The sequence below is a fragment of the Neurospora crassa genome, linkage group II, assembly GCF_000182925.2.
Source record: "Neurospora crassa OR74A linkage group II, whole genome shotgun sequence".
Classification (NCBI taxonomy): Eukaryota; Fungi; Ascomycota; class Sordariomycetes; order Sordariales; family Sordariaceae; genus Neurospora; species Neurospora crassa.
The window spans coordinates 1-116,835 of record NC_026502.1 but is presented as its reverse complement, the minus strand read 5'-3'; the positions used below and the strand labels follow the sequence as shown (position 1 = coordinate 116,835).

The window sequence follows — 116,835 nt, the reverse complement described above, 5'->3', positions numbered from 1 at the left end:
AAGATGGACTTTGACGCTATTAATTTCGCTATTTTTATTTATAAGGATATTTTTAATTAATATACTTATAAGGGTAAATGCCGCTGTTGTAGTAATAATGGCTATATTGTTTATAATTATTTTGCTTCGGTTAATTATAGTTCTTAGGGTTTTTAATATAATAAGGGTAAGAAGAATAAGGGTAGGGGAAGAGGTAAGGGCTATTGTAATAGAAAGGAAGTTTGTATTGCTAAGGTTGTACCTACTACCGCCGTTGCTCTAATTGTAGTTGCCGCCGCCGTTGTAGCTAGTAATAAATATTATAATAAGTTGGAAAATATTTAATTTTTATATTTAATTACGTATAGAGGCCCTTTTTATTGTTATTGTAGAGATAAGTTTTAGATTTTTTAAAGTTAGAGGGTTTGGAGGAGGTTAGAATATAATTATTAAATAGTTCTACTTCCTTAAATTTAATACTTTTGTTTTTTTATATTATAATGAGATTGTATAAAAATTATTATATCGCTCTTATTAATTTTAATTATTCTACGTTTATTTTTATCGATTACTTTTTTATTATTAAATATAACCTCCTTCGCTTCCGCCTCTATTAAATAAAGAAGTTCGTTTTCGCTAATAGAATAATTAAAAGTATTATTTCTAAAGGGGTAATAGTTAAATTCTATATTAGGTACTATATTAAAATAGTTACCTTTTTAATTTACGATATTTTAAAGAACTATTTAATTATTTTAGGTTTCCTATAGATATAACGTTATAAATTAGAGATTAATTACGATTAATATAGAGTATATTTTATTAGTCCGGGATATAGAAGATACTATTTACTTATTAATTTTTTTAAAGATTAGTTGGTAGTACTGAAAGCCCTTACTAACTGAATTTTAATTGCGGTTATCCGTAGCGAGGCTGCCTTAGTCCCCTAGCTATTTTTAGAATATAATATAGTTAGAGAGGTATTAGTATTAATAATAGCGATAATTTTAAGGAATAGGGTTGCGAATTTTATTAGGGTTATATTAATACCGGTATATTTATTGCGAAATAGAGTTGTTAGCCCTATTTAAGTAGAATTACTACTATTACTATTGCTACTATTACCTTCTATAGTAGAGGAGGTTATTATAATATTACTTATTATTCGTATTAATTATTAAATTATTTTACCCCTTATTAAGGTATTAATAATTAGTAGGGCTGGATTTAAAGTCGGTATTACCGGTACGGTTACTTTCCTAATTAAAATTAAGAACCTAATATACTACGAACCCTATATCCGTCTTAAAGGCTAGTACGTTTCTATAGGTATAAAGCGCCTTTACGCTAATTGCTATTATAATTTTAATATAGATTCTTCTATTAAATTAAGTAATATTAGGGAATTTAACGCCGCTACTTTCAATTTTATTTACGAATCCTAATAATTGTAGTTATATGTTACGAATTATGTTGAGTTTGAGAGGTTGGTTATTGCAGCGGAAATTTAGAATATAAATTTAACTAAGGAAATAGTTATAGATATTATAATTAGTAATGGTTAATAGTATAAGGAAAGTTTCCCTCCCCTATTCTACCTTTTTATTAATAATTTAGTTAGTGCCTATTTATTTAAAGAATTTTGGGAGGCGGCGGTTCTAGTTAAGGTAATTTATTTAATTAGCGAATTCAATTAGGATGCACCTTTTTATAAGGAGATAATTTAGTATGTATATTTAATTAAAATTTTTAACGAAGATGTAAGGAAGTTCCTTAATAAAACTAATTACTTAATTAAAATAAAGGACGAAATTATTACTATTTTAAAGAAGATAGAGGGACGGTGTTATATTAATAAAGTAGCGGCCTTCTTCTTAATTTTAATTAAAGAGGTCCTACTTAACCGATTTTATAATTATAAAATTGAATTTCAATTAGGAGTAACCCCGCCTAATATAAAGCTATACTATATATTCTTAATTAAAATTAGTATTATTAAGAAATAGATTAATAATAATTTAAGAAAGAGCTTTATCCGCCTATTTTAATCGGCGGTTACTTCCCCTATTTTTTTAATAAAAAAGCCTAGCGGCGGCGTCCGTATTTACATTGATTATTATAGTATTAATAATATAATATTAAAGTTGTACTATCCGTTACTATTAATTAAGGAAATATTCGATATTATTTACTATATAAAGATTTTTACTAAATTAGATATTATTATAGCTTTTAATAGGATTTGTATAAAGGAAGGATATAAATAGTTTACTATATTTATGATCCGTTTCGGCCTTTATAAATCTATTGTTTATTTATTCGGCTTTTAAGGCACCCTAGGGACTTTCTAAAACTATATTAATAACGTCCTATATAATATCCTTAATATATATACGACTATATACTTCGATAACGTTTTAATTTATTTAAATAATAAGGAAAACTACGAGGATTATGTTAAGGAGGTCCTCTAGCGAATAATTCGAGCGGGACTTTAAATCGATATCGATAAATGCGAATTCTATATTATAAAAATGAAATATTTGGATCTAATTATTATATTAAGAGGATTTAAAATAGATCCCGATAAGGTTTCCGCTATTGTAATTTAAGAAATTCTAGAGACTAAGAGAATATTATAGTATTTCTTAGGCTTTATTAATTTCTACTAACAATTTATTAAATACTTTTCGATTATTACTAATCTATTATACGAATTAATAAAGAAGTTGGTTAATTGGTAATAGATTAATTAATATTAAAAATCCTTTAAGGCCCTCAAGAAGGCCTTTAATAGTAGCCTAATACTTCGAATTTACAATTGGTCTAAATAAACTATCGTCGAAATAAATACCTCGAATTAGGCTTACGGTAGTACTCTATTTTAATATAACAAGAAGGGAATTTTATACCTAATTACTTACTTTAATTAATAATATTCTTCGGCTAAATATAATTATAATATTTATAATAAGGAGTTGTTCGCTATTATTAAAGCCTTCGAAGAGTAGCGCCTTAAGTTGGAAAGTATTTAAAAACTGTTCGAAATCCTTACTAACTATAGAAGCTTAAAAACTTTTATAATTAATAAATAATTTACCCCCTATTATATATACTAATTTTAATTCCTTTCCTATTTTAATTTTATAATTAAATACCGCCCTAGATCTTTATAAATATATCCTAACGTATTAAATAAGAAGTTAAAGGACTTACTTAAGGACGATACTAATGAGAGGTTACTAATTAGAAATAAAGTTTTATTTAATTATAATATTTTTATTAATGGAGTATTCGTTTTAGAGGATAGAAATAAGGAGGTCGATATTGGTACTAAATGTATTTATAATTTAGAAGTACTAAATAAGAAGTTAACGGATAATTTAGTAGTGGAGGGCTATAAAAAATTAATAATATTTTAGAATATTATTATATACTTAATAGATTTTAATTATTGAACATAATTTAAAGAAGTTAAGGATTATATAAAACGGGTCCCCTTCGCTGAATATTATACGATTTAAAGATAAATATATTTCTGCGGCGCTATCCTCGTCGACCCTATTAATATAGAACTTTATTTTTCACTCCTCCGTTGTATTTACAATTCGCCGGCCGCTAGCTACCCGGGTTGCGAAAAGATATACTTACTATTATTGTAGTCCTTCTTTTAATTAAAAATATATATTATAATTCAGTTATACTATAAAACTTATTTAGTATATATTAAATTTAAACTATTATAATATGCCCCTTATAGTTTTTTAAAATTATTAGTAATATTATTTATACTATAGAAAGATATTTCAATCGATTACATTACCCCGCTCACGCCCTATCTACGCTACGGATAAGATTTTAAGTATATTACTATTATTATCGACCGGTTTATTAAAATGCGGTATTATATCCCTACTATAAGTTTAATAGTAGAAGAATTAGTAGAATACTTTATAAAGAAAGTCTATAATATTTACGGTCTACCGGACTCTATTATCTTTAATTATAATACTTAATTTATTTTATAATTTTAGAGAACTTTATTATTATAATTAAAAGTCGCCCTCAAACCCTCCTCTACTTTCTACCCTACTACTAATAATTAAACCGAATATATTAATACCGAAATAGAAAAATACCTTTACCTTTATATTAATTAAATATAGGACAATTAGGTAGATTAATTATTAATTATAGAATTCGCTAGGAATAATTTAGTTTTTAAAACTATTAATATCTCTCCCTTCTTTACTAATTACGGTTTCTACTTTCGTATAGGTATTAAACCGGCTAAATTATACCTACTAAAGATATTGGCGGTATAATAAATTGAATATTTTAAAATTAATAAATTAATTAATTAATTTAAATAAATTTTAAACTTTATTACAAATTAAGCCTAGTAAATATAATAGTACTACAAAAATAATACAAATATTTAATGAATTAATATATTAAAATATAAGAGGGGAAATAGGGTCTTACTTAATATTAAGAATTTTAATACTGGCCGTCCCTATACTAAATTTATACCCTTTTTTAAAGGATTATTCGAAATTATTAAAGTAGATAACTATTGAATTATATTTAAATTCCTAATTAATATAAAGTATAGCCCAACGTTCTACGTTAATAAAATTAAATTATAGGACGAGGAAGGTCTTTTAGGGTAGATAAATACGGAGGAATAGAATATTCGTATTAACTATAATCGAATTATAAAGAAGATTGATAATAGGGAGGACTTTGTAGAATATAAATTTGAAAGGATTGATAGATATTAGAGGAATAATAAGGGCCGTTAGGAATATTTTATTATTTAGGTACTTCTATATACGCCGTTATAGTAGCCGCGCGCCGATATATTTATAGCCCTTAATATTGTACGGGCCTTCTACGACGGATATTTAGAAGTACTATATTTACTAACTTAGGCGGTAGTAGAAAAAAAGCGGAAGGAGAAGGAGAAGGAAGAAGAGTGGGAGGCTCCAATTCTGCGGCGGAGGTTACAATAATACCTACTAGCGGCGGTAGTAAGGATTTTTCAAGAATGGACTGCTTATTTAATAGGGATTTCTATTATTTTATATAATATTAGTTAGCTATATAGCTTCTTTTAGTCCGGGGAAGTATTATAAAGTTAGCCTGTGTGCCTTATGTTTGGTGCTAGTGTATAGTAGTTTTTAAGATTGTTGTACGCTATTATTATTGCTAGTAAGCTGGTTGTTGCCGGTAGTTAATTGGTGGGAACGTTGCTTGCCGCGGGTCTGCTAGACTATTGTCGGCCGCCTTTATAAAGCCAGCCTTCCGGGCACTCGGCTACACACTTCTCTTCCTTTCTCCTTCGTACAATTACGTATAATTACAACTACTATCTACCCTTTGCCCGTAATATCAAGCTTCTTATTAGACTTATAGAAGGAGCCTTTATATAATACTTTATTTTATTAATAAATATTATAGTATTATTAATTATAGGCGGTCTATCGGATTTCGAATTCCTTTATTTTAGTTACTTCAATATCGCTTAATTATTTTAAATTATTAATTTCTTATTAGAATACCTCGGTATAATCTATTTATTTAATAGTATTTATATTTAAATTAAATTTTATAATATTAAATAAATTAATATAAATAGTAAATTTAGTATATATAAGGGTATTGAGTAACTACTCTTCTTCTTTAGTAATAGGGGTAAATAGAATACGCATTTAATTATTAAAGACGAATAGGGTTTAGCTTCGAAATTAAATACTATTGCTACGGTATTACGGGGAGTTGAGACCGTAGTCACTATTCTACCAAGTGACGGATTCGTCACTGACGGATTCGTCTCGAGAGAAGAATCCGGCAAGTGACGGATTCGTCAAAGGGATTGATGCGTGGCGGATTCGTCACTAAGTGACGGATTCGTTTTGAGGAACTACGGTCAATTGTAACCTAGATCTCGTATTAATGAACAGTGTCACTGAGTAAGAACTTCTAATTGTAGATAATGATTGATTGATCGAAGAGAGGAATCCGTTAGTAAGACGGATCCTTCTGCAACTATCTATACCTGCTCTGTACTGTGTCGGGCTGCGCCGAGCCGAATCCGGCTCAGTACAGCCCAGTATGCACAGACCCAGGGGAGGCGGATTCGTCCCCTAACAACTATCGTTAACAATAAAAGGAGTAGCTCCTCTATAAACGTTTTCCTTCTCGTCTTTAAAGTTCTATAGTTCTTATTTATATTATTTATATTAATTATACTCTTCGAGAGTTATATAATCGTTAGTAGATCTGTTATTGTAATTTACTATATAAATAGCGTAAAGGGGTTTATTACTATTAACAATAGCGGCGAACACTATAGTAAAATTGTAATTAATTTTAATATTATTAATATCCTAATTTTTATTCTTACTCTTACTAACCGAATTAGTAGTATAGGTAAGAACTGATTTCTATCTATTAGGTTAATAATTATTATTTTATTTATTATTACTATTTTAATAATTGTAAGTAAAGTATTTTGGTTTATTATATTTAAAATATTTCTTATCCTTACTAAATCCCCTAATAAATTTACACTAATTGTAATTATAATTATCGACCGCACCTATATTTATAGGCCCTACGTACGTACCGTACGCAATACTACAACTATAATTATTATAATTATTACCGCCGCATTAGTATTTATATCCAATATTAGTACAGGGACAGCTATCGCCCAATCCCTTTTTATATTTACACTTAAAGAGGCGGTTATTAATAATAATAGTTTTATTCATATATTTATTAAAGCTTCTAATCTTATAGTCGATTTTAATAAGTTCGTCCTTAATATTATTCTTTAAACCTTAATAAAATTAATATTTAAAGCCTTCGTTATTTTAATCGATACGGAATATAAATTATTTAAATTCAGCCGCGTAGGAAGCGGCTAATTTAATCTAACAAAATTCGTTCAACTTAATTTCAATTTAACGGACCTTATTAGCAAACTTAAAGATTTAATTAATAGCACTTTCGAAATAGTCAAAATTACTAAAAATCTAAATAGTTTCAGAATATATATTAGGCTAATTATAGCTAAAGTAATTAATTTAAGTAAGTTAGAACTATTTAAGTACCTTTCCTATTAAGAAAGAAGTAATATATAGGACTATTTAAACAGGGTTTTAAATATTAAAGAACTTCAAATTAATACGGACTTAGGTAAAGAAGCCTTAAAGGTCTTCCTTATAAGTGCTATCGAATTTAGGAGGTAAATTAAATTTAATTTTAGGGAGTAGAGGGTCGTTATATATAATATAGTCGGATAGGACCTTCACGCTTAATTTATTAATAATCTCTTAAAGTTCAACTATAGTAGTATTTTCGGTAATAGTAGGAATAAATTCGGTTAGCTTTTTACTATAAGTATTAAAGCAGTATATAGTATCCTGCTTAGTACGTAGTTCGGTAGCTATAACCTTACAACTATTATTATCTTTAATACTAATTATAAAATCCGCTCTAAAGCCGGGATTTCCAATTATAGTACCTAGGAGTCTAATTCTAACGGGTCCTCCGGTAGCGGGGTTATTAGTCGGATTTCTAGACATAGTGGTAGAAGGTTAAGGCGGTGAGGAAACTTATAGTTTATAGAAACTTTAAGTATAGTAGCAAATCCCAGAATACTAATATATAAATTAAGAAGCAAGCAACGTATAACGAACCGTTATAAGCATAAGAATATATCGCTAGGATAAAATAATAATAGTAGTAGCTAAAAGGTATTAATCGATTATAAAAGCTATTGCTTACTAAAGAGCCATAATAACGAAGGCCGGGAGGCCTTCTTATATACTAGCTTTCAGCCGGTCCCGTAGTCCCGTTATCTCGGGACTTCGGGTCCGACCCGTGGTCCCGTTATCTCGGGGCCCCGGGTCCCTTCTGATTGGTCAATCTATCTAAGCTCGTTGGTTGGATCGTAACATAGAGACCTTCACTCCCCTTATTTGGTATGGCCTTCTCCTCTCTATACTCTCTCCTCGTGCTCCCAGTCCAGTTAGCAACCAGCCAGCTGGTCCTCGCATTACTCACACAACCAGGTCATCATGTTCTTGAGAGGGAAGATGTTATCCTCATTTCCCGCGGAAGGAAGAGATCAGATTTCGTGTTACCTACGCCGCTGATGGCCAAAGCACATACCTCACCCAACATTCACCTGTCGAATCAATCCAGTTGATGCCAGCTCAACATTCGGCACTCTCCCTAATTGATGATCTTTGGGAAAATGTTCTGAATTTCTCGATTCACATCGATGTGTATTAAAATTGCAACAGGGATGTGTGCAAGAGTCTGTAAGGCAGGTGCCCTTCTACACTAGCAAACCCCTCCTTCCTTCATAAACATGCCTGCACCTCTTCTATCAAGATGCCCTGTCCTTCATCCGTTACTCCGGTAAACTCATCCAAAAGCCAACTCACAGTGGAAGTGCCTGCTCCAAAATACATCTGCGTTGATACCCTGTACTGACGCGCCGTTCCATTTCACCAACCGGAACAAACCCTTTCACCGCACACCTCTGACGATGGATCAACACATGTAATAAATCAACAAAGCATCATCGCAGAACTCAAATTCTCTGGAACCGTGACATTCTACATCCTTGAGAAACACCCTTGGACTTTCCGAAAACGGAACCTTATGTATAAGAGGTAAGACAGGTTCGTTCAGGATACATGACAGGAGGGAAATGTGTCAAAACTACCATTTAGGGTACAAGTGCATCTCAATCGCTCGAGACAAGGCGCGATCGACCGGGTTTCCCTCAAGCAATCCCTCGTACCTCGCACGGCCGCCGACGATGGACGACGGTACTCGAAGCTCAGACTCGTATGCTTGTTCCAACTTTTCCTTCGTGGACCGAATAGCCTTCGCTTCGTCAACAACTCCTTGAACCTCCTCCGGCGACATATTTTCGATCGAAACACGCCACCGATCGACGACTGTACGACTCGAGTCGTACATAGCCTGCGTGATCTGGGCGCGCTCCAGAAGTCTATCGAGCTCTGCCACTCTGGCCTGGCACACGTCGAAGATTCGCTGGATCTCGAGAACTGACCCGTTGACAAAGTCGCGCAACTTGGGGGGACCGCCGCGGGTGTGGTGGGTAGTGTTGAGCTCGGTACACCGCGCGTTCCAGATGCAGGCTTCCACATATTCCTCCAAGGTGAAATGCCTGTCTGATTCTTTCAAGCAGAAATAGAGACGGTCGAGGACCGGGGTGGGCGGTTTAACATCGCTGTCCTCCCAGCCTTTAAGAGCCTCCAACTCCCGCTCAATAAAGGGGACTTGGTGCTCAGTGTCCTGCAAGTCGAACCACGACCAACCCGTTTCCTTCTTTGCATCCTCTTTGCACTTCTTATCGTTGGCGCGCACCCCTTTGTTTGTCAAGGCTTTTCGGTACGCCTTCTTGCGTTCCTTCTTGTGGGCTTCTCTGGCTTTTTTCTCATGCTTTTCGTCAAAGGCCCGACGTAGAATCGATTCCGCGCGGATGCGCCAGGCACTGATACGTTTCGCCCTGACTTCCTGTTCCTTGTCCTCGATGTACATGTCGACTTCACAAAAGAGACAATCGACAAATGTAGAGGTAACGAGAGTGGTGTTCTGCATGTAAACAAACGATTCACGGTCCATTTTGCCAACCACGGTGTGAGCACACTCCAAGGCATCGACTAGTGTGGGCTCATATAGCTCGTCCGAGTTCTTGAGCAGGTTGATGAGTCGCTGACATTCATCGACAACGTCGCCCGCAGGCCTGAATCGCCAAGAGGGCCTCAAGCTTGTCTTCTTGGACATGGTTGTCGCTGTCATTGTTGTCGGAGTTATGTGGTGGTGTGTTTGGAGTTGGTAGGTGGAACGGGGTGTAGACCGTAGAGTGTACCTCTAGAGAAAGGAGGGAAGTCCGAGGCTGAAGTGTGTTATTGCTTCGTTGGTGTTCAAGTAGAGGGAGTGAGTAAAGAGAGAATGAGGCAAGAGAATGATGAGGTCGAGAGCGGATGTTGTCGTAATGTGGTGGCGTATTTGGGCTTGGTATGGGACGGGAATGTGTCTGAAGACTGAAGAGAAGAGGAGGAAGGAAAGTCTTGAGATTAAGGGTGGGCATTGAGGAATTTTTATAGGTCCCCTGGGGCTCTTTGAATACCGCATTGTCTCGGGGCATCCATCTTTACCTACAGGTTCCCAGGAACTCAGGCATGATGTATAAGCATACCTCTACTGCAACATTTATGCCCACCAAAATTTCTATGCAAGACCGTGATTCTCAGTCTCCTCACCCTCCAACTCCCTTGACAAAATGGGTAGGAAAGACATGGTACTAGAGACATCGAATTTACAGTGCTCCGGAGTGGCAACACAACTCCCCCGCTTATTTTGATGGGCATAAAATGTACAGAATTGGGCATATGTATGTGGTTTTATGCCTGATTTCCTGGGAACCTAAAGATGGATGCCCCGAGACAATGCGGTAGGTAGAGGTAAAGATGCTTTGGAGGGTCTTTACAGGCCAGTACAGGCATAAAGAAAATCCTCGATTTTCTAGTCATACATGAGGCACATGTAACACAAATGCGAGACTCCTGCAAAGACTCGGGCCATCCGTTCTCAACCACCAAGGAATCAGGCATATATGTAGTTTGAGGTAAGCATACTGCAACGATGATGCGGGCGAGAAGAGATAAGGCAATTGAGAAATTGTTGAATCTATAGTACTCCGGGGTGGGAATACGTCTCCCGAAATATTTTTTTGATGGCATACCTACGCATGTCTGTCTGCATGGGGTTACCTGCTACGTACCGCAAAGATTCGGGGGATAGCTTTTTAGGTTCCCAGGAGGTCAGACATAATCTGTAAGCATAGGTACTGTACGAATATGTGCTTTTTATGTTCGATGAAAACAAGAGTGGGGGAGATGTGTTGCTACCCCAAAGTACTGTAAATTCGATTTCCCTACTGCCCTGCCTTTTCCCACGTATTCTTTCGACGGTGTTGGAGTGTGGGGACAATTATAATCACCGTCTTGCATAGAAATTCGGTGGGCATAAATGTTGCTGTATGCTTACAGATTATGCCTGGTTTCCTGGGATCCTAAAACCCAGCGCCCCGAGTCTTTGCGGTACCTCTACCACTATGTTTGAATTCCCTGGAAGTTAAAAGCGGATATCTTGCCCGATTCTTTGCCGCATATGCATCACCGGATTTCCGAGTACTGTAACCAAACCCTACCGCGAGGCTTAATAACAGGGGCGAAAGAAATAATAAGCGGCACGCTGGACGATAGGACAATAGGATGTGGGCAAGACCTACAGCCAGGTCCAGTCCATGGGGGCTGGGCCGAGAAATACCAAGGGCACTACCTAGAGGTCGGCACAGTTTGAGACGCCATCAGTCTCTTGTAGGTAGCTACCAGATATGTCTGAAGTACAGATGGGCGATCGGAACAAACATTGTCATGGAATAACAACGGCCCAATTAGGCAAGGAAAAAGTTGAGAGACACGGATTGAAGTAGACACTCACTATTACAGCGGAATACATATTACCTATTCTTTGGACAGACGACAGGCCAAAATCCTCAACCCAGTCCTTCGAGCGAGGCATCACGGCAGTGAGCAGTAGGCGGGATGTGCAATACAAACAAATAACCGTACTCCATTAACATGCTTTTCCTGCCAAAAGTAATACAACCAACCGTACACCTGTATCATACACCACCGACCAACTCCCTTTATCCCCTTGCCATGTCCCAAAGACCATACCTACCCCCTTGACATCTACTAAACACCAACTCCTAACCCCTTCTTAGTCGGCGGCTTGGGCCCAATTCTCTCCTTCCCACCCATCCACCCCCTCAACACCTCGGGGATGACCACCGTGCCAGTCTCCTCGTCCCAGCCATTCTCCAACAACGCGGCCAGCACTCTCGGCACCGCCATGGCCGTCCCGTTCACCGTAAACGGATAACCGCCCTCAATCATCTTGCCATCCTCGCCCTTTAGCCTCGTCGCCAGCCTTCTAGCCTGATAATCAGTGCATATGCTCGCGCTCGTGACCTCGCCCCACCCTTCGTTGCGTTCCCTCCTGCTGGGGAAAAAGGCCTCAATGTCAATCTTGCGCGTGGCCGAAGCGCCGAGGTCGTGCGTGGGCATCTCTAGCACGCGGCAGTGCAGACCGAGGGAAGACAAGAGGTCGGTTTGCAAGTCGACGATCTCGTTGAACACGTCGGTCGCCGAGTCGAGAGAGGGGTACGTCCACCCAAAGAGCTCGACTTTGGTGAACTCGTGCACGCGATACAAGCCCTTGGTCTCGAGGCCGCGGGAGCCGGCTTCGGCACGGTAGCAGCGCGAGACGGCGACGTATTTCAGGGGAGAAAACTCGGAGATGTCGCCGGGGCAGAGAAGCATTTTGGAGGCGTGCATGCCCGCGAGCGGGATCTCTGAGGTGCCGGCCATGGAGAGCTCGGGCTTGCCGCGGGCGGCGTCGTCGGCAGATTGGGCGAGGGCATAGATCTGCGTTTCGCCGTTCTGGTCGCGCGGCTGGAAACCGCAGGCCGAGGCGATGTGCGAGTAGACCATGGAGGGCGGGCTGACTTGGCGCCAGCCGGAGCGCACGGCGAGGTCGAGGGCGTAGGCGATGAGTGCTTGCTCGAGCTGGGCAGCTTCGTCAAGGAGGAAGTACCAACCCCAGCCGGAGGTGGTACCGGCGGAGGCGAAGTCGAGAAGACCCAGCTCGTTGCCAATGTGAACGTGGGAACGCCAGACGCGGTCGGAGGCCGAAGGGACGGGTTCGGGGTGTTCGTTGATCAAGGACAGAAGTTTGGGTTCGGGGCCCCGGGGGGATTCTTCCGAGGTGAGGTTGGGGATGGCCAGGGCGAGGGACTCGATCTCGGATAGAATACGTGTTTCTTCGGCTTCGATGGTCGAGAGGAGGGACTTGAGCTTGCGGGCTTCGGCAATGAGTTCGTCCCTCGTCAGGAACTTGGTGCCCGCGGCGATGGTGTCGGCATTTTCGTCGCGGATGGAACCGGGGTCGGTGAGCTGGCGGCGCAGGATATTGGAGCGTTCACGCAGAGAGCGAGCCTCACGCTGCTTCGCTTGCCATTGGGCGTGGAGGTCGTTGATGCGTTGTGGGTAGGAGGCTTGTTGGTGATAGTTGCGGTCGATGCAGTTTTGGGCGTAGAGGTCTGGGTTTTGGCGGATGTGCTTGATATCGACGACGGGCTTGGGGGCTATGCTTGGTCGAGAAGCAGCAGCTGGGGAGTCTGAGGATTGTTGTTGTTGTTGCTGTTGAAGGAAGCGGGAGCTGTTATGGAGGGAAGCGATGCGCGGTGTTTGTATAGAGGTAGTAGTAGTAGGTCGACGGAAGACGGGGCGTGTCCGGGTGAGGCATTGAAGACAGGTGTAGGGCCGCATGGCCAGTCGCGACAGTCTCATGGTGGGTGGGCGATTGACGTTGTTGATGTGAATGTTATAAGGTATTAATTAGATACGAGTCTACGGACTGACTCCCGCTCTCCTAGCAGCTGAGCTCTGGAGGAGTGGTGGTTGACGAGACAACGGTCGTTATCGAGGTTATTGTGACACCTTATCGCGGGGAAAATTAAGTGGAGAGAACAGGACGGGTGGGAGCTATGACCAACAGCGAGCTTTCATCATTCCCGTCCATGCATTGAATTGGAGTGTGCGACTGTAACGGTTGCAGTTACGGTAACAGTACGTGTAACAGTGACAAAACAGCATGTCGAGGCCTTGATTGAACGTTATGGATTGTAATCCGGTTAGTCGTCGTCAGCCGCGGCAAATGGTCCGTGCTTCTCCCGTCCATTGACTCAAGCGAACTGGATTGGACCACTTTCACGATGGCTACTCTGACGTCATGTTCAATATTGTCGACCTCAATAGTCTCGTTGGTGGTGCACACTACAGTAGGTAGTCTACTATGTATTAGTGCCGTTCTTCAGCCTCAACACGGCACGGCACGGGACGGCAGAATGCGGGCGGTTTCCAACGACGGACAACCTTTTGAATGCCATCACCTCAGCAAGCAATTGTACCTGCATACATACACTACACACAATACGTACAGTACACTACTCTCAGCTATATCAGAAACACCATTATGATTCACGCCAAGACGGCGAGGATGCATCAAATCTAGATCTCTCACCCCGTCTCAGCTTTGCTGCCAGATCCCAGAGAGATGGCCAAGCACGCGCCTCCATCTGCCTCCACACCAGGGGTCTTCCCTTCCCCAGCCAAGGCAAACCCTCCGAGATTAGCCAATTCTCTCCCAAACCGAAAACCGAACTCTGTTCCGACGCCGCTCTCTTTTGATCTCTCAAACGCGACAGTCGCGGCGTGGATCACGACACACTATCGACAAAAACATTGTTCGCATGATCCACCCGGTGAGAGATGGAGTGGCAAAGTGGTCGTTGGCATCAGATCGAAATCTCGGATGCAGAAAAACCATCGGCTTTATTGACAGACTAACGCACCTACGTCCCCAACGGTGGGCTCTTGGGGCTCCGTGGGACGGCAGAGACGGGATTCCGGCATGGGCTGTGACGTAGTCCATTGTAGGACATAGCACACCATGCACACACTCGAGACACACTTCACGGTTACTATTGAGTTCAGCTGGTGGACTTGAGAGGATGCCGAGTGTTGATCGCAATTCCAGCTGGCGGCTGTCGGTAGTGTCATGGAAGGGCTGGTTGCTTGTACTGTGCAGTATGCTACATACAGTAAATGACTGAGTATTAAATCGAAGAAGCGTTGGTTGAGTGTGTTGACTATTCACCGTTCTCGGTTGAACATCTTGTTGTTGACATGACAGAGGACAAGACACATGTTGTGTATCCATTCGTGGTCAGAGATGGAGTGATGTCAGGGACTCGGGTCGGACTGCACAAGCCAAGTTGGAGTGCATACTGTACCTACATGACACAGGATGAACGAACTGCATATTCCCGGTATGCACACTAGAGGTACTGTCAGTACCATTTCAACCCGACTTCATTGTAGTAGTGTGGTGGTTCGGGAACCTGACGAGACACACGACACCACACGACTCCCACCACAGAAGGCAAAGGAATGTCAGCAGAAGACACTGGCATGCCACAACGAAGTCAACTGAAAAGAAAGAAGAAGAAAAAAAGGCAGGCTGATGGAGGTGTGGACCTCAAGCAGCCACATAAAGAGAGTACTGACCAATCACACACACCGGGCCTGACAAATCGGGGTCCATCTGTTATGTGAAACAGGGAACGGATGTCGCTAACCGGCCTGAGGCGTTCAGTGGCTGAACCTGGGGGAAAAGATCCACAGGAGACTGCTGCACCCCTGGATTAAGATGGAGGCCGGGCTAATCCCAAAACGAATGGCCAGAGGGCCCCACCGTTGTCAGAAATGCAAACCGCAAAAAGGCAAACTGAAACTGGAAACAACGAGAAACATGCGATCCGGGAAGGCACATCCAATTCACACACTGACACGGTACTGACTGTACAGAGCAATGCCTTCCGGCAGTATCAGTCCTACTACTAAGCCCTACAAGGACCAACAAGTAGGATGGGTGTTGTATTCTACTTATTGTGAGGAACAGAAGGGCAGCTTCACTCTTCAACACGAAAATGGCTAGGTCAGGATCCGAAAGCCAAGCCATCAACAAGATCCAATACGATGTATTCATTTTGATAATGCCTACACAGTACACTACTGTATAGTAGAGAAGCCAGTAAGTATGGGATAGTAGTAGTACCAAGTGACGGCCGGGACTGATACGATACAGTACTTGCACAGTTACGATACTGTACCGTCAAAGAACGAAGGGAACTGAGGAAGAAAAAAAAAAAAAAAACTTTTGAAGGTGAACAACAATAAGTCCCTTGAATTCCTCCCACTTCTCGCTCTCACCTTCAATCCTCTTCGCTTTTCTTTTCTCCTTTCCTTGACAATCATCTTTGTGTTCACCCTCTCATCATTCATCAATAACCTGGGAATACCACATCCAATCGCGTTCATTACTCTCCACATTCGTTCCCTCGGCGCTGCTACCGTTGCGTTGCCGCATCACCAGCCAACCACAGTCTTTGTCTCGCTCTCCCTCCGTCTCTTTGATGTTGATCACCATCCTTCAAGTTCAAATTTAGAAGAGAAAAAGCTTCGATAAACTCCGGCCATCTGCTCCACTTCACCGACTCTCGTTCGCCAAGGCCGCCCGTCCAGGTCCTGAGATCACCGCCGCGGCCTGTTTCCCCACACATTCCACCAAACCATCGACGGCGACCTGGACCCACCCCTCTGACGTCCGCGTCCAACTACCTCTACTAGTACCTCTTCAGCTATGTCCTTAAGAAGTACGAAGTCGCCAACCGGGCATCGGGGATTCCACCATATCCCTTCCAACACTGACTCCGACGTTGAAATGGATCAACTCAATGATATCCCACTACGACCCATCCGTACCAACGCATCTACTGCCTCGAGGTCCTCCAACGGTGGTGGTGTTCGAAAGGCTGACCAGACTCTCTCCAACACCCTGGGCGGCGCCGTCGACTCATCGTCGTCCCCCACCGAGAAGCATGGCCTCTTTCACAAACCCAGCAAGGCCAGCCACCGCCAGGCCGGGCCTTCTGGACGGCGCCGTGTGCGAGATCTGAGCCGGCCGGGCACCAATATGAGTGAGGATCACAAGCTGAACGCGCTGGGTCGCTTCTATCGCAAGGTTGTCAGCTTTCCCTTCGTCACCCGCTACCTCATCTACATTATCCCCATCGCCTTCCTGTTCGCTATCCCCCTCTTTGTGCTGCCCTTTACGGGCAACGTGGATAACATCCAGCTCGGCACCAGCGACAGCGACAAGGAAAACTACACTCTCTTTTGGCTCTTTCTCTGGATCGAAATCTCGTGGCTGTCGCTCTGGACCGCCAAGCTCGTCGCCCACGTTCTCCCTCACATCTTCATGTTTCTCTGCGGTGTCGTCAGCGCTGGAACCCGCAAGTACGCCAACGTGCTGGCCGCTCTCGAGATCAATTTGTCCTTGTTTCTCTGGCTACTGGCCTCGTGGCTCGTGTTCAAGTTCCGCTTTACAGACGACAGCATCGAATGGGTCCACACCATCAAGCGCATCCTGCTATCCCTCTTCATCTCGTTTGGCGTTTTGCTGGGAGAAAAGGCCATTGTTCAGCTTATCAGCATTTCGTACCACCAACGCTCCTTTCACAACCGCATCCAGGACTCCAAGCGCGACATCTACCTCCTGGGTCTCCTCTACGACGCTTCGAGGACTCTCTTCCCCATGTACTGCCCCGAGTTTGCCGACGAGGACTATGTCATCAGCGATAGTATCAACGCCCTCCTCATGCGCGACCGGGCCGAGAAGATGCGCCCCGGAGGCACCAGCACCCCCATGCGTATTGTCGGCGACGTCCACCGCATCGGCGACAAGATCACCTCGGTGTTCGGCAACATTGCCTCCGAGATCACCGGCAAGAACGTCTTCAACCCCACGTCCGCGCACTCCATCGTCATTGAAGCGCTCGAAAAAGTCCGCAGCTCCGAGGCCATGGCCCGTCGTATCTGGATGTCCTTCGCGGCCGAAGGCGAGGAGGCCCTTTTGCTGGACGACATCATCGAAGTTCTGGGCCCCCACCACCGCGAAGAGGCCGAGGAGTGCTTTAACGCTATCGATGCCGACCAAAACGGTGACATTAGTCTCGACGAGATGATCCGCAAGGTTGTTGATATCGGTAAGGAGAGGAAGGCAATCGCTCACAGCATGAAGGACATCAGTCAAGCCTTGACGGTGTTTGATAAGGTCTTGCTGTTTGTGGTGCTGATCATTGTGATCATTATCTTCTTGGTTGTCTTCCAGAGCAGCTTTGTGACAACTCTGGCCACGGCTGGCACCACGCTTTTGTCGTTGTCCTTCGTTTTCGCCGTTACCACGCAGGAGTTCCTCGGTTCTTGCATCTTCCTGTTCGTCAAGCATCCGTATGATGTTGGCGATCGTGTTGATATCAAGGGTCCCGATGCTGAGCAGCTCATTGTTGAGAAGATCTCTCTCCTTTACACGGTCTTCACCCGTATTGACAAGATGCAAGTTGTTCAGGTATGTTTCCTATCCCTTTCACACCTCTTCTTAACCCTCCTGTCCATATGCTAACGGCCATGTAGGTTCCCAACATCCAACTCAACAACCTCTGGATCGAAAACGTCACGCGATCCAAGGCCATGAAAGAAACCGTCGACGTCGCCGTATCATATGATACCTCATTCGAAGATATTGAGCTTCTCCGCCTCGAACTCGAAAAGTTTGTCCGCTCGCCCGATAATAGCCGTGACTTCCAGCCCGACATCAACATTATGATCAACGACGTTGGCAACTTGGATAAGACGACGCTTAAGATTCAAATCAAGCACAAGTCCAACTGGCACAACGAGGCTGTGCGTTGCACCCGTCGCTCCAAATTCATGTGCGCTTTGGCCTTGGCCCTCAAGGCGGTCCCCATCAACGGCCCCGGCGGTGGTGGTGAGGCGTTGGGCGGTCCTAACAACCCGACTTACTCTGTTGCTGTAACCGATGATTTCGCTGCGACGGCTAGAGAAAAGGCGGACAAGGATAAGGCGGCGGCCAAAATGGTTAACAAACTACGCCAGCAGGAGGATGATGACATTTCTGGCAGCGGCAAAACAGGAAGCAGCAAGATGGAAGCCGAGCAACAAGCAGTCGCCAACATCAACGCCTCCGATCCCGTCGCCGAGGCGCTAGATGAATGGGGCTACGACAGGGCCACCCTGCGCTCGCGTGACGCTTCCCCCGTCGGCCGCGCCGGTGACGATGCCGCCTCTTCCATCGCCCGCCGGAACTACTTGTCGGTCCGTGAGTCTCAGCGCGGACGCAGAAAACCAGGCGAGGGACTGCCGTCCGGGAATAGGTCCCTGAGCGTGCACGTCACTCGTCCCTCTGTCGGCAGTGGCATCGGCAGTGGCTTCGGCAGCATTCGTAGCCCGAACACTGGCCGCCGCTCCAACCTTTCCTTTGACGTAGAGAGAGGCGAAGCCGGAATCAGCCCCGGTACCTACAGCTACGGCCAGGGATATGCTGGGCAAGGACAGCCAGGGCCGAGTGTGTCGCAATACGCCGGGGCAGCTTATGGCGCGCAACAGAATCAACAACCGATGAGTCCTAGCTCGCCCATCACCAGTGGTGGATTGTACGCGGGACAGTCGACTTTGTCTCCTCTTTCACAGCAGCCACAGACTCCTCAGCCAGTTTACACCGCCCCTGGAGCAACTGCCACGACGGTTCCACCACCGCAGACCTTGCCCGCTCCGTCGCCTATGACGCTCAGCCCAACCCCCCACACCCGGTCCAAGCGGGACAAACGGGACAAACGGGACAGGAGGACCGGTGGGAGCAAGGCCGAGGGGGGCGAGTATGTCTAACCCGACAGCGGGAGTGAACAGACCTACGACAACTACTGCTCCTCCGCAAGGACAGACACAGCAGATTCAGCAGGGACAACCACCGCAAGCCCAACTCCCAGGGAACTTACCCCAGCAAGCCGCGGCCGCAGTGACGGGCTCCGACTTGACTCAAACCCAAACCTCTCACAACCAGGAACACAGATAGAATCAGAAGCACCGCCCTGGTAGTACCGACCCTGCTGCCCCTGCCCATTCGGCTCTCCAGGCTCCTCCTGCTCCCGTGGTTCTCCCGATTGGTTAGGGACCCTCGTTACCAGAGAGACCAAAGCCGGCGTCGAGGATGAGATCAGCGACTCATCCTTCCAATTGGCCACGAATACGAAGTCAGAGGGATGAGGAAAGGAGTCAGGGTAGTCGTAGTAGGAGTGGAAGTTTCTGGAGCAGGAAGGAGGAGAATCGGTGGGAAAATTTGCGATTTTGAGATCTTTCTTTTTCTTGTAGATTTTATAGCTTATGGGGATGGATATTTGATGTACGATAAAGACGATATTGGGATGGATGGATACTATTGATACCTAGGTAATCTGATACGGGTACTGATTGGGAATGGAACTGGGGCTGGAATTGGGACTGAAAAAGGACAAGACAAGAAATGGAGAAGGCAAACTAGAAGAAGAAGAAGACATAATGCAAGTGAGGCACTGAAGGAATGTCAAATGCTCTGAATGATAGAAAGGCCTGGTTGTGTTGTGGCGGAGCCGAGATGGAGAGGATGATGTTAGATGAGCATACCTTGACCCGTTAGCATATGAAGTATGACTCTCGAAACAGATTAGAACAACCCACCGTGCACGCACCACCCCTTTACCCATACTATTCTGCTGTGTGAACCCAGTATAAATTTCCTGGACCCAGTCTGCCTGTCCCCATGGGCAGTACACTAGACACTCCTCGATATCTTACCCAAAACCAACACGCACTTCCCCACAACTCATTATTACGAGGTCCCGACCCTCTAGAATGAATTTAATTGGGAGATAGTCCGTCGTGACAAACAAGGTTGGGAAAGCAAGGAAGGGAATAAGGGAGGAAATGGAGGTTGGGGATGGACATAGCTTTCGGCTGAGTCCTTGCCTGGTACGTCTACCTTAGGAGTTCAAGTTGGTCTTGATTCTGATGGCACCATGTGTTCACAACCAGTGACAACTGGACCGATCAGGTCTTTGGGTTTTCTATCCCATTAATCTGCCGCATGGGCATTAGGTACCTCTAGGCTACATTTCAGACTGGAACCCGAGTGCACTAAGCCTCCTGATCAAAATCATAACTATTTCCAAACCCCCTATTCAGATACCTCCCCAACACCTCCTCCCTCCCGACCCAATCCACCGGCACCTCCAACCCCAGATCCTCCCGCTCCAGCACGGGCCTCACATCCTCCCCCAATTCCAACCTCATCCGATTCCGGTACCACGGCGCAAAATGGATCATGGCCAGCATGATCCGCACCTCCCCGGAAGTCCGGTTCGGCATCCCCGCATGCCACAGCCGCAGGTCCCGCACCACGATACTCCCCTTCCTCACCGTCGGCTGGCACGGCGCGCGCACCGCCGCCCGCCGCGCCAGAAGCTCCGGGCGGATGCGCCCGCTGGCACGCTCGCCGTGGGCACCCTCCTGCGCTGCGTGGCCACTGCTATCCTCTCCGGCGAGGTTGTGCGTGCCTAGCCAGAGCTCGGTGGATCCGTTGTCAGGCGTCATGGTGATGAGGGGCACGTTGATGACGAGCGCAAAGGGGTGCGCCGGGTGGGCGAAGTCGGCGTCTGAGTGGACGGGTTGGCGCTGGGGGTCCGCGCCGGGGAGCGGTGGCATGGCAGCGTTGGCGGAGCAGAAAGTCCATTTGGGGCGTGGGCCGAGGACGTGGGAGGTTATCTGGGTTGCGATGGGGTCTAGGGAGAGGAGTTAGATGTAGAGGTACATGTGGAATGGTGAAGGACGTGAACCTACTGGCGAAAACCGAGGTGGAAAAGTACTCGGCTACCGGAGGGGCGTCTTGTTGGAGATTCCCCTGGTTGTAGTTGAAGGGGCCGTCTTTGCCGCGAGCCTGCAGGGTGCGGGCATCTTGAACCATCTTGCGGTTCAGGTGGTCTAGGTCATTCAGAGGAACGGCATCCTCAACGACGACTAGGCCATCGCGGTGCATGTGGCGAACGGCTGCCTCGAGGTTACGAGGGCTGAGCTGCCGCTGCTGCTGTTCGGCGAGAGAGGGCTTGATGACGTGGGGAAGATTCAGGGGCCCTGACGTGGTTGTCGCAAAGGACCTGCATCTTCGGGTCCTTGAAGCCAAGCACAGCAGCCGTCGAGGAGCAAGCATGTTGAAGATGTTGAGATGGGTCCTGTCGTTTTCGATAGCAGTGTACCTAATAAGTCAAGACCACCACTGGGACAGCTCACAGCTTGCAGCACGTGGCCCAACGAGTTCTCTTATACTTCATTCCCGGGTGGTCAATTCGTTGAAATCCGATCTCGGGATAAATTGCCGGTTCACATCCCTCTACCACCCAATTCAGGACTCCTGTAGCGCTGTGCAAGATATTAGTGGAGGAACTGTCGCTGCTGATTGGGCTCCGAGCCGCCAAACCGGAGCTCGGGATTAACAGGCCCTTTGGGGTCGTACTTTTTGGGGGATCATGCAGCCTGGTTCGCCAACTGGCCTCCAACTCCGCGATCATCCTTTGTACAGGCGTTTTCACAATCAATGTGTGTGTTTCGTTAATTATGGAGACCTGACGATAGCATGAATATGTCAATTCAGAGACAGATAATGCATTTCTAGCTCGACGAAAGGTGTTTAATGGTGTATCATATGTGTATAGGCTCTTCCTGGACTCATTCTTTTTCTTCGTCCAGAGAGAGAAAATAGGTACCTAGGGACATATCGGGCATGATCGATGTATGCTTTCCCCATGGCCTTGCTTCATTAACCTAGGCATCGGAAGACGCTAGGTAGGCATGCATCTCTCATGACCCCCATATTATCCTGCTCCTGCCTCTGTCTCTCTCTCTCTTCTTCGATCTCCCTCAGAAGTCCTTCAGCTCTCTCAGCCCTTCTTTCTATTTCCTTCTTCTCTGTTTCGGCCTTCTCGGCCTTCTCCTCAGCCTCCTGAACCATCTTCGCATCATCCTCCGCCCTTTTTTTCCAAATCTTTGGTCACCCGGGCCAGCCTCTCTTCAGCCTTCTTGGCCCTTTGTATCCACGTCTCCTTCTCAAACTTCTCCTTCTCCCTTTTGTAATGAACAAGATCGAATACAGCAGTTGTGCCCATCACTGCTTGATATATCAACGTGGTAATTCCTGTTTATAGAGCCATGGTTCCCCTGATTTGTTGTTGTTGTTGTTGTTGTAGTAGTTGTTGTTGTTGTAGTAGTTGTTGGTGTCGTGGTTGTAAGATGCAAGTGGGTTACGACAGGTGGCGATGCATGAAACAGTTGATTTGGTGATTGATGGTCGCGCGTGCTCGTTACGGCGGTGAAGGTGGGCTTTATTGCCGTACGGGCGCAGGTTACGCTTCGTTGGGAGGCATTGATTGTCGTGGATGAAGGAAAAGAGCCTTTTCTCGCTTGGTATGTCGTTTGTGGTAGACTGGTAGTACCAAGTCGGATGTTTTCTGTGGCGTTCCTTGTGAGTGAATGTGGTGCTAGAGGAAGTATGGAAGAGAGTACCTGACAATTGACTTGGCCAAACCGGACTTCTGGGGGGGGGGGGGGGGGTTCAATCCATGTTGATGAGCATGTCGCTCCTGGGTGATGAGTCCCTGGGGAAGTGGTTTGACGAGCGAGAGGGAATGGTAATGGAGGAAGAGGAAGAATAAGATTGGTTCAGAGAATGAGATGGGGGCGTCCTTTTGCGTTCTTGACCCTGAGAAGAATAAACAAGGGTGTTGCCTCCAATTCGCCGAGGTAATGCGATTTGTTCATTGACTCTTTCCGTAGATTTGTTCCCATTGTCGGAACAACAACCTGCAAGTTTCTCGTGCAGACGACTGCAGACTGGACCGACTCGGAGTGGAAAGCGGGAGTGAAGTTCCCCTCTTGCATGTGCTCATCAGAAAACTGAGCGGTGCCGGAGGTCTGGTAAGTAGGTATTCTTCCGTACACGTTACGTCATGGTACGGTAGAGGTAGGTAGAGGTATTTCAATGGGAAGCGTACCTGCCTGCCACCTTCCCCAGGCGGGCAGTTCCCCTCCCCAAGTATCCCCGCCTCCGACTTCTCCGGTCTTGCCTTTTTCCTACTTTCAGCCAAGAATCACCACCATGCTATTCCAGAAAGCGTCCACATGTGAATCCAAGGGCGCCGGGGACGAGCCTGGAGAGAGTCCACTTCAAGAGCCATCACCACCACCCCCGTACAAAGCCGTCACTACAGCCGCCGTCATTCCTTCTTCTCTCGGGCGGCCTGCCGACGCCCTTTTTCGGAAGGCCACCTTCGACCGAACCAAGCTCGTTCTCACCCATAAAGGCAGATACGTTCTCTGGGTCTATTACGTCCTGTTAGAAGAAGCGCTTGATTCCGTCAAGATTTCATTCAAGTTCAGATGCGCTCAGCTTCCGCGACATGGCGCAGAGGGCACGCCAGCCGCTAACCGCGCCATGGTCAACGCAGCCGGCAACTACGCATTTCTGCTGGCTTTACTACACGTCAGCAAACAGTATAACATTTCCAAGGGGCGCCTGTCGTTGCCGGTCAACGAGGCGGTGCACGCCCTACGTGAGCATGTGAAAGGCGAAATGGTGAAGGATTTGATGCAGGGTGATAGATATCAAGAACAAAGACACGTGATGCAACAGCTGGTGGACAGGGTGGAGGATCACTTCGTTCAGGCTGCGGCATATGCAATCGACGATCGATACGATACTCGGGGAACGAAAAGGGTACGAGACAGCGTCAACACTGGTGAGATGGACGTGTGGAAGGTGCAGGAGTGCTGGCACTTATTCAAGAGTGTACTTGTTGAGAACTGCGGCGACCTGCTCCCGCCTCCTGGCTTCGACAAATATGGGGGCAATTCCCAGACTGCGTTACGACGACTCAGTCTGTCAAAAGGTACCTTCTACCACTCCATGGCTTTATCATTTTGGGAAGGTGTTCGAAATGTACTGTAGTCGTAGTCATCAGAGTCTGATTTTGTAAAGTACGAGTACATCAGCTGCCTTTCCATTCTCTCCCTTTCCAGTCACCGGTAGCAAAACTGTGATAGGGATTACGACAATTGAAAGACACATTGGCTGGAGTCGCTTTGGGATATTTCCAAACAGAGATCGCCTAGAAACCAAGTTCAAAGGTGTATCAAAGACGCTTGGATGCGTAGTCAGAGTATACCCAAGGTCTAATATCAAAGGTTTCAGCAGTTTTGTCAGGGACGAGCCTCACCAAGACCATTGGCTGACCTGGACAAGCTGACAACAGGGGTTCGGTTAGGGCTCTCTCAAGGACTCTCTGATATTACAGCAGACACTCTTCGATACCAGAACAGAAGCACCATCGAATGGAGATAGATCAATATTGATTGAAACATGGGTGATGGGAGAAGGGTACACACGCCTGTCGACAAGCAAAAAATCACCCCAACACCAAGGTATCTCTCAAATAACAACGCTCACCCCTCATCCCTCTCACCTCCAGCTCTCAGCCTCCTCCCCACCCCCCCGCTGGTTAGCTCAACGAGTTCCAGCTCCTATCCCTTGACCATCTGCCCCTTCACAACCCCCATCTCCTTCTCCAAACCTTTCAACCTCGCCTGCCCACCCTTCATCTTCTCCAGCAGGTACTCCACCCGCTCACTCACATCGCCGGGCCTCCTCGCCATCAGTCCCTGCAGCATCACCAGCTCCTGCTCGACCTTTTCGATCTTTTGCGTTTCCATCTTGGCCAGCTCGGTTAACACCAGCAAGTCCATGCGCGCTTTGACCTTTTCGTCGCTCGCCAGCTTCTGGAAGGCCGCCTGGTAGACTGGTTTGCCGGCCTTGATCTCCGAAGGCATGCCGTTTTGTGATTTGACGGTTATCAGCTCTGCGTTGGCCAGCGCCTCGAGGGCTGTTTCGGGTGACGACGCAAAGGTGTTGGAGAGAAGGACGGAGTTGTAAGGGATCGAAGAGGAGGGGGAGGCAGCGAGATGGGAGATCAGGTACCAGGCTTGTTCGGTCGTGTACTTTCGGTCGGAAGTGGAAGACTTGGATAAGAGGAACATGCGCAGGATGTCGGAGGCGGTCGAGTCGATGATCTCTTGCACGGCCTTTCGCGGGGATTGCCCGATCTTCAGACGGCGGGCAAGAACTTGCAGGTCTGTGAGGCGGCCACCGAGGGCGGTGATGCAGGTGTCTAGTTCTTTGAGGAGGGTTGGGTCCAGGGGGGCCGGGGTGTTGGAGTCCTTCTTTTGGTTTTTGTTGTCATTATCCTGATCGCCCGATTCCGAATCCTTCTGCTGCCCGTCATGCGCAAACTTGGTGTCCGTCTGCAGCTGGGAGATGACGAATTTCTTGGCTACGTCAGGAGACAGGTCGCCGAGGGTCACGGAGCGGAAGACGCGGTCGGGAAGGGATCTCTGAAGAGGCTTGGAGTAGGAGGCATCGTCCGTCAGGAAAATGACATGGGCAATGTTGGACTGCACCAACGCCGCGGCCCAGTCGGCGATACGGTCGTAGATGACACCCTTCTCCTCACTCTTGTGGAGGAAGTGATCAATGACGATCACTGGACGCCGTTCGGGGTGAGCTTCTAGGTACGCATCCTCCGAGAGATCGGCATCCTTGTCTTCCTTCTTGCGCTCTGAAAGACCGACTTGCTTAAGCGCCGATGCGGTCGTCTGCAAAATCTTGACGACTTGCGATTCCAGGTTCTCGGAGAAGTTGGCTTTCACTCCCGTGGTGCTTTGCACGGCGAGGTCGACTAGGCTGCTGATGTTGTTGGACCAAGAGAACACAGGACGGTAACCAACTTCGAAGGCGAGACGACCAATGGTTCCTGCTTCACCGCGCGCTTCCACAACCGGCTTGCAATCAATATGCAGCACATTGCTGCGTTCCTTGAGCACTTGATCGAGGATAAGTTCCTTCTTGCCGGAGCCGCGCGGACCGTGGACGACAGTGAATGTATCGACAGACTCGAGAAGGCCGGTTTGGATGGAGTCGATCAGGTCTTTGCGGTGGGTGAAGAGGGCGTTGAGACCGGCATCTTCGGTCTTGCGCCGACGGAAGGCAAGGATGTCGGAGGTCTGGGACTTGAACCATTTGTAGAGACGGGAGTTGGTGAATTCAAAGTATTTCTGGACGTGTGCCTATGGAACTAAGTGTTAGCAGTTGTCCACAGCCGCTGGGATGCGATCGCGTTGACAAGTACAGCATTTCGGCCGCAGGTTGAACAAGGTCCGCTGGCTCAATGGCAGAGCGTCTGACTACGAATCAGGAGGTTCCAGGTTCGACCCCTGGGTGGATCGAGTTGTTTATCTTTTTGGTGGTGGAGCCTTGGCGATCAGGGATATGACCTTTTTCTTTTTGCACATACCTTGACAAAGAACTCCCGAATGGGATCAAACACGGCAACAGTGAAGGCTGCTATCAAGGCGGCAACGAGCGGGATCACGATCCTAGGGTGGCTCGTGAACCAGGCCCAGATGTGATGGGCCTTGACTCGTTGCTCGTACGAAAGCCGTAACTTTGTTGCATTCTTACTTCCCTGTTCGCGCAAGACGAACCCATGCATGCAATTCCTTGCCATGATGGCGTCTCGGACCAGCACGAAGTCGATGTAGGCAAAGCGGGGCAAGACTTTGGAGTCTGTCGGTTGAGACGTGATTTCAGTGATCTTGCCGAATTTGCGGAAGATGCTGTAGAGCGTTTCTTGTGACAGTTCGGCCGGAGATGCGTCGTCCTTGGCGGCCACAAACTCAACCCGTATGCGGCTGCGAGGAAGTCTGTACAGATCTTCTAGCCAGGGAACGCCTTCGACGAGGCCAGCCTTAACCCTGCCGAAGGGGTTGAACCATGGTTTTATGGGGTTGTTCTGTAGGAGTTCGGACAGTTTGCTTTCGACTACGGCAGCGGACATGTCACTTGGATGAGTGAACTTGACGAATGCGCCGCCATCCTTGAGGCGAGGGATAATCTGGGTGACCTCGATGGGGACTTGATCGTGGGTGTTGATGGCTCGCTTGACTAGTCTGATGGGGTCGATGAAACTGTACGAGGATTGTTCGAAGCGTTGGAGGAGGTCCTCGCTCGTCCATGGCCGCCAGATAAGGATGGAGCTGAGCTTGAGGGGAAAGAGGTCTGTTCGTGTTAGGCTTGAGTGAGTGAGTGAAAGTATGAGATGGGGTAGACTCACTGTTGAAGAACAAGAGGGATTCATGAGGGGCAGTTTCAATATGGCCGCTCTCCTTGTGAGAACCGGTGGAAGCCGTCGAGGATGAGGTGCTCTCCCACGCTCGGGTCGTCCTCCTGTGAGCGAGTGGGAGCCCTTGGCCAAGTGAACGTTGGACCAAGAGGGCAGTAGAGTGAGTGGTGAACCTGGGACCCCGGTGGCCAGGCCTTGTAGCCTGCCGGGAGAGAATGTGTGCTGATATCATTGCAGGTTCATCGTATGGTTGAAAGAATGTGGTGGGAGTGGTAGTGTAGGAAGTCAAAAAGTGAGGTACCTACCTACTGAGCTACCCCGCCTTACCACAACATGGCGACAGCAGGGTAGGAAATAACCTAGTCCACAAGTAGTGTAGAGTAAACACGCCCGTTCCAGGCTTTGATCTCCTCAACTGATCCCTGGAAAGGGTTATCCAGGTGAGCCAGGTACCTTGAAGAGCTGACCATTGGGGTGCAACGTCATCGGGAGGGGCATTGCCAAGCCCTGTATCGTCCATTCGGTTGTGATAACGGGTGCGCCGTTGCCTGCCGCGGCTCCCGACATTTTCCTCCACTGGCAGTCTGATTGGCCCAGATTGTTCATCTTTCTCGCTGGAAGCTCTTGATGCCGCGCAACATCAACAATAAAAAGACAAGACTGGTAACACAACAGCCAAAAATCACGAGACTTGGCCGACCGGTCGACACCAACAGCTACCGCATTGAGGCTTCGCTACCCCTCATTTTGTTCAATTCGAATATCGACTACTCCTCGCTTCAGTTTCGACGACAATACCCCCTTTCGAATTCGGCTTTCGAACCGCAACCCGATCGAACTCTACATCTACAAACTTTACACCTTCGAAAAGAGAAAAGACAACCATGGGCTGGTTTTGGTCCTCCCCCTCCTCTTCGGCAGTCTCTTCAGGCGTAAAGCCCACCGAGACCTCACCTCTCCCTACCACCACCACCACACAACCAGTTGCTGCCCCCTCAGCGCAACAAACACCACCAACACCGTCTCAGTCTTCCGCCGTCTCCTCCTCCGGCGACGCCGAAATCCAAAAGTTCCTCGAATTGCTCCAAGGTGACGGCGCCACCAGGAAGTCCTCCCAATCATTCCAACAACAACAGCAGCAACAAACACCATCCCCAACAACCTCTTCCGAACCAGCAGGGACAGCTTCCGCCTCCGTCCTCGCAAAGTACAAGGCCTACATCCCCTTTTCCTCGCTCCTCATCAAAGACGACCCGGCGGCCACAGAACCCGAAGCAGCAGCAGCGCCCAAAAAGACGCGCTCCCCAACCTCCCTCGCCATGTCTGAGCACTGTCTTCCCACCACCATGTCCTGTCGCGACGCCTTCGACTACGCCTGGCACTGCCAGACGCCGGGTGCGCAGTTCAACGCCGTGTACCGGTACGGCACCATGAAGAACTGCTCGGAGCTGTGGGACGATTTCTGGTTTTGCATGCGCACCAAATCGTTTGGTCCCGAGATGAAGGCGGAGGCCGTCAAGGAGTATTACCGAAGCAAGGAGGAGGCCAAGTATGGCGGCGGACAGCCGAGTAGTGAGGATGTGTGGGAGAGTAGGGAGACGAGGGTCGAGTGGGATAGTGAGTTTAGGCAGTCATGGGAGGGCCCGGAAAAGGTCAGTGATGAGGAGTTCAAGAGGAGGGAGGTGGAGAGGAGGAGGCTGATACGGGAACAACTTGGGTTGGATGAGAAGTGAGGAAATGGTGAGTGGGAAGGAAGGATGTTGATATACCAAGTTGGTTTAGGGTGTTGTTTAGAAGGTTCTTGGGATGTCGTTATTATCAAATTTTACAATGGGCATTGCCAGCCGTCTCAACAGCCATTTGCGTATGTTGAAGGGTTGTTGCAACATCAATCCTGTCCAATGGCTCACCTTCGCTATGATCATGTTTGCTTCAACTGATTCTTCCTACTGTCCATCGTCTTCAATTCTGATACTCCAGAAGTAGTACCTTAACAGCCATGCCCCCAGCTTGTCGTGACTCCAATCGCCCACCCTCTTTTCAGTCTCCAGGCCAAAACTCCTCAGATCAGGTTATGGCAAGGTTACGCTATCACCAAATCAAGTCACGGATACGCATCTTCGTATCCGGTATATTGATGCCGACTTCCAAGCCTTCCGGTCCTAAATTCAAAGCCCATATACCATCCCTCAAGGCATCGCATACTTTGCATCCACAATCACCGCCGTTGGCGACACGCAATGATCTTCCCATCTCTAACCTCTTGAACTCAAGAGCTACTAAAGATATGATCTCTGGATCGGTGACAGATCGGAGATAACATCCAGCAAGTTATATCACGATGGAGGGCACAGCATTGCAAGACCGCTCGGTTCTGGACAAAAGCTCTGACTTATTGCGGAGAATGCCTGCAAAGATACATATCTCTTTTTCCTCGATTAGGGGTTGGTGATTGGATCTATTGTGAGGAACATCATTCCTTCATCACGGTAGCTAAAAAGCAGAAAATACTTGGATTCTTCTGAGCACATACTCCCATCCAGAGTCCATGGATGTTAGCGCCTCGATCCCATCAGTCTATACATGCTCGCTGTCACATGTCGAGACTCAGCCCTAGTGCTGATGTTCATGGCTTTCTATATTTGTTATCCGTACCGATCGTTTCGGGCTGTTGATCTCCCACCTGGTAGGACACAACGGAACGGTGTCGCCTCAGGGGCGCTTCTTACTTCGGTGGTCTCTTGGTCTATTGCCAGCTAACGGAACCTTACCTGGAGGAGCCGGAATCCCTATTTCCAGTGATGCGTGATGTACTGGACACTCACACAACACTCGCCCCCCCCCCCCCCCCCCCCCCCCCTCCTCTTTTTGTTTGTTCCGCTCCATCACCTAACAAACGTGCTCCACCTCCTCCTTTTCGCCCGTCCCCTGGCCCAAGTCCGTCTTCAAAACCCGCCCAAAGGTCTCCAATAGAACCTCAAAGCAAACCTTGGTGATCGCCGGATCGTACCGCCCTTTGCTCAACTCATCCCTGATGAACGCATGTTGCGCCCACGCAAACTCGTAGAAGCTGAACGTCACTCCAGCCTCGCGCAGCTTGGCGCGGATTAGATCGCGGCCGGCGTCGGGCACGTGTGTGTCCTTGACACCAAAGATCATGGCCACTTCGCAGTGCCTGAGTTTGTCGAGCTGGTCGATGGTGTGAGGGGCGACAAAGCCAGACGCGGTTGTCGGGTCGGGACGAGGAGCGGGAGCGGAGGGCGAGGTGTTGGGGCCGTCGTTGGGACCGAGGGTACGCGAGTGGATGTCGGTGCCGAAGTAGGGAATGGCAGCGGTTATGCGAGGGTCGAGCTGTGTTGTGTAAAGTTAGTTATTGGAGCTTGATTTATGACGGTCAGCAAGAAGGTAGAGACATACAGCGGCTCTTAGCGCAAGATGGCCACCCAGACACATGCCCGTCGCGCCAATGCGCCCAGTGCAGGTCGGCAGGGACAAGAGGTAGTCGACCGTCCTGCGCGAGTCTTCATCGTACGAGTCCAGCGTCTTGACTACCTTCCACTCATTGCCTTGATCGGTGCCGGGAACATCATAGGCGAGAGGCTCGGGGCCGGTAAAGTCGTGATAGCTACTCGGGGCCGCGACGATGTAGCCTTGACCGGCGATTTGGCGGGCAAAACGGGCAACGGGACCGGTCACTGTTCGGGCGCAAAGTCATCGTCAGCTTATCGGTGGTCACCAATACCAGCCACCAAGGATTCCCTTGCGCCCGGAGCATCTGCCCGCAAAAGAACCTCCCGCGTGGTCCTTTCTCCAGCCTGGAGCTCGAACAGCTCCATTTCTCCACGGGGTCCGTGGGGTGTGTAGGCATCGCAAGGAATGGGGCCGAGCATGGCTCTTAAGATCGGTCTGACCTTGGTAGATTTCACTGAAGAGGGCGACTCCGGGGAAGCGCCTGCAAAACGGAAAGACGTATGAGACGAGGCACGTTTGGATGTCTAGATGTCACGATGGTGCTCACGCATTGGGATATCCGGGGATGGTTGGGTGGAAGAGGAAGATTCCTGTATTGTATTGTTCGGCGCAGTCAGATTCAAGCTGGACTATGGAATGGGATGGGTGTTTGCGACGGGGCGTGGAACTCGAAATTTCATGAATAACGGAGCGCGCATCGGGTTCGACGTGCGAGGCAAAACGAGGTGATTTGACTAACTCATCGTCGACTCCTTGCCATTGGCAGAGGTCTTGACGTCGGCGTAGCTCTCCTTGATCAACATGATGGGCGGTGCGGTCGGAGCTCTTGTCTCTCGTCGATGATGCTGGATAGGCAGGGTTTGAACAGAGAGATGACGGGAGCTTTGACTCGAAAGACGATGGGGAGGACTGGGATCAAGTTCCAGCGCTGACTCGGACGGACCTGGAAACCGAAATCGATCCCTCCCGTCCCCTCGCTCGCTTCCAATTCCCGCTCAGCAATCAGCTCTCCATCTCTGATGCTCCAGTCTTCAGCGAGGGGACTTTTTGCCTGCCCCGCCCCGCCCTCCTTCGTTTGCCCCTCGGGCTCATTGTCGGATTGCGGGGCACGCTAGTGCCTTATCCCACTTATCGCAATCCCGGCCATGACTTCATGGGCCGCTGTGGGGCCGGCGGGCGATGCTGGAATGGGGTTGGTGGAGACCTCGGGCTTCTTTCATCTTCTGGAGCTGAAAGGAACCGAAGAACGAAAGCTGAAAAATACAGGAAGGCAAAGAGTTCCAACCAAGACGCCGCCAAACCAATATACAAATCAAAGACTGAACGATGAAGCGTAACTAGGTAAGAAAGAAGAAAAATGATAAGCCTCGAGACACTCGGTCTTGACCAATCTCGATCTCTCCGTCAGAAATCAGGCATCGAAACCGTCATGACTTTCCATCTGTAAACAGAAACCCCACATTCCACTGCCAGCTCGCCCATGATGCAAGGGTGAGTTCAAGGGTGAGTACCCAAGTTTAGCGGCCAGGTACGTCGAGGTACTTCTAGAAACCTGTCGCAACTGATCGCAATCGCCAAGCGCGCGCGCGCAAACCACACAAACCACCGGACTGCACCACTCGCGCACACAGCCTGGAGAAGAAGCTGAGGTACACAGCCGCATTTTGCGACCAGTTTGCGACAGAGCTTGGGGGAGCCCCTTTGTTATGCTTGTAACGACTAAAAAGGCACGACAGCAATTTAAAAGATTCGGAAGTTTACAACATGCAGACAGACATGCCGGTCGCTGTTAATATACCTAAATCGCAACAACGCATCGTCTGACCGTTGGCGCAATTTGAAGCTGTTAAGGCTGCGACTGATGGGGGAATTACGAAAAAAAGGGGCAATGTAAACAAAAGAAAGGGGGTAGTTGCAGAGTCGCAAACGGCAACCGAAGCCTTCCACGCGAGGTAATCATCATCAATACTGTAAATAATTACACACTTTCAATACATTGCTTTGAAGTTTTGGACGTAGTGGACAACATGGCTGTCAAAGTCCTTTACCACCACCCAAGGGTAGGTACTACGGGCACGTATCACCCATAGTGGGCTTCCCCTGACCGCGAACATCGAGGCTCAACAAGGCCGTAAGGCAGAACAGCTTCATGCGAGAGCGTCTAGCTGGAACTATGGGGCGGCCATGGGCTGACAGACACACAACACATGCAAGTCCCATCTTCCGTGAACATGGCAATCAAAGTCTGGGGCAATTCGAGCCTTGCCTTGTCTGGGCGTCCACCTTAGAAAAAGTGTGAACCTTTGAGTCCATTCGAGGTACGTAGGTACCTACCCAGATCCAGTTGTCTCCATCTTTGGCTTGGCGGAAAGTGAACGGGCCATTTGCGCGCCAATAGTAACCGCGGTACGTACCTTTTTTTTTTTCAGGCGCAAACCCAGGTCAGCCAACTTTTGCAGATCAAATTACCAAGCTACTTGCAGTGAATCGCACGAGGCGGCTCCCAGAGCCTTGTGGTGAAGGGATTGTCAGATTGCTAACAAACCAAAAAAGACGTTACTGGCTCCTGAAAGAAGGTTCGATTAGCATCTGGAGGCGGCGAGCGGGAACCGGTTGGTACGGTTTGCGACTGGGCAATGCGACTGGATGCGATAGCATGCGACAGCATGCGACAGCATGCGACAGAATGCGCCCCGGCGCGCACAAGTACCCTGATGTACCCCGGCGTAGTGGAGCCAGGAAACTAACAGAAGCTCGTAGAAGCAAGAACGACCAAGCTCGACCACCAAGTTAAATTCTGGAGCTCCGTCTGCCCCTCCACAGCCCACTTTGGCTTGTTTCTCAGACCACTGTTCAGCAAACAAATAATTGCGACTTCCCTCCACGCAAACCAAACTCGATCTCAGCTTTTCTCTTTTTTTTTTCTACTTTTCCAGTCACATTCTGGGAATTGTTGAAAAGCGTTCTCAAACTCACTCAACGCAACGACTCTTTTTCTCTTTTTCTCCTAACGATACCCATTTCCCTTTTTCAGCACATCTCACACATTCACAATGGCTCCCGCCGTCGGTATCGATCTTGGTACGACGTACTCTTGCGTCGGTGTCTTCCGTGAGGACCGGTATGTTACAGCACCCGGACGGCTCACCTTGGCTCACCTTGAAAGTTACTAACTCATCTTCACCAGCTGCGAAATCATTGCCAATGACCAGGGTAACCGCACCACCCCCTCGTTCGTCGCTTTCACCGACACCGAGCGTCTCGTCGGTGATGCCGCCAAGAACCAGGTCGCCATGAACCCGGCCAACACCGTCTTCGATGCCAAGCGTCTCATTGGTCGCAAGTTCTCCGACCCCGAGGTCCAGGCCGATATGAAGCACTTCCCCTTCAAGGTCATCGACCGTGGTGGCAAGCCCGTCATCCAGGTCGAGTTCAAGGGCGAGACCAAGGTCTTCACCCCCGAGGAGATCTCCGCCATGATCCTCCAGAAGATGAAGGAGACCGCTGAGGCCTACCTCGGCGGCACCGTTAACAACGCCGTCGTCACCGTTCCCGCCTACTTCAACGACTCTCAGCGTCAGGCCACCAAGGACGCCGGTCTCATTGCTGGCCTCAACGTCCTCCGTATCATCAACGAGCCCACCGCTGCCGCCATTGCCTACGGTCTCGACAAGAAGGTCGAGGGTGAGCGCAACGTCCTCATCTTCGATCTTGGTGGTGGTACCTTCGATGTCTCTCTCCTTACCATTGAGGAGGGTATCTTTGAGGTCAAGTCTACTGCCGGTGACACTCACTTGGGTGGTGAGGATTTCGACAACCGTCTCGTCAACCACTTTGTTCAGGAGTTCAAGCGCAAGGTCAGTGATGCCTGGAAGACTGAGTTCAATGCCTAAACCATTTGGCTCATGGCATGAAACGTCTCATTCAATGCATATTGTCAGATGCTAACCCCCTCACAGCACAAGAAGGACCTCTCCACCAACGCTCGTGCTCTCCGCCGTCTCCGCACTGCTTGCGAGCGTGCCAAGCGTACTCTCTCTTCTTCTGCCCAGACCTCCATTGAGATCGACTCTCTCTTCGAGGGTATCGACTTCTACACCTCCATCACCCGTGCTCGCTTCGAGGAGCTTTGCCAGGACCTTTTCCGCTCCACCCTCCAGCCTGTCGACCGTGTCTTGACCGACGCCAAGATCGACAAGTCCCAGGTCCACGAGATCGTTCTCGTCGGTGGTTCCACTCGTATCCCCCGTATCCAGAAGTTGATCTCCGACTACTTCGTAAGTATCCTCCCTCATGTTCAGTATGGCAAGGAGCCCTATTCGCTAACTTTTTTTTTTTCTTTTCTACACCAGAATGGCAAGGAGCCTAATAAAAGGTGAGCTTTTTCCTGCCAATCTCTATTCGATCTTTTTTTCTGCGAATTTTTGGGTATTTTCCCTTGGTTTTTGGGTAAATGGACTAACATTTATATCACAGCATTAACCCCGACGAGGCCGTTGCCTACGGTGCTGCCGTTCAGGCCGCCATTCTTTCCGGTGACACTTCTTCCAAGTCCACCTCCGAGATTCTCCTTCTCGACGTTGCCCCTCTTTCCCTCGGTATCGAGACTGCTGGTGGCATGATGACCAAGCTCATCCCCCGCAACACCACCATTCCTACCAAGAAGTCCGAGGTCTTCTCCACCTTCTCCGACAACCAGCCCGGTGTCCTTATCCAGGTCTACGAGGGTGAGCGCCAGCGTACCAAGGACAACAACCTTCTCGGCAAGTTCGAGCTTACCGGCATTCCCCCCGCTCCCCGCGGTGTTCCCCAGATCGAGGTTACCTTCGATGTCGATGCCAACGGTATCATGAACGTCTCCGCCCTCGAGAAGGGTACCGGCAAGACCAACCAGATCACCATTACCAACGACAAGGGCCGCCTGTCCAAGGAGGAGATCGAGCGCATGCTTGCTGAGGCCGAGAAGTTCAAGGAGGAGGATGAGGCTGAGGCCAAGCGTGTCGCTGCCAAGAACGGCCTTGAGTCGTACGCCTACTCTCTCCGCAACACCCTCAGCGACTCCAAGGTCGATGAGAAGCTTGACGCTGCCGACAAGGAGAAGCTCAAGTCCGAGATCGACAAGATTGTCGCTTGGCTCGACGAGAACCAGCAGGCTACTCGTGAGGAGTACGAGGAACGCCAGAAGGAGCTCGAGGCTATTGCCAACCCCATCATGATGAAGTTCTACGGTGCTGGCGGTGCTCCCGGTGGCATGCCCGGTGCTGCCCCCGGTGGCTTCCCCGGCGGCGCCCCTGGCTCCAACGACAACGAGGGCCCCACCGTCGAGGAGGTCGACTAAATGCATTCGTCCACGATCTGAAGTAATGCATCCTCATCGACCTTTTCCTTTTATCTCTTATTTCCCATTTTTATTTCACACTACGCGCAGTAGATTGGCACGATCGATCGCACATGGTGTGGTCTTAGGTACTCACGCGGAGTTAAACGGGTATGGGTTTTAAGTCACAAGGCCTAGATCTGCTTTGCTTTTGCAGTCTCAGTCCGTCTCATAAAGAGAACAAAAGAGGGAAAAAGTGTTATGAATGGAGAAGGAGGAGGGCAAAAACGAAACATTTGCATGGCTTTGTATTTAATCACGATTCCCATGGTTATCACTTTTCCTTTTGATGAAGACAATTCATTCATGATTGTTCAAAATAACATCCACCTGTCCGAATGTGACGCAAAAAGTGTGATTTACATTGTACTTTTAGGCTTCGACGGCAACTGCTCTTATTACTATGAATTGCCTTGATAAGATCCCATCCATATGACCACGTCCAACGGCCTGGGCGGCTGCCGTGATAAGTAAGGGCTTTATTGTGGTTGATGATGTAGACAGTATTAGTCGACCTGGTTTCAAGGGAAGTAAACTTCCCCATATTCGCACACAAAGTAAATTTATACACCCGCAAGGTAATCGAAAATGAAAGACACTCGATTTATTAAGCTCCTTCCCGAGAGAACTCTTTGGATTCAAGAAAGGGGGCTTGCATCTTGAGATCTCGAAACTTATCCAGCTTGGTGTTGTGCTTTGTTCGGGCTGAATTAGGTGTTGGGCTTGTAATTTCACGTCTCGAGTTGCCTTGTCGCCAGATCCGCCCACGTGTGGTGCGCACAGCGAGACTACTTGCAGGGCGTAATTACAGCTCAATACACAAACTAACGAACGAGTTCCCAAGATGTCTAGGGAGCGCATGCAGACAACATGCCGGTAGACCCATGACCCATAAGAATTATGCCCAACGCCAAATACCAACACGTTTGCGTTTTGAGTTGATATATTCAGAATGGGCAGTGCAGGTGAGCTGCCCGTGAAGAAGCACCAGCCCCAAGAGGTTAAACACGACCACTGCGGTCCTCGTACGGATCTTTCAATTGTCAAAATTGAGGAATAACTCTACACAACGCCAAGCTTCATCTACCTCCGATCCGAATACCATGCATCTATCACCAGAACCAAAAAAAAAACACATCAATACCTAACTCTAACTTAGAGGTAGCCATATCAACGCGAATCACCTGGAAGTCACGACTTTGATCCCGAACCAAGTCATATCTCTTTTTCCCACCACAGTCTCTGTTTTCATCCCAGTCACGAGAATCGTGCGTTCAGTTTCTTAGCTCACAGTAGATGGATTTTACTCCCTTCCATGTCAGCCAATGGCGAAACTGAACGGCGCGCAGCCGTGCGGCTCGTTAATTGAAGTCTTGGGAAGGAAGTTACCTTTACTGTTTCTGGCTTCCCAGTTGGCTTGGCGAGGAAGGAGTGAGTGATGTTGCGAACAAGAGATCCTAACTTTAATTGCGGTCGGGGCGCCAAATGCCATGCTGAGCCAAGCGCAGCCCAAGAGGAAGAGATGCCATTATCCGAAATTCGAGTCAATTTCCACTTCATAAGTGTGAACTGAAGAAACCCTTCCGACGTAACATGTCCAGGGCAGTGCGAATTCAGTCCCTCTAGATCCAAGTCATCGCCGGCTATTCATGTCCCAATCCCTCCCCGTGTCACCATGTTGGTCTGGTTCAGGTTCAATGTTAGCTTGGTAGTTCTGGGACTCTGTACGAGGTCCATCCTGTATGTGGCCCGTCCCAAACCTCACGACGATGCATGAGACTGCCAGTTTGGATAGGTACAAAGTTAGTATGAGTCAATGAGCTTCACTTTAGGCGTGGAATATCAGTACATGTAACAGGTATCGGCGTGCTTAAAATGAGACTTGTCTTTCATCGTGGAAGAATGTGCGTGTATTGGTGTGATGGTAGAAGTACGGAAATGTGTACAAACGTTGACCCAAGCATCCCAAGGGTTCGAGCTAATCGGAAAAGAAAACAAGCAAATCAAATAGAACACTGTTGGATCTTTGCGTGCTAATCTGGAGTTTCCTGCGGGCTCGCGAGATCAAGGTAACCAAGTCGGAGGTTGCCTCGATGATGATGATCTGGGAAGTTTGCTTTTCTAGTCACTCTCGGCAACCCGACTTCGGATTCTGTATTTCGCAAGGAATTCATACAGTAGACTACTCTCTCAAGCATACCTCATGATGTATGTATGCCTGTCCCTTCCTCCGTCCCAGGCGGTAGATAAGCCAAAATTCCCCATTGCGCCGCCCACGGCATTAGTTGTTGTGGCGGCGTCCCACTACCCCGGTCCATGTACTCTTCGTGCGTGTCAAACCAATATGGGTAGAGTGCCTTGCAAATAAAATTACGGCATGAGTCCGTGTACTCTTCACCATCTTCATACTTGATGGGCTTCAGCGAGCCCTCTGGGTAAAAGTACTCCTCCGCAGAAGCGTATGTCTGCTCAATAAAGTTCAAGAAATCCATCGTCCATTCCTCTACGGGCACGTAGCGGCCACAGTTTCCATCGTGAAAGACCATTTGGGAAGAGCAGGACGCAGTGCCCCAGGTGTCAGAGATGACAGGGGTTGTGATGATGGTGCTGGCAGTGGCTGCTTTGGGCTTGGGAACCAGCCGGTAATCGATAAACCACAGAACGCAGTCGTGTCTTTCAATTCCGGTCTTGCCGTAATAATTGCGATCGTGTAACACTCCGAGGGCTTCTGTGGCCTTTGTCATGTTTGTAACCTGCGGACATTTATCGAGGCTTTGGTAGGCATCAGACTGTCCCCAGGCTGGGTTGAATTCGATTGCAAAGTTAGTCAAGCCGAGGAACCCATTGTGTTGCGCGCACAGGGGGAGTTTTTCGGCAAGAGTATCCCAGAATAGCTCGTCCCAAGAAGACGTCATGACCCCGGTAGACAGTCTGAAGATGAAAAGATCTTGATGGGGGAGGACGGTGAAGTAGCGCTTGCCAAGTATGGTAGTAGGAGATGCAACGTTGCTGTTGTCTTCCTTTGGGTTTGTAGTGGTACCGGTGATAGTGGTGCTGCCGCTAGATGATGTTGATGATGACGGCAACGAGCTAGACGTGTAGAAGGTCGACGCCATCTTGGAAATTCCTTCCCTACTCAAACCCGCGTATGGTAACCCCTCCCCGAAAGTGGAGTCGCTTCCACGAACAGATCGCCATTCGAACTGCTTATGGTTCATCCTCAACTTGTCCCACTTGTCACTATCGAAAGCTTTCTTCATTACTTCACGAGATTGCTTGCAAGCGGTCCAAAGTCCTCCATCAACCATGTATACCGACGGGTTACTACCAGCGACCCCGGGGGCGGGTAGCGTGGCTGCAGGAACACGGGCAGATAGAAGATGATACTGATACGTGTCAGAAATGTAGCCTCTATCAATGGAGACCCAGTTAATGGAGAAACAGTCTTGGCGTATTGGCGAGACCCAAATATCGCCCTCTTTCAGGGCCAGACGGCGCTCTTGCTTGTCCTTCTCTTTTTGCTTCGTGTCGAACTGATAGCGTTTGTCCCGCCACTGACTGTAGGAGCCACCTTCTTCTAGTCGCTCCTCATCGAGCAAAACGCAGTCGACATCGAAGACGTGGGCGCTGGGTCGGTCCAGTGGGCGAACGGCGAGTTCCCAGATTCTGTTTCTCATCTCCCATGGGAGGAAGGGAAAGAGGTGGAACTCGGTCAAGGTGGTCATGTTTGTCGCGGTTCGTATCGATTGGGGATGGTACCGACGAGGGTTCGAGAAGGCTCGGGTTAGCAGGAAAAGAGGGAGCTGGAGACACCAGTTTGGGAAATGGCCAGTGGAAAGCTTTTTGTTCTCACCTTCCAGGTTGTGCCGCCACTTTATATGGCGGAGGGGAGCCCGATGGGAAACAGTGTCCAGACAAAATTGAACGAATGCCCGCCGAGTGAGTCAAGTGGCAAGAGGAAGATGACTGGCAAGGAACTGAGTGCGGACTGCAATATCTGCAGCGTTCGATAAAAACCGGACATGATTGCCCGGTGCAGGATGGACTGCAGTCCATTGCAGTATCTGGAAAGAAAGGACGGGATTCCGTGCCGCCTCCCCATTTTGAATAATTGTATTACACCATGCACCCGCCTGGACGGAAATCAAGCAACTGAACCTGCAAATGATGACCGCATCCTCAGCTGCCCACTTACACAAAGGTACCTCTAGGTCCAAATGCGGTTCTCGCGGCGGTCCTTGAGGCCACTTCGTTCTTGCCTTCGCACTTGCCTTCGTACTTGCTGATGCGCTTCGGTTCCATGCCGACACGCGGGAGCCGCGGGACGTCGGACAATCGGACAATCGGACATGTCAACCTCTACTACTCTAGTAGGTACTTGGCTCCTCTTGCCCTTGATCTTTCCCTAGGTAACTGCCCGAACTCCATGCATCAAGGGTTTTACCTCTACGAGTCAAGCAACTGTCCTCCCCTCCGACCTCCATCTTTCAGTTGCAGCCAAGTGGGAACTCCTTCTCGTTCTGACCTCCTCGTCCATATCACCCCCTCGTCACTGACGACGAACACCAAACATTGCTTCAGTTCTCTTGGGTTCTGTTTGCCCTCTCCACTCAAAAACTTGTCGATTTGCACTCGTGCACAGTCCAATCCTTCCAGCTACTTAATCCCCCCATTCCCCCGTCCTGCTTTTATTTGTGTTCTTCGCTTGTTCTCAGTCAGACATCACTCTTTCATTGCAACTTTAAACACATCTCATCCTTCTCTCTGCTTTCCATTGAGACGTCTGCCATGCATTCGTCTCTGGATCCTGACATCTTCAACACATAGTGCAATCCTTTCGTCTCTTCTCCATTGGTCTGACACCCAAACCAAGTCTAACCTTGTCCTTTTTTCGCTCCCACTTCGCTCGCTTCCTGCGATCCGCGTCCGAGTCCTGCCCGGCCGCATTCGAGCTTCGAAAATATGAACTCGTTATCGAGCACGCTGCAGACCCTCTCTCTGTCGACATGTCGACCCGAGTTTGATGGCGCTCCAAGACTGTGAGTTCCTCTTTCGCACTGACGCCTAGTTGAAGCATCGCGTCTGTTCAAGGCACCAAAAGACACTCTTGTCTTTACAGAGCTTCTTGACGCACTTTCACAGGCATCGAATCTCCTCGAGTCCGCCGTGGGTGCCGAATTGCTCTTTTGAGCTTTAAGGCCGTCTGCCAGACAACCTGTCGAATCGAGGTCACGCCAGTCACTGCGCTGCATGCCATCGATGGGACGCTTTGCGCCGTTGACAGTGTCGCTCTCCTTGAGCTTGACAGGTCCTCAGGCTGCATTCCTCAGCTCGCGCCTTGCTTCACAGCTGGGCTGCCTCGAGATGTATGGTTCTACCGGTCCAAGGTATATTTGCATCCCTATGTCATCACGCCAACTAACTTTCGCTTTTGACACATCAGGCTTGCTTGACAACCGCTTGTTTCTCGAAACTCGCGAGCAGTTGACGGCTTTGAACAGCTGACTGCGTTTGTCACATCTCCGCCCCATCGCTCCATGGGTCCTGAACGGCTTGTCCTAGTAAGGTGTGGCTCGGTCCTGCATCGACCTGGCGAGGTACGCTGGATTGCTCAATGGCAATCCGGTTGTTTGCGCTGTCGGTCGCTGACTGAGCTTGTCACAAGTTGGCAAACTACCGCAAGTTTCCCCAAACATGCGAGGAGTTGACGGCTTTCAACATTAGTTGAAAGTGGTAATCCCCCGGCACGTCAACCTGTGGGTCCATTTTCCGCACCGTCACTGGAGACGGAATTTGGGGGCGGCGAAGTCGGCCTCTGCAACCTCCACGTGGTGCCGCCTGGGAACCTGACCTTTAACGTGGTCAGAGCTAGTGCAGAGACGCAATGCCTTTGGTCACCTCGTCGAGCGGCAAAAAAAAGGAGTTGAACCTCCCAGCCGACCAACACACGTGAATCAGACGAAATGGCACCTCGCCGTCACCAACTTTCCCAGCCTCGTAAGGTACCTATCCTCACAATATCCATGCTTTGGCTTCAATTGTTGTATGTTACTGACACAAGCAATTGGATGGATATGAAGGCCACCAAGGCTGGCAAGAAGAGGCGCCAGAAACACAAAACTGCCCTCAAGGTGCGTAAAGTACCTATACGCCTTCTGTTCAGCACTGAAGGAAGAGCCCTTACCCACTAGGATTATGTACCTCTAACTAACTTCAACCTGGCAGAAATTGCTGGTAAACAATCACAGAGATTTCGACTCGTTGATATGAAGACTAGCTAATCTAGGTTACATGGCGCCTAGGCGGAGACCAAAGAGGTATGTTCGGTATAATACAAGGACACTGACCCGGCAAGTGCATTCATACAGATTTGGCTAACATAATCAAGACTCTCCAGAAAAAAATTGAGGCCTCGGACCGCCAGATGAATGTGAGTCAATCTCATGTATTGGTAGAATACCTATGCACACGTTGGTTGCTAATTAATACATTTGCATAGACCACATCGGCGGAGATTCTGGTCCTCAAAAGGAAACTCGGGGAGCAGCGCCGCGCCCACGAGGTAAGTTTGTATGCTAGCCGTGATGTTCAGAAATACTTGCTAACAATATGGATTAGGAACTCGTCAAGAAGCATGAGACGGCTGAGACAGAGGCCGAGCTCATGGCTCGGCTAGCCGTAAGTACCTCACAATTATTGTAGCAATATACAATGTGTTACCAAATAAAGTATATGCAGAGTCTAACATTGATTCAGTCCGTCGAGCATGACGACGACGATGATGGCCCCAAGGCTGCGGCAGCTGCCTCGAAGCACAAGAAAAGGAGGGACAACAAAAGATTCCGGTTTGGGCAGTTCAATAGACTCTATCGCAGAAGAGACCGTCAACAAGAGAATGATGTACAAGTTCGGAATTCTACATCTGCACCCGCCATTGAAGTTGAATAGCGACTCCGAGACGAGATGGAAGGACATCCCGACAATGTTCCATTTCTAGTTTATACCAGCTTGGTATCCTGAATACAAGACATTCCAGCCCATCCCCGATGCCGCAATGACATATTGGAATGCCTGATAACCAATTGAAAACACATATGCACCACCTGCATCAGTATTTCTACTGCGGCATGAGGCATGGAACGACGGACAAAGTGCAGTCGTAGAGTCTCAACATGCATCGGCACCTCGACTGGAGGTCTCCGGACGTATTGTTTTAACATTGTCACAGTGCCTGTAGGCCTTGAACAGCGAATTCTATTATCTCGGTTGTCTGTAAGCCCTACTTGCGTATCTTAGCAACGTTCTCTCATTCTTCCAGTAAATATAATGCTGCCTGGGTACATGTAAAATCTGTTTTTTCACCCAACTTGCCTTCTATCCATGTCCAAACTATCGTGTCTTTCCAGCTTCATGTTTCCCTTCACCTTCTCTCGTGTGGCACTTCGTTTCATTGACCGTAGTCTGGTTCATTTATCGATCTCGAATTGAAGTAGACACCGCTTGATAAGAAACCCCGTGCCATATACCCACCGCATTTCTCCAACTACCCTCAACTCTTGATCAATGTACTATTCCCAAGAAAGCTAAGTGAGCGAGTGAGCAGAAATATGAAATTTGGGCTAGACCTCGGTGCCTAGCAGCCGCTCAAGAGCAACTCATGGAAGTCGGAAGGAAAGTGAACAATGTTGAAGCCATCACCAGTTTTTGGCACTCTTTTGGCACTAGTGGATTACGATCCACACATGGCTGCCCTGTACATAAATTGGATGTCATCCTCCTCCCTCCACCTCTTTTCTTTCTCTTCAATGAATCATGACGTTTACTACCACAACATCGTTCACCATAATCACTCCCTTCCGCATAGTTCAACAAACAAAGCATGAAGAAGGGAGGCGGCGCTGCTTCTACTACTTGATATGCTCATGATACTCTTTGGGCGCGGGGGTGAGATAATAGGGCGTCGAAGCATCGAGAAGGAGATCGGGATGAGGGATGGCACGGGTTGATGGTCTAACCGCGGGAGTCACTTCCGTTTCCTTCCAAGGCCTCTGGAAATGCAATGTTCGGTTCTCCGCTTGAGACCCATCCCAGCCCGTCCGGACTGCAGCAAGGACACTTTGAATTGGCTGAGCAATGATTGCAATCACATTGCTATTAACTGAATCACCATGTTCAGAATGATAACAGGCCTTGATGAGCGAGTAATATGTCTCTGCAAGGAGTAAGGAGATCGATGTTGAGAATGTCGGGGCTTTGGTGTGTACTACGAGGACCCTGCTTTCACATTATTTTGTACCTCTAGCCAATAATAATGATGCCGTGGAATGGCTTGTTCCGATAAAGCATATCCAACCATTACAACCTTCCGCTTCCCATCTCTCACCTCATTCACAAGCCGTATTCCGCATCACGTCCATCCCTCATTGACCAACTCCCATCGCCAATCACTCCCCTCTATCATTCCCACCACCTTCCAACCCTTCTCAACAACATCTTCTCATCACTCGCTACAGAATCCCAAGGAAATGTCAGCAAACACATTCAACCACACGTCAACCTCTGCAGCCAGTAACCAAGTCAAGACCAAAGCAGTCACAGCGGATACCGAGTGGGGCGAGTACACTTACACAAATCCGGTCTCCTTCCCAACCCAGCAACCACCCCATCCCAAGTCGCCGGGTTCACCACCTTCACCACACCGGCATCGATACTCCAAACCACGCGTTCGTTCCGAGCAGCGTAGATATACACACGCCAGTCGCCGGCGTCTTGGAAGCGAAGGCCGGACAGGACGAGGGATTGCTGGCCTAGGGTGTCTTGGACAGGGATAGAGGTGAGGTGGACGTGGAGGGTCACTTGAATTGGAGGGGCGGGGAGGGTCGTGCTGGTGTTCAAATTGGCATTTGCGTTGGTGGTGCAGTTGGTGATGCCGTTGGTGGTACTGTTGGTGGTGCTATTGGTGATACCGTTGGTGATGCCGTGGGTGACGCCGTTTGTGATGCCGTTGGTGTTGGCAACGGCGGTTGCGGAGGTTGCGTTTGGAACAGTGGCTGGGGCTGGGTTGACTGGGTCGACTGGATTGATGTCGGCCATGTCTGGAAACAGCGTTGGGTACCGGACTAGGACAGCGTCTGGTAGTGTGCCTGAGCCTTGCCGTTGATTGGCGGCTACATCATTTAAGAAGTTGGTAAACTCGATGAAATCTACCCGGCCCTTGTTTTGGTTCGAGTTCTCAGCTGGGATGGCACCTGTATTTATGAACCTGGTTGCCATTGCGCGAATGGAAAGCCCTCCCAGCTGCGCTTCCTAGGCGGGGAGCCGAATCACGGCCGGGTTGCAGCTGTCATGGATGAAGTTGTTGTGGATGGGGGTGCGTAGGGGAATGAGGAGGGTGGGAGAAGGGGGGACTGGGAGGGGGGACAGATCTATGAAGGGGGCCCCGGTGAGAGGCTTAGACGAGGGGGTTATATCACCGACACTGGCTGACATCGAATGAAACCCGTTGGAGATGGCTGAGGGCGCCATGTGATTGTTGTTCGGGAAGTAATTGAGATTGATCGAGGGAACGTTGTCGGAAGGGGTGCCTGTCCCTGTGCCATTGGTAGAACTAGAAGCGAGATCCATGTCGATGGACATGAGGGAGAAGGCTGTGGCTGGTATTGAGGTGGGAGACTCCTCTGGTACATTTAGCTGCGGGGAGGACATGTTGGAGGTTTGGATTGTTTCAGAGGAGTTGTAGTTGTGATTGGCAGTGGACCTGATGTTATTGTTGTCAATGACGCTGAACTGAAGATGGTGTTGCTACTGGTCGAGATAGCAGAGAGGCTGTGGATTGCTGCTTTAACGAAGTGAAGTTGTTTGGGAAGAAAACATCGGAGAAAACATGCTGGGTGCGCGCAGACCGACAGGAGCTGGACTTGGTTGAACACCGCATAAACACGCAGTGGCTGGGCATTGCTAGGAGCACATTGCGGTGGAAAGGGAAGCCGGGACGCTGTGTCGGGCTTCCACCAGGCAGCCGCTCCTTCCACTTCCACTTCCCTTACCACTTGTATCCGATCTCATCCCATCCCCCAAGGCCTGCCAACCTAGGCATCAATTGCTCAGTAACCACCTCACTTCCGCTTCATAACCCCTCATGCCGTACCTCCTTCCATCACCCCCGAGCCACAACGACCAGTCCGATTCTGGTCGCATAGCACAAACAGTAGTGCCGTCTCAGCTCTGCATCTTCCACCCCGTCCGCCTTCGAGTTCGATTCGCGGCCGGGGCAGATCATGAGGTTCTTTTCAACAAAGACAAAGGCCGACAGCGTGCCATCCATGTCGTACACCGCGGGATTTGTACACTAGCGGGCTACTGGGCCAGTTGAACCAAGCAACCGGCTGTGCTATCTGTTGGCTTCTCTTTTTTTCTTCTTCTTTTTTCCTTTTTTTTTTTTTTCCTTTTTTTTTTTTTTCTATTCATTTGATTTATGCTCTATCTAATAATCTACTAGCAAGTCGTCGTCATCAGACTTGGTGTTTGTGGAAGCTCAATCAGTTACCAGAATTGTACTGACTGATATTGATGGAAATCTGACTGACAAGAAAGACACACACATATGAATAATATTGACCGTGGTAGACTCGACAGTGTCAAAAGGCAGTAACTACCTACGGTTCCTAACTTCGTGTCTCGATCCGCTCCGTGAGGGAGAGAGACAGTTCTGATCCACTACCACTGCATGATCACGATGACGGATGTAACCCGCCAGGTTCATTCATGTGTAGAGTAACAAGGAACGTTCCGATGAGTGAGCTCTCTTAGGACAACCACCACATCCCGATACATCTTAACGTTTGCGTCTCCGAATATGCTAGCAGGCACTTACATCAGCATGCGTCCATCATGGAACCCAGGCAAGCCCTGTGGACAACGGAAAACACTTACACAAATACGGACCTCCCCCCACATCCACGAACGCAATTTCCACCTGCACATCGCCCGCCGGAATCCTCCAGACCTCCTCACTACGGACCACCCCATAGAGAAACACCCTCCACCTCCCAGTCCGAGGAAGCGTCAACCCATTCAACACGACATACCGGCTCCAACCCTTATCTTCCACCGGAATCGAGCTCAACTGGACGTTCACAGCAGTCGCCAAAGGGCTGGGGGCGTCAGAGTTGGTTGCGTAGGCATAGACCTGAAGACCGGTGTGCTGGCAAAAGGCCGGCAGCTGGACGGCGGCGTTGTTACAGGCGTCATCGGAGGTGTGGATAGGGGTGCGCAAGGGGACGATGAGGCGCGCACTGGAGGACATAGGGGGTGGTCGCCAAGACATTTTGGATTTTCGGGTTTGGTGTGGTGGTTGGGGTCGTGTTGTCGAGTTTCAGCAGGGCTTGCAAATGAGGAAGGTCAATGGTCATTTGGATGGGAACAAGAGTCCTTTATAACGGTACTGGGCGTTGGTTAACGGAAGACTTTGGGACTCGTTTAGAAAGCGGTAGCTTCATGATTCAAGGGAGAGGCGGTTGTGATTCATAATCACATCCATTGACAATGGGATGGGTTTGCTCGGTCAGGCCGTAGCTGCATGCTCTGTCGTGATCCACTGCTGCCTCGCATTTCGCAGGCTAGAGGTAGCTTCTTGATTATTGCGGCCTATGTGCTCATCCGGATGTCGGAAGTCTACTGGACATATATGTAGAGGTATTTGTGCATCGAAGTTAGTCAACAGTTGGGCGCGGGAGAGATTGGAGACCATCAGTGACGAGTAACGAGTGCCGAGGGAGGGGTGATAGGCGATGAGTGATGATTGCCGAGCTGCTACGCTGGTGAGCGGCTATAAGAATAAACCGAACGCATCGGCCAGAGTTGTTTAGAGATTCTTCCATTCAGGAACTGCCTAGAATCCAGATTCAAGGGTAGACTGAAGATGCTTGAATGCGTGATAGGGGGTATGCCCGGGTGTATTGAATTAAGCGTAATGTGTTTGGTTTATTTTGACGACCATTCGCCTGGGTTGAACTTAGTATTAGATATCCTAGTCACTTGGCTGTTGCGAGAAACCTGGGAGGATGTCGGTTACACGCAATCGTTGACATAACATAAAGGGGGAGGGAGGCATTGACTGACAGAAGATCTGGAAGGGAACCACTACACCTAGAAACATTCTACCCCAGCAGGCGCACCGAACCATGTCCCTAAGTCATCCACATCCACCTCTGCTTGGTCTCTCTTGGCCATGAAGAAGTCGGTCAACTTTTGTGTCTCCTCCTCCTCTTCCTCCGGCCAATCCACCTTCACCCCTCCCTTGGTTTCCAACATGTCTTTTGCTGTTCCCCAAGAGAATCGGCATTCAGGACCCCAGCCGAAAACCGGATGCATGTTCTGCTTGAGCCAAGAGACGCATTTGCTGTCGGAGGGGTAGCCAGAGCCCCATGCCATCGCTTCGTTTGTTTCCACCTCCTCTTCCTCATCCTCCTCTGCTGCTGGTTTTGGCGAATCGCTTTGAGTATGTGATGGCTCGTCAACATCCATAGCATCTGTGCCATTTGTGCCTGTTGTGTCCCCTCTCTCCAGCTTTGCCCGCTTCTCAAGCCCAGCCTCGTCATCCCTTTTCCTCTTCCGCATTTGCTTACTCCGATCCGCCCACAGGACCTCGAGCGCAATATCTCTTGTAACCTTGGCCACTACTGACGCCGCCGAAACCACGGGGTACAGCGAATCTGCCTTCTTCGCGACCGTGATCTTGGCCGTCGGGAACACCCGTTCCAGCTTCTTTTGATATGCCGCCGGCTGTCCAATCGTGTCGATAAAGATATCCGTAACATTGACGCCCCGTTCGTAGATACCCTTTATCAGAGCAATGGTGGCGTCCATGGCTTGTTGGTTGAGGTTATAGATCTGGGCTTTGCTGGCTTTGAGCATGCCGCTCGAGATTGACAACGGACTCAACGACGACGTTGCATACCCGCAGTTGTCGTGTAGCTCGGTATCTTTGGTGCAGAGTTCCTTCATTAGGGATAGGCGGACGGCGGGAGTCAGGACTTTGGAGTCGTCAAAGCTGTGCTTCTGTTTTAGGAGCGGGTCGGAGAGCGTGAGAGGGAGGTAGAAGGCCGAGTAGACCATGGGGCCAAGGACAGGACCACGGCCGGCTTCGTCAACGCCTAGGCAGCATGGGGTGTTGTCGGCGAGGAGTTGAGGAGGAATTGGCGAGAAGTAGGTTTGAGAAACGCCCGACAGGAGGGCGGGAGGGGAGATGGTCGGGGGCAGGAAGGGTCCTGCTTCGTCTTGGATGTCGGCCATGGTGGCTGGTCGTCGGGGTCGGTACGGGCTGTTGTTGTGACTATAGTGATTGTTATTGTGAAATGGAGGGCGGATACGGATGTTCGAAGACTCGAGGCGCTGCGTGGGCAAGGATTGGGTGCTTGTATGAATTGATGGTTCAAGTTGTCACAGAAAACAAAGTTGACGTTGGGGGAACGCGTCTGGTAACGCGCCGACCAATTACAAGCTCCAGGTCTCAGAGCTGATGCCCCACTCCCGTCGAGCCCAAGGTCTCCACACCCTGGAGGTGGTCTGGTCTCCCCGTCACGGTCTCTTTCCAGTGGGCAACGGGCACTGCAGAAGCACGACACACCCAGCATCAACACCTACCTAAGCAACCTTTCCATTGAGAAACCTTCAGCAGCATCCCGCCATTGATTATTTGCCTGCTGCTTGGTTACCTACTTCTCCTCCAGGGGCATTCAGTTGTGCTTGCTGCTGTTCAGGTAGTTGCCTGCTCTTTCGGCCGCCCGCGCAATCACTTCAATTGCTCTCTTCACACTCAGTACCTACACATCCACCCACCCACGTGCAACAACACGCGACGACCGACTGAAGGGCGGAACGGAAGTCAGCATTATCCTGACGACAAGACAACAAATCAACAAGATGGCGCCACGGCCGTCAGGAGCGCGGCGCAGTCTGTTCCCCGAGCCAGAGCATGTGTACGAGTTGGGAGTTGCTGGCCGGTATGCGCTCACGGGTCTCTCTCTTCATCTCTCCGAGGATACCTGGGTATGCTAACAAACTCTCCAGCAAAACCGGTGTCACCCTGAAAGACTCGGGCATCCGCGACGAACATGGCATGCAACCCCTCGAAGATCTCTTTTCCTCTCCCCACAAGCCGACCGAGGACCGCGATGAGGACGAAGGCGAAGACGACGAAGACGGTGGCGCCTCGGAGGATGGTAGGGCAGATAGCGAGGACATGGACATTACCACAAGTGCGTTTTCCCAACATAGTCACACGGACATCCAACACGCCGCGTAATTGCTGACTCTATCCCGTGACATAGCCTCTGGCATCGCCCCAGCAGCTCTCCTCAACGGCAACGCCAGCCGACTTCCCCTCCCCGTCAGCCGCACCAACCGATCCCCGGTCAAGGTTGTCGTCAACTCGCCCGCGCGGAACCGTCTAATGGCGCGCAGCTCGTCGCCCACTCGTGGATCCCTTGGCGCCAACAAAGAAAACTACGATCGCGGTTCCTCTTCCCAGCCTGCAGAAGATATCAACACTGCCAGGCGGAGACTGAACTTTGAGGCTCTCAAGGCTGGTGGACGCTCCCTGTCTCAACCGACTACGACGAACGGCCTCAACGGGCTAAATGGGTATCACGATGAAGCCGAGGAAGAGGAGCAAGAAAACACTGCGGTGCCGGATGAGACTGATGCGTTCATTGAGGAGTCTATGGCCATGTTGGAGGATAACGGGGAAGTTGAGGAGGAGCAGCCGGCAGACCAGGAAGAGGAGGAACCAGAGGACGCTCCCGAAGCTGTGCCTGTGCCCGCCGCCAAGAAGAAGCCTGGGAGGAAACCCAAGGCCAAGGAACCCTCACCAGCACCCGCAGCGGTAAAGCGCGGACGGAAACCTGCTGCGCCCGTAGTAGAAGAGGAGGAGCGGGAAGAAGAGAGAGAAGCAGAGGGAGAACCAGAAGAAGTCGCGCCCCAGGTTGCTGGAAAGCGAGGAAGGGGAGCCAAGGGCAAGGCCGCAGCCGTGGAAGAACCGGCCCCCGCAGCCAAACCAGGCAGGAAACGGCGCACCGTGGAAGAACCCGCTACCGATGCTGAAGAGTCCTCCTCCAGTCGCCAACCCAAGCGCCAACGTACCGAGACCGCGCCTGCGCCCGCCAAGGGCAGAGGAAGGCCGAGGAAATCACTCACTCCCGCGCCGAGAGAAGTCGAGGAACCAGAACCAGAACCCGTTGAAGGCGGTCCCTCGCGATCCAGGGCCGCCAAAGGAAAGGGTAGGGCCCCAACCCCCGCCGCCGAACCCGTCAACGAGAAGGTCACCAAGGCCACCAAGGCCACGAAACCGAAAGGTGGCCGCAAGCGCCAACCCTCTCCCGCACCCGCCGCCGATGCCGATACCTCCATTGCCATTCCCCGCGGCCCTCCCCTCCCCAAGTCTCGCGGTCTCGTCATCAACAGGCGCGAAGTCCCCGGCGACAGCAACGCCATCATCCGCACCCGTTCCGGTCGCCACTCCTTCAAGCCTCTCGCCTACTGGCGCAACGAGCACGTCGACTACGAATACGAGGAAGACGAATTCGTCGCCGACCACGCCCCCAAGGCCTCCAAGGGATCTAGTGCCGGGGAGGTGGCGCGCAAGAGGAAATTCGTTCTGCCCACCATCAAAGAAGTCGTGCGCGTGGAGGAAGAAGTCGTGGATTTCCCTCGCAGCCGTGGCCGGGGTACCAAGCGCGGCGGCAACAATGCTGCCGCTGGTGGCACCTCCCGCCGGGCCCAAAGAGACGAAGACCCTTCCCCTCCAGAACCCTGGGAACTCAACCCCGGCATTCTCGGAGGCGACGTGGTCACCTGGTACCCGCAACACGAGTTCCACCCGCCCGCGCTGGACGACGAGGTCGAAGTGCAGGAGAAGCAGCTGGCTATTTCGGGCCGAGCCATTCGCACGCAGAAAGTCAAGGACGCGGCGTTTAGGTATGCCAAGACGGTCAACGAAGGCTTCTTTGGCGCGGGCGTGGTGGATCTGCCCCCCGGAGCCGTCAAGAGGCCCAAGAACTCACGTAAAATGTTCATGACCTTTTTTGTGTATACGGGGAGGGTGTTGGTGACGGTGAATGAGACGGTGTTTAGGATTGGAAAAGGGGGGATGTGGTTTGTGCCGAGGGGTATGTTTTTTTCTTCTTTTTCTTTTTCTTTCTTGGCCATCACCTTCCCACGCTATTGGTACTCTGATATGTTGTTGACAGAACTGACACTGACACTGATGCACGAAAACAGGCAACTACTACTCGATTGAAAACGACTACGACCAACCCGCTCGCGTCTTCTTCTCGCAAGGGTGCGAGGTGCAGGTTAGGCCATCCTCGGAGGGCGACGAAGGTGTCAGTGGGGCAGAGAACTCCGTGTTGGACACATCTGCTGCCGCTTCTGCTTCTGCTTAGGTGATGGCATGTTTGAATGGAGCCGAAGTACACAGGGGGAGTGAGTGGTTCGGATGCTCGAACCTCCCTTGTTTCGCTTTTTTTTGGGCGTAGTTCAATCAAGCAATTATTGGCTTTCTTTCCTTGTCATGATAGTTGCTGGTTACCTACCTTAGCCTGTCGTTCGCTCTACCGGTCGGTCATCTTGGTCTTTGGGTGTCCGGCATTTCTTGGGTCCAATTCTTCGCTTGTTATTTCGTCTTCTTGTCCGAGGTCCCGGTTTTCCAGGTTGTGCAGTTATTGGGAAACCTCAGTGTCACAGAAGTGACATAAACACACACAGATGCTTGCTTGAGTAGGTACCTTTCCTACCCCCTGCTATTCATTTCCCTGCCGTCGCTGTTCACAAGCCGCGCTGTCAGGTTACTTATCTCTTTGCTCTGCTTCTGCTGATTGGGATTGGAGTCTAAAATGGGGTATTGGAGGGGGCGCTTTTCTCCTGTTCTTGTTCTTGTATTACATTGGCTCGAATCTTTTTCTACCGTTCATGTCCTATTATAGATTGCTGTTGCCGTCGGTAGCATTACCGGCACTGGGATTGCTGCGCGAGTGGGTAAGTCGAGGCAGGCTGGAAACTATAGACTCCAGGAGCACGCTTAGTAAATTCAGGGCAAAGATGGGAGCGAACTTTGTCATTCGCATGCGTGCTACTAACTCGTCTGCCATGATGTCCATTACGTTCAACGGCCAGGCTCTCCTGAGGGCACCAACTGGCACGTACAGACACAAGCTGAGAAGCCCAGAAGCTCAGTCTCGGAACTGGAGATGTGAGAGACGTGTAAACTAGACGTTGAATGAACCCAAATGATATACCAAAAAAGGATGGCAACTCCTATATCTAGGTAAACAACAACGTGAAGTGACTTTATAGCTTTCTATACCATACCAACCCACCCAGGCACTAACACTCCCACAACAGGTGATCATCCGCTTGCTGGCTGTAACTCGGTACACTCAACTCCTTTTTTTCCCCACTTGTTTCCTTCCGAACAGGATTTACCTCTCCGATATCACCTAGATGTCATCCTCAGCCCCCAGCCCTGTCTCCTTCCTCTTGCCGTTGCTATCCAGCGTATCCATGCTGATTCCACTCTCAACTCTCTGGGCGTTCTTTGGGGGCATCCCCAAAGCCCCCCTGGCCCCCTCGTGATTCTCCAAAAAGTCCCTCAACTTGGCCTTGCCGATCTCCATGCCTTGTGTGGAAGCGGCATTGGCCATCTGCATCATTGGCCCAAGGAGGTTGAGGCTGTAGGCGACGTAGGTGCCGCCGCTGATAAGCAGGAGGAGGAGAAAGAGGATCGGGTTACGGAGGACTGTTTGCAATTGGTCAGTGCTCGGGTCAAGAAGCGCAAAAGAAAGAGAAAAGGCGGAGGAGGAAAGCTTACCCATAACGAACTCGTTCCAACCCAGCACCAACAACACAGCATAAAAGTAGAGCGGCACCTGCGTGATCCCGCCAATCGCGCTCCTCTTGGCTTCAACATACACTCCATCTGCCATCTTCTTAAACCTCACCACCAAATCCTGCTTCTTGGGCTCGCTCAAAATCGTCGTCTCCTCCTCGAGGGACTTACCCTCGTCCTCGTCAACGCCACCAATCGGCGTCAGGTCCTCTTCATCACCTGGCTCGACGCCGTGCGGTTGGGGACCGACAAACTCGATCAAATCCGGAGGGGCACTGGTGGATGTCAGGCGGAAGCGGGATAGCAGCGGGACGAGACCGAGCGTCGACTCGCGCGCGCGCGTGTAAATCCCTTCAATGTCATCCGACGGCCGCCAAATGCGTGGCACTCCATCTTCGTCGTAGCGGAACTTGTCTTCGAAGTTTTCGCGAAGCTTCATGAGAATGTTGGACTCCATTACTTCTTCTTCGATCTTCTCGCGCAGCGCGACCCACGACTTGCGGCGGAGGCGCCAGAGGCCGACTTGGACTTCATCGTCGCTAGCTTCGAAGCTCTTGGCGCGATCGGTAAACCTGCTCTCGGCTTCACCCACAATGCTGATAAAGGCCTTCCATACACGATCCCAAATGTCCTTCTCGGTAGCGGGTTTCTCACCAGACTCCGGAGCACCAGACCCACCACGACCGGACCCGAGCTTGTTGAATTCCAGCCCAATCGCGTCGCCTAGGCGGGACTTGACCCACCGCTCTACACGAATCGCCAAGCGGCGCATCTCCTCCTTGCGCAAGCGCGCAGAGACTTCGTCGAGCTCCTTTTCAAAGATGAGGTACTGCGGCTTGAAGTTGGACCAGGCCACTCCGGGGATGGCGAGGGACTGCGCCTCCTTCTTGAAGATTTCAAGAGTCTTGGTCTTTTGCTTCTCGACAATCTCGGCGAACTCGTAAGCACCGCCCGCTTTTTGCCCTGCCTTGACAGCGTTGGCGACGGCCTCGGAGAAGGCAGTCACGCCCGCCTTGTGAGCGGCGGTGAGATGGGCTTGGTATAGAGCCTTGAGGCGGTTGTCGATTTTGTCCTCGAGCTCGGCGCGCTTCGTGGTGTACACGCCCTTGTGGTAGCGGGAGGCCTGAGTCTCAAAGTTCTTGACGCACTTCTCACGGGCCTCGGCGCCGATTTGACCGAGATTGGGAAGGACGGCGGGCTTGCCGGCGCGGGTGGACTCGGCCTGTTGTTCTTCGAGGGGAGCAATGGCGGCGTCAAAGGCGATTTGCACCTCGCGCGCAATCTCGTCACAGCGGAACTGCGCGAGAAGTTCTTGTTGCGTGGGCAAGTCGAGATCCTTGTTGGAGACGATCTGGTCCCAGATGCCCTCGGCGTAGATGGAGAGGCCGTCGGCAGGGATACGGCGATGGTATTCGGGGAGGAAGACGCCACCGGTGAGTTCTTGGTCGTCGGTGGCATCTGAGTCCTTGTTTCGGTGGCCGGCAATAAAGCGGGAGCCGAGATTCTGAACCTCGGAGATGAACTTATCGGGTTGCAGGATTTTGTGCGGGAGGGCGGCAAAGGCAAAGTCGAAGTAGTCCTCAATCTTGGAGTTCTCGAGGCCGGCGGGCTTGGAGATGGAGGACCAGATGTGGGTCAGATCCTGGATCAAGGTGTTGCGCAAGTTTGCGAGAGGGGTGACGCCGATATGGTCGCGGATAACGAAGAAGAGGAGGGAGCGGGTTTGGTTTCTAAACTGTTAGTAAGTGAACATCGGTTAGGAGCGCATCACAGGAAACCCACTGCTTATCCTTCAAGAACAACTGCATGTTGACCTCAAAAACAGTCTTGAGCAGGCCCATGTTTGCGCCCTGGTACAGACCAACCTGGTGTTCCCAGATGTTGACGATCAAGACCTCACTCGTAGCAAGGGCGAAGAGGGCACTCTTGCGCTCGAAATCCTGGTCCTCGCCACGCTCGCGACCATCGGTGCCTTCGACGTCCATGACCAGGATGTTGTCGGCCATCTTTCCCTCGTTCTTGTTCTTGGACATCCATATGCCCTTTGTAGTCTGGCGACGCTCTCGCTCGGACATGACGCTGAACTGGGTGCCGAACAGGTGGTTCAGGAGGGTTGACTTGCCAGTGGACTGGGAGCCGAAGACGGAGATGAGGTGGTAGTTGAAGCCGGCCTCGGCAACGTGTGTCTCGTTGAGGTACTCATTGAGGTTGGTGTTGTATTGCTTGTCCTCGTTGATGACCTGGATACCGTGTTCAAAGCTGTGGGCGTTGCTGTCGGGCGACGACCCGTTGCCGTTGTCGACGGCGGCGAAGTGGCCGTTCATGGCGGTGGTTTCGTGATGTCTCGTATGATGCGGCGCGTGGTTGGTTGTCTGGCTGGGGTGGCGGAGAAGAGGACGGACGACGCGACGGGGAGAGGGCGGGTAGGTAGCAACAAGACAGACTGAGAGAGAGGAAGAAGGGGAAGGAGAAGACGGAAGAAAGGAATGGGTGGTGGTGATATTAGAAAGTTGGCTGTACTACAGCAAAGAAGAAGAAGAAGAAGAAGAAGAAGAGGGGGGAGGGGAGGGGAGGGGAGGGGTGTGGTCCGACTTGGCGGTGCTTCTAGTGCTGCTGCTGCTGTCCCGTCGTCGTTGACCACACGCTTCGGGCTGAGGAGGAGGGGGTGGTATCGAGTGCCAACTGTCAAGCAGAGAATCGAGGCCCAAAGGGTGTCCAAAGGGGGAACCTACAAGCTGCCCGTCATGGATTGGATGTGGGTTCGTTGCTTGCATGGTCTGGTCGCTTCTCAGAATGGAGCTCTCACAAGATGATGTGGATCGTTGCTGTCACTCGCTGACAGGGGAACGACACCTCTTGGCGGCTGCAATGACATGCATTGAACACCTGGACAGTGACATGTATGGTCTGTGCACGGCAAGCGATCCTTAACAATTATCGCTGGGAGACGGATGAGGTCCATGTGAACATGCAATCGATCGGATGGATGCCGGCGTGTCAAAAAGTGTCAGTTTGAGAGGACTCACAAAGAGAGACATCACGCTATAGGGGTTTCACTTGTCTCGACCTGACATTTCCACGTGTTGAATGTGAGTCTTGAGACCAGCTGGTCCAGCTTTAGCGACAACTAATCGCTCTTCATTTCGTTATCAGCTAGAACATGTTATGGATGGCGTCTTTGCGAAATGCGATCAACAATGGCCATTTATCACACGAGACCACTAACAGATTTCGCATTGGGCTTCCACTTCAATCTGTTAGTCGAGGGCCACGTTGCTTCTCATGTCTACTTTAGGCCCCTATACTTAGAATATCTTTGGCCGAGCATCAAACAATGGACCAACGCGCTCTTCATCAATCCTAGCATTGAACAGACGACTGGCGCCAGACCATACCCACCTACATCAACACATTTTGACATTTCAATAATGTTGGGTTTCACGGTATTGCAAAGACACATGGACGCGCCATGAGTACCTGATACTCGAGGTTGATATGCGGACTTTCACATGTTCGGTTTCTGAGGACCATTCGCCAGCCAAGTCGAATATCCCAGCTACGCATACTTTGCAATAAGCTTCTTCATAATGGACATGGCGCCGCCGCGATACCCGCCTCCAAACAACGCATAGTGGTTCAAATGGTGGTACCTGTCGAGCCCCATTAGCAAATCACACCCCTCACAGCATCTCAGCAGGCAGGTCAGATCACCGCGACACTCACAGCTCATACAAGGCAATTCGATCCTCCCATTCCTCTTTCGGTTCCTGCTTCGGCATCAACTCCCCATACTCCTTCCAAAACCCCCCGCCAAACCCGCCAAACATCTTCATGATGCCCAGCTCATACTCCGAGTGCCCATAAACCGCTGCCGGGTCATAGATGACCTCCTCAACGCCCCCTTCCTCGGAAAACCTACCCCGTCCCTGATTCCCACTCCACAAATCCCCATGTAGCAACACCGGCGTCACCTTTCCTATCGTCTGTTCCCCCAAAAGTCTGGGCACCACCTTTGATGCGACCTTGTCCACCGCGTCGCTCAACTCTTTGCTTTTTCCATTTATCTTCTCACCTTCCTTCAGCACATGGCGTAACCGGTTGTCAGCGTAGAACTCTGCCCAGTCCTCCTTCCAGGTATTGTCCTGCTTCGTCGCTCCGCAGTATGTAGGGACGGGAAAGCCGAACATGGGTTTGTCGTACCCCTCGGGGATCGGGGCGGGGAGGGTGTGCATCTTGGCCAGCTTTGCTGCAAAGGATTCACCACATGCACTGCCAGATCTGGCCGAACCACCGCTCGAGCGGAGATTGAGGAAATCAGTCAGCAAGAAATGCTGGTTAGAGTTGGAGGACATGGTCCCGTTGGCATAAGAGCGTGGACAGAAGGAGGGGATGGCGGAATGGATCGCATTGAGGGAGTGATGTTCCCCAAGGAACATGGCGGCGGCGTCGGGACCGCTGCCGGTTTTGACAAAGTATGCCCTTTTGCTGTCATCAGGGGTGGTGGTGAGGAGCTTATAAGTCGAGGAGAAACCGGAGCCGCCGTGGGAAGTGATGCTGGCGGAGGCGGAGTTGGGATCCAGACCCAGAGCGCGGAGGATGGCGGGGTCGACGGTTGGAGACATTTTGGTCTACGGGAAGGGCTGGCTTCCGGATGTCGGGTTTCTACCTTGATTGCGATGAGAGGAGGCGATGCGCCGTTTCACCGTTAAACGGGGCCGTTGAATAGGTAGGTAGTAGGTATCGGAGTCGGGAAGGGACGGACATGCATGACGTCACGCGCCGAGGGTAGCAGCGGGAGCGACGCCGAACGATGATCACCCAAACACTGTCAGCGTTAGTTACTAAGGAGCCAGTTCACCGCGGTGTAATCCGACACGACCACACGATTATGCGCTTTTCATCAGTATCGATTCGCTGGTCAAAGATAGGTACCTCTAGGCAAGCGGCTGAGGCCCGTGTCCATAGGTACCGTGACTATAACGTATTTAGTTACTTCTTAGTAGCTGAGACACCGTCGATCGTTCTGCCCTGGTGAGGAAAGAGCACCCCCAGCTCCCGAAAACGACATGGAAGTCGAGACCACACCACGTCCTGTTGTGCCAAGCCGCAAAAAGAATCTCTGCCATTCCCCCATCAAGTGTCAGTTTTCCACCCCAATCACTTGGTCACAGACTCTTCTTCGCTTACAACCATCCAAGACTACCTACCGGCCTTTTTCTTTCTTCCTCGCATCAGCTTTCCGTTACATCGCCTCAGACTTGGTCGTTTCTTTCGTTTGGATATCAGGGAGAAGGTTTTGGCTCAGCTGACTGAGGGGATGATCCAAAGTGGAGGTCTCTGGAAACGGAAAGGGGGCCGTGATTGAACAGCCCGTTACCATTGTTGTTGTTCTGTGTGCCAGAGCCATTATGGATTGATTGGTGACCCGATCCCGAGTAGGTGTTGACAACTCGTGGAGTGTTAACGCTTTCAATAGACTCCTCGAGGCTTCGAATCTCATGTTCCAGATGCTTGATCTTAGAGGTATACAACTGAGCCGCGCTAAGGTAGGGCTGCACTTGATGTGCAAGCTGCGCTTGGAGTACGAGCTCAAGGACATTGTCAAGCATGTTCTTGACCTCTGTGTTGATAAGCACGGTGATCTTCAATTTCTCAGCCACGGACTTGTTGCCGACGATGCTGTCAACTAATTGATGTTGTTGATCAAAATGAGCCCTCGCCGTCGCCATTTTGCCGAAAAGAGCTCTGACCTCTTGCGTCGTGGCTGATGACGTGGTGGAAATTGGCGCGGAGTCCAGATCGTCTGCAAGCGATGAGATGAGGTCCCGGACCAGATCAAGGCCGTTGGCAGCGGGAGTACCCTCGGGAACATGCTTGGCAATATCCGAGATTTTGGATGGCCAGCCGTTGAGAGCTTGGCGGCCTTCGGTGACGATAGTCTCATTCATATCCAGTGAGCTGTTTCGAGACTTTCCATGGGTACTAGCTGCTCTCCTTTCAGATGATTTGTGGCGGAATGTTTCCTTGAAACGTTGTCGAAACCCCGTTTTCTCTTTTGACATGTCTTTTGTTGACGAATTAGCTCGGTAGGGCTACGGTCTCTTGCTACCAGTTGGCAATGAGAAACGAGGGAGCTTGCGAGCCACTCAACTGATAAGTTCGTTGGTCCGCTGGTCGGAGTGAAACATAAACAAGTACAGGATGTAACTGTATGGTAATGATTTGACTTCGAAACCTGCCCGACGACCACGAGAAAGACGGCGTGAAACAAGACCCAGCGTCAAAGAAGGGGAATCACTGCCGGTTTTATGCTGCTTGGGGCTGGCTTTGTGTGATGTGAGTTCTAAATTTGACCAGGGCGATTTATCGAAAGGACAATTGTACACCTGGAGGCGTGCAGTACTTTTATGCGGGTCGGTAAAGGTACCTCTAGGTAGAGGTATTCATGGAAGGGACTGCATGTCCTACCATCACATACAAGTCCGTGATGGAATCGCCATTGTCTTCTCACTTCACTGGCTCATATTTCATGGGGGATCCTTTCAGCTAAGTACCTCTAGGTACCTAGATGTGCTGAACACCACATTCCAATCTCTCGAAGGTTCGACTCACATGTTGCTACCTCTGTGACAGACAGGCATCAGCAGAGCCTTCTCTTGAAGCAGCTTACAGATGCACGTCAGCCTTAACTCATGGAAACCGTAAAGGTGGCACAAATGTTGATTAGGGATCACGAAAAACGCAACGCGTGACCAGTCTGATAAGGCTTCGGGCAGACATCAAGGTTGATTGTATGTTCTCTCCTACTGGTTCAGCGTGTAGCCGGGAAGCCCCTTGGCTTGCGGCCACCAAATGGCAGTCCTGCTCTGACGTTGGTGGTACAATAACGGGCTTTTAGAGAACGGCATTGGTGGTTCGGAAATGCCCGGTAATTGTCCTGTGCAACACTCGTCTGGATGTCGAGGAGTTGGATCTAAGGCTCCAATCAGATACCTCTGATGTGGAAACCATATTGCGGCCTGCACCTCATAAACTATCTTCCCGCTTGCCTTAGAGGTACACTTTAGTACCTCTAACTAGGTAGGTAGTAGTGTGAGTACCTCTAGGTACGGTAGAGGGTCGACAGCCTTGACTGTTGCTTGGGCTACCTACCTCTAGAGAGAAAAAAAGAACCTGAAAACACTTGTTGACGTTTCACATCGGGAACTTGGACCCAACAGTAACGTTTGATCCAAGGTAGGTACCTATCGCTCTAGACGCTTGTGATAATGCCGCCAGACATCAAGTTAGAGAGTCCGCAGCTTTAGCCATCCGGACGAACTTGGACTTCTCAGGGTCCGGGACTCCAACGGTTCCATACATGGATGACCGACCACTCTCTCCAACATCCACTACCTCTACCAGGTCAGATATATTGAAGTATAGCAACATCGGGTCGGGAATGCAGTGTATACATCTCGGCAACGGCACTCAAAACAACAACAATGGGCAAGGCTTCTTCGGTTCCGGCCCAGTTACCGGCACTTTTCACTTCACCAATGCCGCCCGCTGCTGAACAGCGCTTTGGTAACCGGCCGGCTATACTTTGCAAGGCCTTGGAATCGGCCTCAAGCCATTCGTTATGAACTCCTTCTTGTTTATGACCACGTGGCCCAGGGTTCTGCGGTTCTAAGGTGGGTTCATTTTCATGTCATTTGCCCAATACGGTTTCCTTGGGGCTCGTACATGTTTCGTACCAAAAGAAAAAGTGGACATACCCGTCTGGGCGTGCTCCGGAACGGGAAGAGCCGAAGGTTGCATGGACTCCGTGTCGAACACGTGCATCTTGCATTCCGTCGGGATCAGGGATCAGGGCGTCTCATCATGGGAACGAAAAAAGAAAACACGGAACAAAAAGACGAAGGGCATATGACGACCTACGAACTTGAAAAAAGGTGACCAGCACCATGGATAGGTTCCGGGTTTGAGTCAGGAGACCTTGGTGCTGTACAAGGAGGTCTGGCAGAAGACCACATTCATTCAGCCCATAAGGCAAGGGCTCACCATACATGTAGCTACCTAATTTGGTGAGGGAAGTGAAGCACTGGAAGCAGGTTGAGGACAAAGACCAAAGTATGAACGGCCACAACATGATGGGCAACTCGGTCAGCCATATTATGTAAGCCTACTGTCGTCTGTCTTGGATGCGGTACCTCTAGGTAGGCACCTACCTACCTAGGCACTGCCAAGATGTCATGTTGGCTTCAGCAACAAGAGGCGACAAGAACATCGAGAGGGAAGAGACCGACATAACGAGAAAGAGATCGTTCAGATGAAGAGTGTTCCAGAACGGAATACCGCATTTCCTTCTATTGGAGAGTTCGTATTTCGCAGCAAAGTCTTGTTCAAGGGGATCGGCATGGGCCGTGAGCCCCTTGACCATTCTCAAGGGAGTCGAAATGTTCAGGGAGATGGAAGCATAGAGCATCGGCGCAAAGAAAAGTATGTAAGCAACGGGCGTTGTTTTGTCAATCTGTTCATCAGGTAACGGCACTGGTATAACATGTTTAGGCCATAATGAAGTGTGCTGAGTTTGTTCTCATGATGCTTTGGGATGGGATACAGTGAAAAGGGAACGAAGTGACCAATAAGTGCATGGCCGAGAAAACGTAAATGGACCCTCTAGAGTACTTCCGAGGGAAGGAACGAATGAAAGAACATGAGGGAATGTGGAAGAAGAACCAATTCAGGCGGGGCCGGGGTGGCGGAGATGCCTTAGAGAAACTGAAAAGACAAGAATGGAAAGAAGCAACACCGGCCACGCTGGATCAAGAAAGGCCTCACCCCTCTTGTTGACCCGCTATGCAGAGTCCGCCCCCTGGTCCTCCACCGTCCGGCCATTCACCGCCGTGGTGCTGGGAAAGAATCTTGACCACCGCATCTCTCTCCTTGCCTCGGGGTGCCTGATCCAGTGCGTAGTCCTTCGCCCTTTTGCGCTTGCCATCCCGCATATCAACATCAGCACCCTTGTCAACCAAGCATCTAACCGCGGCCAAATTTGTCCGCGCCGCGGCGTACATTAGCGGAGTACATCCTACAGCGTCCGTAACGTTCAACGTTGCTTTAGCTGCAATCAAAACGGAGACCATGTCGCCGGCAATACGAAGCTCAGTCGCTCCGCCTTCAAGATGGCAAGCGAGATGGAGAGCAGTTCGTCCTTGGTGGTCCTTGACATCAAGGCCGAGCTCATCATCGGTCTCGTTGTATGAGCGTCGTGCAAGAACCTGGACCGTTTCTAACCGCTTCCTGATAACAGCGTAATGCAGCGCCGTCCATTCGAGACAGTCCTCCTTCACGTCCCTCCTGGCTCCTGCGCCTAACAACACCCGCACAACCTCATGGTGGCCGTTCATGGCTGCATGATGCAAAGCTGTGTGACGGCCCCTATCCTGTTGGTCAATATTAGTGCCCTTGTCTAGCACATACTTTGCTATATCGGCACGCCCCCACTGCGCAGCAAGATGCAGGATGGTTTGATCCTGTTTGTCCGCTAACTTGTTCAGGTCCGACATCTTTTCTGCTAGGAGCTTGAAGGAGTGCCAATCCCCCAAAACAACGGCGTGGTGAGCCGCGGTTTGTCCGGCATAGTCTGGCGTGTTAAGGAGGGCGGCGAGGTCCACAGTCACGTTGAAAGCCAGCCGGAGGGCATGGGGATGATTTTCGATTAGGTCGAGTAAGACGTTGAGGGCAAAACAGGACCGGCTTTTGACAGCGTGGTGCAACACGGTGAGGCCTTGGGCGTCTTGTTTATTCAGGTTTGGCAGCCAGGTAAACAGAGAGGCTAGAGTTTGTTTCCAGAGATCCAGAGATGGGCCTCGCTGTGGATCGACTCTTGGATCTAGCAAGCTCGTTTGTTCGTAGGTCCCGTTGGGGGTGTCGAATACCTGTATGGAGCGAATTAAGCTGATTTGAGAACAGCGCATACGAGGGATGGCTATTCTCATAGATTCGGTGGGCGTGGAGGGGCCTCTGTTCTCGGTATGGCCGTGCCGGTCGGCATGATTGGAATCAATGCGATATGAGTGTCGGCATACTTTCGACGGGTTAGAGCATGGTCGAGAAGTAGTGTCAAAGACGGACAAGCATTATGGACTTACAGATGATACTAAACGTGGAATGAGGACCTTGTTCAATGCTGATGAAGGTACCTGAAGCATTGTTTGCGTTCTGGCACCCATGACCAGCGTGCGTATTCTGATTACCAGATCTGTTGGTGTAGATTGCTGATGTGGGCCTTGATTGGGCCATCGTACCTAGGCAGTGTCGGCGATGGAAAAACGGGCAGGTAACCGGAGGAGAAAGGCAACGAGCAAGGTGAGATGACGGTCCTTCGGCTAAATACTTTCATGATGTTTGGTTACACAGGCCTTGAACCTCAAGGGCATATGACCGATGCGGCATGCGACCCGAGCTTGAGTGCTCTACCACAGTCCTGTTGCCAGTATAATCCAAGGATGTCAAGGTATTGACCCTGGCCAGGGAGACGGGAGTGGGGCCTGGCCTCAATCCTGCACCCATTCGAGATAGATATACGGTTGCCGCACCCCCAAGATGAATAAAAAAATGATTGGTCCTTTATCACCTGGATAAGATAAGGTAGGCACCTATGCACTGAAAGTAACCGTTGGGTACTGCTGCAAAAAGTATTGTGGGTGCTTCACCCGGAGCATTGCCTTGCCCTAGTGCAATGCCGGGATGAATCACTCGGCGATAACAGCGGAAAGAATTGGCAGAGCAGTGATTGAGGTTCACGGTGAGGCTTGGAAACTGTGTAGGCGTTCCGGAGAGATGTAGAATCTCGAGGATCCGTGAGTATGAGGCCTATGGATATCTTGGATGTTCCCATAAAGCTTTGCTTCATGACTCGAGTCGGCCACACGCCAGCAGAGTATGGGAGGTGATCCATAGAAGACACAAGGCAACAGTCACACGCTAGACTGAGGGCTGATGTGGGGATGGCCTCAAGTATCTCCGATGCACGGCGCCAGGCAGCAGCTCCATGAATACAGAATTTTTGCTACGCTGCGTGGCGCGGCCAGAAAACGAGAGAAGGAAAAGAGAGATAGAAATGCGTATCAAGGGAGTGAGGAAGAAAAAGGGTGACGAAGGTTGAGAGGAGCTCCTGTGTTTTAAAGCAGGTAGGTAACGAAGGATTGCGAACGCTCGGGCAAAGACACATTGCGTAGAGGTAGCCAGATAGCTGACGAAGTGAACTCAGCCCCGAAGATTTGACTCCCGATCATTCTATTGGGTAGAAGCTACCTCTAGCCTTTTGCCTGGCGTCGAAGACTGAATCTTCGACCTGTAGAGGTAACCAAGCCAGCCAACCTTCGATTGAGGCCCTGCTTCAAGCAGTCCATATCTTCTTCATGACCTCTTGTGCTTGGAGGCCTAGCATGATGCTGGAGACAGAGCGGTGTAGAGACCAGAAGCCATAAGCCAGGACTCAAGAAGGCTGCGTGCAGGTGCCCCTGGGTATCATTGCACGCCGAGTGGCTGAGACATTGAGTGTTGGCTCCGTCCCGTCGCTTATGAAAGTAGGTAGGTGCCTAGCATTAGAGAGAATAGACCACCGCTGAGCACCAGCAAACACCAAGACACACACCGAAAGGTCGATGCAATATTCCATCTCCGGAAGTGTTTGGTGAATCAGCAACCACAAATGTCACCGAGAAATTCATATTTGGTCGCCTCGTCGGGAGGGCTCTTGGCAATAGCCCCCGTACGAGTAACAGAATTACAATGTTAGGCGACTGACTACCCTAGCTCCTAGACTGCCGCACCTTGAGAGAGGATGCAGGCACGGTACCGGCGACATGTCGTTCACCAAGCAGGCGTGAGGCTTGCCCCACTGGAGTTGATACGCCACCCTGCAAGCTGTCACTTAGAGCCCGGGCGTCGTCAGGCACTTTTGGTCTAGCTGAATATGCGAATACAGGGACAATTAAGGTCGTAGTTGAGAAGCAGTCTTGGTTTGGACTCCGACAACAAAATAATCTGTTGGCGAAAAGCCTCGAAGCTCAGGTGTCGACGTCTGTTAAAGTGGCGCAGCCGCTTTTCGCTCGAGTCGTCCTTCGGAACTTGACCTTCCCCATAAAGCACTCGGCATTTCTCAAGAAACGTTGTGAGGTACGAAGGTGACAATAGGTATCATTGAAGGCCGGTAAGGAGACAGCCATGTGTTTTGAGGATCATGTGATGTCCTCAGGCGACAATATAATTCCAGGACACAGGGCGATTATGCCAATGCAGGCACGACCCGAGGACGGAATAACTCATATGTGAGACCACAAGCTCGATGGCCCAGCCAGCTTTGTGCTCCACTGGACTTGTGCCACGCACAGGAGCAAAGTGCCTGCGAAATGGAAGACAAAACATGGCTGTAGAGGTACTCATCTGAGCGTGACCTAACGGGGTGGTCGGCAGGGTGTGTTACAATATGGGATTGTGGCGTAATATTGGAGCACTCGCTGGTGAGGGGGCAATGAAACCCGCCGCGCTGAAAAGTAGGAAAATCAAGGTAAAGAGGGCGAGAATACGCAGTGCTGAAGGGTTAAAAAGTCATTCTTTGGATTGCAAGCTCATCAGATCTACTGTACGTGCGGAACATTGAACTGCCCGGCGGCTGGAAGCGATCGGCATGTCGACTCGAAGGTAAAACCGGTCCGTCTTCCGAATGCTTGCTAGAGATCCTTCTGTCTTCTACACCAGTCGTTGCCGAAAAAAAAAAAAAAAAAAAAAAAAAAAGCAAAAGTCGCTTTCCACCCTGGCTTTCAATGCCGCGTCAACGACGCTGGATGTAGGGTATATGCAAGTCGATTTCGACAGTGAGCCGCGTTGTCGGTCGTGGTAGCACCGAAACTACCGGCAGACGCTCATGGTTTCTATGCTGTTAAATGCCTGGGTTAGCTCTTGGCCGGTTGGCTATCAGAAGGCAAGGGCTCCCACCCTAGTTTTGGTGGCCATAAGGCGTTGTTCAACCGGAGGTCCTCGTTTCCTCATCAATTGAAGCAACGACATTTTGCAGCAAAGTAGTTGCATGCCTCTACCGTTCACCGCGCCGGAAATATCTTCCGGCCGGTCCATGTGGTTCCTGATCCGGTGTTATGGTAGAGGGATCGAGAAATGAACCTAAACGTCATCCTATCAAGGTGACGGACGCCTTCCTCCAGAAACCATGCTTTCAGGAGTCCGAGGAGTAGTGACGGCGGTGCGCTTTGCGCTTACGGGGTCTGGGCGGCCTTTGAACGTCCCGGCCCTCAGTGGATCAGCCGAAGGCATGGTGCCGTCCTGGCGGATGAACATTGATGGGAAACGAAGTTCAAGCTGTCGGACGTTGGGCGTTAGTCAAGCAAGTAATGACAAGGTGCAACTTGGGAGGGCAGGAAATAACCTACGTCGTTAACGAGGTTGGCATACTTCATACCGACATGGTCGGCAATGTACCGAAGCCGGCCCTTCACCCAAATGCGCTGCTCGTCAGTCGCCATATCATGGTTTTTTACACACGTCAGGGCCCAGACCAGGAACCAAGCTGGAAGGGCCTTGATCGCATCCTCGTGACCACAAACGAAGCCAGAGCGGTCAGTATCGTTACCGAACAGACCCGGTTGCTTGGTGTGCCATCCGAGATGGTATGGAACCGAGGCAATGACGTCGGCAATGGTGTCTTCACAGATGGCTTTCGACCTGGCATACTCGGCAGTTGTGCGATAGTCGGCGGGCATGTTGAGCCATGCTGCTAGGCGGATGCCGAGGGAGGCTAGCACAAGGCGTATGGTGCGCGCAGTGTTCCATGTACGGGCGGTTACAAAGTCGGGGTACATGTCCACACGGCCGGGGAATACTTCGAGTTTGGAGTAGTTGTTCGGTCGCCCTGGTGATAAACCTACCTCCTCGTAGGATAGCCAGCATAGCGTCTTGAAGCGTAGGTTTGGCGGCAGAGCAAGAAGACAGGAGGCTATCTCTTGGTCTAGCAAATACACTCGATGGGCCATGTTTTGCATCAGTGCGATATTCTCGACGGTCCGCGTGATGCCATTCAACAGAGCAGCTGCCTCGGCTCGCAGTTCACTGGCTCGAAGGGCGAAGCGGTGCATGGCGGCACCAGGCAAGAGATGGCTCCCATCACCTATGTCGTCCATCCACCAATCGGACCCTAGTGGCGGGGGCGTACCCGATGTTAGTGCGCGGCCGAGCTGTGTATGCCTGCCGTCAGTAGCTGCTTGTCTGGGGAGAAAGCGCGGTTCGTACCACTTGATGCCTCACTGCTTGGAACAAGAGCGTTCCGGTTTTGGTGCTGCGCATTTGTTCTCGACCTCGCAGCTTGACAATCTGAATTGCTCCGTCAACGTGCGAACGCCATGCCAGCATGCGCGACTCCTTGATCGCCGTGATGCTCTGTTCAAGCCAACTGTTAGCGGATGGGCCACGCAGATGGAGAAAGTCGGAGTTGGCAGACGAACCTCGTATAAACCCAGTAGAAGCACTGTAGCGAGCGTTGCATCGGAACTGGCAGTGGCGGGATTCCCCAGGGCAGCATGCGTCTTTGCCAGGGCCACAGTGTGTTCTCGGAGAGAAAGATTGGTGAGGTTGACATTGTTTGCTTTTTCTCTATTTCCGAGGGCGGCTATAGCACAAGCATTGAAGGCGCTTCGGAGGGCGCTATCGGGGGGTGCGCAGTCGATCAAGGGCACGAGGTAGTCCATATGACCATGTGGCATGTGGCCCAGCGGCACGTATAGGAAGTTGGAGGCAAAATAGCAGATTGCGCGTTGAGCGAGGGGGACTGTGAGCGTCGCGATGGGATCGGGCGTTTGTTGTCGCGTGGGAGACGGACGGGGGCTCGGCAGGGTCGAGGTGGTAGTAGAGCGAGACTTGTTGAGAGCTTTAGTCATTCGGCGGACGGTAGACTTTGTCTGGTCGCGGTGGACGATCTCAAATTCATTTCGATAGCCGGCGCATTCACGCTTTGACTTTGCGCATTGCTTGCATGTTGGTTTACCTTCATCGCACTGCGAGAAGGGGGGGGGGAAATGGGTCAGCCAGTCGTCCGCGCAAGGGAAAAAGCCGGGGCGTGCAAGAGCACGACGTACCTTGATACGGCGAGCGCGACATGTTCGACAGCCCCGCGAGGGCTTTCCGCCGTAGACCATCTCGAATCGATCGACATAAAAGGCAATTGAACTGGGAGACGGAGGGCGGAGGAGCTGAAGTTGGATAAGAAGAGATTGACTTTAGCTTGTCGTTGGAACATGAGGTGTGGTTCAATGTTGGAAAGAGTTGCGAGGGAAGGGGAATGCCGGCCTGGGGTCCGGTCTGTCGCCAGGAGTTGACCGTTTGAAGTGTCTTGGATGTGACGCTGCAGTGTACTGGGATCAAGGGTCGGCGGCGGGGGCCTGGCGGCCTGCATGCTGCGGGGCTCTTTCAACGGTCGATGTGTGGATGATGGAATCGATGTTGACATCTTCGTCCGAAATTCCAGATCGGTCAAAAGACGTGATGGCTTCGTAGTATAAGATGTGCTACTGGTGGGTGCGGTCTCGATGGCGACGATTGGGCTGCTTGGCCCGCCGTTGGCTCACTGGCATGGACGGTCGGCTCCTGTGTTCTCTGAGTTTCACCACCATGACGCCAAAGACATGATGGATGGCTGTCTCTGGCGTTCTGGGGCTGCCGAGGTGGATTCTGCAGGGGATGTTTCAGGCGCCAACGTTGCTTCGGCTGCTTCCATGGCTGAGCGGGCCATGTTATTTTTGAACGTCCGGCTTTCGTCCATCCTTTTCGTTCCTGGTAATACTGTTGATGATCATTAGCTCTGACTGCCTTGCCACCTTTCTTGATATCTCTAGGGAACTATATCCGCCGTGTGAGGACACTTACTTGTAGCCAAAGCACGTTGATTCCTCTACGTCACACGTTGCTATACTCGCTGGACGTGAGACCATCGACCGGAACGGAGCGTCGTTTGTCCAGTGCTTAGCGTCGTCTAGAGGTATGTAGCGAGGCATCAGGATGTATGCAAGTACTAAGCCTCGGTACGGTAGCGCAGCGTCGTATCGGTGTGCGGGGCTCGACGAGACGATCGGCCGACTAGTGTCCAAGTTGTGTTGCACCCGACCTGGTGAGCGTCGTCGGGACCCGCCCCGTTTTTGTAAAATGGAACTCAAGTTTGAGAATTCGAGAGGGAAAAATGAATATCATGATGCTGTTTCATTGAGCGACACGACGGAGTTCGTATAACGAAGCGGTGACGCCGTACTTAGAGGTAGGTAGGAAAACGAAAAATGAACAGCCGGAGAATGGCCGCCGCGGCGCAATTGAAATGCACACTAGATTCGAATAGGTAAGTAGCGTCGGGTGCCAGTGCTCGGAACTCGCCAATCGGATGGACGGTTTCTACGAGTGGAACTTCCCGCCCCGATCGACCCGCGGCCTGCCGACTGCCGATCAGTCAGTCGCGCGGCCATCCCGCACTTGCGGAATTCGAGCGAGGACGAGTCAGTGAGGTGTTACTACCGGCATCACGCTGTCGGACCCACTGACCATTTCCATTTATCACAGACACTACAATCGCCAAGTTGACTACATATAACAATACATACAGGTAGGTACCTATTGAGATTAAGCCAATGTCCCGCTACGCTAAAGATGGATGGTTTGATCACTGGTGTACCTACCTTCCTCAGTGTAGCTGTGTGTATTGTATGACTACTCGAATCCAACCCCTCTTCCCCAAACTTCAATCGGTATCATCCTGTAGTGTAAAGGTATTCAATTCAGTTACCGATGCGAGATGTTCTTCGCTGGAAGAAGGAGGTGAGCAGAGTTTCTTGTCAAAGTGAAACCACCGCAGATGGTTATTTATTAGCTCTGTACCCCGAGCAAAACACATACTACACTAACCTGGGGCCAGAGCGACGCGGTACCTCCCTCCTGGTGCTGTTTTCGACAGCGAGCAAACTAAAAACCGATCACGTTTGTTGGCTCGAAACCTTTGGTCAGCTTGACCAGGCGTTTTGATATCAAGTCAATGTCGTTTCTTTGATCATGGAGGGTTAAAACTAGCCCGTGTAGGTTACATCAGATGCTAATGATCAGTGTTTGACCATGGAATTATACATTTTGAAGTACCGCGTCTTTGGCGCCATCTTCCTCTTCACTCGTACCGATATTTTCCTCCCAAGGCTCGGTATTCTACTCCTTACTCCGGGTCCTCTCCCGTATACCTTGTGTCAAGCGCTCTGCGGTCAAATACCATAAAGCTGAACACGCCCTCCAGCTCCTTCTCCACCTTTCCCAACCTGCCATGCGCCTCCGCCATTCTTTCCGCCATCCTGTCTACCGGGTTGGCGTCTACCAGGGCACGCACATACAACATCCAGAAAGGCGCCACAGGCTCCATCTTGCTCATGTCAGGCACCATCCAGTTCGCTTGACCGGCAACTTGGACAAGCGGCGCCGGAGTGGGATTCGGAAGGTCGTTGTACTGCCTCCACAGAACGAACTCGAGGTTGTTGTTGTCCCACCAGTGGTACGTCTCTTCAATGTACTCGTTGGCTACGGAGAAGCCGGAATCGGCCATGTGCTGCTCGAGCAAGGGGCCGGGCTCGCGGATGTCGATTTGTTTGCGCTGCATCACCGTTTGGGGGACTCGGGGGTTGGGAGGGTCAGGAAAGTCATTGAAGCGCAAGATCCTCTCGCCTTTTTGCGTCTGCTCCGACATGGGCACCGGCTGACCAGCAGCCACGGCGGCGTCGACGTCTTGGGTTATATCGACACGTTCAGTCAGCATGTATTGCTGCCGAGACAGCGTCGAGTGCAGGTCCTGCCATTGTGCTAGGCTGTCGGGCTTGGGGTTCGAGGACTGCAGAGACCTCAGGATGGGGATGCCCCGGATAGACTGGTCGAGGCGACGAACGTGCCGGACACGAGTGAAACGATGCGTGACGGGACGCGTCTCGGTGTAGCCGTGGAGGACCGAGCGGGCTTTGGTGGTATCGGCTGCAGGCACGACGGTGATGAGGAAGACTTCGACGGGCATGTTGAATCAACACCACAAGGAAGGATTCCGATTGGTAGGACGAAAGCAAGGGTCCCTGACAGAGAGGTGCAGCTCAAGTTGGGACGGGAAGAGAGAGTGTTGGCGGAAACGGGAGCTTGGGCCCGGATGCCGTGAATGACCACCTGTCGGTCCGGCGTGCCCCACTATGACGATCCGCGCGGGCGCAGGGGGGTGGGCCGGGTATTGTTTCTTGATGACTTGATGATGTTGTTGTTGTTACCGGTGCCTGGCTCGGTGCAGGGTGCAGTAAAGAGGCGCAGGACAACAAGACAAGATCTGGGTATGGGAGAATGAGTCGGCTATACTAGCGAAGATGCCGAGAGAGATACCTCTATCGCAGAATTTATGATCTCGTGGGTGAAATACCTAGCATTCACAATTGATAAGATAGGTAGGTTTGGTTATCCTGCTGGTGGAAGGGAAGAAAACTGAAGCGATGCCAGTATAGACGCAAGGGGGCACAGCCCAGTTGGAGCTTGAAGCTTCAGTGCAGTGCAGGAAGGTCCCAAAATATTCCCGTCCGAGACGAGACTGACCAATCAACGGACTCAAATAGAGAGCCTTAAAGTGGAGTCTCGCCCTACATCTGCATTCAGTTCCTCCTGCAGTGCCTGCCGGCGGGGAAAAGCCCCCCCAACAAGGAGCACAGCACTGAAGCATTCACTGCGGTTGCCCAACTTGAAGTTTTATGGGCATCAGGCCCCTGCATCGATCACGGGCAATGGCTCTTCCCCCCGTCTTACCCACCAAAATCGGCATTCAGCCCCACGGCAGCGGCGCTTCCATGCTTCGTTCCGTCGAACCCGGCGAACGGATCTCTAGATGCCCTGGCTGTCTCCCAAACCTGGATCGAGAAAAGACAGGCGCCACTCAATGCTTCTGGAAAACACTCGCCGATGGTTATTCACGCCAGGACCCCACGTTTCAGCGCAGCATCTTCGGCGCTGGAGCTGAAGCGGAAGGCTGAGCCTAGCGATGAGGTACTCAGGTTTTGTGCGGCACGGAATGAAGCCATCGATGAGGCAGAGCTTCCTTGAGCAATGAACCTCTCTCATTCAGAGAGTAGGTATCTGGTTCGTCCAGAAATGGGCTATCTCGCGTTCAGGCGGCGGCACGGTTCATTGGGGTCTATCAGACACACGAAACAAATAGGTAAGAGGTATCCTGCGTCCACTCGCTTTTCATGTTCTCCTTCTTGTGTGCCTGGCTGTTCTGCTCTCTTTTCATCCACTTCCTTTCTTTTACACATTCTTTTCAAATCCACATCTCCCATGACATGATGGCAGACCCTGACACGATCAACGCGAAATGCTACAACCCGGGTCATTCCAATCTAGAAGTAGCATACCATCCGCAGAGGCAGGCACAGCCCAGCAGCTTGGGAAATTTTCCCTCTTATGCTAGTACGTCCGGGCTAGAACGTGGAGCTGATGCCTACCCGCAACAACCCCAAGACACAAAACTGCTTGGATTGTCAGTGCCAGTATTCTGGACGGTTGTCGTTGGGTTGGTCATGTTGCTCGCTGGGGCCATTGGTGGAGGCATAGGCGGCGGTTTGGCTGCAAGCCAACACTCTTCACAGTCGGAGGCATCACCACCATCATCCTTGTCCATCTCCGGATCAAGCATCTCATCGACCACGACAACAGCAACAATCGCTAGTCCACCATCGCAATCAGAATCAGCCTCTCCTCTACTTACGACGACGACATCGCCAACGACCACCACTGGCACGCAGTCAACCGCCTTCGGTCCTTCGCCCGCTCCAAGCGACAACTGTCCCTCCGTGAACAACACCCAATACACCCCCCTCGATGCCTCAGGAAACAGCATGACCGTAGCGATTAACCCGGGCGGCCTCACAAAGGTGCAATCCTTCGTTCGTCTCTGTAACAGGAACTATCCGGCCGGAGCACCCCACGGCAACCCAGACACTTTGGACATTATGAAACTTTACCTGCCTACGCTGGAAGCGTGTATCGATGCTTGCGCAACGTACAACATTGTCTACCAGGAAAACAGGCCGCAAAGAGCGGGAGGAGCACAGGATGGAACAGATATGGGACTGTGCAGGAGTGTTGCTATAGTAAAAAACGGTGAGTGGCAACAATACCTACCAAGTTTACCTACTTTCGCACACAAATATGCTGGTTTTGATCAAGGGTTACACCCAACTAACGAGAAGCCGTTACCGTCCGATATCGACAGAAGGCGATTATTGTTACCTCAAGAACGCAACGGGGAAAGACAACACCTTTGGAAATCCGGAGAGGTATTCCGTTGGCGTTTTGCTTCTCTAGAAATAGACAAGACCTCATGTGTTCACAAACTAACACTCTGTTGGCACCATCCTGCCTGCGCGATCAATCCCCAACAGTCTGCGTTGGGCAGGTAGCATTCCAACGGGTCGAGTTGGCAACAAACTTTTGAGAAAACATTGCTGTTGGGAGATGCGTTGACTGATGCGTTCAAATTGGATTACATACCTAGGTATCATGGGGCTATCTGAGAGGCTGCAATTTGCTCGAAAGACGTACCGACGAGCGGGAGAATTGGAGAGTAGCTGCATCAGAGTCATGCTTGCTTGTTTTTGGCAAAAAGTTTCTCCCGCCCTCAGCAAATACGACTGGAGGCACCAATACTGTACTTGTGCATAGATGCCTTTCTTATCAAATTCGCCACAGAAACCTTGCAGATATAGCGACAAGGACTTCGAATCCACAAAGAGTCGAAAAAGACACACCGTCTCAGCACCGTCAACATGTTTCTCCAAAGAGTCTTCGCCGTCATCGTCTTTCTCGCCGCCACCATATTCTTCTTGGCCTTCGCATCTCCTGTGGTTTCTCCATCGCCTGTTCCGAAAAGTGTACCAGCAGGTCTCGCCATCCTCAAACGGGCCACAACACCCGACAACGGCACCCTCACATGGTACGGCCAGGCCGTAGACGCCACTCCACACAGGAACGAAACCACCGCCTATAAAGGCCTCAACTGCCGCAACGATCAGCTTGAACTCACTTGTCGGGACGATTTTGCCGCCAGCCGCGATGCCTGCCTTGACGTCACAAACACACTCACAGACGATAAGTTCATAAAGGACACGCGTTTTATTTGTAAAACTGACAACAAGGGCGACCAGCGTTGTATATCCTGGCAGGATGGCGTATCTGAGGGCGAGCAGACAACACTCAAGGGCCCGGCAGAACAGCTGATTGTTCACTGCCGATTTCTTAGGGATGGGAAATACATGGTAAGCGGGCTGACGAGGAATACTCGTGTAGGATGGGGGAAGGGTGGTGCATGTACGGTACAGTGTTTGAGTAATAGGCCTCATGGCTGTGCGAAGAGGAACGAGGTGGCATAGGAGTAATTGAAAGCATGGAGAGAAAACAACAGGAAAGCCCAGGAGAAACGATAAGCGAACGGGGAGTACATGTACCCTAATGATACAGTGCATGAGCATAGATCGACATTGACGTGTGTTGACGGGCGTATAGTGCTGACAGTGGTAGCACCAATGCCACTTTACATGTGCGGCTGGCAGCTATCACCTTTCACTAGTGCAAATGATCCTTCAACAGGTAACTCCATAGATTTCCAATAGTACCTCCAATTTGATCATTTACTGGCTAACCGGCACTACATTGTATAAATGTGTCCGGACATGTGATTACCACAGCTGCCGAATGAGGAAACTATTTCTAACGCGGCTCGGAGTTTAACTACCACAGGAACACCGATCACGGGGCATGAGAAGGATACAGGGGTACGTTACTCAGCAATATTGGCTTGAAGGATTGAGGCTAATGCGAGGTCAGCAAGTTAACCATGTCAACCATGGTTTGTGACTGATGCCACAATATTCAGGCAATCATCAACACCAAAGTGTAGCCCACGATGACACTCTATAACATGTCGGAGGGGTCAACAGGTGGTTGACTATGTGTTATGCATCCTTGCCGAGAGGCTCCTACACCAAAGTCATTGAGCGTAGATGGCTTTGTTCTGGACAAGGGATGCCGACGATTCGACAATGGAACGCCTGATTATGGCGGGTGCATTTCCGCCCAGGCCTTCGGTCATAGAGAGATGATTCGTGTATAAATGTTGTAGAGTCGCCGCTCGAGTTTGGTCTGAAGATCTCACTTTCATCCACATCCTCTGCGGCAGAATTCATAAAAGTCCTCAACCCACCGCTTCGAAGCCCGTTTCAACTGGTAGGCTCGAGAGTCAAGACCTTCTTGCCGGATTTGAGCCAGACTGGAGCTAACGCACTTCAGCAGAAACAACCCTCGAGATGCTCCTCAAGCAGATCCTCGCCTTCAGCGCTTTCCTGGCCGCCATAGCCTTCGCTAGCCCTGTTCCGGCTCCCGCTGAGGACGGTCTCATCATCATTGAGCAGACCGAGACCGAAAACGGAACCATCACCTGGTAGATTACCCCTTTTCATACCCTTCACGTCCGCACCATAGGTGGCCACTAACCCCTCTCCCGCCAGGTATGGCGATGAATCGACTCCCATCACGGCTCGCTCCACCCCGTCACCCGAGCTCGACAAACGCTGCGGCTCCAACGCCGTGACCTGCTCCGGTTCCCACCGGGCCTACGCGCCCGTGTGCACCAACTTGATCAACAGTCTTTCGAGCCAGGCCATCCCGCAGTCTCCTCGCTCGGTCTGCTTGAGCCAGGGCGGCAACCAGTGCTGCATCAGCTGGGCGAACGTCGTCCAGGATGCGCAGTTCTATTACCTGCAGTCCGCGGCCCGGAAGGCGCTGAATGGCTGTGTTAGCAGCAGCTATGTCAGTGCATTGACTAGGGATACATTGATTGGAAATACTTGCACTACCCAGTGCCTTTCTAATCGCGCCACTGGTTGCTCCTAGATAGGGGGTGCGAGATACCGCCTTTGGGAGACGACCGAGTGCCCTTGGGGATTGGCGTGAAATGGAGGTAACTTCCATGGTCTGACATGAACACAGGGTGTTGAGGGAGAGCTTGAGGTAGAAATTAGGGTATGAACGAGGAAGAGCTTGTACCTACCTCCAGGTAGTGTACATATGACATGGACACATCAATCAATCACCAGATTGCCTCCTTTGGGAAAGATCAATTCGACGGACGTCGACTTCCTATTTCAACTCATTGTGCGCGGAATCCACTGTGGTAGAGGTACTAAAGTAGTACTTGGACTGGACGCTTCGTTCCGTCGTTTCAGTTGTTCGGTCACGAACCGGGCACTGCAGTCGAAGATGACATGGAACAGTTGGTGAAGCTGCAGCTGGAGTGGTCCGGGTGTCGCTCGCCAATGCAGTGGATAGCGGGAGGGCAACAGCACCCGACACTGCGGTCTTGGCATCGCAGGCCGCTAGCACTAACAATGCAGGAACTAGTGTTAGTCGCCGAGAAGACACCATAGGACTAAGGAAGTCGCGTGTCGCTTACCCTATCATGTATTCTGAATAGACGTAAATTTGATGAAGGGCTTTTCCCGTGACATTGTTCGTTCTTGTTTGGGTTGAAAGAAGCGAGTGTCTCCAGCGAGTTGTCGAGCTCATTGGCGAATTTGTTAGTGCACGCCACGTACAGTCCAGTGCTGGTTTGTTTGTTGGCTTGGTACACCAGGCCTGGCACTCCTACAACATATATATTGTTCATTAGACAGAATCTATTTATAATGGTCCCAAAGCTTATACAGATTCATTAAAAGGCATTGGCGGGGTTTCATCTGGCATTTTGAATGTTAGAGATGGCGTAGCCAAAGTAAGATCATGCATTAGAGGTAATTAGCCATAGAAACGCATAGGAAAGTTGCCACGAGGTCTCGAACTAACAAACAGACCAGTACCCGCTGGACTGTACATATCGCGGAGCGGGGTCAGGAACAAACCCGCTATTTCGGGGGGTCGACGCCGACTTCCCCCGCACATGTTGGGCTTCAGGTTTGTGTGCAAGACCGGGATGACCTACAATCAACGCAAACGACCGGACCTCGAGAACCACTTCCTCTTGTCAAAATCGCCGCAATCCAACATGGGATCGCACGAAGCAACGGCCCAAGCGTTCCACGGCGCCGTCATCCACTCGCTGTCAACGCCTGGCCATGACCTTGAGATCCTTCCTGCCGCCCTTTTGATCGTCGAAGCGCAGGGCGTAATCACTGCCTTTCACAAAGATGTGAAGCCGGGAGAGGTTGGCAGCCTCATGTAGGTAGACCTTCTGATGATACTGATTATCAGTCTCGTATCAAGTGGAAATCTTCAACTACCAGACCTCTACCTACCTACTAATACACCAACCCCTAGAGACACCGCCACCACAACCCTTCACTATCTCTCCCCTTCCCAATTCATCATCCCCGGTTTCATCGATACACACAACCACGCCCCCCAATGGGCCCAACGTGGTCTCGGCCAAGGCCAACACATCCTAGACTGGCTTTCCGCAATCACCTTCCCCAACGAAGGTCGCTTCCGCGATCCCTCCCACGCGCAGCGTATTTACTCCTCCGCTATCGATGGCTTCCTTCGACAAGGCATCACCACCGCTTCCTACTATGGCTCCATTCACCCCGAGGCAACCAACATCCTCGCCGATCTCTGCTTGGCCAAAGGCCAGCGCGCATTCGTAGGGAAATGCAACATGACGCGCAACTCCCCTGACTATTACCGCGATGCGTCAGTCGAGCAGTCCCTTCGAGACACGGAATCCTGCATCGCCCACATTCGGAAGATTGACCCCGAGGGAATGCTACTGAAGCACGTCCTCACTCCTCGCTTTGCCATCTCCTGTGACGCCGACGGTCTTGCTGGCCTCGGGCAAATAGCAGCCAAGAACCCCGACCTGCCTATTCAGACGCACTTCAACGAAGCAGAGCAGGAGATTACCGCTACCCGCGAACTCTTCCCTCAGTTCTCTTCCGAGGCCGACCTTTACCACCACTACGGCCTTCTGACCAAGCGGTCCATCCTCGCGCACTGCTGTTACATGGCCCCTCACGAATTTGACAAGCTGAAAGAGCTGCAGTGCGGCGTGGCTCACTGTCCGATAAGCAACATGACAGTGGGCGGCGGGTTCATGGCCGCCCCTATCCGGGAGTTTCTCAACCGCGGAATCAAAGTCGGTCTGGGGACTGACAGTGGAGGAGGGTTTTCGTCTTCGATGCTGGATGCGATAAGGCAGGCCATGATTGCTAGTCATGCGCGGGAGGTCGAGTCGAAGGGGAGAGATAAGGGGTTGAAAATTGCCGAGGCCTTTTATTTGGCAACATTGGGAGGGGCCGAGGTTTGTTGTCTCGAGGACAAGGTGGGGAATTTTGAGGTTGGGAAGGAGTTCGATGCGTTGGTGGTGGACTGGCAGAGGGACGGGGTGATGACGATAGTAGAGGAGGAGGACGAATTGGACACGGTGTTCGAGAAGTTTGTGATGACAGGGGATGATAGGAATATTGTGAGGGTATTGGTGAAGGGGAGGATGGTGAGGGAGGTGAAAATATGAAGGCGCGCATGACAAGAACTACCTGATTGAGATGGCCCGTCGTGGATGGTGGAAGGAACAATGTTTTTGGAGCAACAATAAAGTGTGGACTGGAGCTGGAGAAGCTTAGGCAGCCTCTGTTCAGTAGAGGTAGGTCTTTGATCCACTTTTGGATCGAGATTCAAAACACTTCTAAGCTCAAACAATGCCTAATAGCCTCTAGCTGATATTGTTGATGTTCTTGGCTTATTGTGAGGCATACAGGAGCATTACAACGGACTTTCTGGCCAAGGCGAGCGGCATTATGCTGTTCATACTACCTCCAGGGTTTTTTTTACGATCACTTCAGAAATCCACATTCTTGCTTGCATGCGGTGGTACAACAGATAATCCAGCTGGGCGAGAGTTTTCACACAAGTACAGCGCTCGCCCACACAACTCATACAGTACCTACCTAACATTGAAAGGTTCATTGTCAATTGAAATCTGGAATTCCACAGGTACCCTCTTCCGAGACAAGAAAGATGAGACCAACCAACAGGTTAGGTAAACCAGTCCGCTACCGTCCCCCAAGATGTAAAAAAAAAAAAAGAAACAGCAAAAAAAAGGTCATAGCAAGACTGTGATAGGAATTAGAACAGTTCGAAAAGACATCAGCTAGAGTTCCATCCGAGTATTTCTATTCAGGAATTGCCTAGAACTCAAGATAAGAGGTGTAACAAGGATACTGGATGTGCAGTAGGAGTATACCTCGACCCAAGGTTTAATGTTGAAGGTCTCAACTATTTTGTGCAGGACGAGGTACCTTCCATAAGTTTCGTTGGCCTTGGCGCCCATCAGGTTTACTAGGTGCATTTGAGGCTCCCCTCATCGGCCTGGCACTCATATTCACTGATCTTTCCTTCACAGGCACTCCCATTCACTGCACTTCCCTTCACCGGCACTTTCTTCCCGTATTTTCTGGCTGTTCTTTCCACTTTCAGAAGTATAAGAAATGGAATTCTCTCCCTTCCAGCTAAGTCTGGTCCCAACCGCCCATTTCTTCCAAGTCCCGTCCAGTCAGACAAACTCACCCAAAGGACTCGGCGACCGCTTCAACTTCGACACGCATCCCTAGCCCGCATCCTCAATCTCCTGGGAAGATTTCAAAATGTTTACCTCAGTCCTAAAGTCCCTTGTCGTCAGCGGTACCCTCGTCGTCAGCCTTCTCAACCCGACCGCTTTCGTCCTGGCCGCTCCCAGCCCGGCTATCGCTGATCCCGTCAGCACCAGCCCCAATGTCCCTCTCAGCCCGGAAGACGCTTTAGCTGCATACACCCGCTACGGTCCGTTTAACAAGCGTGAGGACGAGGGTTTGGCCTTGAACGCGAGAAAGGAGCCGCCCAAATGGACGGGCGGTAACAACGAGGTTATTCACTTCTTCAACTGCCAGAAGAGACCCAACTGGGGTCATGGAACCGATTCCTTGGTTGTGGTATGTTCGCTTTTAGTTCTTTTTCCTCAGACAGGTTCTTGCAGCTCCGGAGCCTTCGGGTGTGACTTGCCATTGAAGGTAGCAGTTGTACTGACAAAAACACAAACAACAACAGATCTGCGAAGACGACAAGAACTGCCACGACCTCAACTACCTCCCCCCGGATGACTCCCTTTGCCTCATGGACCGCTTCGACGACGACGGCATCTTCCATGTCTGGGAGGGCTCGGTCCAGGGATGCCTGTTCATCAACTACAACAACATGTTGAGCTGGAACATCACCAAGGATGCGCAGAAGCAGGCGGACTTTACCACTGTTGGGTGAGTTGTTTTGTTTTCCTTCCTTTTTGCTGGGAACTTTTGAGGGAAACAGAATAAATTTGTGTGCTTAAGAAGGATGAATGGCTAACATTCAGTGATGCAAATAGTTTTTTGACCTCTGACACCTTCGTCTACCAGGGTTTCAAGGATAGTAAGCCCAAGGGTTTGGCTATTCCCTTTCGTGACTGCCAGAGTATTTATTACTTCACGCTTCGGAAGGATCTGCAGCTTGTTCATGGTAACTAAGGGATCGCCCTCCCGGATGGAGGCGGCCAACGGTCAAGTCTTCGCAGTAAGCTGTACGGTCATGAGGTTTCTTTTGAAAGTCTCTGAAAGTCCCCACTCATCCCGGCATACTAATACCCGAAAGAGAGAAAAAAAAAAAGAGAGACAGAGGGGCAAGATCAAGGGAGAGGTCGGAAAGAACAGGATGATTGAAGGTGGGGGGATAAAAGTATTAGGAGAAGGCCTGCATACCTAGGTAGTAGCTATAACCAGAGTCAAGTGCTCTGATTTTCTTCCCGCCGTTGTTGAATGTCGTGGTCTTGGAGTGATCATGTTCCATCATTACCTACCATCTACCATGTTCATCCCCAGCGTCTCTACAATCCTATAGTGAGACTTCCCTCCAAACAACATTACCAGCCAGTCCCAAAGCCTCAAGCTCATCACAAATCCCACCATACTCGATGTTCAGAGCCTGCTTCCTCTTTTGGAACTCTCCATGCTCTTGAGCGATCACGCCACGCCTCTATATAAGTGTTGCCAGTATGACCCCGTCATCCCCGCTTCGTCCATCCCCAGCTCTTCTTTCCTTTTCATTGCTTTGAATGTTGGTCTTGGTTATCGGCGACATCGGCGGACTTGAGCACTTCGTCGGATTTGGACACGGAGGCTTCGGGGCCACGCAATGGACCGGGCGGGGATGGGGTTTGATCAGACTCGTTGCCAGGGCTGGAACAGAGCTTTCCTTGGGAGATGAAGGAGACACAGTGGTTTTTCGAGGTTCAGACATTGTTCGATCGTAGAGGTACCTCAGTTGTTAGCCTATGCGCAGAATGATGCGATCTTCCAAGCACAAACAGAAGCCAGAGGAGGCAAGGTTGAAATACTCAGGCTTTCGTAAAGACCAATGGTCTCGCTGATGCTGACTCGGTGTTGAGGCTTGAGACTGATGCAACGTCGGATGCGGTTCTTGGACACATGCAATGAAGATTGCACGACGGACTTGAACTGATCAAGCTCCAGAATTGCAATTTTGTTGGGTTTCCGTCGGGGTGCGCTACTGTACTTACCTCTAGGTACCTAGGTACCTACCTGGTAGGATTCGGAATGTGGTTGCTGGTTGCTCTTTCCAGCTTATCTGAGGTTGGTCGAGGCATGCCATAATTGTCCCGGTTTTTCGGCCACCATCGGGTGCTTCGGGCTCCCGCCGCACTGGAGTTCCCGTTGTTTCGTGGCCTCGTCAGCATTTAATTGTCTGAGAGATCGCATGGCCATGTCCCCTTGGATGAGGGTGCAGCACGAGTACCTGCAATCCCAACCTACTTCTATTGTGAGTCTGTGTGAAGCTACATCAATCCACTCCAAGCCTGTTGTAAGTATCAGCTGCAGTCATTGGTGCTTCCAGTACCGGGTCCGGATCCCGAAGGACCCCTCTTCTGACCAGAGGTACCTAGAGGTAGGTACATACCTCTAGATAGATACATGTTTCTTGTTGCGTTAAATCCTTTTGTGGATCCTGTCAACGCCTTGCATCTTCCACTAATACCTTACCTCTATCTTTTCTTGAATGCGTCAACAGAGCTGAGAGTAGCTCGTACCTAGGTATTGCAGGATTCGCTCATTCTACAGAAGAAGAGTTGAATAACAACGATTGTTCAATCAATCATCCCCAAAGCTACCTAGATACTATCGCTCGATAATAGCCTCCCAGTCCCTCGCACTTTTCAACATATTATTCGCATACTCCTTCTTGAGCGTTGTGAGCTTGTCAATGATATGCCCCGTCGCTACCGCCTGCGGCCCCCAAACCCTCAATGCGACATCAGCTGCCCTCTCAAGCCAAACAATCGCCTGATCCAGATCCCCCCGTTTCTCATGAATCTCCGCGACGTCCTCCATCGTGTGCGCTGCAATGCCGTCTTGGTGAAAAGCAATCTTCGGGTCATTGGCTAGCCCCTCGGGTGGCGGGCGGCGAATGACAGCCATGCAGTGCTGTAATGCTTGATCACCATCGTCCACAACCATGTAGAAGTGCGCCAACTCATTCTGAACTGCACGTGTCTGTTCCGCGTATGGCCCGAATTCTTGCCGGCAGGCTTTGAAGAGCTCCGTGACAATGACCATTGCCGCATCGAACTCGCCGTTGCGACGGAGGAGAGTGGCCAGGGAGTCAAGGAGTTTGAAGGAGACAAAACGTCGTTGGCCGAGGCGGCTGAACAAGTCCACCATGCACTGCAAAGCGCGGCGCGAGATTTCCTGGCAGTCTTCGTCGTTGTTGAGCTCGGTGCAGATGCGGGCGATGGGGTGTGTGGGTGAGAAGCTGTTATTGGCTTCGCTGGCGAGGAACTGCAGGAGGATGGTCCGAAGTTCAGGACGGGCGCGGACGTTGGCTGGCGACAGCGTGGCGAAGAGGTTGCGGAGGAAGTCAAAAGGTTGGCTGGTCATGGCGGCTGCGGCGTCCCGACCAGCTTCGGACAGGGCCGGCCATGCACGGAGATCAGGTCGTTGAGTGGCATCTGACTGCGCTGAACTGGCCGAGAGCTTGATGAGGTAGATTGCATTCTTGATAGAAGACCAGTACTGCTGTGATACATCGGCTGTCCCCTGTCCGAGGAAGTCATCGGGTGTTATGCCGTCTGGTACGTTGCGTATCTGCCAGTCATAGTAGTCACGGAGGCTGAGAGTGATGATGTCCAGTGTCCGCGTCCTGGAGTCCGGGGCGATGAATGGCGGCGGTGACTCGGCAAGGGCGCGGATTTGTGCCTTGAAGTTGGAAAGATTTTGTGGGTTGGGCAACCTGGTGTGGACTAATTGCTTGTCCTTATCTCGGTTCTGATCCTCAGACCAAGCACAGCTCGATGCAGGTGTAGCGCATGATTGACCGCCAGGTGTCGAGGAAGAGAAAGCCGGTGACGAGCACGTTTCGATGGTTTCGGCAGGAGACTCGGATCTCTGCTTCGGCTGGGGGGCTGTTTCAATGATAAGATCCGCTATGCTCAAGGCCGATCGGGTAATTGGTGGGCTCATGGCTCGCTGATGTACTGGTGCTGGTGACGTCCCTATGGACTTGGTACTTGGACTCGATATGGTGATGGACAGGGATGTGCAGGGGCTCGTCGACCGTTGTGAACGCCTCCGTCTCTCATGTGGTGATAGCAAGGTTTGTGTGTACGGTGGTGTTTCCCCCACGCCGTCCCGGTTATTTATATCATGTTGTGCCGCCGGTGAGGCATGGCCGTGCCTCCGAGGCGAAGTGGATCCATGGAATCGGCCAGGACGTACATGCCTATCCTTTTCATCACTGTTGACATTTTTAAACACATTCCATTCCCGGAACCTCTTGTCATACATGCGTTTGCTGGTGTCCGACAGGGTGAGGTTAGCAAGGGGAATCTCGATCAGCGTCATGTTGGTTTTGTTTTTTTGGAGGTGGCGTGATGTGACAAGGGAAGGTAGGGTGAGATAAAAGATAGAGGGTATGAAAGGTATGATGATGACAAGGAGAGGTCATGGGAAACATGATTTGACATGGAAGTGGCCATTATTATAGTTGAAGAGGACGTGATCAGATAGACATGAATGCCAGCAATGGCATAAGGGAACGGGCATAAGGGAACGGAGACGTGACAGAGATGAGCTGGATCTCGGTGCTGTGGTCAACAGGGCGTGGAGCCAGCACATGCGGCTAGCTCCCATCTGATGAAAGCTGCGACTCGATGGGTGAGTGCAGTGATGGGACAGGACAGGGTGTCTCTGACGGGGTGCAGATGTTGTGTCCATGCTGAGACGGGGACAAGAACATGGTAACGAAGACGCCATCGGTTGTTTGATTGAGCTGATAACGACGGACTGAAGGGACGCCAAAATACCTTGCCGAGAAGTTGTATTGACTCCTCATTATATCGCTTACTTTCTTGAGGGGATACTGTCTGTAGAGGTCGACGATGATATCTCGATGGCGGGCCCAATCCTGCGCGGACGGGCCCTGGAGCGTGCGCGTACTGGACTGTTGCTGTCCCAGCCCTGGAGGTCTTTGCAAGTGAGGAGCGCCAGGCACCGGCGCTGTTCCTATTGACATGGCCAAAGGAGGAAGTCGCTGCGAAAATGTGGATGATAAGGGTCGTGCTGACGCCGATGAGAGAGAGACGGGTTGCGGTTGAAGTGCGTGTTGTTGTGGAGGTGCCAGTGGATGTGATTGAAGGCCCGGGACGGCGGGAGCATCTGCACGGGTCATGGTCACCATCAGGGCCTATCCTTGAAATCCGAGCGCTTTGTAAGAAGAGAAAAGCGAGCTAGGACAGGAAGCAGCAAATGATGGAACAAACTGAGAGAGAATCCGGTGGCCGAAGGGGGGGTGGTTGGGCACGAAACTGAACGAACTGAAAGATGGAATGGAAAATGCGGAGCGCCGGCACGCCCCAAGGGGAGACGGGATGCAAGAACCTCACTTTTTTTAGTGCCGCTGCGTTCAGTGCAGAAAGCCGTGAACCGCGCATGACGCCAGTGGGCAGCCGCCCCTACCTAACCCATTATTCCCTTGGTCGTCAGGCATTGGTCGCCATCCGCCAAATGGCGGTGGGGACTGTTGCCCAAACACGGCCGCCCATGTAACCCCCCCGCTACCACCCGGACTACACCTAGAAATTCTTCCAAATAGCACCTGGCAAAAGTCCTCCATTGCCAGAATGCCACCTCCCGAGGACAATGGCACTGAGGCTGCCGGTATCGACCACGCCCCGTCTGTTTATTGCCTCGACCATTCTAGCCTTGAGGTAAATACTGACTTGAATTCCAGAACACCGCACAATGGCACTGCCTAGCATCGCCATCGCCTGACGATCGGTGAATCAATGACCCTCCGACGGAACACTTTTCTGCTGAGCACGACGTTTGGGGGCCGATCACACCGTCGCAATGCAACCTCACCTCGTTGTTCGACCAAGGGACCGACGACGACCAGCTAGCACCGCATCTCAACCATATTGCAGCCGGCAAAGGAGCAAATTTCAGCTGCCGACACAAGAGGTGATTAGCTTTTTGTACGAAGCCAGAACACCATCACGACACAAAAGAGAAACCGCGCGCGTGGCACAGCATCTCCCAATCTGAAAAGAACCTTGCATATGCCGAGATCAGCTAGTGTCCTCCCACGCTGTGATGCAGAGAATGCCAACGCCCGAGAGGGCTGACTCCGGGGGCCACGATATCAACCCCTGGCTGGCGTGGTGCCCTTTAAACGCCACCACGATCACCTGTCGGCTGGAGACAGCTGCTCTTGTTTCAGCCATCATCATACAGTTTGACAAGTGTACCTCGATCGTTTGCGGTTTGATGGAGGCTTGATGTGAGTTGTACATGTCCATGCCGACCTTGACGGTCAACTGCTAGGCCAGGCTCTAACTAGGTACCTACCTACCTATTGAAACTCCGAGTACGTGTCCAACCCCAACTCGGATCATCGTCCACAGCGGACACATATGTCACAATCCGTTCGTCTATTATCATGTTGTTGCGCACAATTGAACATGTCGATTAGAGCTATTCTCAACATGATGTCTTGTTCGGAGATCCTGACAATATAACCTTGCGGCGACCTGCATCTGTCCCTTGAAGTACATGTATACCTATATGCACGGTTCCTGCTCCAGATGTTCGGTACACCATCTCGCAGAGAAAATGTTTTCCTTCGTAGGTGCTGTGCGTGGAAATAAAGGCCTGCAGGGACAGTCAGGGCGGTATGACCAAGATGCCAGAGCCAGGGATCGCGAAGTGCGTGAAAATCGAGGACAAGATACGATAAAAGCCACCAGGAAACATCCAATGGCAAGGACTGGCTAGAGACAATGAAAAAAAAAAAAGGATGGAAAAAAAGAAAGAAAAAAAAAGGCGGGGATTCACGATGTGACACGAAGGTGGCCGACAGGAGGGAGACATGGATGAGAAGAACTTTGCAGTAGTGTCATTTCTGTCACACGCGGATGCTGACGGCTTCCCACCTTGTTTTGTGATGACCTCCACATTAACCCTTTACTCCATGTCTTCAAAGCGCCGATACCGCCAGCTCCAAATCTTCAAGTGAGGCCTCCCAAGAACCAAATCAATAAGTAGAGGTATGCCGCCCAACTCCGTGAAATCATCATAACAAATTGAACCCATATGCAACCATAGACAGCGCCCTTTTACATCCAGTCTGCACCCCACACCATGGACTCCTTTTGCTCACAGGTAACCCAACTACCTAGTCGATGAGATCTTGTCCTTCTCGATGATTTTTGATAAAGTCAAACAGTGCCGTTATTACGCAGAGTGGCCTGTGAGCGATAGGTAAATTAGCCAACCAATTCCTTCATATTGTTCGCATGCAGTGAAAAATGCAGTGGGGAAAAGTGATGAAGGCAACAGAAAATGGCAGAAACTGGACAAGACGGTGATAAATGCCTCATAAGACCGCCATAATGTCAATCAGGTAAGGTATGCAAGAGCCGAGGTGGGTTGTGACAAGACTCAAGATAGGTAGCGTATGAGCGGGTATGACCTTGAAGGTGGCTTAGACCCTGTGTGTTCGGTGATGACTGATGAACCAGCCTTCCGTCCACCAATCCTCACCCACTCACCCAGCCATCCAACTGCCAGTCACTTTCAAGATGATGCTTTCTCTCAAGCTACCATTGGGCTTGCAGTGAAGGATGATGATCAGTCAGCCACCACGCACATTGGCAATTTTGAGCAGCACTCGCTCTCGTGGGAACGCGTCTAGGTAGATTGTGGATGCCCTAGTTGCCAGACATCTCACTCAGGCCCTTCGTAGGCTCCGGGCAGGAAAGGAGACAGAAGAATAGGGAGAAAAGACTCACGCTTGCACGGCACCCAAGACCAAAGGAGCAATCAGACTCCTTTCACTTTCACTCATGCCCGAGTGCCTACCGCCAACACCAGATAACCTGATTCCCATGGCTCCCGCTAACCCTATCCCTGCACCAGCAAGGAGCAAATTAAACACGCAACAGGAGACTGTTACGATCTTCTTACGCCAGTGCTGCTCGCCTTCTGTGAGATTGACCTTGGCAGAGGTGCTCTCGACGGCGAGCAGAGCGGCAAAAATTCCAATGTTGAGAAGCAGACCTATTGTTCCCTGGTAATGTTTGTTAGCAGATCATTGACGCAATACCGCATTAATTTGCCGGAAATGTGGAGGAGCTAAGTAGGAGCCAGTATATTGTGGTGTGCTTTAATCGGCGGGTGCAATGTATTCTGCATTTCTTTGATGCAATCAAGGAAAGGGAGGAGAGATTGGTGTAGTGCTGCCATGAGACGGTCATGATGGTGAAGAAGTGAAACTGACCGTGTTGACGCTTCTGCTCCTATACCAAGACGAAAGAAGAAATGACTTACCACAATGACCGAAGCGACCGGTAACAGCTCATTGACAATAATCCCAAAATTGCTATGCCCACTTCCACTCTTTCCATCAACACCATTGCCCAAGCCCTGTACCAGTACAATGGTACATGACTTGGTATCAGCATTAATGACCGTCTGGTCATCCGACATGTTCATAACTATTGACGTTGGTTGCGGTGATACGGAATCGAAATTGTCGGCCTCGCTCTCCAGGTTGTGGATGAAGGCCACGACGCCGGCTATTATCAGTCCGAGGTGGCCAAGGATACAGAGAATGTGGGTGAGCTTCCACTTTGGGTGATTGGTTCTGTACATGGTGATTGTGTATGGGATGATGGCATGCGTGTGGTTAGGTGTAACCGGTAAATAACGAGGTCGACGAGGATGGTGATGGTCAAAGTGGATAATAAGAAATTGGTAAGCGGTGGAAGGGAAAACTGATGACAACCTCAGGAGAAGATCTAATACGCAAAGGATGACTAGGATGACAGTGGAAACAAAGCGTAAGTAGACAGGTCGACTAAGCATGACACTGACTTCCATGAGAAAGGGATGCCATGTATATAAGGCACTTGCCATAGCCTGGCTGACACTAGACAGCATACATGGACTCGGCCAGCCCAGGAATAACACCAATCAACATCCGATTGGTACAAAATGTGACCGAGTTGTTGCCCTTGATGATGCGCCTTGCGGTCCTGCGGCGTGCACCGGACTGTGCTCAGGGGCCCAGGGGTTTAAAGAGACGGCTATCCTGGTTTGTTCCTGAAAGCGCCGTGTTTCTAGGGCAGCTTCCCAATCTGGACGTGAGCTCTCACGAAGGAAGAAAAATAGGTGGATCAACGTAGAGTAACTCAATCGATGGCAATTGGCGTTCACAAGGATGTAAGAGGTACCTAGGGTAGCTATGTTAGGCTGAAAACTGGTAAAATAAAACAATGGTGGCATGGAGATCTGGTTGTTAGCGTCTCCAGGAGGAGCAAGGCTTGGGTGGTTGTAGCTCCACACCCGCCTCCTCCTGGTTTATCATGCTCGCTCACTGCCACAATAGCTCTTTGCAACTGCGTATGACGAGATGTCAAGCGACGGTACAGGTACCGGTCAAGGGAAGCCGGTTCGTGGTATCTTTGTTCTTCATGTGGCACTATGTCACGGATAGCGGAATCAGCCACAGTCCAGCGTTCGGGGTCCCTTGTCCATAAGATGTTTTCTTTGCGATCAAACTTCCTAGGTAGGTATATTGGGTCTTAGCCCAAGTACATAAACCGAACTCACCGCGCGTTTCAAGCTTGCGGTTCTGGTAATGGCGATGCTTTGGCGCTATGGAGCACAGTGAAACTGATGGTTTGGGCGTGATTCCGGACCCAGGTCTGTTCGTTGGCCTGCTCCCAGCGCTCGTCCACCGACTTGCTAATTTCCAATGATGGGTTTTAGCTTCGGCCCGAGCGGGAACCAGACGCACGGGATTGAACCTTCTGAGTAGCGGAAGGTGTCTTGTGTGAGCCATAGGGCTGAACCACATTGCACGACTTAACCGCTGGGTCGCCCTCCGATCTCAGATCTATGAATGGATGACATTCCGGGCGAGGGAGATGATTGGTGCCCCTGGTTAGCAGTCAATTGGACGTTGTAACCAATCACTTACCAGCACTTTATGACTGACAGCGTCCCTGCCCGACTACTATGCCGATTGCTGACGGACAATATTGACATGACAGGACCCCACCCAATTGCCCTCGATAGAAACCCTGTGAAGGCTTCACCGTTTCGATGTCGAAGGCAAAATTGAGAGTTCAGTTGCGACGGACTGAGTCAGATGGATGCCTTGTGGTTCAAACTGTCCCCATGCTCTCTGGATTGATTGGTGCCTAGAGGCCCCGGTTTCTGAGGGGTAAACACTGCCCGTAAGGTAGCTGCTTGATCGATGTCATTGCGCACCTGCGTATAAAATAGGTAGGTACTATGGTGCGACGGGGAGGTCGGGTCTCGGTGTAGGTCGAGAAGGCATGGGTATTAACCTTCTAGAAAACAGCAAGCAGGTAGGTAGGTAGGAGGTAGATAGGTAGGAATGATGGAAGAGTCACTCTCTGATCAGTCTGCTGGCCGGGTCGGTTAATGCCGAAAAAGTAAGAATAAAGCCGGGGCCGGGGCTGGAATCCATCGCTATGGTCGGGCCCTTGCTTGCCGACATGCAGCGGTAGGTCAGTACTAGTCTAGAGGTGCCCGGGTAGGTACGAACTGCTGCACCATGCCCCGCTTACCAGGTATGTGCCACACAATTGGATAAACGAAACACAGGTGCTATCGGCACTCTTCGGCAAAGTGCGCACCTGATTCTGACATGAGTAAAAATGAATCAAATGAGGCAAGCTTCAATCAGAGATGTCCGAAGAATCAATATGTAGTGCTCTGTACACTGCGGTCTGCGTTGAGTGGTTTCGAATTGGGTCTGTACCTGCTGGTTGGGGTTAAAGGCCGTCGCCACCAGTCACGGGGATCCCATGACACTGCAGGAAATACCAACCGGCGGAGGGGCTGACTTGGCGTGGGGTCGGCTTAGGTCATGTTTTCGTTTTCATTCTTTGGTTCTCACCACGATAGCGATGGGCAATGACGGGGTAAAGCGACGGGAGGCTGGAGCGGCTCAAGCATCATCGACAGTGTGGGCAAACATTTGAAGATCGCAACAAAGGAGTGCGCTTGGTGTTAGGTAGTTAGGTGGTAAGTATGTATGCTAACCGCCGGGTGGCAACGGCGATAGAGGCTCGGTGCCGGCTGTTGATGGCTTCAATTTGGATACTGAGGGCCTTCGTTACAACTTTGTTTTTTGCTGCCTGGACAACATAATGTATTCGAGTTCAACTCAGACGCGTAGTACCACCTACGACTAGGCAAAAACATTTTGAACCCACATTATCCGCATCCAGCCACACAATCAACTCGAATGTTGAAGCCTAAGATCGGAGCGTAGGTGCACGTACGCCCACGCGCACGTGGTAACCGTCTTTCCAGAGTGTGACGAGACGTCGCACCGTACCTTTTTGTTGATCAACCATACTTAGCTGTACATATGTAATGTCTTTCAGGACGTGATCGAGTTCTGCAGAGCCCGGGGGCGGTCACCCCTGTTGACGTGACGGTCCACGCCCCCGGAGCCAGGTCCGAATATCTGGGATTCCCGTCCTTACCAGCAGTCTGGTCCACCAGCTTCAAGTGGAAGCCCAGGCTTTTCCACACTAAAAATTCCACAATTGCGCGGTAGATCTAGGCTTCCGTTTAACACACAGGAAGGGAAGCCTTGGATGCCTTGAATACCTAGCCCGCTCCAAATCTGTCGCGCTACCTGCTTTCGAGTCACGGCCCCCAACTCGTAAACTTCCACTTTTGAGCACGACCTTCATCGAGTTGGAGGAGGCTCATTGCTCTCATTTCGGACCGGCACAATGTTTCCACCGTGCCTGTTGCCGGGAGCAGTACCATCCATGCTGGAGCAGCAACGGAGCTGACACCTGTCCGCCTTCCTTACCTCACCACACCCAGCTTATACCGCACCGCTTCAAAGTGTCCGGGATGTGGTCTGAATCATCCGGCGTGCCATAAGGGGGCATTCAGATGAATAAGGGCCGGGGTCGAAAACGGGAGCCGGTACCTGCCCACGGGCCCCGGTGTAGGTACGAATCCACTAATTGAGCCCGGGACTAACAGCGGTTAACCGCTAACGCCATGCCGCAGTTGCACTTTGAACACGCATCACGAGATTGTCGTCGGCTTACCGAATCACCCAAAATCCGAGGGGAATCATCCCTCCACCAGACACACGGTTCAAAATTCCACGGCCAACGCTCATTTTGCGGGAACCAAGCTCAATTCCCTCCCGACCGGACAGTATCGGACAACCATCCCCACCGCGGTGGTGGTGCTGCGCAGTACATACGGCAATGTTGTCTTGTCTGTTAGTGTTAGTGTTGAGGGTTACATGGCAAGGATAACAGCTCGACTCGCTTCGTCACAGCCCCCATACCGGCACCTAAGAGATGACGGAAACGCGCTTACCTGTATGTACCAGGAGGTTGATGACCCAAGGCCACCCGACCCGTTGTTCCCCGCCATCGCTTTTTTTCGTCCAATCCAAGAAGCCAATTCGCGACAAATGACTACTACCTCTAGGTAGAAGATATACAATCACCAATGCCGTCCGGAGAAGAGTCACCGAGCAGGAAAATGACGGCGACACCGAAGGCACTGTCTCCACTGAAATGCGCGGTTCAGTCAAACGGTCCCGGAATGCCCCGCCGCACCGCTATGTTACTATTCCCTTCCTGGCCCGTTCTTGTTGCTCCGCCCCCCGAACTCGCGGCGCGGCACGGCACGGAAACTCAATCCCAACCTGAATTGTAGGAGGGTACTGACTTCTTTGTCGAGACCAGAACAACCCTACACCTTTTCTCGGTCACGATACGTCGTACCACGCGCTCGGTTGTGGCAGTGAACCGCTTCTTGCTCGCTCCCACCCTTGACAGTTGACCCAACGTGCAAGGAATGAGCCACACTCCTGGTGGACACCCAGTTCTCGCCAGTCATTTCCCGAACGACTGTTCCCTTGTCCAGAAACTCCCTCGATAGCTCCGAATATCCGCGGCTCTGGTCCCGCATTGAACGCACTGCGCAGCTGGCCGTAGGGCTGAGGACCCCTACAATGGGCCGGACGGGAGCATCACACGACGTCACCGCCGTGCCAAGCCATAGCACAGTCGAGCCGAGTCGAACCATGCCAGGCAGAAGAGATGAGAGGATAGCATGGCACGTGCGACCCGTCGCCGGTCCATCACGCTCGGTCATGACTGCTCTGTGAATGCCTGAGTACATATGGATGGCCTCGCCCACCTGCCTCAGGCTCGGTTGCACCTTGCTGTCACCATCTACACAGCATCGTCTGCCAGTCACGGCCCATACCACCATGGAGACACCCACACCAGCAACCTACTACTGGGTACAACGCCTTGGCCGTCGTCTCTACGGTCAGAAGAGCCAGCTGTTAGACTCTTGTCGGTCCCGCCACTGTACCAGCATGCAAGAAGCACATTATCAACACCATGCCTACCATCGCGTTCCATCACCACACGCACAAGATCTACTACGCGTCAAGACCAACGAACATGGCCAACTACAGTGCCGCGGATGTGACCAGATTACTTACCTCCTTCGCTGGGCAGAGGCCGAGCGGAGGAAGGACCCAAACCACAAGGGCACCTCTCCCAAGCGCATTATCCACAACAGCTACGTCGAGCTCGATCTGTGCGCAAGGATTTCCAACTGCGACGCCTGCCAAATTGTCCGCCGTGCTCTCCTATTAGATCAGATCACCGGCCGGGATGCTGAACGTTTACGACACACGGATAACCAGTGGCCAGTCCAGGTAGCTCTAGACATACGGCCTGGATGCGACAGTCTCCAGGTTACCATTGAGAAAGGATCCGGGGTTCCTTTGTTCTCCGCAACGGTTGTCCTCAGTCAGAAGCCGTGCCTTGCTATGGGAAAAAAGACCAAAGCACCTTCCGCAGCCTCCAGGCTTCGGCCCAACTTTGAAGAGCTACGTCAAGTCGTCAGCAACTGTCACGACAATCACCAGTGCTCGTCTCGATACCGTTGGAACAGCAGGAATCCGTCGTGGCTGCTGGAGATTCTAGGCGACGGAAACGTCCGAGTGGTCCGGGGTCCTGATCATTTGGTTCCCTATGTCGTCCTCAGCTACTCTTGGGGAGATCCCACCACAATGCCGGCGGAAGAGTGGGCCAGGATCAAGGGTGCCTCTACCAAAACAGTCGATGGCGTGCCCGCACCAGAACGCACAAATCCATTTCCTCGATCGATTTTGCCAGAAACAATGCGAGATGCCATCGCTATCACCCAGGAACTGAATTTCAAGTACATTTGGATCGACAATGTATGTATCCCCAAAGGCACCGATTGGGACACCGAGGCTTCCCTGATGCACGAAGTCTACGGAAACGCCGCATTTACCCTGCTGGCCTCTTCGAGCACAAAAGCAACCGAACCCATGTTATACGACCGTCTTGCGTGGCTACAAGAACCGAAGCCCTGTAAACTGCGCAACCATTTCCTCTACAACACGCAAAAACCCCTCCACGAAGTCCGCCTGGACCCTCCAGCATCGCAGCGTGCCTGGACCCTCCAAGAAGAGCGTCTTTCTCCCAGAATTCTCTACTGGACCGGTCAGCGCTGGTATTGGTCCTGCCCCGAGCACCAAACCGTCGAGTCTTCGCCCCTTGACCTTCCTTCGCCTGCTTGTACCTCAGAGGACCAATCATGGAGTCCACCACAACGGTTCCTTGATGTCTGTCGTATTGGTGACTTCCAGAGCATTGATCAAGAATGGCTCGATATCGTTGAAGCCTACACGCGGCGCGACCTCGCGCACTCTGCCGATCGTTTTCTTGCCATATCGGGCCTGGCCGTCCGGTTCCTTGAAGCCAAGATGGACGGAGGTGGTAAAACCCGTGTTAGCGAGCAATACTTGGCAGGGTTGTGGCGAGAAGATCTAGCTAGACACTTGTCGTGGTCGGTTGCCAGCGCTGTGGATTCAAAGGGGAGTCATCAAGACGTTGCGCCATCATGGTCGTGGGCTTCATTGCCGCTATGCGTCAACACAAAAATGAGACATCCTTTTAGGCAGTCGCCACACTTCCAGTTCTTGGGAGTCCGTCAATCCAGTTTTGACCATACCCCCGTAATCCCAACCGCCACTCTTAACCAGCAAGTCATCACCGACCCTCGCCTTCGCAGCAAGTTGGTCGAGCAACAAGGCCGCACTGTCAAGCAGATCGAGATAAAAGGTCGCTTCCGCCGCTTCATTTCCGAAAGCTCATGCGCCGTATCGTGGGAAGCCATCGAATGGAAACGCGGTGATCGCGTCGGCTTAAACTTTGAAGAGTTTCCCGGCCGCGATCTACACTCGAGGAACCACGATGATGGTCGGATAGTCTCCAAAGACGCCCATGGTGGGGAGGTGGTAGGGCAGCTGGATTATCTCGTGCCGCCTACTGGCGCTTCCTTTGCGAATAAGAAGAGTGACAGTGTCGCTTTGGCAGACGGGGAAGAAACGGAGCTCATGTGCCTTGAGCTCGGAGAGTTGGCAATGATGTTGCTTCAAAGAAATCCCGGATCCGCAGAGACTTGGAAGAGAGTAGGTGTTTGTATTGGTTACGAACAGAGGAAAGGTTTCTTCTATGGTTGTGAAAGTAGGACACTTATCTTGGCTTGACCGCTTTGATTTGATCGGTTGGACGAGGCAAAGGATGATCATCTATTATACCCTAATCACATGCCCGCACCGAATGTACAGCAGTAATTAGATTATGTACCTAGATATGGAAGTTGCCAAGGAATGGGCCTTGTGCCACAAGTAAATGATCGAGCAGGTACTCAACACAAGTTCATACATCTACCGAACAGGAGAAATTGCTGGAAAAGGTGGAACATTAGGCGTAGATCTTCCATCCCGACTCGTCCGGTTCGAATTTGCGGGCCGGTGTTGAGGCTGGTCAGTATGCACTGCCTCAACCTTGTAGGGGAAGCCTCCTTCAAAGTGAAGACGCAAGAAACAATTGTAGTGTTCTAGAGGTATAACCCTCTATTGCGCGGGTCCCAGGATGTTGGCCTCGTAAATGGTGGTCGACTTGCCAGTGTTCAAGTTCTGGATCTATACCCCATACACATCATTGTCAGAACCAATGATCAGACCGCTCAGTGGCCAGCTACTTTCCGGTAAGACGACTGAACATACCTCATATCTCGGGTTCTCTGGGCTGGCATTGACATTGCGGCCGGCTTGGTGACCGGGCTCGGTCAAAACGTCCTTCACTTTGCCCACACTCTCCGAGGTGTGCGAGTCAGGCCCTTTTCGATGCAAGATATCAGTGGATGGCATAAAAGATGATAAACCACGTAAATGAAAACTTACCTCCCACGGGCTTGTAGCGGACAGTCTGACCTGGCTTGTACATGACCATATTGAAGTCTTCTTGGATATCGAGCTAGCGGGAATGGGCAGCAGCGGCAAGTGCTTGTCTGACACAACGGAGCTGAGTGTTCCACCAAAGTTCCTGGGAAGGCGAGAGGTGAATGGTGATAACCCGCTCCCGACTTGGTTATCTATATACCACGCGGTAGGCAGGTACCATGTTGGTCCCTCCCGCTCCATCTCCAACAAGAGAGATGCGAGCTTGATGGACATCTGATATCATCTTGACATCGACGAAACCATCATTTCAACGACACCAGATGAGTCCATGGTGGAGTGGTGATAGGAGCCAGCCGAACTGATTCGGATGCTACTCCCGTCCAAGGTTTCTAGTGTTGAACACCAGTTGCGTACGTGTAGCGGCGCATCAGCATCGATCACAGTCTGACGTCATCGGGTCTTGATGAGCGTTTATTTTTCGAAACTTTGGCATCGACTGCAGTTCAGATGTAGCCTTGAAGCATGCACCTATGTAGGTAGGTAGAGGTAGGTCCCATTGCAATGTACACCCCATGGTTATTGTTGGTTGTTTCCCAAACTATCGGCTGGCAACGATGCTGCCTACTAGCACGTGGGCTGGACGACAGGACAGGGAATCGGTAAACGTTGGCGGCGTTCAGTTGATAATGAACCAATGTGTACAAAGTACAACCTGCTTTGGGAGCATTGTAATTGGTTCAATCCGACTGGTTAGAGTTCCCGTCGGTACCAATCTCCCTAGATCCGCTGGTTTATGTCCATAAAGTGCGTCTTTGTCAAAGAATTTCAAGTGTTCCAATATCGATGCTGGTTCTGCTAACGTCCAACTTGGTACCATAGAGGTACAAATTCCCCGCTCTCAAGCTCCCGCGTCCCGCCATGGATCCTGCGAGATGGCCCCGCAATAAACCTCATGCAGTGATTAGGTCGTCACCTGTACCTCTACACCATCGTACCCTGGACCTGCTCACAGAACCCGCATCGTCCTCGCCAACCCACCCCAAACCATGATTCCAATGAACACATCGGTTCTCAGGCCAGCCAGTGATTTCTCGTTCCTGGGGCACGCGGGTTGCGGGTTACAGTCAGTGTAACGAAGCGATGCTATCCTGGACCACCACGTTCTTCAGCGATTCGAAATATCAACCCGGTCCGCCAATGTGACGTTCGAGCGGCCCGCTGGCGTACCCGAACATGCGTTCGCGAGAAAAGGGTAATGGTGATCACTTTCCCGCCGAGATGCGGATGAAGCCATCCGCCATGGTTTGACCGCTGTGAACGTTGTTTCTCGCCGCTACCGGAAATACGTGTTGTTATGGCATCCGATTGCGTGCTCGGGCACACCAGACCTTACCCTGTTCATTCCGCTTTTGGTTTGGTGTAACTTCTCTAGATTCTATTGAAATTGAAGTGTAGACTTCAGGGACAGCAGAAGAGGATAAATCCCATCACCGCCCACGCCGAATTCTCATGTCGAGCCTGTCACCGCTAGCCGCTTCTCAGATCGCCTTCCTTGGTTCATGATGTATCCAAATCTCGGGTCCCTTCTCGGCCTCGGGGCCCTTTTCCGTCTTGCGTCCGCATCTTTCGAAGGCAACCTCAACTACCAATCCCCATCCGCCCGATCGTCACACGTCAACCTCGGCCTCTCCCTTCCCTTCATCACTTCCCGCACGTTGAAACGCTCGTCTGTGGCTTATCAACCCTCGGAGCTGAACTTTACTCACGGAGTTGCTTCGGGAGACCCTTATCCCAACTCCGTGATTCTCTGGACTCGCGTAGCGCCCACTGCTGAGTCGGATAGAAGCAATGTAACCGTGGCGGGGACGGTCGAGCTCTACAGCCATGAAACGGAGAAGTACGTCAAGGCAGACGCGAATCCTATTTGTATCGAGTGGAAGATATGGGAGTTGCAGAAGGGACACAACGGGACTGTGAAGGGCCCACTAGGACGCAGCGGGAAGGCGTACACAACGAGTGATATCGACTTCACAGTCAAGGTTGGTTCGCCCCTCAGATTAACTGGATGAGCAAGCCGCTGACAGCGATCAGGTCGAAGCTCACGGCTTGAAGCCTTGGACGCTTTACAACTACCAGTTCAACGTCTGCGGCTCCAACAACTCTAGCCCTGTGGGGAAAACAAAGACTGCTCCGGCCGAGAATGACGAGGTCGACGAGGTCAAGCTAGCTGTCTTCTCTTGCTCAAACCATGGTGCGTCCTAGCGGACAGGGAAGATGGGATTGTCTAGGTGCCCTTTGTTCATAATTGCTAACCTGTTATCTACTAGCCAAGGGCTTCTTCAACGTTTACGGCAATGCTGCCCGGAAAGACAAGCATGACTATGTGGTCCATCTCGGCGACTACATCTATGAAGATGCCTCAAGCGGTCCGAGAGCACACAAGCCCGCAAACAAGCTGTTCACTCTGTACGACTATCGGACACGCCATGGACAGTACCGAACAGACAACGACCTGCAGCTTTTGGCCCAGAACTATGCGTGGATTCCCACCTGGGATGACCACGGTAAGTCCCGTTGCATGCCGTGCTCTGTACAACCTCTAACCACCCTGACCGTATAGAATTTGCCAACAATGGCTACCGGGACGGCTTCTCCGCGCTTAACAACACCGAAGCCTCCTTTAGGAATGAAGGTCCCTCCATCAGTGTCGATACGCGCAAGATCAACGCTGTGCGCGCCTACTTTGAGTGGATGCCGATCCGCCAGGTAGACCTCGACGATAACTTGCGGATCTGGCGCAACTTCAAGTTGGGCAAGCTGCTGGATCTTATCATCATCGATACTCGTAACTACGATCGAAGTATCACCAGTACAGGGAACAATGATGCCTATATCGAGGCGATTAGGGATGATCCTTCGAGAACGCTAATGGAAGGCCGCCAAGAGAAGTGGTTCTTTAGGCAGTTGAGCGAAAGTAAGCAGAGAGCGGCAACGTGGAGAGTGGTGGGGAACCAGATTGTATTTTCGAGGATTCTTGACTCCAAAGGAGAACTGACAGGGACCGATAATTGGAGTGTAAGCGTCTCGTCGTCATATCGAACTTCAACTGGGGAAACCCTACCCGCACCCCAGGCAATCCTACTGGCACCCTATGTCAGCCGCCATGTAAAATATCGGGTTTTAGCGGTAAATTTCTATGTTTTTGATGTCTGGTAACATTCGTAGCTGGGTCACCCACCCGTAACTCAAATCTCATAATATCTCCATAGTGTTGAACAATCTAAAAGAGTTGATATTATAGTCTACTCTACTCTAGTCTAAATACTGATATTTGACAGTTTAGAAAGCTCATTAGATAAGCCAGTTGATAATACTTCAATCGCTTTATTGCGTTGCCGTACTTCTTTTCGCTACTATACCTCCCGTACCCTTTCTACTTAGTATCGACCTAGTTTATTATCCTTATCCTTATTATTATTAGCTACCTTAATATAGTTACGTACTTCGTTTTGAATATCCAATTCGTTAATATTAGGCCTAACTTTGTATTGGGAATAGTTATACTGCATTGAAGTTTGTATACGGTAAGTATTTTGAGAGTTATTATAGGGTCCCTTTGGTTAATTATTTTTAGTAGTAGTAGGGAGGATAGTTTTATTACTAAAGGGATTGCTCTAGTTGGGGGGACGACCCTTATATACTACTATAGCGGTTGGGCGAAATTGTAGATACTTATTTACTGCGTTCTATTATATAAATTAGTATAGGGATAATTGGATTAGTAATAGATAAACCTTACCCGATGTTATTAAAGATACTAAAACGGATGATAGTTAACCTTATTAATTAAGATTGCTTTACTAGCGTAGTGAGCCGCTTCCATCTTGTGGGTATAAGGTAGTCTATATTGGGTTTAAAAGTTCTTTGAGTATAGCTATAAATAATTATTACGAGGGTATTGAGTATTGGGGAAGGTCGCTTTCAATTGCTAGTATTGTCTTTCAAATAAATCGATCCCCTATAAGGTTATCTTTAAGGGAGTAGAACTAAGCTATAAGTGACTAGGTCCTATTTATATAGTGTGCGCGTGGGTTGTTGATGAGGTTAATTTTTAGTTAAAGAGTTTATAATAAGTAGTAATGTGAGAGGTTATAGTTTTATAGAGGTTAATTAACCCCCTACAAGCTAATAACTTATACGATTTTAACGACTTATTATTAGATTTATTGGGTAATGTAGTATATTACTTACAATTGAAGTAGTATTTCGTATAGTAATTAACTTACTCTAATTGGTAAGGTATAAATTTAAACCTAATCTACTTAACAATAGCCTCCTATATTCTTTTAAATTAATAATAAAGAAGGGACTATACTTTATTAAAGTCCGGTTTAGACGAGGAGTAAATTATATGCTACTATAAATAAAAGAAACTAGCTTTGGTATTAGTAACCTTATTAGGGAGCGGGCCTAGCCCAACCTACGTTTTGGTGGCCGTTTTTACTTTATTATACATACGGTACAACTGCTCAATATCATCCTCATTTTACTAACTACGTACCTCTCTTTATTGATTAAACGACGAAGTATTAGAATTATTACTACTGGAATCCTCGTTAGATTCTTCTTTATTATTTTAAATTTTATTATTTTAGGGTATTATAATCCAGTCATCTTTAAAGTACTTGACAACATTGTAGTTAATATGCTAAACGTAGTGCTAATGTTGAACGTTAGGTAAGAGTCGGTCGATGGTAGAAATAAATTGGGTATTACCGTTAGTAATAAATATAGTAGGTAGCTGGACCTTAAGCTCTTTAATAGCGTTATTGAGTGCCTCGACTAGCTACGTAAATCCCTCCTCCCTCTCGTTGTTAATAATTATTTAGAATATTAGTATAAATAATTTCTTTAATATAACAATCACTCCCTGTACGAGAGGCGTATAATACCGGTTAGTCTTATATATAGTATTAATGAGAAGGGTATATAGGAAGCGCTCTTATATAGATTGTTAGGAATTAGTAACTTAGAAAGTATATTATAGTATAGTACCCTCCCTATTTCCCTTATCCCTATAATAGTTAAACTCTTTAACCTTAAATACTATTAACTTATTAAGGTTTAGTTTCCTAATAAAGCTTTATATATTAGTATAATTATTTCGGTCTGTTCGTCGAAGGTATTACTATTAGTTATTTAAGTCTTTAAAGGTTAAATATAACCCGGGATACCGTTGTTTAATAGTAGTATAGATAGATTGAATAGTTAAATCGCGTTATTGGAGAAGACTATTAATATATACTATTTAATTTGTAATAATAGCCTTTAAATGAAATATAAGGTGGTTATATAGATGCTCTAACGGTCTATAACCTTGATGGGTAAGGTTTAATAGCCGTATAGTCTATTTACAACTATCCTTCGCTAGCGCTTGTAAAGCGATTTAAAATGGGTAGTTTAGAGCGATTTTGCGTAATGTAGTGCGTTGTATTTTGTGTGGGTTCGGTTATTAGGGATAGCGTTTACGCTGGGTATAGTTGTATTAGTATATAACCTTCCTATGCTCGCCTTTATTGGGTCCTTTCTCGTACGTATACGACCGTTGAACTATAATACTAAATCGGTAGCGGCGGTATAGTTCGATAAGCTGCGCAAGAATGTTAAAGAAATTAGGGTCGGGTAGTAGCTTGAAGAAGGGGTTATCGATTAGTATAGTCTACTCTTACTCGTTAGGTAGGATTAATAGCGCCGGCGAAGAGGAAGCGCAATAACGGTAGTAAAGTTGCTGGTTGTATAAGGGTATTTAAATTGATTGTTAGCGTTTAAAAGTATTTAAAATCAATTGATTTGAGTAAGATTACGTACGTTATTGAGTATAGAGTATAGATGTATAGTGTAAATAGGTATAGTATAATAGGTGTAGTATGAGTGTAGTATGGGTGCGATTGGCTGTGTGAAAAAAGGGGAAAAGAAATGACTAAGGTATAGCGATGTTGCGTGTATTGAAAAGACGAAATTTTGCGGGTAAAAACGGGAATTTCAATGTTAGGTGTTATCAGCTGGACCGCCCCATTTTTCTGGGTGGAGGAGGGTGCATGTAGGAACCGTTGGGGTGCGGGTAGGGTTTCCCTTCAACTGCATCTAACATGCGGCTTTAGGGGTACGTCGCCAGCAGGAACCGCACTCTTCAGCATTTGTACGACAACAACATCTCAGACAACATCTTTCTGTCCGGCGACAGTCACCAGAACTGGGTAAGTACTATTCTCCCATTTACCTCCTCCGACACTAACAGTCTTTTGTAGGTTTCTGACCTCGCCTGGCTTGGCACAAAGCCCTATGATGCCGCCACCGGCTCGGGAGCCATCGGCGTCGAGTTCGCAGGAACAGCCGTCACCTCTTCCGGCTCCAGCGGTACCATTGCCGCCGTACAAAAGGCGACCAAGACCAAGGTCGACAACAACCCAGAGTTGCAATGGCAAGAAGGGTACTACCGCGGGTACTTCCATCTATCAATCAAGAAGTCCAAGATCGATGCCCAGTTCTTTGGTTCGCCCAGCGTAGCCACCCGCAATGGCTGGGACCTGCCTCTGGCAAATTTCACCGTGCTTGCTGGTGATGATCACTTGCAGAGACCGGTTGGGGGCGGAAGAGTTGAGGCAGGGAGCTTGAAGGGAGGTAAGACGGTGGGGACGAACGTGACGCTTGATACAAACGGGTGGAAGTGGGAGACGGTAGGGTTTGAGAAGATGTTTGTGATATAATCTACGACGGCACAGCGTCAGCTGTTCGTCGAAGGTTAACTGTCGCTCGTCTTAACAGCGAGCTGCTTTGTCGCAAACACTAGAAGTCTAGAAGCCTAGGGCAGCAATGGCCACACCCTCCGCAGCATCTTCCCAGTGTTACGGAACTTGTCTGGATCAATGCTGTGACGTGCCGACACCTCCCCTAACTTGTGATCCTTCGCCGGGTTGATTACTTCCCTCACCCCCTTCCATTCCTTCGCTCCACACAACCTCGCGGCTGTCCTATAGAACCCCCACCTCAATGTGTATTTGGCGACCATGTAGATCAGGGGTGCAGTATGACGCGCCAAGGAAAGAGGAGGAAGTCTGCGCACGGGGAAGCCGTCGTGTCGAGCACGGCTTATGGAGAAAAAGACGTCGGCAGTCTCGCTAAGTCGGCTGACAGTGGTAGTAGCAGAGCGCAGCTCGCGCAGCTCTTCGATGAGTCGGGCGCGGTACCAAGTCGGTGGGGATTGGCAAGGCAGAGACAGGACGGCGTGCCATCTATTGAGGAGGCGGTGGAGGAGGCGGTCAAGGGCTGTACGAGTGGGCTGGCGCATTGTTTGTCGGGTCTGCGGCGGATGGCCGAAGTGTTTGTGGGTGTCGCGCGGATGGTCGGGCACGATTTGTCGAGCCAGTTCCTGAGCATACACGAGCACGCGACAGGGTTGATTAGGTATGTTCTATTACACTGTTATCATCGTGGAAGGGCGGAGGAAAACGTCGGAAGAAGATGACGCTTACGTGGTGAGGCTGTGACCGACAGTCGACGGGGGATGCTGTTGTCGATTTGGTGATGCAGCAAGGTTGAAGAGAAAGTGGCTATACCTACTTATGGTAAGGAGCTGAGAGTCAACAGACCAAACACGCGATTGAGTGACGAATGCCGCGGGACAGAAACGGAACCTTGATGGTGCCGCCCGTTTTTCTAGCGGGGTGGGGGACGGGCACTTGCATTCCGCCACCGGGCAGCCGCCCCGTACATTGTGATCGGAAAGTACAGCGAAAGCAGCCCAGACATGGCACACCGACGGACAACCACGCCGGACCACGGCCTAAGGTACCTCAGCAATCATCAAACACGCCACCTACATGTACAGCACACATGTCAACGCGAATAAAACAGCTATAAAGCACCATGATTTCCAAACAGTAGGCCTCCGCGCATACACCCTACGGCACCGCTGCTGGAGTCTCTCAAGGAAAAACCCGGATATTCCTTGCGCACAGTAACTCTGTCAGTGCCAGTGAAGCAGCAAACAGTCAGGGGCGCCTGAGGAAAAGAAACAACGGGAATTAGTCGTGACGATGCGAACATGGAGATATTTGGACAAGCACAGGTATTTAACACCACCACCCCGTGTGCCTTGCTATCGTTTTCTCAACCACTTCCACCATCCCCAAGAAAGCCTTTCAACCTTAACATTCACTACTTCTCCACCCGTCTCTAGACACGCAGCTCTTGTCATGATGTGTTCCGAAGCTGATCAGTCCCCGACAACAGTCGCTGCGCCTCCAACTCCCTCCAAGCCTATCATTGTCGGCATCTATGGCCTCCCGGGCTCCGGCAAGTCGACCGTCCTCGAACACCTTTCACGGGCAGTCCCAAGCAATATGTTCTCCGTCTACGAAGGCTCTTCAGTCATTGCCTCTCTGATGGGCCCAAACCGTGGACTTGGCGACTTCATTGCCTTGACCGAAGAAGAGAAAACTCGGTACCGCGAGCTCGCCATCGCCCAGATCCGTGACGAGTGCCAAAGGTCGGGCCTGGCCGGTGTTGTTGCCGGGCATTACATGTTTTGGCCCAGGGGCAGCGAGCAGGGAACGGTGGTCTGGACAAAAGCCGACCAAGATACATTCACACATATTATCTACCTTCAAGTGGCCGCGGAAACGCTTTGCCGTCGTCGACAACGCGACCAGGTCAGGCAGCGCGAGGCAGTGACACCTGGACACCTGCGCAAGTGGCAAGAGCAGGAAATGCGGCAGCTGGATACCTTGGCAAAGATTTCGGGAATTCACTTTGAAGGTCTCAAATATGACAGGCCGGCGGAACATTTGGCATCCGAGATATCACACAAGCTCCACGAGTTCCGCACGGAATCGGAACACTGCAACCACATACGAGTACTGGCCGCAGTGGATGAGATGCTAGCCAACGTCACGGCTTGCCGCAATACCAGGGTGACCACGGCCCTGGTATTCGACGCAGACAAGACGCTGACCGCCAAGGATACCGGCAGAGACTTTTGGGAGCGTCAATCCAGTAGACCCATTGGCAAGGACGAGCTGACGCCGGTCGAAAAGATATTCCGCGAGCACGGCTACAGCTATGAGGCTTTCCGCCAGGTAGCCATGTTGTACAGTGACACCCACAGAGATTTCGAGAGGGTCTGCCATGATGTTGCGAAGGAGATCACTCTGTATCCCGAGTTCCTGTCTATACTGCGCCGTGTCCGAAAGCACGAGCACGTCATGGCTGTGGTGGTGACTTGCGGGCTACGCCGGGTATGGGAGCTTGTGATGGAGAAAGAAGACTTGGGAAGGCACATCGAGATTATTGGCGGCGGAGACATTCGCGAAAAGTTGATCATCACTGCCAAATCCAAAGAAGGCGTTGCCAACCGTTTGCGAGGTCCTCCTCATAACCTTCGTGTGGTGGCTTTTGGGGATGGCCCACTGGACCTGCCAATGCTCCGGGCTGCTGACGAAGGCGTTGTGGTCGTAGGCGAGGAACTGACTAGAAGCAAATCGATGGAGGACGCTCTCTCCATGACCATTGAACATGTCAACACTAACGACGCACCACACAGTCACAATCTCCGTCAAACCCTCCTCCCGTACACCGTCACTCCCCGTCTCGACACTGTCCGGCTTCCTGTGGTCGACCTCTCTGATCCAACCGACCCCTTCAATCAATCCCTTTTCGACGGCCCGCCCTCCAACCTTTTGCATACTAGCAACCGCCCGTCCGCCAGGGTCCTGATGACCCCAACCCGCGACGCTAACATCTCTGGTCCAGCGTTGAGAGAAGCGCATCGTCGCATTGGCTGGTACCTAGCCACGGAGTTGATTACGTCTCTTATAGGCCTGGAAGAGTACTCAATCCCTCACGTCCAAGGACACGCTACCACCGGCCATCGCCTCCTCCACGAACAAGACACAACCATCGTTGCCTTGATGAGGGGCGGAGAGCCCATGGCTTTTGGCGTCAACGAAGCCTTTCCGCTCGCTATGTTCTTGCACGCCAAAACACCGGAGGATGTCAAACCTTACCACCTATCCAATCAACACGCAATTATCTTGGTGGACTCGGTAGTGAACAACGGGAAGACGGTGTTGGAGTTTCGTGAGCGCATACGTGCCATGGATGAGGGGAGGGATATCCACCTTGTGGTGGTCGCCGGGGTCGTGCAGGTGGAGGCTACAGGCACAGGGCATGAATTGGGACGGCTCTTAAGGAAAGATAGTAAGTTCCATTTGCTAGCCTTGAGGATGTCGGAGAATAAGTTTACCGGGAGGGGAGGGACAGACACAGGTAACCGGCTGTTTGGAACTATGCGATTAGAGTGAACTAGACTCGGGTGTTGTCGAATGATAAATGTAGGTAGTTACTTAGAAGTCCTTCTAATTTAGGTAGTGCTTGTTGTTAAGGAGTGCACTTAGTAGAAATAGTTACTATTAAAAGTGTACTTTGCAGTCTAGTCGCTAGCGCCGTCCTATACCTAGCCGTACCCGGCTATATTAGAACTACAGCGGGTACGCTTAATCTAGCCCTATATTTTAGTAATGTTCGACTTTAGTTTCTAGCCTCTAGAGTCAATATATACGAAGGAGGCTAATATAAATAATTAGAATAAGGAATAGTATTAGAGGGAAGGGGTAAGTCTTATAATACGTACGCTAGTATTACCGCTGTTTAAAATAATAGGATTATTAAAAAGGAAATTATTTAACTAAGCGTTTATTACCCTCGTTACTATTTCTATTAAGTACGTATATACTATTATAATTATGATATTTTAAAAAAAACCTTTAAAATACTCGCGAAGAGCAACTAAGGTGAAATTATTATAAAGTTCGTTCTCTAAAGTAAAATTAACATTTTAATTTTCTAATATATTAATAATAGTAATAAATATCCTCTTAGTATTAAGGGTATATATATTATAATTCGTTTAATTACTTTAATTAAATTATTATTAATTATTAAAATATAGTAAAATACTTTATTAGGAGGCTAAGAGCCCGTGCATAGAAGCACCTCAGCGGCTGCTACTCCCCTTCGTTAACCGAAGCGTAGGATTATTAATAATAACGCCTACATCGGGTCGAGCTCGCGGGAAGGATAATCCGGCACCGCGCTGAGGCGCTAGACTAGTACGAGGCTCTATAATGCTCGTTAATAAATGAATAGAGTTTGTATAGGTATAAAAGAGGTTTAACGGAGCGTATTTTATTATAGTCGGTAATTATCAATATATTTTTAAATTGACCCCTAATTCGCTATCCCTTACGTATAGCTACAATTGTAGTTACCTTAGCCTACCTTTCGCCTACGCTTTTAATAAATTAATAGTTTTTCCTCCGGGAATTAAATTAATACTATTAAAATATATATACGTAACGGCCAATCTATTTCTCGCACTACCGAAGCTACTCCTCGTCCCTCTTACGTTACTACCCCTATAGTTATTATAATTAAAATAATTTAATTTCCTCTACCTTTATTATAATAATATTAACCTACTATAGAATTTATTGAAGAAGATAGTAATAAAAACTACAACCCTACGCCGCCCCGGGCTCTTTATTCGTACCCTCAAATTTTAAAAGCCGATAAACTCGTACACAAGCAATAACTATTTAAATTTTAATTCGCCGCAATTAAACTCCTCTTTAATTATTTCCCTTTATATATATTTTAATAGGAGTAGTTCGCTTTTATAGGCCTTACTAAATAAGATTCTATAGGAAACTACCCCCTTATTTCTACCGGGTTCTATTATTAGGATTACCTCTTTTATAATTAGATTTGTATTTCTACTATAAATCCCTTTACTACCCCTTTATTAACGGTTATCGCCGTAACTACTCCCTTATTAGCTGCAACTACACCGGCCTATATTAAATACCGTCCTAAATATAATATTATTAAATTTACTAGTAAAAATTTCTTATAATTATAGAATTACCTCTATAATATCGATGCGTATTTTCAAAAGTACTCCTATACTTCCCTCTCGTTTACTATTAATTATATTAAAGGTAATCCTAAGAATATATAAATTAAATATATATTGGCTTTTTGTAATAAGCCTAAGTATAATACGGTTCGTAATATACTTACGTAGAGCGACTTCCGTACTTTCTTAGAAACCGAATATAATAGTAATACCTAAACTATTAAATAATCCGCTTTCAATAAATTTGAACGTATATAATAAAGTACTTCGGAAACCGTTTGTAACTTCTATAACCGCTATTATACTAAAGAATTTAACCTATTATATAATTAATTAGAATATATTTAGGTTATTACTTAGGCTAATTAGTTGTACCCCTTTTTTAAATAAAGCGTCCTTTTAATAGCCGGTATTAATATAATAAACGAAGTAATAGTATACGTAGAACGGCTAGAAGGCTTAGAAAATATCGAACTATCTATATTGTATTACTAAAATTAAATATCTTTAAAGTATAATCTATTATTTTCTTCGTCTTCGTACCCTCCTACTTCCTCTTTAAATACCCCTTTTTAATTATCCTATAGTACAAACCCTCTCGAATTTCCCCGTCGCCCCCCTACTACTTTCTAAATAAATCCTAATTTTATTTATTCCCTTTATTACTAAAAAAATTATATATATAGCCAATATACCTAATTAAAACCGCCGAATACCTACTATAAATATAGTATAACAAGCTATTTTATAGTAGTATACCCGAATTGAACCTATTATAATTATAATTAAATCGGCTATTTAATACGGAATTACCCTATCCCCGCTAGTACTCCCTTATATAGAATAAATACTAAACTAATTATAGTTAAAATAGTAATTATAACCGCTTAAGACTACGTAAGTAAATTATAAATATATTTAGAAATAAAATTGTTAGTAAAGATTTATAGAGATTAGTAGAGTATACGAAGGTTAATAAATTCGGGTACGGAGTTAAATTTAATTAATAAATATTTATTCCTATCGAACGTAAAAATTAATTTTATACCCTATCGTCTTATTAATTTCTCCCTTCAACTTATTTCTATATACAGTACAACTACCTATCTTATTAAAATACGTAACTCCTATAATACTAAGCGGACAAAGCGAATTACTTTTATTATAATTAAATCCTTAATTATAAAAATTATCTTCGGTTACCCCTAACTTTATAAATAGAACCCTAATATTAATTAGCAGCGACGGTTATTTCAATTTCGTATCGAAACTAATAATTTTATATTAAGTATAATACCGGCGAAGGAAGTATATAACGCTACAACTATCCTAATAAGGCTATAGTAGGATTTAATTCTACTATTAGACCCTTAGGAAATAATAAGGGTAGAAGAGGGTTTCTACCTTCCTATATATATAAATATTCTATTCGAAATCCCCTTTTCCTTAGCGTTAAAATTCGTAACCCTACCTATTATAATAAAGTTAGCTAAATTACTTTTAATCCTTACCCCCCTAATAAAGGTTTTTCGAATAATATTCAATAATATTTACCCTACCTTAATACCCCCTACGGAACTAGTACTACTACAACCCCTAAAATTATTAGAGGAAATAAAAGGCAAACCTACTATCCCTAAACCAATTATTCTACTAGAATATAAAGAATTCCAATCGGTATTCGAAGCTTCGACTATACCCTTACCCTAATATAATCGGTTAGAATATTATATTAATTTAATTAAAGGGGAGTTAGCGCCTTAAAGACTAATTTATATATTAAATATTAAAGAATTAAAAGTATTATATAAATAATTAGTAGAAATACTCTAAAAGGGATAAATTCGTCCCTTTATCAACCTAGTAAACGCTCCTATTATTTTTATCCTAAAGAAGGGTAAAAAGCTAAGGTTCTATATCGATTTTAGGGCGCTAAATAAAATTACGAAGAAGAATCGGATAGTATTACCCTTCATTTAAAAGATTCTAAATTAATTATTATTAACTAAAGTCTTTATAAAATTGGATTTAAAGGATATATATTATAGGATTCGGATTCAAGAGGGAGACAAAGAAAAGATAGCGTTTCGTACGAAGTATAAACACTATAAATTCTTAATTATACTAATAGGATTAATAAATACGCCAATAATATTTTAAATATATATTAATAATATATTAATAAGGCTAATAAATATAATATATATTATTTATTTTAATAATATCCTAATTTATAGTAAAAACGAAGAAGATTATATTAACTATATTAAGGAAGTCCTTTAATAATTATAGAACTATAACCTCTATATAAATTTAAGTAAGTACGAGTTTTATATAAAATAAATATTATTCTTAAGATATATTGTTTCCCCGGAAGGCGTATCGATAAATTTAGAAAGGGTTATAATAATTATAAAATAGGAAGCTCCAATAAACGTTTATAATATTTAAATCTTCCTAAAGTTTATAGGATTCTATTAATACTTTATAATATTATACTCTAAAGTAATAATACCCTTAATAGAATTGTTAAAGGGGGATAAACGGAGGTTGTTTAAATTTATAAAGGAAGTAAAAGAAATATTTACGAAATTCAAAAGGCTATTCTAAAAAGCCCTTATATTACGCTATTTCAACCCAATATTACAAATCCGAATAAAGACGGACGTATTGGACTTTATAATCGGGGCGGTTCTTATATAGCTATATAATAATAAATAGCACCTAGTAATTTTCTTTTCGAAGAAGAAATTGCCGGAAAAAACCAAATATAGGGTTAGGGATAAAGAGCTATTAGTAATCGTAGGAATATTAAAGGCGTAGAAGTAATACCTATTGTATACGGATGAACCGTTCCTAGTAATTATAGATTATTTAAATTTATAATATTTTTAAAAGAAGGAGCGGGCTAGTATAAAGTAAAATCGGTGGGCATTAAAATTAATAGCGTATAACTTTAGGATTAAATATTATCCGGGAAAATTAAATTTAGTAGATAAGCTATTGAAGAAATTGTAATTGTAAGGAGAAGAATAGGAAGTAAGGGGTAACTACCTATTAGTAAAGGTTATTAAAGGGGGTAAAAAAAAAGAATGGGCGATAAAGGAAAATTAAATATTAAGAGCGCTAGTAAAATAGGTAATTTTAATTAGAAAAGAGGCGTAAAGGACGGTAGTAGAGGAGAGGGAATAGTAATAGGATATAAGCGAAATAGAAGAGGGTTGGGCGTTGGAGGATAAAGGGGTCGAATTGTAAGAAGAAAAGCGGAATTCGTAAGGGGAGGGTAAATTAAATAAAGAGGAAAGGAAGTAAAAGGAAGTCGAGGGTAATAGTAGAGAGGATAGAGTAGCGAAGAAGAAAGTAAAATTTGTAGGTAAAGCTATTATTAAATTAAGGAGGGAAGACGGAAGTATTATTATAAGAAATATAAGCGGATATATAGTAGTAGTAAGGATATAAAAGGACGAAGAATAACTACTATTATTAAGATAATAATTATTAGAAGCGTAGAAGGAGGATTTATTTATTATTAAGGAAGCGTAGAAGCATAATGAAGGGAGGAGACGGGTAAAGAATTGGAAAATAGAGGAAAATAGAATTTTATAGTATTAATATTAAGTTTACGTCCTAGAACGGATATAGGCCGAATTATTTTATATTTACTATAATATAATAATAGCCGGATACCCGGGCTAGAGAAAGACGTTGAAGTATATTAATTAATTTTATTATTAGCCTACTATTACAATTAATATTAAATCCTACATCTACGAATATTTAATATACTAAAAGGCTAAGCCTTACAATTACCGACTATATAAATTATTAAAGTCGTTATTTATCCTTACTATCCCTTAATAAAATATTTCGTATAATTTTATTATTAGAATACTAAAATTATTCGACCCTATATTTAATTAGACTTACAATATAATTCTTATTATTATTAACCGCTTTATTAAATATACTTTATATATCCCTACGTAGAAGACGATTAACGCCCGGCAATTTATATTCCTCTTTTAACGAAACGTCTTTTAATAATTTAATTTCCCGGATTCTATTATATTAGATAGAGGCAGCCTATTTATAAACTAATTTTAAAAGATTTACTATAAATTCCTAAATATTTATAGACGCCTTAGTACAACCTAGTACCCCTAAATAGACGGATAAATAGAGAGGTAAAATTAGAATTTAGAATTATACTTTCGGATCTTCTATAATATAAAGTAGGTTAATTAAGTCGAAAAAATTATACTAGTATAGTAAACGTATAATAATTATTTCTATACTATTATTAGAAAGTCCCCCTCGGAACTATTCTTCGGGTATTATCCTTAAGGATTAGCGGATCCGGAACGAGGGCGGAGGATAGTCCTTCTAATAATAGTTACTAATTAGATTAATAAATTACTTTATAAATAATTAAAAATCGTAGTAATTTTAGAGGTTATTAATTAAAGGTATATAAAATAATATAATAAAGTTCGGAAGCTAAAGGAGTTCGACGTTGGAAGCTAGGTTTTACTTAATATGAAGTATATTAAATAACGCCGCCCAAACGCCAAATTAATAAATAAGTTTTTAGGACCCTTCTAAATTATTAAAGTTATTAGAGAGAAAAAAATAATATACCGATTTGCACTCCCTATATATTACTAAATCTACCCAATATTCCCTATTACTCTACTAGAGCCGTACTATAGGGATCCTACTATAGTAGTACTACGAAGGGAAGTTATAAATATTAAGGAGGATAATATTTAGTATAAAGTCGAAGCGATTGTGAAGTATTGTAGATCCGGCCGTTAATATTAATTCTAAATTAAATAAAAGGGGTATCCGGACGATAAGAATTCGTAGGTCTTACGAGAGGATATAAATTACCCGGACCTACTTAAAGAATACGAAGTTAAAGAAACGTAGCGGCGGCGTACTAGCAATAAGCCAACTACTAAATTAATAAGGGTTAGTTAAATAATAGAAGGAAAATAGTAATTATTTAAAAATATAAAATAGAAATATAAAATATAAATATAAACCGCAAAGTAGAAACGTAAAACGTAAATATAAAATGCAAAATATAAATATAAAATATAAGACGCAAACGTAAGATATAAATATAAGATATAAGATGTAAATATAAAACGTAAATACAAAATGCAGACGTAAAGTGTAGAATAGAGACGTAAAATGCTAATATAAGCTATAAAATAGAAATATAAGTAAAAATATAAAATATAAATGTAAAACGTAAATGTAAGGTATAAAGTAGAAATATAAAGTAGAAATGTAAAGCGGAGATATTAAATAGAAATATTAAATAGAACGAAAAATAGAAAAGGAAAATAGTTTAATTTAATATAGGATATTAATAAGGCGTTAAATAGAAGGTAGCCTGTATTTTCTATTATCGCTTTAAATAAAAAAATCTTTAATAGCGTCCATTATTATCGATATAGGATTAAAACCTATAACCTTAAGAGGAATACTCCTACGTACTACCGCGCTTATTAATAATAATTATAAATACTATTTTATATCATTTACTTATAATCCTCCTTTATAAATTCTAATAATTTATCCAATTTCCTATCTATAAATACTAACCTCCTATTAACCGTCTAATACTAAAGACTATAATTACAATTAGGGGAGGGGGGGATACGAATAGGAATATTTAGCATAAAAATATTTATAAGAGAGCTGCTATTACTAATAATAGGACTACTAATAGGGGCTACCGGATTGATATTAATATTAATATTACTAATACTATAATAGCTAAATCTCAAATAACCCTCACAATCGAAATTCCTAGTTCGGAATATACTAAGCAACGTTATAGGGAGACTATTATTAATAAAACGCGCCTATATTGCAGCCCAAAACGCCGCTACAAACTAATATAACTATTATAAGAGGAGGGTAGGTAGGAAGCTACTAATATTGGTAAAACGTACAATCTTAACCGCTATATCCTATATATTGTTTTAAAGATTATAAATACTACGAAGGACTTCGAGTATGTAGCGGCGCAGCGATAACGAATACTACGATCTCTTGTTAAATTCTAAACGGAGAAGACGTTAGTAAAAAAAAAAAAAAAAAAAAAAAAAAAAAAAAAAAAAAAAAAAAAAAAAAAAAAAATGTAGGAGAGAGGATAAGGGAAAGATAGCGTACCTTTGGTCTAGCAGGTATACGTACTAATTAAACGGAATACTTCGTACAAATTTAAAGTTAGGGCGCTAATAAATATTTAAATTAAAGTAATACTATATCCTAAATAAATGAGGGGGCGGATATTATTAGAGGATAAAAAAAGAATAACCGATCGGAGGTTAATTATAAGTATAAAGCGAGAGAAAGGAGAGGACGGAGTAAAAAAAAAAAAAATAGGAAGAATAAATAAATATATTAATTAAATTTATAAGGGAAATAGGGATTAATATATAAGTATATAGTAAAAATATATATATCTACAATAGGGGCCGGCTTAAGCGAGGGGGTAGCCGAAGTAGCTATAATGCTAAGGGAGGGGGTAATAAATATAATTATAAAGGTAAGGATGGGAGGAAGAAGAGAGGAGAAGTAAAGAGGGTAAGCGGAAGGGGCGTTATATAAATGAAGGAGGAGGTTCTTATACAAATATAAATTAAAGTAAGTAAATATAATTTTAAATAAGTAAATATAAAATAATATAAAGTAAAAAGAGTATTAAGTAGTTATATAAGTAGTAGGAGGGGGTAAATGGAAGGATAAAACGAAAGTAATAGTTAGAAGGAGAAAAATAGGACGAATAAGTAATAGCGGCGGCTATAAGAAAGTAGGAGAGAAAAGCGGAAAATAGAAAGGTATAAAACTTAAATTATAGTAAGAAGAGTGGGGGTAGTAATTAAATATTATACTATTAGAATAAAAAGAATAATATGAGGAATAAAGTAAGGGTAATAGGAAGGTAATTAGGAAGGAATAATATAAATAAAGGAAGTTTATAGGGTTAGGGTTAGGGTTAGGGTTAGGGTTAGGGTTAGGGTTAGGGTTAGGGTTAGGGTTAGGGTTAGGGTTAGGGTTAGGGTTAGGGTTAGGGTTAGGGTTAGGGTTAGGGTTAGGGTTAGGGTTAGGGTTAGGGTTAGGGTTAGGGTTAGGGTTAGGGTTAGGGTTAGGGTTAGGGTTAGGGTTAGGGTTAGGGTTAGGGTTAGGGTTAGGGTTAGGGTTAGGGTTAGGGTTAGGGTTAGGGTTAGGGTTAGGGTTAGGGTTAGGGTTAGGGTTAGGGTTAGGGTTAGGGTTAGGGTTAGGGTTAGGGTTAG

The 116,835-nt window shown here is 49.0% G+C and overlaps 35 protein-coding genes and 2 non-coding genes across 38 annotated transcripts; 17 read left to right on the top strand and 20 right to left on the bottom strand.

The window, feature by feature from the left end:
- Window positions 1–8,721: 8,721 nt before the first annotated feature.
- On the bottom strand, window positions 8,722–9,816 carry NCU09593 (hypothetical protein; the record flags this gene model as incomplete). Its single annotated transcript, XM_958078.1, has 1 exon — window positions 8,722–9,816. One exon carries the CDS (start codon window positions 9,814–9,816, stop codon window positions 8,722–8,724), a length of 1,095 nt encoding a protein of 364 aa, XP_963171.1.
- A 1,701-nt stretch (window positions 9,817–11,517) lies between these two features.
- NCU09594 (seryl-tRNA synthetase) lies at window positions 11,518–13,611 on the bottom strand. Its single transcript, XM_958079.3, has one exon. It carries the CDS (start codon window positions 13,449–13,451, stop codon window positions 11,796–11,798), a length of 1,656 nt encoding a protein of 551 aa, XP_963172.2. The 5' UTR covers window positions 13,452–13,611; the 3' UTR covers window positions 11,518–11,795.
- A 403-nt stretch (window positions 13,612–14,014) lies between these two features.
- Window positions 14,015–15,024, bottom strand: NCU16500 (hypothetical protein). The gene has a single exon (XM_011395362.1). The coding sequence runs from the start codon at window positions 14,881–14,883 to the stop codon at window positions 14,356–14,358; it is 528 nt and encodes a 175-aa protein (XP_011393664.1). The 5' UTR covers window positions 14,884–15,024; the 3' UTR covers window positions 14,015–14,355.
- Window positions 15,025–15,928: 904 nt separating this feature from the next.
- stk-55 (serine/threonine protein kinase-55) lies at window positions 15,929–20,304 on the top strand. The gene is made up of 2 exons (XM_958080.3): window positions 15,929–18,132; window positions 18,198–20,304. Exons 1-2 carry the CDS (start codon window positions 16,366–16,368, stop codon window positions 19,467–19,469), a joined length of 3,039 nt encoding a protein of 1,012 aa, XP_963173.3. The 5' UTR covers window positions 15,929–16,365; the 3' UTR covers window positions 19,470–20,304.
- A 313-nt stretch (window positions 20,305–20,617) lies between these two features.
- Window positions 20,618–21,990, bottom strand: NCU09596 (phytanoyl-CoA dioxygenase). The gene is made up of 2 exons (XM_958081.2): window positions 21,456–21,990; window positions 20,618–21,397 (listed from the first exon to the last, which is right to left on the bottom strand). Exons 1-2 carry the CDS (start codon window positions 21,820–21,822, stop codon window positions 20,754–20,756), a joined length of 1,011 nt encoding a protein of 336 aa, XP_963174.1. The 5' UTR covers window positions 21,823–21,990; the 3' UTR covers window positions 20,618–20,753.
- A 1,716-nt stretch (window positions 21,991–23,706) lies between these two features.
- NCU09597 (hypothetical protein) lies at window positions 23,707–24,670 on the top strand. Its single transcript, XM_958082.2, has one exon. It carries the CDS (start codon window positions 23,764–23,766, stop codon window positions 24,610–24,612), a length of 849 nt encoding a protein of 282 aa, XP_963175.2. The 5' UTR covers window positions 23,707–23,763; the 3' UTR covers window positions 24,613–24,670.
- A 183-nt stretch (window positions 24,671–24,853) lies between these two features.
- Window positions 24,854–28,266, bottom strand: NCU09598 (mitochondrial escape protein 2). Its single transcript, XM_958083.3, has 3 exons — window positions 27,830–28,266; window positions 27,011–27,774; window positions 24,854–26,783 (listed from the first exon to the last, which is right to left on the bottom strand). Exons 1-3 carry the CDS (start codon window positions 28,068–28,070, stop codon window positions 25,185–25,187), a joined length of 2,604 nt encoding a protein of 867 aa, XP_963176.2. The 5' UTR covers window positions 28,071–28,266; the 3' UTR covers window positions 24,854–25,184.
- On the top strand, window positions 26,871–26,942 carry NCU15252. The gene has a single exon. It is a non-coding gene; the product is annotated as a tRNA-Arg (tRNA).
- A 219-nt stretch (window positions 28,267–28,485) lies between the features above and the next one.
- Window positions 28,486–29,839, top strand: NCU09599 (hypothetical protein). The gene has a single exon (XM_958084.2). It carries the CDS (start codon window positions 28,723–28,725, stop codon window positions 29,569–29,571), a length of 849 nt encoding a protein of 282 aa, XP_963177.1. The 5' UTR covers window positions 28,486–28,722; the 3' UTR covers window positions 29,572–29,839.
- Window positions 29,840–30,688: 849 nt separating this feature from the next.
- Window positions 30,689–32,603, bottom strand: NCU09600 (dienelactone hydrolase). Its single transcript, XM_958271.2, has 5 exons — window positions 32,049–32,603; window positions 31,857–31,899; window positions 31,750–31,790; window positions 31,256–31,533; window positions 30,689–31,189 (listed from the first exon to the last, which is right to left on the bottom strand). The coding sequence occupies exons 1-5, from the start codon at window positions 32,110–32,112 to the stop codon at window positions 30,728–30,730; spliced, it is 888 nt and encodes a 295-aa protein (XP_963364.2). The 5' UTR covers window positions 32,113–32,603; the 3' UTR covers window positions 30,689–30,727.
- Window positions 32,604–34,142: 1,539 nt separating this feature from the next.
- On the top strand, window positions 34,143–37,112 carry hsp70-1 (heat shock protein 70-1). Its single transcript, XM_958273.3, has 5 exons — window positions 34,143–34,430; window positions 34,497–35,166; window positions 35,269–35,586; window positions 35,662–35,684; window positions 35,786–37,112. Exons 1-5 carry the CDS (start codon window positions 34,363–34,365, stop codon window positions 36,645–36,647), a joined length of 1,941 nt encoding a protein of 646 aa, XP_963366.1. The 5' UTR covers window positions 34,143–34,362; the 3' UTR covers window positions 36,648–37,112.
- A 1,466-nt stretch (window positions 37,113–38,578) lies between these two features.
- On the bottom strand, window positions 38,579–40,411 carry NCU09603 (hypothetical protein; the record flags this gene model as incomplete). Its single annotated transcript, XM_958274.2, has 1 exon — window positions 38,579–40,411. The coding sequence occupies one exon, from the start codon at window positions 40,409–40,411 to the stop codon at window positions 38,888–38,890; it is 1,524 nt and encodes a 507-aa protein (XP_963367.1). The 3' UTR covers window positions 38,579–38,887.
- A 1,024-nt stretch (window positions 40,412–41,435) lies between these two features.
- On the top strand, window positions 41,436–42,277 carry NCU14129. Its single transcript, XR_897807.1, has 2 exons — window positions 41,436–42,052; window positions 42,130–42,277. It is a non-coding gene; the product is annotated as a ncrg57 (non-coding RNA).
- Window positions 42,278–42,493: 216 nt separating this feature from the next.
- NCU09604 (hypothetical protein) lies at window positions 42,494–43,634 on the top strand (the record flags this gene model as incomplete). The annotated part of the gene is made up of 8 exons (XM_958275.3): window positions 42,494–42,688; window positions 42,767–42,817; window positions 42,912–42,920; window positions 42,989–43,003; window positions 43,075–43,116; window positions 43,186–43,248; window positions 43,305–43,364; window positions 43,443–43,634. The coding sequence occupies exons 1-8, from the start codon at window positions 42,650–42,652 to the stop codon at window positions 43,632–43,634; spliced, it is 471 nt and encodes a 156-aa protein (XP_963368.3). The 5' UTR covers window positions 42,494–42,649.
- Window positions 43,635–44,948: 1,314 nt separating this feature from the next.
- NCU09605 (hypothetical protein) lies at window positions 44,949–46,391 on the bottom strand (the record flags this gene model as incomplete). The annotated part of the gene is made up of 3 exons (XM_958276.3): window positions 44,949–45,193; window positions 45,314–45,934; window positions 46,160–46,391. The coding sequence occupies 3 exons, from the start codon at window positions 46,389–46,391 to the stop codon at window positions 45,144–45,146; spliced, it is 903 nt and encodes a 300-aa protein (XP_963369.3). The 3' UTR covers window positions 44,949–45,143.
- Window positions 46,392–47,169: 778 nt separating this feature from the next.
- On the bottom strand, window positions 47,170–48,163 carry NCU09606 (hypothetical protein; the record flags this gene model as incomplete). The annotated part of the gene is made up of 2 exons (XM_958277.3): window positions 47,619–48,163; window positions 47,170–47,177 (listed from the first exon to the last, which is right to left on the bottom strand). The coding sequence occupies exons 1-2, from the start codon at window positions 48,010–48,012 to the stop codon at window positions 47,170–47,172; spliced, it is 402 nt and encodes a 133-aa protein (XP_963370.3). The 5' UTR covers window positions 48,013–48,163.
- A 35-nt stretch (window positions 48,164–48,198) lies between these two features.
- Window positions 48,199–50,129, bottom strand: NCU09608 (ribonuclease H2 subunit A). The gene has a single exon (XM_958279.3). The coding sequence runs from the start codon at window positions 49,977–49,979 to the stop codon at window positions 48,834–48,836; it is 1,146 nt and encodes a 381-aa protein (XP_963372.2). The 5' UTR covers window positions 49,980–50,129; the 3' UTR covers window positions 48,199–48,833.
- Window positions 50,130–50,288: 159 nt separating this feature from the next.
- Window positions 50,289–53,788, top strand: cen-c (centromere protein C). The gene is made up of 4 exons (XM_958280.3): window positions 50,289–50,689; window positions 50,757–50,944; window positions 51,017–52,852; window positions 52,965–53,788. The coding sequence occupies exons 1-4, from the start codon at window positions 50,610–50,612 to the stop codon at window positions 53,126–53,128; spliced, it is 2,268 nt and encodes a 755-aa protein (XP_963373.1). The 5' UTR covers window positions 50,289–50,609; the 3' UTR covers window positions 53,129–53,788.
- On the bottom strand, window positions 53,717–57,341 carry NCU09610 (sey-1). Its single transcript, XM_958281.2, has 3 exons — window positions 56,353–57,341; window positions 54,553–56,300; window positions 53,717–54,480 (listed from the first exon to the last, which is right to left on the bottom strand). Exons 1-3 carry the CDS (start codon window positions 56,892–56,894, stop codon window positions 54,182–54,184), a joined length of 2,589 nt encoding a protein of 862 aa, XP_963374.1. The 5' UTR covers window positions 56,895–57,341; the 3' UTR covers window positions 53,717–54,181.
- Window positions 57,342–58,039: 698 nt separating this feature from the next.
- Window positions 58,040–59,318, bottom strand: NCU09611 (fructosamine-3-kinase). The gene is made up of 2 exons (XM_958282.2): window positions 58,294–59,318; window positions 58,040–58,220 (listed from the first exon to the last, which is right to left on the bottom strand). The coding sequence occupies exons 1-2, from the start codon at window positions 59,190–59,192 to the stop codon at window positions 58,127–58,129; spliced, it is 993 nt and encodes a 330-aa protein (XP_963375.1). The 5' UTR covers window positions 59,193–59,318; the 3' UTR covers window positions 58,040–58,126.
- A 534-nt stretch (window positions 59,319–59,852) lies between these two features.
- NCU09612 (hypothetical protein) lies at window positions 59,853–60,632 on the bottom strand (the record flags this gene model as incomplete). The annotated part of the gene is made up of 1 exon (XM_958283.1): window positions 59,853–60,632. The coding sequence occupies one exon, from the start codon at window positions 60,630–60,632 to the stop codon at window positions 59,853–59,855; it is 780 nt and encodes a 259-aa protein (XP_963376.1).
- Window positions 60,633–63,057: 2,425 nt separating this feature from the next.
- Window positions 63,058–64,893, bottom strand: NCU09613 (hypothetical protein). Its single transcript, XM_958284.3, has 2 exons — window positions 64,707–64,893; window positions 63,058–64,642 (listed from the first exon to the last, which is right to left on the bottom strand). Exons 1-2 carry the CDS (start codon window positions 64,855–64,857, stop codon window positions 63,390–63,392), a joined length of 1,404 nt encoding a protein of 467 aa, XP_963377.1. The 5' UTR covers window positions 64,858–64,893; the 3' UTR covers window positions 63,058–63,389.
- A 2,259-nt stretch (window positions 64,894–67,152) lies between these two features.
- Window positions 67,153–70,819, bottom strand: NCU09615 (hypothetical protein). Its single transcript, XM_958286.3, has 7 exons — window positions 70,492–70,819; window positions 69,705–70,407; window positions 69,075–69,623; window positions 68,863–69,009; window positions 68,007–68,807; window positions 67,558–67,935; window positions 67,153–67,498 (listed from the first exon to the last, which is right to left on the bottom strand). The coding sequence occupies exons 2-6, from the start codon at window positions 69,762–69,764 to the stop codon at window positions 67,756–67,758; spliced, it is 1,737 nt and encodes a 578-aa protein (XP_963379.3). The 5' UTR covers window positions 69,765–70,407; window positions 70,492–70,819; the 3' UTR covers window positions 67,153–67,498; window positions 67,558–67,755.
- Window positions 70,820–71,557: 738 nt separating this feature from the next.
- On the bottom strand, window positions 71,558–73,135 carry NCU09616 (hypothetical protein). Its single transcript, XM_958287.3, has one exon. The coding sequence runs from the start codon at window positions 72,650–72,652 to the stop codon at window positions 71,813–71,815; it is 840 nt and encodes a 279-aa protein (XP_963380.1). The 5' UTR covers window positions 72,653–73,135; the 3' UTR covers window positions 71,558–71,812.
- Window positions 73,136–73,952: 817 nt separating this feature from the next.
- NCU09617 (hypothetical protein) lies at window positions 73,953–75,310 on the top strand (the record flags this gene model as incomplete). The annotated part of the gene is made up of 2 exons (XM_958288.3): window positions 73,953–74,769; window positions 74,882–75,310. 2 exons carry the CDS (start codon window positions 73,953–73,955, stop codon window positions 74,971–74,973), a joined length of 909 nt encoding a protein of 302 aa, XP_963381.3. The 3' UTR covers window positions 74,974–75,310.
- A 124-nt stretch (window positions 75,311–75,434) lies between these two features.
- NCU09619 (hypothetical protein) lies at window positions 75,435–76,037 on the top strand (the record flags this gene model as incomplete). Its single annotated transcript, XM_958290.2, has 2 exons — window positions 75,435–75,923; window positions 75,987–76,037. The coding sequence occupies 2 exons, from the start codon at window positions 75,435–75,437 to the stop codon at window positions 76,035–76,037; spliced, it is 540 nt and encodes a 179-aa protein (XP_963383.2).
- An 804-nt stretch (window positions 76,038–76,841) lies between these two features.
- On the top strand, window positions 76,842–78,150 carry NCU09620 (hypothetical protein). Its single transcript, XM_958291.3, has 3 exons — window positions 76,842–76,890; window positions 76,957–77,104; window positions 77,172–78,150. The coding sequence occupies exons 2-3, from the start codon at window positions 76,971–76,973 to the stop codon at window positions 77,554–77,556; spliced, it is 519 nt and encodes a 172-aa protein (XP_963384.2). The 5' UTR covers window positions 76,842–76,890; window positions 76,957–76,970; the 3' UTR covers window positions 77,557–78,150.
- Window positions 78,151–78,582: 432 nt separating this feature from the next.
- On the top strand, window positions 78,583–80,659 carry NCU09621 (guanine deaminase). Its single transcript, XM_958292.3, has 2 exons — window positions 78,583–78,876; window positions 78,976–80,659. Exons 1-2 carry the CDS (start codon window positions 78,599–78,601, stop codon window positions 80,165–80,167), a joined length of 1,470 nt encoding a protein of 489 aa, XP_963385.2. The 5' UTR covers window positions 78,583–78,598; the 3' UTR covers window positions 80,168–80,659.
- A 549-nt stretch (window positions 80,660–81,208) lies between these two features.
- Window positions 81,209–82,465, top strand: NCU09623 (hypothetical protein). The gene is made up of 3 exons (XM_958294.3): window positions 81,209–81,620; window positions 81,736–81,941; window positions 82,049–82,465. The coding sequence occupies exons 1-3, from the start codon at window positions 81,297–81,299 to the stop codon at window positions 82,185–82,187; spliced, it is 669 nt and encodes a 222-aa protein (XP_963387.2). The 5' UTR covers window positions 81,209–81,296; the 3' UTR covers window positions 82,188–82,465.
- A 1,284-nt stretch (window positions 82,466–83,749) lies between these two features.
- NCU16498 lies at window positions 83,750–86,579 on the bottom strand. 2 transcript variants are annotated; one of them, XM_011395360.1, is made up of 2 exons: window positions 86,036–86,579; window positions 83,750–85,524 (listed from the first exon to the last, which is right to left on the bottom strand). In XM_011395360.1, exons 1-2 carry the CDS (start codon window positions 86,407–86,409, stop codon window positions 83,853–83,855), a joined length of 2,046 nt encoding a protein of 681 aa, XP_011393662.1. In that variant the 5' UTR covers window positions 86,410–86,579; the 3' UTR covers window positions 83,750–83,852. The 2 variants fall into 2 exon arrangements, with proteins under 2 accessions (XP_011393662.1, XP_011393663.1); XM_011395361.1 differs by having other exon boundaries at window positions 86,077–86,579.
- Window positions 86,580–88,166: 1,587 nt separating this feature from the next.
- Window positions 88,167–89,989, bottom strand: NCU09627 (hypothetical protein). Its single transcript, XM_958298.3, has 3 exons — window positions 89,559–89,989; window positions 89,021–89,298; window positions 88,167–88,477 (listed from the first exon to the last, which is right to left on the bottom strand). Exons 1-3 carry the CDS (start codon window positions 89,880–89,882, stop codon window positions 88,405–88,407), a joined length of 675 nt encoding a protein of 224 aa, XP_963391.3. The 5' UTR covers window positions 89,883–89,989; the 3' UTR covers window positions 88,167–88,404.
- Window positions 89,990–92,853: 2,864 nt separating this feature from the next.
- NCU09629 (hypothetical protein) lies at window positions 92,854–97,072 on the top strand. The gene is made up of 3 exons (XM_958300.3): window positions 92,854–93,238; window positions 93,300–93,525; window positions 93,634–97,072. The coding sequence occupies exon 3, from the start codon at window positions 94,420–94,422 to the stop codon at window positions 96,847–96,849; it is 2,430 nt and encodes an 809-aa protein (XP_963393.3). The 5' UTR covers window positions 92,854–93,238; window positions 93,300–93,525; window positions 93,634–94,419; the 3' UTR covers window positions 96,850–97,072.
- On the bottom strand, window positions 96,928–97,794 carry NCU09630 (hypothetical protein). Its single transcript, XM_958301.3, has 3 exons — window positions 97,549–97,794; window positions 97,372–97,484; window positions 96,928–97,287 (listed from the first exon to the last, which is right to left on the bottom strand). Exons 1-3 carry the CDS (start codon window positions 97,595–97,597, stop codon window positions 97,219–97,221), a joined length of 231 nt encoding a protein of 76 aa, XP_963394.2. The 5' UTR covers window positions 97,598–97,794; the 3' UTR covers window positions 96,928–97,218.
- An 868-nt stretch (window positions 97,795–98,662) lies between these two features.
- NCU09631 (hypothetical protein) lies at window positions 98,663–100,893 on the top strand. The gene is made up of 4 exons (XM_958302.3): window positions 98,663–99,587; window positions 99,640–99,799; window positions 99,876–100,112; window positions 100,169–100,893. The coding sequence occupies exons 1-4, from the start codon at window positions 99,108–99,110 to the stop codon at window positions 100,762–100,764; spliced, it is 1,473 nt and encodes a 490-aa protein (XP_963395.1). The 5' UTR covers window positions 98,663–99,107; the 3' UTR covers window positions 100,765–100,893.
- Window positions 100,894–103,524: 2,631 nt separating this feature from the next.
- Window positions 103,525–104,315, top strand: NCU09632 (hypothetical protein; the record flags this gene model as incomplete). The annotated part of the gene is made up of 3 exons (XM_958048.3): window positions 103,525–103,533; window positions 103,710–103,805; window positions 103,857–104,315. 3 exons carry the CDS (start codon window positions 103,525–103,527, stop codon window positions 104,313–104,315), a joined length of 564 nt encoding a protein of 187 aa, XP_963141.3.
- Window positions 104,242–105,194, bottom strand: NCU09633 (hypothetical protein). The gene is made up of 2 exons (XM_011395344.1): window positions 105,081–105,194; window positions 104,242–105,019 (listed from the first exon to the last, which is right to left on the bottom strand). Exon 2 carries the CDS (start codon window positions 104,894–104,896, stop codon window positions 104,411–104,413), a length of 486 nt encoding a protein of 161 aa, XP_011393646.1. The 5' UTR covers window positions 104,897–105,019; window positions 105,081–105,194; the 3' UTR covers window positions 104,242–104,410.
- A 612-nt stretch (window positions 105,195–105,806) lies between these two features.
- NCU09634 (hypothetical protein) lies at window positions 105,807–107,909 on the top strand (the record flags this gene model as incomplete). The annotated part of the gene is made up of 1 exon (XM_958050.3): window positions 105,807–107,909. One exon carries the CDS (start codon window positions 105,807–105,809, stop codon window positions 107,907–107,909), a length of 2,103 nt encoding a protein of 700 aa, XP_963143.3.
- Window positions 107,910–116,835: the final 8,926 nt, after the last annotated feature.

What these genes read in the sequence shown, in the direction of transcription:
- NCU09598 (XM_958083.3), bottom strand. Translation starts at nt 28,070, where the DNA reads ATGATATCAGCACACATTCTCTCCCGGCAGGCTACAAGGCCTGGCCAC. An exon ending in ATCCCTCTTGTTCTTCAACA is followed by an intron (nt 27,775 to 27,829) that starts GTGAGTCTACCC and finishes TAACACGAACAG; the next exon opens with ACCTCTTTCCCCTCAAGCTC. An exon ending in TTCGGGAGTTCTTTGTCAAG is followed by an intron (nt 26,784 to 27,010) that starts GTATGTGCAAAA and finishes TTAGTTCCATAG; the next exon opens with GCACACGTCCAGAAATACTT.
- NCU09616 (XM_958287.3), bottom strand. Translation starts at nt 72,652, where the DNA reads ATGCCCGTCGAAGTCTTCCTCATCACCGTCGTGCCTGCAGCCGATACC.
- NCU09620 (XM_958291.3), top strand. Translation starts at nt 76,971, where the DNA reads ATGCTCCTCAAGCAGATCCTCGCCTTCAGCGCTTTCCTGGCCGCCATA. An exon ending in GAAAACGGAACCATCACCTG is followed by an intron (nt 77,105 to 77,171) that starts GTAGATTACCCC and finishes CTCTCCCGCCAG; the next exon opens with GTATGGCGATGAATCGACTC.
- NCU09615 (XM_958286.3), bottom strand. Translation starts at nt 69,764, where the DNA reads ATGGTCTACGGCGGAAAGCCCTCGCGGGGCTGTCGAACATGTCGCGCT. An exon ending in TTCTACTGGGTTTATACGAG is followed by an intron (nt 69,010 to 69,074) that starts GTTCGTCTGCCA and finishes TGGCTTGAACAG; the next exon opens with AGCATCACGGCGATCAAGGA. An exon ending in AAGCAGTGAGGCATCAAGTG is followed by an intron (nt 68,808 to 68,862) that starts GTACGAACCGCG and finishes AGGCATACACAG; the next exon opens with CTCGGCCGCGCACTAACATC.
- stk-55 (XM_958080.3), top strand. Translation starts at nt 16,366, where the DNA reads ATGTCCTTAAGAAGTACGAAGTCGCCAACCGGGCATCGGGGATTCCAC. An exon ending in ACAAGATGCAAGTTGTTCAG is followed by an intron (nt 18,133 to 18,197) that starts GTATGTTTCCTA and finishes ACGGCCATGTAG; the next exon opens with GTTCCCAACATCCAACTCAA.
- NCU09597 (XM_958082.2), top strand. Translation starts at nt 23,764, where the DNA reads ATGCTATTCCAGAAAGCGTCCACATGTGAATCCAAGGGCGCCGGGGAC.
- NCU16498 (XM_011395360.1), bottom strand. Translation starts at nt 86,409, where the DNA reads ATGGTGACCATGACCCGTGCAGATGCTCCCGCCGTCCCGGGCCTTCAA. An exon ending in CAATACAACTTCTCGGCAAG is followed by an intron (nt 85,525 to 86,035) that starts GTATTTTGGCGT and finishes GTCGGACACCAG; the next exon opens with CAAACGCATGTATGACAAGA.
- NCU09629 (XM_958300.3), top strand. Translation starts at nt 94,420, where the DNA reads ATGCCTGAGTACATATGGATGGCCTCGCCCACCTGCCTCAGGCTCGGT.
- NCU09630 (XM_958301.3), bottom strand. Translation starts at nt 97,597, where the DNA reads ATGGTCATGTACAAGCCAGGTCAGACTGTCCGCTACAAGCCCGTGGGA. An exon ending in CCGCTACAAGCCCGTGGGAG is followed by an intron (nt 97,485 to 97,548) that starts GTAAGTTTTCAT and finishes TGCATCGAAAAG; the next exon opens with GGCCTGACTCGCACACCTCG. An exon ending in CAGAGAACCCGAGATATGAG is followed by an intron (nt 97,288 to 97,371) that starts GTATGTTCAGTC and finishes TATGGGGTATAG; the next exon opens with ATCCAGAACTTGAACACTGG.
- cen-c (XM_958280.3), top strand. Translation starts at nt 50,610, where the DNA reads ATGGCGCCACGGCCGTCAGGAGCGCGGCGCAGTCTGTTCCCCGAGCCA. An exon ending in GAGTTGGGAGTTGCTGGCCG is followed by an intron (nt 50,690 to 50,756) that starts GTATGCGCTCAC and finishes CAAACTCTCCAG; the next exon opens with CAAAACCGGTGTCACCCTGA. An exon ending in GATGTGGTTTGTGCCGAGGG is followed by an intron (nt 52,853 to 52,964) that starts GTATGTTTTTTT and finishes GCACGAAAACAG; the next exon opens with GCAACTACTACTCGATTGAA.
- NCU09633 (XM_011395344.1), bottom strand. Translation starts at nt 104,896, where the DNA reads ATGCGCCAGCCCACTCGTACAGCCCTTGACCGCCTCCTCCACCGCCTC.
- NCU16500 (XM_011395362.1), bottom strand. Translation starts at nt 14,883, where the DNA reads ATGGATACACAACATGTGTCTTGTCCTCTGTCATGTCAACAACAAGAT.
- NCU09594 (XM_958079.3), bottom strand. Translation starts at nt 13,451, where the DNA reads ATGAGACTGTCGCGACTGGCCATGCGGCCCTACACCTGTCTTCAATGC.
- NCU09631 (XM_958302.3), top strand. Translation starts at nt 99,108, where the DNA reads ATGATGTATCCAAATCTCGGGTCCCTTCTCGGCCTCGGGGCCCTTTTC. An exon ending in ATATCGACTTCACAGTCAAG is followed by an intron (nt 99,588 to 99,639) that starts GTTGGTTCGCCC and finishes GACAGCGATCAG; the next exon opens with GTCGAAGCTCACGGCTTGAA. An exon ending in CTTCTCTTGCTCAAACCATG is followed by an intron (nt 99,800 to 99,875) that starts GTGCGTCCTAGC and finishes GTTATCTACTAG; the next exon opens with CCAAGGGCTTCTTCAACGTT.
- NCU09611 (XM_958282.2), bottom strand. Translation starts at nt 59,192, where the DNA reads ATGTCTCCAACCGTCGACCCCGCCATCCTCCGCGCTCTGGGTCTGGAT. An exon ending in CGAATTGCCTTGTATGAGCT is followed by an intron (nt 58,221 to 58,293) that starts GTGAGTGTCGCG and finishes GGGGCTCGACAG; the next exon opens with GTACCACCATTTGAACCACT.
- NCU09600 (XM_958271.2), bottom strand. Translation starts at nt 32,112, where the DNA reads ATGTTGATCAAGGAGAGCTACGCCGACGTCAAGACCTCTGCCAATGGC. An exon ending in TGGCAAGGAGTCGACGATGA is followed by an intron (nt 31,900 to 32,048) that starts GTTAGTCAAATC and finishes AATACAATACAG; the next exon opens with GAATCTTCCTCTTCCACCCA. An exon ending in ATCTTGCGCTAAGAGCCGCT is followed by an intron (nt 31,190 to 31,255) that starts GTATGTCTCTAC and finishes TACACAACACAG; the next exon opens with CTCGACCCTCGCATAACCGC.
- NCU09610 (XM_958281.2), bottom strand. Translation starts at nt 56,894, where the DNA reads ATGAACGGCCACTTCGCCGCCGTCGACAACGGCAACGGGTCGTCGCCC. An exon ending in TTGTTCTTGAAGGATAAGCA is followed by an intron (nt 56,301 to 56,352) that starts GTGGGTTTCCTG and finishes CTAACAGTTTAG; the next exon opens with AAACCAAACCCGCTCCCTCC. An exon ending in TTGGAACGAGTTCGTTATGG is followed by an intron (nt 54,481 to 54,552) that starts GTAAGCTTTCCT and finishes AATTGCAAACAG; the next exon opens with TCCTCCGTAACCCGATCCTC.
- NCU09599 (XM_958084.2), top strand. Translation starts at nt 28,723, where the DNA reads ATGGGCTGGTTTTGGTCCTCCCCCTCCTCTTCGGCAGTCTCTTCAGGC.
- hsp70-1 (XM_958273.3), top strand. Translation starts at nt 34,363, where the DNA reads ATGGCTCCCGCCGTCGGTATCGATCTTGGTACGACGTACTCTTGCGTC. An exon ending in AGTTGATCTCCGACTACTTC is followed by an intron (nt 35,587 to 35,661) that starts GTAAGTATCCTC and finishes TTTCTACACCAG; the next exon opens with AATGGCAAGGAGCCTAATAA. An exon ending in GGCAAGGAGCCTAATAAAAG is followed by an intron (nt 35,685 to 35,785) that starts GTGAGCTTTTTC and finishes TTTATATCACAG; the next exon opens with CATTAACCCCGACGAGGCCG.
- NCU09627 (XM_958298.3), bottom strand. Translation starts at nt 89,882, where the DNA reads ATGTACAGAACCAATCACCCAAAGTGGAAGCTCACCCACATTCTCTGT. An exon ending in CGGTCGCTTCGGTCATTGTG is followed by an intron (nt 89,299 to 89,558) that starts GTAAGTCATTTC and finishes AAACATTACCAG; the next exon opens with GGAACAATAGGTCTGCTTCT. An exon ending in GTCTTGGGTGCCGTGCAAGC is followed by an intron (nt 88,478 to 89,020) that starts GTGAGTCTTTTC and finishes TATCGCTCACAG; the next exon opens with GCCACTCTGCGTAATAACGG.
- NCU09596 (XM_958081.2), bottom strand. Translation starts at nt 21,822, where the DNA reads ATGCTTGCTCCTCGACGGCTGCTGTGCTTGGCTTCAAGGACCCGAAGA. An exon ending in TTCCACCTCGGTTTTCGCCA is followed by an intron (nt 21,398 to 21,455) that starts GTAGGTTCACGT and finishes TCCTCTCCCTAG; the next exon opens with ACCCCATCGCAACCCAGATA.
- NCU09608 (XM_958279.3), bottom strand. Translation starts at nt 49,979, where the DNA reads ATGGCCGACATCCAAGACGAAGCAGGACCCTTCCTGCCCCCGACCATC.
- NCU09613 (XM_958284.3), bottom strand. Translation starts at nt 64,857, where the DNA reads ATGGCCCAATCAAGGCCCACATCAGCAATCTACACCAACAGATCTGGT. An exon ending in TTCCACGTTTAGTATCATCT is followed by an intron (nt 64,643 to 64,706) that starts GTAAGTCCATAA and finishes ACCCGTCGAAAG; the next exon opens with TATGCCGACACTCATATCGC.
- NCU09623 (XM_958294.3), top strand. Translation starts at nt 81,297, where the DNA reads ATGTTTACCTCAGTCCTAAAGTCCCTTGTCGTCAGCGGTACCCTCGTC. An exon ending in GAACCGATTCCTTGGTTGTG is followed by an intron (nt 81,621 to 81,735) that starts GTATGTTCGCTT and finishes AAACAACAACAG; the next exon opens with ATCTGCGAAGACGACAAGAA. An exon ending in GCGGACTTTACCACTGTTGG is followed by an intron (nt 81,942 to 82,048) that starts GTGAGTTGTTTT and finishes TGATGCAAATAG; the next exon opens with TTTTTTGACCTCTGACACCT.
- NCU09621 (XM_958292.3), top strand. Translation starts at nt 78,599, where the DNA reads ATGTTGGGCTTCAGGTTTGTGTGCAAGACCGGGATGACCTACAATCAA. An exon ending in GGAGAGGTTGGCAGCCTCAT is followed by an intron (nt 78,877 to 78,975) that starts GTAGGTAGACCT and finishes ACCAACCCCTAG; the next exon opens with AGACACCGCCACCACAACCC.